The sequence below is a fragment of the Caloenas nicobarica genome, chromosome 3 (assembly GCF_036013445.1).
Source record: "Caloenas nicobarica isolate bCalNic1 chromosome 3, bCalNic1.hap1, whole genome shotgun sequence".
Lineage (NCBI taxonomy): Eukaryota > Metazoa > Chordata > Aves > Columbiformes > Columbidae > Caloenas > Caloenas nicobarica.
This window is the reverse complement of record NC_088247.1, coordinates 104,300,627-104,443,506: the sequence shown is the minus strand read 5'-3', so window position 1 is coordinate 104,443,506 and position 142,880 is coordinate 104,300,627. Positions and strand designations below refer to the sequence as shown.

Here is a 142,880-nt window from a genome sequence, read left to right as displayed (position 1 = left end):
GATCTTAACTGTGAGAAAAGTCATCTTATAGCTTGCGTAACAGCATCAGCACTTACCAATATCACAGGGCTGGGCAGCTGAAAACACAAAACTAAAACATTACCAGCCTGAGTACAGTCATGTTTTCTTATCCTGATGACCTAGTAGCCAGATACCTCTGAGCTTGCTCATCTGACTGATAGTAAGTAAAAAACACCACCTATAAAGAAGGCAGCTCAGCTTATTCTACACCTGTTCAGCAGTACTGCTTCAGCTCAAACCAGAGGAGAACTTGACTGCTTGTTTGAAAGGCATAGGGAGGCAGGCAAAGCCATGGAGAAAAGCTTCAGACAGAATTGGGCTCCTCCACTAACTGAGGTAGTTTTACTGCTGACGGCTGCAGTTAAGGGAGGAGGAAAAAAGCAACGAGAAGGTTTTGTATAGAAAGAGTTTAGGGATTTACCTGGATGAAGTTCTAATACCAGTACATACTTGGAAGGAAAAGTATTGGTTCTTTCGCAGTATGACTCTGGAGGGTGCTCTAGTGCCCAGGACACATGAAAGAATCGAGCCCATCCAAGCCAAAAGAGAAGCAAAGACCATGTGGTGAAGGTCTATAGAGCAAGTGGAGAATTTAAGGCATAGAGCCCAGTGGTGCCGTCCCTGGGGCAGTCATCCTGAGCAGCACGGCATCAGGGCTCAGCCTGGGTTCAGACATACAAATGGCTAAAAGCCTCATGGAGAAAACTGTCCTCTCCAAATTCTGCTTTCCAAGAACTGCAAGGGGGCAGCTGTGACCTGCACGAACAAGTACAACAGCACACGCCACTTATCGTGGTTTAACCTGAGCTAGCAATTCAAAACCACGATTGCCGCTCGCTCACTTCCTTCCCTGCCACCCCCAAACAGGGCAGAGAATCAAAAGGGAAGGGAGGAACTTGTGGATTGAGATAAACATAGTTTAATAAAATCACAAAATAATATTACTATACTACTACTACTGATATATATATGTGTGTGTATATATATATATATAATGGAAATAGAGTACAAAAGAAAAGATATTCAATGCAATTTCTCACAAACTCCAATCACACCGAGCAGCCAGTCCCAGGCAGCAGCACCTGGTCCCGAACAGCCAATCCCGGGGGAAGAGAAAAAAAGCCAGAAAGACCCAGAGGTCTCTGCGAAACAGTGGGATGGCAAAAGGCCAGAATAAAAGAAACTCCTGAACAGAACTCCACTGAAACAGACCAGAAACTGAAACGGGTCTCCGTCCCTGTCTGCCCCTCACCGGCAGATCCTGACTTTCCTTAAATACGCAGCATGACGCTAACGGCACGGAATATTCTTATTGATCAGCGTGGATGTCAGTCAAGCTCTGCCCCATCTATGCCCCCCTCCCCAGCCGCCTCACACTTGTGGGCAGAGCTCAGAAAGACTTTGGCTCCCAGACAACTACAATTAAAAACATTAACTCTGTCCCAGGGTGTTATCTTCTTGTTCTCCAACTAAATCCAAACAATGTCATGCTAGCTACGAAAAAGAAAGGTTTCTAACTGCATGAAGAAAAATAACTTTCTTTCAGTGAAACCAGCGCACCACTGCATCACCCTTGAAAGGAAAGAGTTTATGTGTTCGCTCTCATTTTCCAGCCTGTTGTCACATGCCTGTGGTGTGTCAGGCAGATTGACTGGCACACCGTTTCCCACACTGGCCTGTTCCTGTCACCTCTTTCCCGGCGCTGTGCTGGCAGGAGCCTCCCATTCCGTGCATGAGCAGCTTCAGAGCAGCTCCAGCCCGGAGCTCTTTTGTCAGGATGAAAGTCCCCTCTCGGAGCTGCACGACGTGCTCTGATAATGCAGGTCTGCTCTCTCAGTTCTGCTCTATCAGTACACAGAACAATGAGGATTGGTACTGTATCTGAGGTGCTAATTAAATGCCTTAAACAGATAGATAAGCCATTTAGCTAGGGCTCAGTGCATGTAGGGAGAGCAAGATACCAGTACAGAGAACGGCATATGGTCCCCAGTGAACATTTCTGACACTTTTCATTGACATTTCAACTCATATTCTTCTATAGTTACCTATATTCTACAATGGATTAAGGAAACTCATCACAGATTTTATTTAACTTTTCCAGCCAAACTGTACTATATTTCTAAACACGCCATTCTTCTTGGGTGAGTGGGGAGAGGAGGACTAAACCCTAGAAAATTTCTGTGGTCAAGCACAGGAGTCTATGGGTAACAGTCACAAACCAGGATAGAAACAGGGCCAAAATATAGAACAAGAATGTAGATAGAAGAGCGAAGACTCAGGTACTTTACAGAGGATCACTTCTGTGGAGATTATTCCATCCAGTTAAAAAATGTAAAATGCAAGGCAATGCCATGAAAGGGAAGAGGAACACTGTAGGAGTGAACAAGGCTCAGCAAGACTGGGCTCCAGGGTGAGACAGACTTGGAAATGGTTCCTCCTCATTGAGGTGAGCAAAACTAGTAAAATACCATGCTGGGAAGAACCCAAGAGAGTCTGAAAATAAACTGGAAAACAACATGATAGCGCCTCAATTCCTGATGCACTTTTAGTCTCAATTTTTTCTGAAACAGGACATGTTAATTTAAAACTTGGTAAGCTTGTTAGAAAACTCCCAGATCACTAATCTCACTATACCAGCACTAATACAAAAGAAGTTTTAAGATGGAGCAAGAGCTGGATGAGAAGCTGTCACATCCCCCATAGCCCACCTGATTAGAAAGGTCTTGTCCTTCTCCCAGTCATCTAATTTCCTCCAGTTGCTCTGACGCTGGTCAGCCATGCAGAGATGCACAAAGGGAGTGAGTATGGAGCAGAGCTCAGCAAAGCATCTCTCCTTTCTGGAAAAAGCAACACCATTCTAGCAGCTCCCAAGAACTAATCAGGGACCTTGACTTTGCCACAGTAAACCATCAAAAGTTTGTTCTCTGGAGGAAGAAGATGGGACACTTTGAACTTATAAACAATCAGTGCTGGGACCTCTCTGTTCTGTCACATTTTGTTCACTAATGTGGGATAAGACTGTGAAGCAATACTGAATGGAGCCCCATGTTTACTGCATCCAAGAGAAAACTCTGTATAAGCATGTGTAGGATGTGCTGAAATGAAGACTAAGCTATTTCTCTCCTGCAGCCTGAATTTCAATTACTGTGCTTGTTGCAGTATACTGAGACCAGGCCTCAGTGGCCTTTAGCTGGAGAATCAAACTATAATGTGCTTGACCCAATATATGTGCTAGTGAGTGATGGAGAATGGTATTGAGGAGGAAATACTGCAGGTTGTGATGAATCAGATTCCTGGAACAAAGAATTACCTTCCTCTCCTTTATAGCCTCCTGCCAAAGCACCGGGGATGGTCCTATTAACTATGGGCTACATAGAACAATGCAGCATCTTGCAAGGAAGTCACAAAGATGGGTTTCATACTAAATAACTGACTGTCAGAGAGAGAGAAGAGGACACTGCATTACTGGGAGAAAAAAACCTGAAAATTATATAGTATAGATAGCCCATCCTGCAGCTTCTTTGGGGCCACAGGCTGCTATTTATTATGTGTGTACAGTGCCTCATACAATAAGACTTTGATCCCTGAGTGGAGCTTCTAGCAACTCTGTAATCCGAACATAATAACAAAAAATTACTCCATGTCAGAATGATGAATGATAAAAAAAAATGTATTGTGTTTTAACAATTGGGTGTATAAAAAACATGGGGAATTTTAAGAACAGTTAATCTTTAACTGTTTTTTTATTAGCCAAACTGGCTTAATAAATCTCAGGGCATTTTGTTAATGAGTGCAGTTATGTTCTGTGGAAAAGCCAAGTGATTATCATAAAAAATATGTTTTATGAAGATTCTATGCTGTTGTTTTACGAAGATTTCTATGCTTTTGTCTTACTTGCTGTGTCAACAGGCCTGCGACACAGGCCATAGAGCAACAGTGCAGATATACAGTCACTTTTTTAACTCCTCCTCCTTTCAAGTACGCATCCTTTGCCCTTTTTGGCACTACCAGAGGTGGCAGTTCAGAGGCAGGTTAGACCTCATATTCTCATTCAACACTGAGCAATAAGTGAAGAGCAGAGTTCAACAACTCCTCACGGCTACTCACAGTGGACGATGCTGAAGTCAGCGGCTGGGACTGCCAGGGCTGTGCCCCACTGTTTGTCACCTCGGCACCACAAAGAGTTTGAGCTGTGTGCTTTATACCCCTTTTAGTTTGTCGGAACTCCAGAGAGAAAATTTTGCTGGTGAAACATTCACAGAAAGACAATCTAAAGCAGAATCAGAAAGCATTTAGTTGGAAAGAAACAACCCCGGGTTCCAGTATAAGTTGGGGAACAACCTGTTGGAGACCAGTGTAGGGGAAAGGGACCTGGGGGTCCTGGTGGACAGCAGGATGACCATGAGCCAGCACTGGGCCCTTGTGGCCAGCAAGGCCAATGGCATCCTGGGGTGTATTAGAAGGGGGGTGGTTAGTAGGTCGAGAGAGGTTCTCCTCCCCCTCTACTCTGCCCTGGTGAGACCACATCTGGAATATTGTGTCCAGTTCTGGGCTCTTCAGTTCAAGAAGGACAGGGAATGCTGGAGAGAGTCCAGCGCAGAGCCACAAAGATGATTAAGGGAGTGGAGCATCTCCCTTATGAGGAAAGGCTGAGGGAGCTGGGGCTCTTTAGCTTGGAGAAGAGGAGACTGAGGGGTGACCTCATTCATGTTTATAAATATGTAAAGGGTGAGTGTCAGGAGGATGGAGCCAGGCTCTTCTCGGTGACAACCAATGATAGGACAAGGGGCAATGGGTGCAAACTGAAACACAGGAGGTTCCACTTGAATATGAGAAGAAACTTCTTCTCAGTGAGGGTGACAGACACTGGAACAGGCTGCCCAGGGAGGTTGTGGATTCTCCTTCTCTGGAGACATTCAAAACCCACCTGGACACCTTCCTTTGTAATCTCATCTGGATGTTCCTGCTCCGGTGTGGGGATTGGATCTTGATCTTTCAAGGTCCCTTCCAATCGCTAACATTCTGTGATTCTGTGGAAATTAATTCCCATTTATAATTCAAGAGTCCATCTCAGAAACACACCTGAAATTCTTGTTTCTCTCATCAGGGATTAGCTCAAGGCCTGGAATTCCAAATAAAACCATGGACAACTGCCTGCTGGCTTCAGGATCTGACCCAAAGACTTTGACAGAACGATTCAACAACTTCAGTGTACCTTGGAGCACATCCTCTGGGGGAAGGCAGCAGCACCCTAGCCTTGCCTGAGGTCACATCACGAATGAGCTGTGGACACCGAGGCTTCATCCCTACTGTTAAATACAACAGGAGACGCCAATGGCCCAAGTCTGGCCCTAAAGCCAACTGGCATGTGCCCACACCACAAACTTACTTTGTCCCCTAAAGAAGGCAGTCTGATCCAGGCTGGCAGAGGATCAGCATCTGCAGATTCCCATCTAGTAAATCACAGTGCTTCTCTGCTAACCAGCAAAACCAACCTTTTTGGGTTAGTTTCAGACTGGAAGAAAAGCCCATATGCCTGATGCTTTCCCCATTTCCTTACACCTGCATCTTTATCAATGGGTTTAACACAAGATGCTATATCTCCCTGCCACCCTGACCTTGCTCTTCATTTTCACGATTCCTCTCTGGCACTTCCCTAATGCCTGCCCTCACACCTGCATCTGTGCAAAGCCATTTGTTAAGGCTTGTATCAAAAGTGCTTGAAAAGTAAATATTTGCCAAAATCAGGTCCACTGAATCTACCTGCTGACTATTACCCGGGGTTGTGTTCCTCATAGACAGCGAGTCAGGTGTCACCAATGCAGAAGAACTGTTGCTGTCATCATCTGTAGTAGGTATTAGAGCCTGAACTGTGGTGCCCGAAGAAGAATTACGGATAATGCAACACCCAGAAAGTCCCATTAGCAGCAAACACAACACCAGGCTTCAGCCTGAGCTTGGATTTGACTCACACATGGATCTGTTTACTCTTGATTGAGTAAACGTCTTAAAAACACCTCCAACCAGCCCTGTTAACCTGGTTGGCAGAGGCTGGCAGAGAGCAGAGCAGGGCTGTTCTGCCTCAAAGTCACACCAGCACCTTTGATTTCACAGAAAATTACACCAGGTCTAAATTCCACCCTTTTGCACACAACCAAGCATCTCCCATTATTTTCTGTGTCTCCTCCCTCAGTGACCATGAGGACATATTGTCAGGAGATAATGGGGGGTGGCAGTTTGTGAGTGCTTTTCTTAATGGCAACAGCAGGGTAGTCCAGCAAGGCTGCAGACAGCCCCATTTGAAAGATAGGTCAATAGGCTGGCATTCAATGAAAGTGGTTTATAATCCCCCTATTATTTTTCTCCGGAATTATCTTTCATCTTTTTTCAATAACTTTTTTTTGGTTTGTTGGGGGGGTTTGTGTGGGGGGGTTTTTTGTTTTTGTTTTTATTTTTTTCCAGATTCCTGCTACTTTCGTGTTACTTTTCTACAAATGTGCTTTTAAACAATTTTACTGGTGAGAATGTATTCGAAAATAGTATTCTGAGCAAGCCTTTCAGTCACAGAAAATAGATTGTGTTGCGTAGACTGAGTCACTGAAAGTAGACCAAGTTTCTATCATTTGGGTGAAAACACACAGAATTTCCACATCAACAGACTAGTGCATAGTCCAGTCTGCAGCTAATAAGATGCAGAAAGCTTTGCTAGGAACAGTCCTTATTAGAGAAGGCATCCATACCAAAACAAATCATGCCCTTCCACCTGGTTCTTTTTCTGGGAAAAAGGAAGAAAGAATATGGGACAGATGCTGATGATTTTGCTCAGGGGGCTTTTGCAAGTTACTCAGATACAGCAAGGCAATGCAGGGTTCAAAATGCTATCCCTGTCGAAAGAAGCTGGAGGAAAGGCCACTGCTATAAACTGTCAATAATCAGCCTACAGTTGTTTGTTGCTTCCTAACTCTGGATCATATTCTTAAGGCACAGGCCAACTACTAAGGATTTTAATGACTTATTATTTTTAGTAGTACAAAATATTTAAAGGTCACACTTGTTTTAGTCAGAAAATAGAAACTCATCAAGTACCTTAATGCATTCAGACCAGCTAATCAACACATCAGCACAGCCAGGATTTTGAATCTCAAATACCTTACTTTGAGCTGTTCACAGACTAAAAATTCATAAATCAGAAATGACTAATGGTCGTATTCGGCAAATAATTTCAGAGAGTGAATACATTTGAGAAGCCCTCAATCTGTCCATAGGAAGATCAGAAATGATAAGAAGTGGCTTTGGCTGTCCTTCTCTGGGAAATTATTTACTCATAGGAAACCCTAATTGTTTGGCTCCCAAGACACCAGCCCTGAGGAGCTGGGCAAGCCTGGGTCCAGCTCAGGGCATGCTATTAGCAGCAATACCAGTTGCCCTACACAAACCCTCAGGAAAATGTTTGCAGACACCATCATATTTATTAAAAAAAAAAAAAATCTCTATCACTCCATCTCCTGTGTTGGCTCAATCCATCAGGAAACAAAACATCTGCTCCTGCAGTGTCTGGCTGATCTCTCTGCTGAGCTGGGCGCATGGCAATAACAAAGCATTGTGAGGTTTTAAAATTAAATTTACTACAAGACTGAAATCAGGCAGATCTGCAGCGGTTGCTGTAAAGCCATATACACCCGATTAGCATCCAGTCATCAGGCAGTCAAGGCACAGGCACCACAAGGTGACTCCAAACCCTCAGGCCAGTTCCCTGGCTGCAAAATTGCTCCCATTTGGGTGTCCCTCCCCTAGAACAGGCTGACGGCCAGATTCAGGGTAGTAGCCATTCCAAGGCACCCAGGCTCAGGGAGATCAGCTAGAGGACTGCCCTTTGGGGTGACAGCACAGCTTTGATGGACACCAGCCAAGCATATGCTGAATAACATCGCTCGAAACATTCCAACTCATCTTCCCCCTTCCCTGGTGGGCCTTTGGGCAGCTGAGAGAGGAGTTACAGCTTTCAGCTCCCTCTAATATGGGGGAGATCTCTCTCTTCCCGTGTAGTCTGTGTAACGTGTGCCTGGGGCAGGGTGCTGGTGGCTGGGTGGCTCCTCTGTGAGGAGAGGCCGGGGCTGCTCTGTGCCGCCCAGGGCCAGGTCCCTCTGGTCCCACCGCAGGGCCCAGCCCGGCCCTTCAGCCATGGTGGTGGCCACAGGATGGTTGCGGTTGGAAGGGACCTCTGGAGATCATCCAGTCCAACCCACCTGCTAAAGCAGGTTCACCCAGAGCAGATTGCACAGGAAGGTGTCCAGGTGGGTTTTGAATGTCTCCAGAGAAGGAGACTCCACAACCTCTCTGGGCAGCCTGTTCCAGTGCCCTGGCACCCTCAGAGTAAAGAAGCTTTTCCTCATATGGAACCTCCTGTGCTTCAGTCTGTGCCCGTTGCCCCTCATCCTATTGTTGGGCACCACTGAAAAGAGTCTGGTCCCATCCTCTTGACACCCACTCTTGAGATATTTATAAACATTGATAAGATCCCCTCTCAGCCTTCTGGCTGAACAGACCCAGCTCTCTCAGTCTCTCCTCATAAGAAAGGTGTTCTAGGCCCCTCATCATCTTTGTACCCCTCCGCTGGACTCCCTACAGTAACTTCTTGTCCTTCTTAAACTGGGGAGCCCAGAACTGGACACAGTACTGCAGATGCAGCCTCACCAGGGCAGAGTAGAGTGGGAGGACAACCTCTCTCAACCTCCTGGTCACACTTCTCTTAATGCACCCCAGGATACCGTTGGCCTTCTTGGCCACAAGGGCACATTGTTGACTCATGGTCAGCCTGTTGTCGACCAGAATTCCCAAGTCCTTCTCTGCAGTGCTGCTTTCCAGCAGGTCAATCCCTAACCTGTGCTGCTGCATGGGGTTATTCCTCTTCAGGTGCAGGACTCTACACTTGCCTTTGTTGAATTTCATCAGGTTCTTCTCTGCCCTGTCCTCCAGCCTGTCCAGATCTTGCTGAACGGAAGCACAACCTTCTGCTATATCAGAGAGAAACAGCCCTGCAAAAATGATGAGAGAAGGAGGAGGGGAGAAGGTGCAGCAGGGGCTGGGGCAAAAATGCCCCTTCCCTAGCTCCCTTGCTCCCCATTCTGCTGCTCTCCCAGATCACTTGACAGGGAGAAAGCCTTTTATCAGCCAAAATCCAACTCTCACCAGCTCTTTCCCTGGTTCTCTGGAAGGGACTGCCTGGAAGGAAGGGTGGCCAGCGCACCCAAACACCCTGGAATCCTCTTCATGTCTTCCCCTGCTGCCCAGGGCAGCATTCCCCACAGCCTCTGCAAGCTGCCATGCACTGTATCCCTTTGTAGTGACGGAAAGTGGCTTTTTGTTTACCTACCTGCGTCCAGCTCTTGTATGAGAGAACATGTGCACAGGTGACTGTGCACATGTAAATCCTACAGATGCACAGATGTCCATCTGCACTGGCCCCAGGAGACCTACCTCTTCAGGGAAGGGAGATTGTGTGTGCCAGAACACAGGAGAGCCAAAACCTGTGAGCACAGGAGAACTATGGCACAGCCACCAGTGCCAGATCCGAACGCCTTATTCCTTGTCAAAGTACATGGCAGGTCTACTTGCTTTTTCCCCTCCTGCACAGATCTAATTAAAATGAAAAAGAAGCCGCCACTCACAGCCAGCAGATCAGCCCCAGCCAGCCGTGCTATTCAATGTCATGTATAGACTTTACTGTCAGACACTGTCTAATCAGCTGAGCTGTTTTGCAGCCTTTTTCTTCCCTTTTTGTGGTTGTTTTGTTCAGGACTTCGCTGCACCAGCACAGTTCTGCTGGGCTCCTGGGCAAATCACTCACACCACAGTCCATGCCTGTCACAGACACGGGGTTTTCGCTGGAGTTCAACGTAATTGCTAGCATTTATCACTTTAATAGCCTAATGAAGGTGAGATGTAATTAGAAAGGGTGTCAACTGGAATATGGAGCTTGTTTTACACTTAGCTATACAGCGGGTAACCACTGGTACAGAACAGTGCCTTTTAAAAAGCCAGTAATACGTGGCATAAATGTTCATCACTAAGTCACCCAAAGCCATGTTCTGTAATTGCTACCTTTCTTCCTAAGCGCTTGAAAGCAAACACGAAAAGATTGAGCCCCTCCCAAGGCAGCTTTTCCAACCAATGAAGATGGTTTATATCTATACAACTAAGCCCATATAACTGTCACTTCAACATCATTCCCACTTGCAGAGTGATCAGCAGTGATTTTGCTTGAGCGATTTTTGTCTGTGTAAGCAAACTCAAGTGAAGGCAACAATAATAAGAACTCCCAGCAGAGCCATTGCAAAAAAAAAACAACCTCCAGAAGCACACACACAGTCTTCTCATCGCACACATCAAACCCAAATTTTAAAAAAGAAATCACTTAAAAAAGAAATAACTTAAAAAAGAAATCAAAATAATTAAAAGCAATTCAAGAAGTTGTATCTCTGTCTGTTTAACTCAAAATAAGCGTTCGTACTCAAGGTAAAGTGAGTTTTATGCAGTCAGCAGGATGGCTGACCCTTATTTAAGGCAGGATGTCTAAAGGCACGAAGAACACTTCTACTGGATAACGATCTCCTGCTGCTAAATAAATACTAAGGTCTGTTGCTTGATGGATATTGTGCAGTAAAGTAATGATGCTGCTGTTAGCAGATAGCTTAACTTTGAGCAGGAGACTGGAGATTCAGTCAGAAGCCTCCTGAGCCCAACAAGCACAGTACAAAGTATGACTCTCCTTAAAGAGCTAATCTTGTTTCTGAGTATCAGAGTGTAGTTTTAATTTGAATAATCTCTGAGGGATGGTCAGATTACAGCAAGAGCGATTACTTCAGAGAAACAAGCCCTTTCCTCTACAGAATGGAAGCACAGGCTTTGGTACTTGGCTAATATCATGAGTGTACTCCAGTCCCAGTAGCTTTCTTCAGATGTTATAGCTGAAGGATTAATAACCTGTTGTACTGGCATCCTTCTGACATTATCTAAAATGGATTTTAATTTAGTGCAGAAGACTGACAAGAGGTAATGTTGAAAATTTTAGTTCAAAAAGACAGAAACAGTGAAGATGTAGCCTGCAGCAGTAACAGTTTTGGCTTCACTCGGTCCTGCTGTAAGATGAAAGCGAAGGGTCTCATGCCTGCCTACAAGATGCTCCCATTCAGTTCATCATAATAAGGTTCCCCCAGGTCTTTCAAACGCATAACTGGCTCTGCATAGAGCCTCCCCACTGCAGATCCACCAGTGGATTAGATGAGGGTAGACTCCTAAAGCATACACAGGTGACACCAGAAGTGTTACTATTATAGCTACTTATCAGGTAACACTCCTGTCACTAGTTCACCATTTAACATTTTCACCAGTAGGAAGCACCCAGGTCTTCCAGAAGCATCACCCTAATAGCTATGAACTGAACACCTCTCTGCATTACGTGACCAGCTATAGTGCTTTTCACGGGTGGGATCACAGTCTTGACTAAGCTTCGGTCTGCCTCCTGATACACACTCCCAGCCTGGTCTTCATTTCCTGGCCTAAACAACATGCATATCACTTCCAGGTATCACTTACTGTCGTGGTGACATACAAATTGAGTTTATGAAGCTCCTTAATATTCAATTTGAGACCTGATTCCAGTTTCCCTGTACTGCGTGTAGCCATCTGAAGCCGCACAAAGAAGACATGAAAAATGACCATTGTAGAGAAGCATGATTTTGCACTCCTCTTGCAGGATTTTAGGTGCCTTCACAAAGAAGAGGTAGCAGCTCAGTTACTCTCTTTCGGTGAATTGAAGACAGGTCTTTGATATCCTCAGAAGAAAGTCTTCCTGCTTTCAGTTACATCGCAGCAGACCATTGGACTTGTCATCTGGAGATTGTGTGTTTATTCTCTATCTGGACATCCCATACATGAGAATCAGCATTGGTTGCTCCAACAGGTGGGAGCCTGCAGAATTGAGCGCTTGCTATAATGTGGAGGCCATATGATGACAGTGATGGCTCAGAGAAAGTGATGCTGCTAATTGCAGCAATTAAACAGTAATGATATAATTAATGCAAAAATTATGCATGGCTCAAATCCAAACTATTGGAGTGCAATAGGTATTCATCACACCTAGATGAAAATCATTCCTGTTGAGATGATATCAAATCTTTTATGACTTGATCGTGGGTAATGGTTACAGGGAATTCAGCGAACAGTGACAGACCATGTTCAGCAGCAGAAGTAGCTGATGGGAATGGCAAGGAAACAAAAAAGGACTTTAAATTTGATTGGACAAATTGAGCACTGAAGGTGAGGAGAACTGAAAAAGTCTTGCTATAGCAAGTCCGTGTATAACCCACATCCCACATTTCCAGTCTATTTTCTTGACAAATCCCTAATTTGAGAGATAAAGGAAATAAGTTTAAAGTGACGTTATGAAATCTTAAGAAATGCTTAAACTTCAGAAATCAGTTATTTTGAGATAGCTGGTAAAAAGGGGTGAAAGTTAAAAGTAGTCTGTTGTGTTTGCTCCAGCTGTCAGCTCATTCTGCAGTTTGGCTTGTAAATTTTGAAAAATCCACCTTGTCATATTTCAGTGTATCTCCCATCAGGAGGACATATTAAAAATATGGCTCAGAAGGCTTCATAAATTGCATTTTTTTTTTTTTTATGTTCCATGCCAATTGTGGCAGCCCACAAAAGGAGACAGTCACATCAGTCAGATGGTAGTGCCCAGTAGCTCTTTCCCACGTTTGTACCAAAAGACTCTTCCTGTGACTGCCATTTGATTGTGCAGCAATAGGAGAACTGCAAAATGCTCAGAGTTTTTCAGCTGTGCTACAGGTTGAGAGGTTTGTATGTTTGTTGGTCCTACAGAAATGCTTTGGATTTGCAAAACTGGACTGAAAACATGGCCAGGCCTATGCCTGTCCCAACCAAATCCAACTTGAAGTATTTAAGTGGTAACTTACTGGAACCATATTATTTATGCTTCCATGTTGGGTACCTTAATGTAGTGATTAATAAAACCAAAACGTTTGCTGTGTATTACCATATAATTTACTGATTAGTTGTCCTATGGATAAGGACAGAGGTATCAAGAAAAATGGAAGGACTCTGAGCAACCTCTAGGCTGAAAATACAGAAAAATATTAGAAAAATACAGAAAAAATATTAGAAAGCAGTCTGGTTTCTAGTACAGGGTTACCTTTTTTTTTTTCTTTATATCGTGGCCAACATGAAATCACTTTTAACCAACCCCTCTGTGCTGAACCCAGAGTAGTCTCTCTGGTTTCTTACCAAGTCACTAAGGTGAAGTCACTAGGGAGTTTTGAGAGTCAAAACTAGCATATGGTGTACAGCTTTGTCCTCCAGTAGCTTAAAACATTTTGCTTTATTTGTCTCTCACTAAACATAGAGAGCCCTGAGGTCCAGTAAAGCGGACATAGTATTTGTGTTCATGCAAGTATACGATATATTGGCCATTTGGCTTTATGAACCTACCTTGTTCGGTGTCTAAGGAGGAGTAATGGTTTTCCATTTAGTCTGTGGAGTCTACTGCTTAATAATAAATATACTCCTGACATTGTTAAATGATAGCCTACTTCTAATAAACCCCATGCTGATCCGTGTGTTGGTTAGAGTGGGTAATTCATCTTCCAGGGCTGTTAAAACTTTAGCTGGGATTATAGAGACAACATGAATCAGACACGATCAGCATGTCCCCTGCTGGTTTGCTCATTTTCTCCCCTTAACAAAACACCAGCTAGTTTTCCCTCCACATTGCATATCTTGTTATTAGGTGATTTCATTATTAATCTCTCCTAAGGCTTGGGAGGCCTTTTCAAGGCACATACATAAGGGATCCATACAGTCTAAAGCAGAAGATCACTGTACTTCCATGCACACGCTTCTCCCAGGCTACTTGGCATCAAGTTGTAACTCCTTTTTTGTTACGGAATAAAGAGCCTGCAGCCACACTCTGGCTTCACAAGAATGAACAGGGTGCTCCAATTTTTTACTTGATTTGCTACCAGAAAGAAAGATGGGGAAAAGAAAGAGCAAGGAAGAAAAGCCATAATCATATTATCGTCAAATCTAATTATGGCCTCAATAGCTCCTGAGGATTTGGCTTTATGAAGTGGCTCATAAAAGCCTTCCTTGTCATCGTGCCCACTTGGTCTCATCCGCTGATAAGAGCTTGTTTGAGCCATTTTAAATTAGCTGATAAATACACCGACAAGTAGGCTGCAGGATGCACTGGACAGCCAAGAGCCCTAGAAAGAGCAGCCTCCAAGGAAGAACTCACAGCTGCCTGAACAGACCTGGCTTCTCGCTCCGTCAGAGTCCCACCAAAGGTTATTTGGCTCCTCCAGGCTCTGCTGAGGTTGGCAATGGTCCCTCCAGGAGCAGGCATGTCACACCAGGAAGGTGCAGCATGCACCACCAGTGATCCTCCACAAGCCACTACTGTAAGCCTGGGGAAACAGGGCTCCCCAGATCAGCCCTTCACGCTTGAACACACAGGACACAAGATTTAGGAAAAGCAGAGCTTTTAACTCCCCATTGCCTCACATTGAAACAGCTCAGGGCTGACCTTTTAAATCACAGACCAGATAGTGGCATAGTCCTTTCACACCCACCCACACCTGCTGTTATTATTATTTGCCATGGACAGTTGAAGTCAGGTTAAGGACATGTTCTTTCCCCCCCTCCCAGTCTAGTTACTTCTTACAAAATCCAGTTGAGGCACGATGAATTTTTCCTTTCCCTTCTGGATGCTTCCACTCTCAGGCACCTTTTGACAACTACCATTAATTATCATGATACATGGATATGGGACCTTTAATTTTCACAGCTGCATACAGGCAAACCAACAGAAGATTTGCTCTCTGCCACCAAAGGCAACAAGTTCAGCTGTGAATGTCACCCTGTCCCCTGCAGAAGGACCAGTGCCTGCCCCAGGCCTGGTTAGCCAGGGTCATTTCTCTGTTCTCTTAGGGACAACCTGAGTTGGCATCTGTTGCTAGGAGCCCATCCACTGCTGTTTGGGGATAACTGCTCCATCTTCATGAACCAACCTCTTCAGCCCACCCCTGATACTCCTGTCAAGGCAAAAAGGCAATGCAGGGCTCATAAAACATTCCTGGTCTTGGCACAACAGAAGCTGGCAGCCTTGTGCTGAGGGAAGAGAGGAGATGATTCTAGACAGGAGTCACACTGCAAATGCACCTGTATCTCCAGCACCAAAGTAGTGTCCCAAGCCCTGATACCTCTTAGACGTGTTAGCACACATCAGAAAAACCTATTACAGAAGACCAAGAGAGATAAGGGGGAGGGAGGGAAAGGTGCTGGTTTTGTTGTGGGCTTTTTCCTCACTACTCTTCCCTTTAAAGCATACTTTGTTTTGCTGGTTTCTGTAGGTTATCTGCCAGGGAACCTAAACAGGCACCAGCTGAGGACCAGACAAGAAGGAAAGAACAAGCCAGAGGAGAGGGAAAAAAAAAAAGACATACAAGACACTGAATCTATCCAGACAGAAGAGCAAGCTGTGTGTGTGACCTTCCAGAGCCACCACTTACCTGGCAGCCCAGGTAGAGCCTCACAGACCAACTTGCTGCCTCCTGAAGGCAGGGGGAGCAGCCTGACATCTTACTTGCAAGGCAAGTCCCCCAAAACAGATAGAGCTGCCTCACTCCTCGTAGTAATATGCTCTGGGTCACACCACCAGGCCTCACGAGATTCTGTAATGTGATTGGGAAATATGATATGCTTGTCCTGAATTAGAGTAGATAGGTTTATCACATTTCAGAGACAACTCACGGATGGGTAGAGATCAGATCAGCTGTAAGAAATTCCTTTTATTGTGCAACTTGTTATTCACGGTAAAGTGAAAATGGTTTCAAAGGTGATCCTCTGCATTCTGAGGGATATCTTCTTATATCTAATGTAGTTTATACAAACCAAATTGGGTTTTGCTTCAAACATCTCTCCACAGAAGGAAATCAATTTCAGGATGCAATGGCTGTGATCTTTCAAGCTAAGGATCCATTGCAAACATACTAAGTGTTTATCAATGCAAAGCTGCAGAGACAGGACAAGTAATACACATTATCAATATATGTGCCGTGTCCAAATCAAGGTTACATTTCCAAAGCACTGAAAAATCCACTGCCACTCTAACAACAGTTTCACTAACAGATGCCAAAATATGTAGTGACCAGATAAGCATGTTTGGTTTAATCCCTTCAGCATTTGGGTGCAACCATTTCAAGCCACTGGATCAGTTATCAATCAAAATTAAAAACTCTGAAAGTGCCATATGCTGACCTGAGATCCACCCAGGCTCTCTGCACCCCTGGGAGCAGATGTTTTCATCCTCAGATTATTTGTAATGTCCCTTGCTACTCCCTAGTCCCACTTGACCTGCTGCAGCAGCAGCCTCACAGCTCCACACCTTATTGTGCATCTTCTGAACTCACCTCCCTTGCCTTTCATCAGCTCATGTGGTCAGTCAGACTCCCTGCCAGTGCTTCCCACCTCTGCTAAACCTCCAGGAAAACTCCCTTTCACCTCAGCTTGTGCACAATCCTCCCCAGCTCAGCTCTCCAAGGATTAGTAAGAAGGTGACAGCAGCCTCAGGATGAGGATTAGGAGCACTCGCTCCTAACAATTTATGCTCTTCTGCTTTGCATGAAATGATCGTTGCTGTGCATCCTCCTCTGTCTGACCATAGCCGTGTCCTTGTTGTCAGTGGTCCCAGGCAGCTACAGTTCAGTAAAGCTTGTAATAGCTATCTAACTTGTGTTGGCTTAGTGCAAGAGAGTCAGAGCTAATGTTAGTAACACCCTTGGATCAGGTTGTGACTGCACATAGTCTTTGGGACTGACTCTGCTTTTAGAGAAAACAATCATCTCTGCTAAGGAAAATAAGCTGGACATCCATGGGGGTGATGCAGGAATTGTCAAGCAGGATCGGAATTAATGAAAACTGCTCAAAGTGCTTCTAACACTGATTCATCTAAAAACATTCCAAATGCAAGAACAGCATCACAGTACCAGGATGCTGACCTCCATAAAAATAGGCTCAGGCAACTTCTCCAAAGCTGAGAGGAGACATGGCATTAGATCTGTCTGCTGCAGAGACACACAGATGGATACACGGGTCGGCATGATTCTCCACGGTCAGAATTAGCTGGGAGCATGCAGTGTGTAACTACCTGATACAAGCACAGCTGCTCTGAAGGACCACAGGAACGCTCCAGAGTCACATGCTCTTTTCAGGAGGATCTGGAGGAACTTTGCCCTGGTGATGTGGTACAAACTTGACCCCACGGTGTAGCTCTGAGTCACTGGGGCTGGATATGCAGCTCACTCAGACAAAGCACAGCCACTCCAGCCCACAGCCAGGAGGTCACGCTGCCAGTTTGCAGAGGGTCCTGCCACAGCTTTAAGGTCCCTTGTGAGCTCAGAGTGTCCTGGCAAAGGACTCTCTGCTGCAGCAGAAGCAGCTGCTACCCTACAGGGAAATCAACCCTCTCCTTCACACAGGGTAAAACCAAGAAACTTTAAAACTAGGGAGCCTTATATCGACTTGACTGTTGGATGGGAGTTTGCTTCTTCCCACTTCTCTCGGAGTGGTGGGAACAGGCTAGCCAGGACACTTCTGTCTGCAACCAGCTCACAGCCCAAGGTAAGAAAGCCTGGGTCGCAGAAACGGCAGGAAAATGTGCATTTACAAACAGTAAATTTGTTTACACTTAAGACCTCTTTTTTTCCACTCTTCTCTTAAAAATAACCCTAAACAGATTCCTACTGACTTGCAGACTACAAAATCTTTCAGCCTGAGAACAGTCCTGATTTTGCAATATATTTCTTTTGTTACGTGTATCAGGTAACACATAAGCTTTCAATGCTCCTTTTCCTTTTTTCCCTCTTGGTTGGTTGTTTGGCTGCTTGGTTTTACAACTGAATTAACCCTGTACAGTAGCAATGTCTTGTCTGGGCACTTCTTTCACATAAATCACAGGAAAATGAGAGACAACACTCATTGTGATGGACAGTCAATAGATAATTACTAGACCGCTTATCATAGAATGATTTTGCTTAGAAAAGATCCTCAAGATCATTGAGTCCAACCATTATGCAAAACCCAAACTTGAAACTCAGTCATATTTTCTTCTGTACATCACACACAACCAGCTTATATTTCCTTGGTGCCCAAGTTACACCACAGAAAACAAAGCACCCTCTATACCACAAAAGCAGGATTCTTACCTGCAAATTTATTTGTTGCTTTTCGTCAGCTCTCAGCTAAAATGCAGCTCAACTCGCAACTTAATTAGACTCAGTTAGAGAGGAAGTAGCTTGTAACAGGTTTTTATTCTTACAGGGTTCTGCAGGCACTTCCAGTGAGTAACAGAAGAGTGGACATATGGAAAATATCCATAAATCTGGTATAATTCCACTGGATTTTAGCCCTTAAGTCTCAATGTGAGATGGACACCCATAGCAGGCTTCCTTAAAGTCTTCAGATATCTAAAGCAGCTGCATAATATTAAAACTAGAGCTGGACTGATCATTCAAAATTACTTCAGCCAGAACATTAATGAGCTGCAGTTTCTTCTGCTGCTTGTATGTCGATCATCGACAGTTTGTAATCTGCTTGATTTTGCTTCCTTTACCACTTCTACAAACAATTCTAGCCCATAGCTTTGCACCAAAGCTTTTAAGATCGGAAATTTGAGCAGCACAAATCCTTTTGCACAGTTGTGATAAAAGTTCAAGCCATGAAGAATACCAGCCTGTTACACTACGGACCCTGGTTTGCCTACGGCAGTGTGGTGGGTTGGCCCTGGCTGGCAGCTAAGCCTCTACACAGTCGCTCACTCGATCTCCCCCAAAACAGGATTGGGGAAAGAAGGGCAAAAGTGAGAACTTGTGGGTCAAGATAAAGACAGTTTAATATGTGAAGGAAAAATAAAGAAAAAAACCCCAACAACACCCAAGCAATGCAAAGGCAAGTTGCTCACCACCTGCAGACTGATGCTCAGCCAGTCTCCAAGCCACATCTTCTGTGGAAAAATTCCCCCTGGGTTTTATTGCTGAGAATGATGTTTTATGGTATGAAATATCTCTGTGGTCAGTTTGGGTCAGCTGTGTCCCCTCCCACCCTCTTGCCCAACCCTTGCCTACCCGCTGGGGCAACAGAGCAAGAAATGGAGAAGGCTTTAACACTGTGCAAGCCCAGCAATAACTTGTGTTATCAACACTGCTTGGGTCACCAGTCTAATACACAATGCCGTACAGCCTGCTACAAGGAAAATTCACTTCATCTGAACCGGACTCTGTACAGGCAGATATTATAATAAAGGTCCGCGGGGCTAACTCCAGCGTCTGACAGTCTATTGCCAGCCCAGTACTGCTGGTATTCCATGCCACAAAAACTAACACTTGGCTTTCTCTCTCTTCAAAACGTTCAGTCTTCACTAAAAGTTTGGGAAACTGAGGCAGGGAAATGAAGTAACCTATGCCAAGTTGCTCCTAGAAGCAGTAGAGGGATTAACACTCAGGGCTGGTGCTTGTCTTGAACCACAGTCCTCCAGTCTTCATCCATGAGCCCTGTCTTCCTCTTGCCTCACTAGATAATCAGAGATTTTTTAATTCAATTTCCTTCTCTTTACTACTAAATTAATAAACTGATGTGTTGTAAGCTGAGGTTCCAAGCGCTGATGCTTTGTGTTCTTATCTCATGGCACTGTGCTGGTACAGAGAGAAGATGAGCACAAAATACCTGGAAATCAGATAAGCACCAAGGCAGGGATTTTAAGACTACCCCCAGCTCAGCTAAACCAGGTAGATTTGTTCTCACTGGAGCATGGATCTTCTTCAGGAGGGAAGGGGAAGGTTAAGGTGCTTTTTTGCTCTTTTTGCACAGCCTTGGTTGGGTCTTTAAAAGGAAGTAGTAGTTCTAGCCCTGAGTTTCCTGCTCTGAATCTTATTTTCTGAAGGCACAAGGAGTGACTTACCTGGAGATCATAAAGGCTGTCTAGAGCTCAACAGCCAGGATTAGAACTATATTTCCTATTGTATCTTCTGTTCTTTCAAGTCAGTGCAAAACACTACCAAAAAGCATTACTACCAAATGACATTAAGGCTTAGAGGTAAAGGTATAGGAGCCCATCTAGATACACCTATCAATATCACGTATATCACTTCACAGCATGATAATAAATATCTAGGCAAGTAACAAATACAAAGCAAAAAAAAAGGTTCATCTGTCTCCAGTGTATTTTAATAAGTGAAATAAACCTAGAGGTACGAGTTGGATTTCAGCAGCAGTTAACCTTTCCCCTGACACAATGCACCGTCTTTTTGCAGGGATGGTAAGCGGAAGATTTGCTAAATGCCATATTGGGGCTAACTCTAGAGACTCCCAGTCCATTGCCTGCTTCTATAAAGCTTCCCAGGAGCCAGGTTGATACCCTCAGGCTTCTCAAAAAACACTGCTCATGCATAGGGCTAATGTCATTTCTTGGACCACAAAACAGGCTGCAGTCAAAGGGTTACAGCCAATGGACGTGTGAGACACAATCACCAGTTTGCTGAATGGCTGCTGCCCCCCAGGTCTGTTAGGTTCGTGGTGGCTTTTGGGCCTGCAAGAGACTTAGCTGAATGACACTACTCACTTGTAGGGGACACCAAGTCCTACACTTGCTGTTGCCTTCCCCATGGCCTGCCTTCCACTGCCCCCAAACAAGTTCACAGTGATCACCTTGGCATGTGTTTTAGAACCAAAGGGGTTTACTACGGCTTTTGGGTTTCACAAGTGCAAGAGAGCTGAAAAGTTGGTCAAACAACCTCCTAGACTACATCCCTGCAGGTCCCACTGGTCCATTTGCTCAAGCACACACATGTGTAGTGAGGTAGTAGCTGTTCCTGCTAAGGCAAAGAAGAGTGTCACCCGTTCAGAGAGCTTTGGCTGTCATCAGAACAGTTATTTTTGGCTTAGGTGGAAAATAGTAAAGCTAGATAGGTCTGGGGTCCTGGTCAGAGTGTACCCGCCGGGTGCCGGACTTCAAAACTGATGCCAAGTCATTCACCTCTTTAGGTTTTCAGAACTGAAGTGCCAGCAGCTGGGCAATCCCAGGCTGCAGCCAAGGTACAGGTGTGAACACGTTAAGCTGTTTTCCCTGTTAGCGCTAGACAGGGAATTACTACCACTTGCCTGTCATCTCCAGTGTGAAAAGTAGGTGTGATATTTCCTGGTTCAATTAAATAGAAGGAGCCCAAGGTCACTACCCTTCTTTGTGAAACGGGTCCATTCCATTTTAAGTGCTTCTTTGTTTCCCCGTGCAAAGTGGTGACATGGAAACAATGGCATCTCCCACCACAAAATGAGAGCTTACTCCAGCCCTTTCATGACAGAAGCCCTTGAGGTTTGCACCAAGGGAGATTGATTAGGTTAGTAATTACTGCAGCACACAGAAAGCATTTATACTCTGCAACCTTTTGTAAATAAAGAGTTATTCTGGTTCTGCCTCTAATGCCAGGGAGATTTACACATACGGCTTTCTCCCAGCACTGGGGGAGGAGAAACTGAGGCAGTAAAATCCTGAAAGCTAGCAATTTATTCAAGAAGGGATGCTGAGAGCACTTGAAGGCTCAAAACTTGTGGTATTTTACTTATAGCTTGCAGGACAGGGAACAAAGGATAGGATTTTCATTAAACTCTAGCATTTTTAGAGACATAAACTGTATTTTTTTCAAGTCATATTGATGGTCCTGCAAAAGCTCTCTTCAAGAGTTGTTACTACACAAGAGCTGTGTGCAGAGCTCTTGGTGATTCACTGCCTGCTGCCTGTTGTGGTGGGATCGGCTCTGAAGGACAGGCTGGAAAGGACCTTTCAAACTTCTATTCCTAGGACCCGTTTTAAGGCCTTCTGTCCTATTCTCCTTCGTCAGCAACCTCACTCTCACATAGCAATAGCTCCTGACATGACGTCTGGTGAATGACTTATCTCCAAAACCTGAAGAAATAACTTCTGCCAAGTCTGCCTGTGCTAAAAGACTTTGGGAGAGAGGTACTTTGTGACCTAGGGTTCCTTGCTCACAGGTGTGACTGGGAGAATCTCAAACCTTTTCTTCAGTATTTCACATCTTCGGCTACAAGATACCCGGGAAGCAAAACCAAGTAATATCCCTTTTCCTTTCTCAGAGCTGTGTCTAGTTAAGTACCTCCTCTGTTCCTTCAGTAGTAGCACTTCGTGGGAGTCCCCTCTTCTATAGTTGAAGAATTGGGAAACACAAATATGACACCTTCAATTAGAAAAATATTACTTTTATGGAAGAGAAAATTTGACTTATTCCAGATCTGAAGCAGTGAGAGAGACATAGATTATAGGGGAGTTTTCAGTAACCAAGGCTCACCCATGGCCTTCAGAGAGAAGAAATAATCATGTTACTGCCTTTCCTCCCCGCTTCACAGCAGTTCATATCCTTTAAACTCACACACCAAATCCTCTGTTTGCTTGGGCTTTGGAGATTCAACAACCCCCATGTGCAGTTAGCGCTGAGCAGGACTCCCCCATTACTTGCTGGCTTGATCCTGGCCATAGCCATAAGTGACTGCCCTGCCTCTGTTTACACATGTAGGTGGATCAGATACAAATTCGAACGTGCAACACAGCTCCACCCATGCTGTCTGCAGAAGACAAACTCATCCACAGCAATGAAAAGTGCAAAGATAATTCAGTGTTTTCCACACAATCCCAGGCAATGTTTCACATCCCTCCTTGTGCACCAGCCTCACCCCCCAAAAGTTACTGAGATGCTTGTTTTGCTGAATCCAAGTTTCCTTTTGGTCTCCAGGGCTCTTCTACCTGTGTTTCGAGAGAGATTAATAAACATTGTGCACACCAAACTTCTGTAGGGCTCATCACAGGAGCCCCGGTATCCCTCTAAAACATTTGAAGTTTGGTTTTTTGCCATCCCTTCTCTTTGAATGCATGACTGCCAACAGGCCAATGCCAGTCGCGCACCTTGCAGACAACATCCGTTGTTCAACCCAGAGCGCCATGTCCTTATTTTTATCTTTTTGATTCTTCTCCTGTCCCACAATACACAAGGACCCCCAATGGCTTTGCATTTGAGCTCCATCTGGTTCATCTTGGCTACATGTAGGAACGTCTCAGTGTTGATCCCCATGGTGTAAGTCCTCCAGCAGGTCAAGACATCACCATGTCCCAGCGCTGACTCATGGCTGTGCTCTCGCAAGGGTTGATGACAAGCTCTTTGGTGCTCTCATGCGTGTCCCCAATCGTCTCAGTGTCCAAACAAAAGCGTGAAGCTATATGTTCAATGTGTGACCCAACTTTACCCCATCGCTGAGGAGAGACACACATGAGAGGAAAAACAGGGGTGAACAACCTTCCTACTCATTTTGCTTTTACTATACTGTTTCAGCATCAAGAGGACAGCCTTTGTGGCCTGATGTTGGGAAGTAGAGGGTCCCCCAGCCCACACCCAGCAGAGAACAGGCTTAGCATTTCTCCCATCAGAAGGACATTCACTTAAGCTCAGTCTCTGCCTTGCTTCAGAAATATAATATATTACTAACAGCTTTTTCCCCAGGTCACTGGTTCAAATGCCAGCTCGATGATTAACTGCAGAGAAATTTTAGCATCTGCTGGCTGACTGGCAGCCTGTGTGAACTAAATTGCCAGCTTTGGTTTGACTTCTGCAGATAAGTATCCAGATCACCACCCGCACTAATAGACATCCTTATCAACACACTCATTTAGGAGGCAAAGGGCTGAACAGGCCAGAGGCTGTACTCCCATATAGACTGTGATTCCCAGATGAAGTCAGAGCATACGGCCCATTTGATGTGCAGTAATACTAATGCTGAAAGAAAGAGAAATTCACACAAAGTGGGGGATCAATGAAAGGGCTCACCTGTTTGTTGTCACCTTCTTTGCAAGGTGACAGCAGCACCTGGGAACCGGGGAAAAGGGTGTACACAGACAAGCACAGCTGCTGCTGGCGGACTTGGTGGTTGTACGTGTATGTCCATTCCTGCAAAGAGGAAGAAAAAGAATGGAGGTGTGATGAGGGTTGATCCTTGGTATTCTTCTACCTGGAAAGCAAATACTTTGGCTTGGAACCTGTCCCCTCTAAAGCAAGCACAAACCTCATTGACTTCAAGAGTTACCAGGACAGGTCACTGGGATGTTTCAATCCTCCCCCAAACCACAGCTCTCATTGGGGGGCTGCAAGTACCAAAGAAAATGTTTACAAAAGCTGCTGGAAGAAAAATGGTTCATGATGCAAAGGATTTCATACCCAGAACTGGGCCGTGGTTGGGAGACAGGGTCATGGAAAAACAGCAAAAGAGAGGCAGAAATACTACATACAATGTGCAATCCTCTTTTTGTGAGGAAAAGCAGCAGAAATGCTTTGCAGCTGGCAGTGGGAGAGAGAAGGTGATATATCGCAGATGTTTGCTATTCATAGGATTCTGTTCCCAAATATGAAGAAAATCAGGGATAAGGCTTCCCTTTATATCAAAGGAGTGGGACCAAACCGAAGAGAAGCTAATAAATTAATGTACACTATGATTAAGTTAAAAAAGACCTACCCATCAGTAACCAATTAACATGATAAATGCTTTCTGACCACCTGCAAAATGAGGGGATATTTTTCAAGTTTTAGATTCTTCTGCATGACAAGAGGGAGATAGCAGATTGAGTAATACATTGTTGAGAAGCAGAGTGCTTATTTTATATATTTAACTAATAATTAATAGATGTATTGTAAGTAAGAAACTAAATAATTATAAGTAACATCATCAATTATTTCTTAGTATAGATGTATTGTGTGTCAAAATTTTCAAAAATTGTAATGCATATGTAACAATTATGTGAATATAAGCAACGCAAGTGCATCCAGTCTTTGGAGCACCTATGGAGGATGATCGCCAGAGCTCCCCAGCGCTGTCAGTAAAAGAATGCCGCTTAACAGTATAATTGATTCTGCTGTTAAGTTTATTTCTCCATTTCAAAACTCCAAACATTTGCTGTACTGGTTTGCTATGACCACTGTTATTCCTGTCGCATTGGGCTGTCTTGGAATTTTTTTCTCATGCCGCTTTTCATGTTCACCTGCTCTTTATCAGCTCCTCAGCCCAAGAAATAATCTTTGGGAGAGCAGAGACTTTTTGTCCTGTGTAAAGCTTACCATACAACAAGGGCTCTCTGGGATTATTCTCTTTTCCACCCCTGGATGTTTTTTCTTGGAGAAAAAGAGAAGTAGCTGATAATTTGACCAGCATTTCCAAATGTGCTGGACAAAGCATCATGCATGTCCAGATACACTGCTTATCCCAGCAGTATTTGAATTAAGTTTACTCCAATGTTTATTCCAGTTGAACATTTTCTATCGTTCACCTGTGCCCATATTACCCAAGAGCACCTCCTGAGGATCTGAGACTGCCCAGGCAAGGGATATCTCCCTGCTATTTGTGTGTGTACACAAGCAGACAAGAGCTGCTTTGGCTTACAAGAAAACACAAGCCCTGGAGAGTGACTTCTAGAACAACTTTTTTTGCTTATAACTTTGTGCAGGCATTAACTTTAAAATCAGAAAGAGCAGGGCTGGAAGGGGTTTCTGAGGGCATCTAGACAGGGTACAAAGCAGGATCGACTCCTGCTGTGTAAACGGCCCTGAGACAGCAGTCAGGTAAGCAGCAATGGGAGCAAATGGAAAGCAGGTTGCTGAGCTGAGGCAGGGCAAGTGAGCAGGACTTCAGGACAAACAGCAGGCTGGCTTCACTAGCAGAGGGCAATAACCCTGCTGAAGAGACCAAGGTCAGGGAGCAAGAGGGTTTCTGCAATAAGGCCCAAGAGCCAAGGCTAGATATGTGGAAGAAATGTTTTACAATGAGGGTGGTAAAACACTGACCTAGGTTGCCCAGAGAGGTGGTAGATGCCTCATCTCTGGAGACGTCCAAGGCCAGGCTGGACGGGGCTCTGAGCAACCTGATCTAGTTGAAGATGTCCCTGCTCATTGCAGGGGGTTGGACTAGATGAGGTTTGAAGGTCCCTTCCAACCCAAACTATTCTAAGATTCTAGGCAAATGCCTTGACAGGGTATAGGCTACGAGAACTAGGAAAGCTGATGTGCAAGAAAAGGTGCAGAGAGAAAGAAAAACAGCTCAGAGTTCAGATATGGTGGAGTCAGAGCTCCGGGAGGAGTGAAGTGAGCAGGGGTGTTGGCAATGAAGGGAAGGTGGCACTCAAACATATGGCAATTTAGGCTGGGTCTGGAAAACTGAAGGGTAAAAGGTGCTCCTCAGAGTCTGCAACCCTTTCTGGGTGCTGGAGGGGGAAGTGAAGAATGGCTGCCCTGACCTCAGAGCTGGAACCCCTGCAGCTCCCTCTGCCCTTAAATGGTGGAGGCTTTGAGTTGCATTAGCATGAGTTAGAGCAGGGAATGCTTCCCCCACTTCGGTATTTGTCACTGTCAGCAGCTCTAACTCCTCTCTCTGACTTCAAAACAGGCAGCTACAGGCATTTAATTCCTGGGAATATAAATCCCACTTCATTCAGGTTCTTAGCCAACTGGAAGGGAAAGCATGCTTTTGCATAGCAGACCCAGATCCACAAGGACTTCACACTGTGATCCTCACACCTTGTGCTTCTTACGTCTACTAGTCCCCCCACAGCTAATGGAAATCAAACCTGGCTTTCTGAACAGCCTGCCCACCAGCTTCTCAGCCAGAGCTGCCCAGGATTTCAGCATATAACAAGCGTTCGTTCTCAAAGTCGCAGCCTGCACCCAAAGGGCCTTCTAGGAACTGCTGCTTCTTTGTCAGACGGAGCAGAGTTTACCCGATCCTAAAGTGAACACGTTCCACACATCCCAACCATGCACACTGTCACTGGCTGCGTAAAGCACCAGCCTGGGAAATCATGTGTCAAATTAGTCCTGCATTTGTGAAGAACCAAGCCCTATGGAGCAAGCTCCAACACCTGTTCTTGGCACCCACACTGCTGCAAGCTGCTTTGGAAACTTGCTTTACATTTTTTAATCAATTGTTTGTCATTTTAGCTTGGGACAAGGCCTGAGCAGCACCCATGAGGCTCCTCAGCAGCAGCAAGTTAATCCTGTAACTCATATGTATCACAGAATCATAGAATGTCCTGAGTTGGAAGGGACCCACAAGGATCACCGAGTCCAACTCCTGTCCCTTCGTTGGACAACCTCAAAATTCACACAATGTGTCTGAGGGTGTTGTCCAGTCTCTTCTTGAACACTGTCAGGCTTGGGGCCGTGACACCTCCCTGGGGAGCCTGTTCCAGTGCTCCAGCACCCTCTGGGTGAAGAACCTTTTGTTATGTTGAATACGTATATGTTGAATCCCCCAGCTAACTCAGAGAGTGGGACTTTGTGACCTCTTATCCTCCTTGCATCACTGAGGCACCTCACAGAGGACTGCTCCTCCCAGAGGTTCTCCATGCTTCTTTTCCAGGCCAGGCTCTGTTCAAGCCTTCCAGATATTCACATCTTCTCAAGGCAGTACCGCCGTCTCAGCAAAGCACCGTGGGACAGAGAAGGTGGTGGTAACCATGTCTGCTAAGCTGTTGTTCGTCATAAGAAGTGAGGCCTACAGAGCTGGATACATGCCTCAGTTCGACAGCTGACATTGGATCCTCCCCTCTTGCCCCCAGGCTGTCCTGCTGCTGTTTTTATCTAAACTGACAGATTTTGACATGGCTCTTCTATTTTGGCAGAATGGCTTTTTATGGAAGCCAGTTCTGTTGAAAATGCTTTGTCCAGTTCTAATCACGTCTTGCCTCTTTTCAGCCCTAGATGAAAGCCAGAGAAAACGATGCAGAAAATGAAGAAATTTGGAGGTTGGGGGGAAAGTCACTTGAACACCAAAGAATCCACAAAAATCTTCGAGTTAAAATACAGGCAAATGGCCACGCAATTTTTTATCTTACCGCGCCTCTTTCCCGATTTGTATCAGTTGGAATGACAATTTCCGCTTTTTTTCCCCATGAGAAACTCCTCTATCTTCTAAACCCTGGCACACTAAGCACTCACGCAGCCGGCACTGCAGGAACAACAGCAGAGCTTCAAACCCCAGTGGCTGTGGTGAACAGGGCAGCCCGGGGTACTGCTAAGAAAGGAGACCTTTGAGGAGCTACCATGGCTTCAGGGCTGCAGACCAGCCTGAAGTGACGCCAGTGGGGTTGAGAGCTGACCTCTGACACTGAGGAAAAACAGACACATGAGGTGAAATTGAGACCAGGATTTCCTGCCTTTTCAAAGGCAAAGCAGCTCGTGATGAAGTAGTGATAGAGCAAGGAGGAAGAGGGTGGACAAGGTGAGCAGAGCTACCAGCTGCACACCACAATGAGCAATCCCCTTCCTCTGAAGCCTCGGATAATACTAGCCCCCATCTGAGGCTTGTGACTATTTTTCAAGGCTTTAGCATCATTTGAGCAGGCATCTGTCACTGCCAGTCAGCAACATTGTGAACTGAGGAAATTATTTTAAAATGTCATCTTCAGCTTGGTGTAGCCTGGCTAGCAGAAGGAGAAAGGCACCCCCCAGCCTAGCAAGGAGCAGCCCCATGGGAGCCCATGGTTTGACAGAGCTGTACATTCTCTGCTGCTGAGCAAGAGGTCAGCCATACCCTGAAGCTGGGGTAGCAGCTAGAGAAAAATGTTTCTAAGGAAGGCGGGAACAACCTCAGCTCTCAATTATTATCTTTTGAAAATCACAGGGAAGGATCTCCCAAGGCATGTGACTCCATGGGTCATCTAAAGGTACCAAGGTGCTTCACTTGCCAAAAGGCCCTGGGGTGCAACTAGCTCTTGCACACACCTCAGGAAAGGGAAAGCAAAGTACAAAAGGTGCCCACAGCAGCCTGAGTGCAGAGGTGGCAATGCTGCCACCAGCCCCTCTGCTCTGCCCAGCTCCCACAGCTCCAGCTGGCATACAGCTGGGGCAGGACCTGCCCATGGAGAAGAAGAACGAAGACTTTTCAGGGGAGGAAGGTCAGAAGAGAATTTTTATGGTTGTGATGTCTCAGGAGGGACACTGTCAGGTTAGTTTGGGTAGATGCTGAATGTTCTCCAAAGAAAGCGCAGATCTGGTCAGCCCACAGCGGTCCTTGAGCCAACAGGGGTAAGCTTCAATGCCACACCGGGCAGATTATCACATTGCATTTCCTTCACAATAAGAGTCAAGGATGCCACCCAAATGCAATGGCAGCCACTCAGCTCCAGAGCCCAGATATTTTGGAGTGCAGGTCCAGGAAATGTCTGCTGCAACCTTCCCACTGTTTTCTTGCTTGTCTGGGAGATGATTAACTTTAAATTCACCTTGTGGCTACTGCTTATATGTGTGTGAGTATCGATGACAAAGTGTCTTCTGCTTTTTTATCTAAGGTATGTCAGGTTTCCTGGAACTGCTAATAATTTAAATAAATCCCAGAGTCAGATGTCTATTTCAAAGCTGTATGGACTAATATCAACTGACACTTAAGTTTGGAAAACAGACAAACAAACAAACAAAAACCCCAATGACAATAAAAAAAACTACTCACACATTCATGAGATAGACCAGGACAAAATTATGACCATTTATTTTCCCTCCGATGCATTTCTCTTGTGAAAAACTACATCAATCAATTCATTTAGCAAACGAGACACCACAAGACGTAGAGTCTCCAGGCTCCGGTGGGCAGGAACGTGGGTAGAGCCCGCTGTACCCTGGGGATGGGCAGCACTGCACAAAGACCTCTGCCAGCCACTATCTCAAGAGCAGGTCCCTCTGAGAGCCACCCTGGGGAACAGCACCTGCCTCAACTGCTACCAGACCTCTTGGGGAGAGAAGGGCCAAGTAGATCCTGGGGATGAGAAGATAGAGCTCTCCCACATAATGACGAGGGGTCTTCGTGTGCCTCAGTGACCCTTTTAGTACTTCAGGATTAACACGAGACACCACCAGGGAGGGTTTGTGAGATCTGCTAGGGGTGTAAAGCCTGCCTGATTTCACTGCAGTCACTCTTCTCAATTTACCCAAACTGTGGATGTGGCCAGAGGGGTCGCAACACCCTTCTCCTGCACTACAGACACAAAAAAACTAAAATAAAGAGCAATTGATTGCCATCTGCCAGCTCCTGTTCCTCTCTCCTCAAATCATGGTGATCTATGACAGCTGAGATCTTCCCAGACCCAAACCCAGACTTCATGCATGTGATGTTGGTAAAGGGCCTGGGGAGCCTGGCAGGGAGAAAGCTACAGAAGGGAAATTGAGCAACCAAATTAATGCTACTAACACTGATAATAAAGGATCTGGATGGTCAGGATATTTCCATAGTATATACTGAATACCAGGAAAGCACAGCTTTGATTTAGCTAAGCCTGTTTTTCAAATAATGAAGCTTAAGGTAAACAAGATGTGACTTCAGTATGTTAAAAATGAAGATTAGTGCTCCATTCTGGTATATCAAATACAAAAATAAGTAGCATTCAGGACTACTGCATAATCTACCCCATGCAGCCTGGTGACTGTAACACTCATGTCATGCACAAGTTCAGGTGGCCTTATAACAGTTGTGTAATTAAAATATAAGTTTCTATCCACAATAAAAATGTAATTATCCTGTTTTCATTTGAAATATTCTCCATGGGTACAAGTAACAGAGAACTAACCTAGAAAGACAGAGAAAGATAAAAGGAAAATATTTTTCTCTATTCCTGCCTGCGTACTGAGTGTAGCTATTCAGCAATCCTTTTGTAGTACATTTTTCTGTTCCCCTGCAGAGTTACTCCTGGATGCACACAAGAAATGGAGTTGCCATCCAGTGGGAAGTGTTGACCTATTGCAAACTGCTGCAGAATCAGAATGGGAAGATGAAAAGTTAGTGGCATGAAAAATTCCAAAAATTTACTGCACAGAAATGTCAAAACAAAATGTGTTTGATGGGAATGAAACAATCCAACTTGTTGGCATGACATTCCTCATTTCAAAATATCACATCAAATTGATATTTCAGAAGGACCAATGCCACTTCATTTTGAAATGCCAGCTTGCAGTAGCATTTTCCATTCTGATTTTCCCAGATTTTTTTAAAAACATGTAACTCATTGAAAGTTGCAATTGTCACTAGAGCATTCTTCTTTCCTTCAGCAGAGTGGACCCTGCAAAACGTGATGACCTCTCATCAGCTCGCTGCTCTTGCTATTTGTATAAAAAGTCCATGCAGCAGTAGAAGAAAGAAAAAGAAGTCTAAAACCTTGAAACCAGTTAAACTGTAAGAACTGTAACTATGCAGTACTTGCAGTTATATTCACTATATTTTCTGAACTGACTAACATTCAAGCAGCCATTGTTGATTTTACCAGACTGTGAAACAGATATTATTTTCCTGACTAAAGGCAGGCATGCAACAGCATGCAAAAGAGATGCACATAATGACGTGCTTCATTTGCACATACAAATTAGGGACATTTTCAGCAGCATCTCCAGGCCAGGATTTTTGTATGTGCAGCTACCTGGTTTGAATGTGTAACCATGAGGGTTAAAGACATACAGTCAAGTGGAAGCAAGCACACCATTGCCTATTAAATTATTTCACAGCACCCCAAAGAAGTGAGTGATTGTTATCCTCCCTGTTTTATAGATGGGAACAGTGAGAGAACTTACTGACATGCCCAAAATCACAAAGGGAGCCTGAAGCAAAGGCAGGTTTTGAAGCTGTGTCTTCAGGGTCTTGCTCCAGTGACTCCACTGCAAGGGACATGTGCCTGCTCTTGGCTCTAACATTTCTTAGAAGATGCTTTTGAGAACATTGATTCATACGGCTTTTTCTCATCTCAGTGAGATTGAAAAAAAACGAGATCGAAAAAAACAAGATCATCATAATTAAGTTCTCACTAGTTTAATGGGCAATCTAATATTGCGAGAATGCAGACTAGGAAGTTATAAATACCATTGCGATTCAGTGCATTTTGAAAGAAATAAGGCTGAAAGATGAGAGGAAATTATAGTTCTCTTTGTCTTTCTCTGACCCCTGCAGATGAACGGCGCGTGGTGTTCCTAAGCAGCAGCAAGTGTTCAGTGCAGGCTACCGCAGAGATAAGCATTCCACCCCGTACTGCGGCTCCTCCACCAGTCCCTGCTGCTGCCCAGGCCCTCCACCGAGGTAAGGAGAGCTTACCAGGATTAAACTGCATCCTACCTTAAGAAAGGGGTTGGCAAAACGTGTAATCCTCCAACAGAGCTTTAGCAAACTTAGGAAATCACCTTGAAGCGGCCAGCTGCTTCTCTCCAGCCAGCATCACAGGGATAGGCAACACATCCTACCTGTGCTGTTGCTGCCGTGGTGCCTTTGCTGCTGATACATGGATTTAAGCTCAGGACAGGGAACTCCTGGTCTTCAGACTTGTGCGACTCCAGGCAGCTTTGCCTTTGCCTGATCATCCCAGTCTGATAAAGCGATTCCTCAGGAATCCTGTGGGAACAGCGTGAAAATGACATCCCTACTCCCCCAGGCACAGGGAGCACTCAAAGGGAGCCTTGGAGGGGCAAGGAGGGTGCAGTTGCACCATTTCACCTTCAGAAAATGAGAGTGGCAAATTCTATTACAACCCTGAACCACTGAGAGCAGTAGTACATGGACAGGGACACTGCAGAAGCAGCACTCAGAGATGGATGGCTGGCCTTTGTGAGAGGAAAAAATAAATGAAACTGCACAAGGCAAACAGAGGAGCAAGGAACAGACTGTGAGCAGGCTGAAGGTCAGCCTTCAGCTTGCGGGCGTGAGGAACTTTATAACAAACTGTCACAGAGCCCTGGCATTCCCTGTGAATGCTGCTATGCAATGCCAAAGCAAGAAAACAGCTATAAATCATTTTCACACTGCACTCAGCCATTGCATCAGCAAACCCCTGGAGGTACCTCCAAAATTTTTGCACCCTTTCTGAGCATGGCTCACGATAGTGACTGAGGGACTGGATATAATGTTTTCCAGAGTAATTTTGGTGACTAAAAGGCATCTGTGCAAAAGCAGCTGTGGAAGTACCTATTAAGCAAAGCATTACACAGAATCAGAGAATGTTAGGGATTGGAAGGGACCTCAAAAGATCATCTAGTCCAATCCCCCTGCCAGAGCAGGAACACCTAGGCTAGGAGTAAGGCAGAGCCACCTGAATACAGATTGTAAAATCCTGGAGTGGATGGTTTCATAACAGAGTCTTGAGTATCACAGAACAGTGTGAAAGGAGTGGCAATTTGGTGCTTTTTTTGTAAGCAAGAGTCATTCATCACCGAAACAGCCCACCAGAGGCGGTGGTGGATTTTCCATGTTGGAATACTTTTATGAAGAAAATTGGCTGTTTCCCTATACCTCCTGTCCTGCAGCGTGGGCAGGAGGACACCTGAGGAATCCCCAAGAGCTACGAGAAATAACTGGTGCTTTGCCCCTCACCAGCCTTGCAGGAAAGAGCCACAGAGTCTATAAGGTTGCTGTGAGAAAGCAGGATCACAAATGAACCACATCTCACTATGAGCAAGCTGTGTTTAAAGCCAGCACAGAATTCACTTGTACCGTTCTGTGAAGCCCAAGGGATGGGGTAGCTGTGTCTCTGGGGCAGGAGGGAGGTGTGGGGACTGGCGGGGCAGAGGAAAGCTCTGTGGGGCAGGAGGGATGGGACATCCCGCTGGCCTGTTAGAGATAGGTGGGGATGGCACATCCATACCGAAGTTCGGGATAAACATTTTCCAGGTACCACTTGAAGCTGTGGCATTTCAACCTCTTCCGCAGCTCCACTCTGCTCTGGACGCTGTGGGAATAAAACATCACAGAGATACAATGGAAATCATGAAGGTGAGACCAAATGCACCAAGAAAGGAGGCTGAGAGAAACCCAATAGATATGCACAGACAGCAAACACAAGAGCATCAGCAGCTCTATTTTCTGCTCTCTTCTACATGAGCTTGGGTGGTCATTTTGATCTCTATCTCTTTGGAGGTGTCACTTGGTAAAGAGTCATGATGACATATTGACATTTTAACAAGGAGCCTGGAGTTTGGTGGATGAAAAGGTTCATGAAAAAGTACAGTCATTTAAAAATTATTAGTAAAAAAATGTATGCTTTCTACTCTATGCAATAAGCATTAATTTAATACATTAACGTAATAGGAAATTAATATATGCTATTATAAGTTACTCTTAGTTTACAGGACTACAGAAGGCCTTGATTTCCAAGAGCACCCAAACACATCTTTATGTCAGCAGAAGTTATCACATGGTGAAATACTTCTTTCTTTCATTAGCCAGGGCAACACTTCTGCTGAGGGATCCTGCTGTAAGTGACATTTTCCAGACTCCAGCTCTTCCCTGGGCCAGCCTCCACCTGTGGAGCTGTTATGAGCAGTAGGAAGCCTCCGGTACCTTCCCTTTGCATAGTCTATCTTCTCTACACCCTCATATATTTAGCAGGACAGAGCTGTTACTTCATTTAGTGGTGACGGATGGGAAGAGCGTTAATAGAAACAGGATAGTCACCAGGACTTTAATTTATTTATCCTGGAGATTGAGCAGTAGGCCACAAGGAATTTGGGTTTGGATTTGGAACTTCCTGTGGTCCAAAGGAAACTTTCTAAGGAAAGGAAGTGTGTAAAAAAATGAGAAATTAACATAAATACTTAGAGTCCTCTTGACAGGGAGGCGTTTCTGACTGTTCACAGAATGAATGGCAAACTCCCTGCATACAAAGCACTCACTCCTTTCCAAGAAAGCCTTAGCGGGCCCAAATTTTGATGATTTTCCTGCCCCTCAGCTGCCAGCAAGACCTCTGGATTCTCCCTGCCAAACTCCACTCTGGGACCAGAAGTACTTGTACCTAACGCCAAGGGCAGGACATCAGCAGAGGGGGTTCTCCTCTGCCTCGATTCGGTTCACTCACTGGGATAAACTGGCACAGCATATAAACAAGCTGTTTATATGTTCCACTGCCGTGCTCATAGCATCTGCCTACCATTAGCATTTAATTGAGCGTTACTACAGAAACAACGCAGGCGGGTTTCCGCAGCAGGACAACATCACCGTGAGCACCCACTGCAGCAGGCAGGGCGCAGGCAGCAGAAGAAGACACTTACTTTCCATACGGCCTCCCTTGGGCTGCAGGACGAGCTGCGTAGTAGTACCGCTTGAATTCATCCATCCACACCTCTGCGGTGCGCTTGGTGTTTCTGAAGGAGGCAACAAAAGACAGGTGAAACCAAGGATGCCTCCAAGGTGACATTTTCTAAAATGCATTGACTAATCCATCCTGCTCTCCTCCCACCCTCAACTTGGTCTTTGGCTTCACCCAAACCACCTTTGAGCCAGCCCACCCCTCACTACTAGAGAAGGTACTCATCCTCCCCATTACTCCAGGGACCAAACACAACAGGCCAAAGCTTGGGTGAAGAATTCACAATTTCAAACTCAGCCGGATGCTTTGCATCCACTAGACTCAGAACCAAAGCTTCTCTTAAGCATCATCTTCCAGGGAGGCATGCCTGGGGTTTTATTTAGTGTCTGGGATGAAGCTCTGAAAAGCGGTGCAAAATTCACCAAAGACTGAAGGCAAGTATTTCCTCTGCATCAATCCTATATGGACTCTGCTGCTTTGCACCCCTGGGTTTAACTGAGGGAAATCTCAGGATTCAAAGCTTAAGAGAAATCATCCTGGCCACAGTGCTGTAGCACAGATGTTGGTCTTCCACATCAGCCAGGTGTCTGCAGAAGGTTTATAAACCTCAGGAAATCTTCTGTTGACTTCAGATGGCTCTAACTCTCCTTACAAATGGTTTTGTTGCTCCATGCCTGACTCCCTGTCCCTGCCCGGGTCAGAGGAGTCCTCCAAACTCCTGCTCTACATCCAGCCAGTGCCATCATTGCTACCACACCACTAGGCTGCAGGGGCCACGGGGCAGGCTCTGATCCAGCCAAGTCCCATGAGGCCAGAAAAGGAGATAGTCTGTACATGAAGCCAGCACAACATTGGAGTTTTAGCTGCCTCTCGCACCGAAGTGGAGGCTGTGTGGGAAAAAAAATCAATATCTGGCAGAAAGGCAGAGATATTTTTTGATAACATCTCTGTTTAAACAGAGGTACCACATAGCATCAGGTTGCCAGAAGCTGCTTCTCCTCTCAGTCTGTATACTGTAACATTAGGCTTAAGGCTGATAGATACCATAAAGTTAATAAAATCCCAGCTCCTAATGCCTACGGATATGCTTCTCCAGACCACTTTTCAGTCCCTTGCTGATTCATGGTCCTTTTTCCTCTCTAAGGGCACTGCAACAGTCTTAGTGCTCCGGCTCAAGAGATGCCTAAGTCACAGTGTCTACATCTGTAGCTAACCTTCCCCAAGGTGCAGAGTTTTACTGTCTGGCTTCCTGATCTCACGTCAGTTTAGAAGAAAAACGAGGATAAATTCCAAGGCTCACACATAGGTGTTAATTCAGGCCTCTCCACCGTCCCTGTGTGCCTGTGCCTGGGGTGCAGCCAGAAGAACCGTACCCGTTCAAGCTCCCCTTGCTACTCCTGCAGGTGATGGAACGCAGACACTGCCTTTTTACTGAGGTTTGCAGCAAGCCCAACAGCGGAGATTTTGCCACATGCCAGCCTCTTCTGTAGAAGTCTTATTTCACTACTAAAAGCAAGAGGCCTCCTTGTGACTTTCGGATTTGTGCGCTCCTCCTTGATGTCCCACGTCCCTCACGGCTGTCTTTTTGAAGCAAAGTGATGAAGCCACCTCGGATCGCCCAGCTGACAAGTCCCCTTCCTGCCCCACAGGCTGCATGTCTGGAAATCACATATTCGGTATAACTGAGGGGTGTAATTTGCACCCCCTCAGTTCACTGTCAGATGCAAAGTATGGGGAAGCTGCAGGGAGCCCAGGTCAGTGGTAACCCCGCTGCAGGTGGCCGGGTCTTTACAAATACTGTCGGCCATTTATAACACTGGGGAATCCATGCTAAAAGGGATGCCTGGTGTGTAAACACATACAAATGCAGTTTAGCTGAGAAACAACCCTGCATTAAGTAAAGCGCCCCCGTGTTTGTCATTTGCTTAATGGACAACCTTCAGCCTCATGACCTAAAAGAGGAGGAAATCCTCCCCGCCTTCACTAACTGCTCCCATCACCTTTCCCATGCTGATTCCCGCTTCTGGACTGCCCTTTCCAGGTTCTTGGCCCATTTCAGCCAGGCATTTCAGTACGTGATTCAATCTCTGCTCTTGCATGAGAGGACAGGTCCCCTCCAGCTGGGACACCCTGGCAGTTCCTCTGGTGTCCCCACCAGCGAGGTGCAGCCCATCACTGCCTCTGCTCAAGAGGCAGCACCAGCCCAGAGGTGCAGCCGCCCGCTCCGGGATGCTGCTCAGCTCCCCTCTCGCACAGGCATCGGGAACCAAATTTTCTGGTTCAGCTGAGCCACACTCAGCCCTCAGCTAAGGTCGCTGGGTACTGACAGACATTGCTGCTATAGCCTGATTTCAGGTCATTATAAATTTGTTCTGAGGACCTTAGGGTCTAAACCATTTGCTGCTATGGTAGCTAGAGCTCATGAAGATGCTGGGACCATCCTTTCACTTCCATGCTGACGAAAGGCACTGTCTAAGTGCCCTATTTCTGTCATATTCTCAACACTGTAGAAATCCTAAGGGAGAGCCGTACTGGCTCAATTTTCTTTGGCTCAGGAGATTCCTGCCCAGGGATATTTCAAAGTTTTCCAAACAAACTTTCCTCCCCATCTTCTCAGCTCTCCCCTCCCTGCAAGGCAGCACCTAATTCCATCTCCCAAAAACTAAGCAAGCACAAACCACCTACTTTATGTATGTATTGGCATTTCCCTCTGGAAAGACATACGGATGTTTCTTCCGGAAGACATGTCCAACACGGCTGCAGGGGATGATTTCCAGGCTCCCTCCACACATCCACACACGGAAAGAGATTTCTACAAGAGAAGCAGCTTCAGCATTTTGTCTCTTTCTGTCCTAGAGCAGGCTGGATCCTGGTGTTACCTCTCACTTTATGCTCTGCCACATTAAACTGGGGTAAATCAATTACCAGAGAGGCTTTCTTAGGCACAACTCCTTTAAAAGCACATTTCAAAGCTTCTTGCAATCTGTTCGAAGTCAGGGCACTTGAAACCTGCCTATAGCACAGCAGGTGCTATCACAATGGCAAGAGCGAAACGGTAAGTAGGTCCCTTTTCATGCAGCCCCACTTACATTGCAGAATCATCTTGCCAGTTTTGTGCTCCCGTAATTACATCTGCGCTGCCTGTTTCAGAATCACGTCCCTCCAAAGGGCTGTTGGGTTCACCAGGAGAGGCCATGAATTCTGTTTATTAATGACTACAACCATCGTTATCTTTGTAAATTCACCACTGATTCTGCAAAGTGAACAGAGAGCTGTGCATCCATCACCCGTCCCAAAATGGACAGAAGCCTACCCTGCCCAGCACATACTCCGGGATACGAGTGCCAACACTGTGGTCCAACAAGGCACACACCTTTACACAAGCAAAAGTCACTGATCGGAGGGATTTTCCCAAAAAAATCATGATAAGTTGTTAGTATGGTAAATATCTCCCAGTTGACCCAGGCTGCTCTCTGGCTGGTCCACAGGGCCCTTCTGGAGGAAATGAGCTTGTGGCTCAATTGACACCAGAAGTGACAGGGCTCTTGGCAGGGAGCTGGATGAAATTCTAGCTGGCAAGGTAGGACAGGAGAGCAGAATGGCTGATCTAATGGGCCCATCTGGTCCTAACGCCTGTGAAGCTATGAATATGCAGCTATATTGTCAGAAAGTCATGCTTAGACAGAACCAGCATGGAAAAGAAATGAAATTAAAAGGAAAAGGCTTCTACAGTTCTCTGCATCCTATTTGATCATCTGTTGACAGTATAGAGCTACATATAGCATGTATTTCCTCCAAAACTAAAACCTCCTTTTTCACTCCCCACCACTTTTAACTACAGAAGTCAGACAGGAGTCCACCCATCACCTTTTCCAGCTCGTGCATCTGGCAGTCCCCTCACATATGCCAGCACAAGGATGACTTGTCCCCAGGTTGGATGTTGGCAGGACAAGTGCCTGTGGCAGGACGGCCACTTGGGCAGTATGGACAAGAATCCTTGTGCTCCGCTGCCAGCCCACAAAGCTGCCATCCCTCCGAAAACAACTCACAGCTTCAAGGAGCACAGGAGGATTGGAGCCTGGACCTCTAAAGTCATCTACTCTTTGCACACATGGCTCAGCCACGAGGTGCACATTGCTGTAGAGGTGGGAGCCACCTTCACATCACTCCCACCCCCGCTCCCAGCACGCCTGCCTGCTCTGAGCTGATGGAAACGGGAGGCTGGCACAGCCACAAAGCACTCACGCCTTGATGCCCAGGTCCAAAATTCAAGGCTTGAGCCCATCCCCAACAGCTGCCCCTGGCAGCAGAGGCCAGCGACGGCTGTCATGGGAAAGCACAGCGGGGATTTTTTTTTTTTTCCAGAATTCCCCTCCCCTTCCCCTCACTGCTGTGTTTACAGGCAAGAGCTGCAACAGCAGCTGAAGCTTCACCACTTTCACTGGCGCTGGGTATTAACAGGCCAATAAAACATGCCCTTGTGCCTTGTCCTGCTGCTATATTGGGAGCAACCTTAATTCACAGCTGTGGGGAAATGAGATTACAGCAGGATGCGGCTGCTCCAAGCTGCTGTGCTCAGTTCCCCTCACACGTGGCTGTTGCTCTCATTTGCCTGAGTGTCCCAGCACTGGCAACACCACCAGCACTGCTGTGTATGTCAGAAAGGCACCAGATCAAGGGGGACAATCAGCCGAGCAGCTGTGAACCACAACGTGGCTGCTGCATCGTGCCTTCACCTCCTCTGGTCCCTCTGGTCAGTCTGAGAGAAGAGCAGCTCCCTGAAGCACTGCAAGGGAAAGACTGTTCAGTCCTCACCTGCTCTTAATTTAAAGCCTAATGAAGAGGTGGGGTGAGGTGATCTCGAAGTGGAATGAGAACACAGTGCTGGGGAGGCAGGAGATGGTGAGGAGTCTGAGCTCTGTGCTTCAGACTCATTGCACCCTGCAGACCCTGCTCCACTCCCACCAGAAGCAATTAAAGCACAGGTTTTGGCAGGTAGGGGTAACCCACGGAGCCATCTGTGGCACCTAACAAACAAGGCCTCCAGACAGGCAGCCAAGAGATAAATGCCTTGAGAAGAGGTAAACTGAGGCACCAGTGAAGGCACAGCATGGGGCCAGCTCAGAGGAGCAAGAACCAGCCGTGCATTTCACCTGACCTGTGAGGAATGTCTGCAGAGCGGGTGGCCCCTCCGAGCGACCCCCAGGAGAGACGCAAGCAGTACGTGTTGGGGTGCACTGGACTTGGCCTTAGCTTGGCAAAATAACTTCAGCACTTCTTGCTGGCCTGCAAGTCCTTCTGCCATTACTCATCAATTCACCTACAGGGGATTAAGTGAATTTAAGAAGTAAAACATCCACAATGTCCTCCTTCAAACACGCTAGCTTTTGTTTTGCCTGAAGCCTCCAGCCCCCTCTGGCTGCCCAGTGAATAACATAAAAGGCAGCAGTGACGCTCCCCAGGACCAGAGTCCTGCATGCCCTCAGGACTCAGCTACCAGAAAAAACACAGTTCACTGCAAGTACCCAAAACGAGTAGCCAGTCAGTCAGCTCCTGCCCTCTGTCACCTGCCCAGAAGTGACCGGGGCCAGCAGGGTCGCAGCTGCCCTTGCCTGTGTGCAAAGGAGTGGTGGGGCACGCTGCCCTCGACTGCTGTGTCTGCAGGAGACGCAGCTTTGAGCTGGGCACATTTCTGCTCTCAGGACAATGGGCAAGATGAGACCTGCCCCGCTGCTATGCAGACCTGCACTTTTTTGTTGTAGTGTTAACCTGACCAGTTCCCTTTGCCATGCCGGTGCCCCAAGGCAGCGTTACATCCCACAGCACAGCCAGCACACATTTGGTTGGGACCAGACTCCCAAGGCACAGCACCAGTAAGGGAAACCTTACACTCCAAAGGGCATCTTGGGCTGCATCAGAAGGAGTGTGGCCAGCAGGTGGAGGGAGGTGATTCTGCCCCTCTGCTCTGCTCTGGTGAGACCCCACCTGGAGTCCTGTGTCCAGCTCTGGAGCCCTCAGTAAAGACATGGACCTGTTGGAGAGGGGCCGGAGGAGCCACAGAAATGATCAGAGGGCTGGAACAGCTTTGCTGTGGAGACAGGCTGAGAGAGTTGGGGTTGTTTAGCTTGGAGAAGAGAAGGCTCCAGGGAGACCTTGTTGTGGCCTTTCAGTACTTAAAAGGGGCCTGTAAGAAAGATGGGGACAGACTTTTTAGCAGAGCCTGTTGTGATAGGACAAGGGGTGATGGTTTTAAACTAAAGGAGGGGAGATTCAGGCTAGACATGAGGAAGAAATGTTTTACAATGAGGGTGGTAAAACACTGGCCCAGGTTGCCCAGAGAGGCGGTAGATGCCCCATCCCTGGAGACATTCCAGGCCAGGCTGGATGGGGCTCTGAGCAACATGATCTGGGTGAAGATGTCCCTGCTCATTGCAGGGGGTTGGACTGGATGACCTTTGAAGGTCCCTTCCAACCCAAACTATTCTATGATTCCACGGGCCATAAACCACACATAAGGAGCCCTGCTGTTGTAGGGCATTGGACAAGCTGCCAGGATGGAGCCTCCCCAGAGGGCTGGCTGCCTTGTCACTATTCCTCTCCCAGGAGCAGCTCAGGCTGGCTGCTGTCAGAGAAAAGTGACAAGCAGAGACAGACAGCAGCAGTCCCTCTCCTCCTGTCTAGTTCTCTTCTTGAATGCTTTCTTTGGGCCATTGATCCAGCAGGGAAGATGGGAGGAAGGGCTGCTGCTCCCTCCTAGTTTTTCTCAGAATCACCTCACTCAGACGAGCAGATGCTTTGGGTCAGACCAGTGGCAAGATACCCACCCACAGAGAGAAAGCACGAAGGCGAGAGATCCTACTGCATAACAAGATATAAATAAATAAAATATGCTAGAGGAAAGACGCGTGTGAAGGAAACAACAGTGCCAAGCAGGGGATGGGTTGCTACAAGGCGGCAGCATCTGCTCCCTTGGATGACTGACAGCATCCCTGTATGCGTTAAGACACAAGATCCTTCCTTCCTTGCTAGCCATACTCCCCAGAGGTGCGAGCTGTTAAAGCCAGGTTCTGATCTGTCTCCCTGACATCAAGCGCCTCTTCCTGCTTTCACAGATACAGTCTGCTGCTCTGATCTGCAACATCGCTTTGGCTTCAAAGGGAAAACAGCCCAGCCTGATCCAGCTTCGCTTGACATGGGGGACACGGGACAAAGAGGCTGTTACATCTTTCATGCGCCCTCTGAAGTCTGCAGGCACATTTCTTAATTTCTCTTGCCCCATGATAATGGACAGATGTGACTGAATTTAGGTCAGTTCTTAACCTTTTTTTTGTGTAGGAAAAATAACAATCATAGAATAGTTTGGGTTGGAAGGGACCTTCAAAGGTCATCCAGTCCAACCCCCTGCAATGAGCAGGGACATCTTCAACCAGATCAGGTTGCTCAGAGCCCCGTCCAGCCTGGCCTGGAATGTCTCCAGGGATGGGGCATCTACCACCTCTCTGGGCAACCTGGGCCAGTGTTTCACCACCCTCATTGTAAAAAACTTCTTCCTCATTTCTAGCCTCAAATGATAGTGCCAAGGAGAGCCTGGCAGTGCTAAGCTACCTGGAGATACAGGAACGGATAAGCAGCCACGTTACTTTGTGACCTGCTTGCACTGTGCTGATGGAGCTACTGTTTCAGGGACTCTGCAAATTCAAGGAGGCACTGATGCCTATAGCTCCAAAATGCTATCATCAGGCAATAGAATAAGACATGTCTTTGATTTATTAATGAGTAAATAAGATCAGGAAGGAATTGCAGGGTGTCTGTGGTGTTCTTTCATCCACTGGTAACACCAAAGCTGAAAACTGTGGTTTAGGGTATATACCTATAGCAAACAAAGCAGCATGGAAGGCCAGGAGTCCCAAGTACCCACAATTGTTCACTTCCCATCATTCATGGGTACTGGATTCCTTCCATTCCTTATTATGGTCCTTGAGACCACAACCTATGAATGTGAGGGAAACCATGAAGAGCATTCAAAGCAAAGTCCAAAATGACCTTGTATGCATCTGGCATGACTCAGGAAAAGAAGCCAACGCAGCAAGGCACAGGAGGAAGAAGAGTGACTCACCGAAGTTCTCCCCGCCCCAGATGTCCATGGCACTGTCATACTTCCCCAGGTGGTTGAACCAGGCTTTGTCTATCACGAACAGCCCACCAGCAATGATGGGAGTCCTGCAGAATGGGTAAGGGAAGGAAGGACACACTCTCAAACACTGTTGCAGCACCTGGATGCACAGGAGCAGCCCTTGCCTTTGCCTCCACTTCCATCGTCGGGACAATACCTATGTATCTCCTTCTCACCAAACAAGGACAACACACATCAAAAAGCATCTCAGTCTTTCAGCTGCCTTGGTATTTTGCTGTCAGTCATAAAATACCTGGCACTTAATGACTGGCTAATGCACCCGTCAGCACAACTCCTACAAGCTCAAAGTTCACAGCCCTGATTGTAGGCTTCAACATCAAAAATGCACTTAGCACTCGGGGGGTTATTCACTCAGACGGGCTTTTTGCCTGGAGCCAGCCTGTTAAGAGCACCGTTCCACTGGGGAGGGGAAAGCAGAGCCAATTCAGAATGGCTTTTTAAAAGCCATCACTAGCTGTGTGATCTTTATTTCAAAACAGGGTTATTCTTCATTCTTTGGATTAGCTAAGAAAACCGCACAGAGAAGGTCCATGGAGGAGGGGCAGGCAGACCCAGAAGACAGCTCGAGGAGACTCGCCATTTGCTGGCACAATTCCCATCTCCATTCAGTCACAGACAGTGTGGATGCCACAGTGTGGGCTGGGGAGGAGCTGGGGTGACTGCTGCCCTGGGCTAGTCTGCACAGTGCCCTACATGGCAGGATGACCAGGAACGTGCCCCTCAGGAAGCCAGCGAGAGCTCCTCTTAACACCAGCATCCCAGGGAGAAGCAGCAAGCTTTCCCAGGCCCTGAGCTTCCCCCAACACTTGGTCTCCTCCACACCGCACGCCTCAGTGCTTCATGGCTGGGGATGCAGACACCAGCACTCGGCTTGCTGCCAGGAGAGATCTTCAGCAGAAGGAGGGACACCCTCCATCCTACTGCATGAGGACAGATGGCATCTCTCCCGTTTAGTTTTGCTCCCTCTCCTGCACATCCTGAATTTCTGAGGAGCCTTCAGCGAGGTCCAGAAGAGCAGCACTGATCTGGAAAGGCTGGACTAGACACCACACTTTTATCAAGTGGGCTGAGGACACTGACTTATTTTTAAGTGACAGCTGAGCTGAGAGAAGCAGGAGTCTAGAGCACTGGGCTTTTTCCCATATTCAGCCTCCTTAGCGCTACCGAAACATAAACAACCATAAATATACCCTTTCTACCTCTGTAGCACCCTCAGGCTTCAGTGTTGGGAAGTGAGGCTGTACTGCCAAACCCTAGCTAGCCAGGAGCTTGCTACAGGTATAAGTTCAGAGCTGTCCTGGAAGGAATATCACACTGCTGTGGTGCATAGTGGCACACATGAAGTCAGATGAGATGCCTGTCCTTCCCCATGTTTCTCAGGTGCCTCCTTCCCCCTCTTGACTTACTTAATGGGTTCGGTGGGATCAAGTCGTTTGGCTTTCTGCTCTGGGGAGAGCTGCTCCCATTTGAAATGCAGACTCCAGTCAAAACCTAAAACCAAAGTAGAGAAGGACCATAGGGAAATTAGAAATGGGTATGGATTAGGAGGCAATGCAGGCCGCAGAAGCCGTGTTTGATGGAGTATATTCCCCACTTTCAGATGATTCAAGCCATGGAGTTGCAGCTCTTGAGGGAAGAGTCCAACAACTAATGTATTTTACTACTGCACACAAACAAAAAACCAACTCATTGCATTACAATTGCAAAGTCAAGCACTCCAAAGGCAGGAAAAGTCAGAATTCAATCTGCTGATGAAATCTTACTTCGTCCCCTTATGCACACAGATACACGCTCTGATGGATACTGTGTGCTACAAATAGCGCAGATATACTAATAAGCACTACAGTTGCATCCTCCATTTGCTGCCTAGACATCCCCCATCTCTTTTTACTGGCAGCCCGGCTTTCAGAGCTGCCAAGGTTGGCTTTAACATGACCCTTCTTTCTTGCTTGACCGCCTTATTCACTGCAGCAAACACCATTCCTCGCACCACACTTACCTGTCTCTAAAATAGTCTGTAAACAGCCAGCAGGGAGCACTGAACAGCGCTAATGTGCTTTTTGCAAGACAGTGGGAGCCAGCAATGTGGTGCGGACTCACCAGCTCCCCAGGCCAGTGCATGTTCACACCACGGGACAGATACCCATGGGATGTGCCCACAGCTTGGACTTACCTCCTCTGAGGTCCGAGGAAGCCGCCACATAGGCAAAAGTGTCCAAGTTGATGATGTCAATAACAGGGCTGACCACTCGCGTGGGATCCTGGAAAGCAGAAGCGAAACAACCCATGACTTCAGATCACACCACTCAAATTGGTCAAGGGATGCTCTGAACTCCCAGAGACATCAGGTGGCTGGAAATCTTGGTGTCATTCAGGTTTGTCAGGGACCAGTGCCCATCATTGCCTCCTCCTCAGCCATCACATCACTTTAACCACAGAATTAATGGCAGCAGCACCAAGTGGCAGAGGAATTGCTGGGAGACTGGGAAGACAGGCACCCTCTCTGCTGGGAAAGAGGATGGTGTGCTGCTGGGCTGCTGAGCCAGCATCTCTCTCCGGCTTTGCCTTCACCCACAGTCTCTCCCTCCACAGGCTTTGTGTGCACTTGGCACCCAACTTGGCTAGATGCAAAGTTCCGTCTGCCTTTTGCAAATTGACCGATGTATTGACCGATGTATTCACCTTTCACCTCCCTTAAATACTTTTTACTGGATTTCAGAAGTCAGGTTATGACAGAGGAAAAACACAGGCAATCAAGCAGCTTAAATACAGCTGGTTTTTAAATGTACGAACTAGAGGGATACAGTTAGAGTTTTGCCAAAGGTGTGAAAGGGTTAAAAAAAAAAAAAAAAAAACAACCTGAATTATTTTAAATAGTTGGTGGTGATTTAATTAACATCTTCTTATGGGCAAAGAGATTATACAAACAGTTATGAACAAAAATATCTACAGGAGGAAGAGACTCTGACAGCTTTGACTGGTCTCTTATCTCCTTTTTTCTTTTCAAAAACTCCAATTATAGCTCAAACTTCAAGCTTTTACTCTTGCCAGATCAAATTGTTTTTCACAGCCATGCAAAGGAAAGCGTCTGAGCACACGCTGGCTTGCTCTCTTGCTCAGAAAAGACTTTGGTTTAGAAATTAGTCCTAACGAAGTATTCAAATGCAGTTGTCAGCAGAAGCAACTAAAGGCCCTGAGCAAGGAGCTGAACTAGAGCTCAGCTTTTCCAAATGAGCATGACAAACACTTGATATTTCCATAACAACGTCAAGTCACGAGTCTTAACATGGCTTTCTGCAACTCAAACATCCCACCAAAAGGTCAAGGTCTGCTGGACCTACTTACCGCACAAACTCAAGTCAGGTCTGAGCGCGATGAGCCTTTCAAACCCATCATAGTTCTTCCCAAGCTGCCACAGCTCGGTGTACACAAGCATCCTTTAGTTGCCTGAGGGTAGGGGAAAGGTTTTAAGCAAAGCATCTGCTTTGCATGCCAAACACTGCAGGGAAAGGATGTATCTAATCATTTAAAACTTGCTCCTCATCATCTTACTGGTGAGCACTTCTAACTAGCTGACACTCATCCCCAATTTCGATTCCACTCCTACTCATTGCAAGAAAAAACCCTTTAACATCTTGGCTGAGTGCATTACTACAAAACGCTAGCCTTCAGCAGTGCAACCTTCTCCCTGCCTCACTTTCCCTGCCATGTCCTGGGAACATTTACATTTACTCAGCTTTCACAAAGGTCTCTCTGACCCTCAAAAGAAAGGCATGGCATGCTCAAGAGCACAGCGCTGTTGCTATGATTTATTTTGGGTTGAGTACCAGATCTCATAATAGGCAGCTTCACCTTTCTGGGGTTTTTTTATACCCTCCCATGCCAGGGCATGTTAATCTCAACAACACCCAAATCTTCAGTCTCAAAAAATGAAATTCTCAAAACCTGAGAATGCATTTCTCCAAAAAACTTCTCAAACAAGCCAAATTATGGAACTAAAACAACAGGAAGAAACTCTGAAACAGTCCTACAGACAACAGATACATTTCAACTTTGGAAAAGGACCTTGACTCCAGCTTGTCTCCCAACCTCTACATCATGACCTAGTAACGGTCAACAAAAACGGCCACGGTTGCTCCTCTGGCCCCACAGCAGCAATACACAAGGCAAGAGGGCCAGGCTGCCCCTTACCTGCCTCCCTCTGCCCCAGGAGAGCACCAACTGGGGGGGGTGGTTCTTGAGCTGGAAATGGGGGGTCACCATCCACTGCTTCATCCCAGTGTCATTTGCAAATCCAATTTTGGGGTGGGCTCATTGAGTCATACCGTAAAAACCCCTTGGGCCGGATAATTGCATTTTTAGAAAAGTTATTCAGTTGAAATGCACAGTTAATGGCTTTAGAGATATTTGTTCAGTAACTAAAAACAAGAGCCCGTGCCCACGCGCTCACAGTCATACACCTGCAAATGTGCTGGTACAAAACACCCACCGTCGCTGCTGCTCCCTGGGACATGCACCCTCCCAGGCACTGGTCCAAGGCCCCCTGGACCTCCTCTCTTCCCCCCACACCTCTTCACTTGCTCTTAGATGTTCTAGTCCTGCGTGTTTCTAAATCCATACGCTGAGTACATGCTGCCCACACCCATAAGTGAGCATTGGCCTTGGGGGAGACGCCATCAGCTGCTGGTAAAGTTTGACGTGGGGCTTGAGGGGCACCTTCACGCGGGTGCATGGTGGCACATACGGTCTCCGGTGTTTCCCACCACAGAGAGCTTGAGGAACAGCTTCTCTGGCTGAGAAAATAAAAGAGCAGCGACACGTGGGGTGGCTGGTGGCGGCGAACATGCCAGATGTACTTTGAGGCACTCACTGCTCCTCTGCTTGACACTGAAATCACATTAGCTCAAAGCAGACGGTTCCTAGGAGTGACACGGTGGGCGGCTAATCCTCACCGCAGCGATCGGACAGGGAAGCCATCTCTTTAGCACAGCCTGAAGGTGGCAGCAGTAACATTTCATACACTCCATTGATCAATATTTTAACCCTGATGGAAAGGATGGGTACAGTGGGCACGGGAAGAAGGAAATTGAGAACTCTCTGCCCTTATCCTGCAGCTTTTGTGAGGAGCTGAAAAAGCAGGCAAGCAGGACCCCACTTGCTTTGCAAGTCCCTCAACACTCTTCATAGTAGGTCTCCCTTGCTGCCTTCAGCTTGGGCTGCAAGTCACTGGGCAGGATCATATAATCACAGAACAGTTTGGGTGGGAAGGGACCTTCAAAGGTCATCTAGTCCAATTCCCCTGCAATGAGCAGGGACATCTTCAACCAGATCAGGTTGCTCAGAGCCCCGTCCAGCCTGGCCTTGAACGTCTCCAGAGATGGGGCATCTACCATCTCTCTGGGCAACCTGGGCCAGTGTTTCACCACTCTCATTGTAAAAAATTTCTTCCTTGATTAAGGAAGTCTGGCATGAGCAGCAGCACAAGCTTACCAACTGCCTTACTTCCAGGAAGAGAAAGATTTAACCCAGAAGAGCAAATTAAAAGAAGTTAACAGAGGTGACGTTTGCATGTGGTGCTATATTCAGATCACGATGCAGTGAAACTCCTGCAGTGATGTCGCACGTGGCATCCACCTTCACCTACCCCATGGGTGCCAGCTGTGGGGCACGGTCCCAGAGCTGTGCAGGAAAGCAGCTCTGCCTGCCTCCTTCTGCCGCCACCACTGCCCTTCTCCTGCCTAAACACATCAAAAGCTCTGCCTGGGAAAGAGGCAATTGCTCCGGATATTCCCCACTGAAAGGCAGCAAGGTTACAGCAGCGAGCAAGGAATGCCTGCCTTAAAAAAGCTCAAAGAAACAACTGATGCAGTCAAATTTAGTGGTGAATTCCACCCTGGAGCAGGCTGAAGTAGGGTTTCATTGCACGTGTTCTCATAATTCCACCAGAGCTGCGATCAATAATATGAAAAGGCTACTTTCATTTTATCGCCATTTATCAGCAGTACTGTGGCCCAGCCTGCAAACCAAGGTTGGGACCTCTCCAGCACTGTTTGCTCTGTGAGTGCCAGCAGCACCGACGGTCCTCGCCCACTGCGGAAGGACCTGTCCCAGTGCTGTGACCCCCTTCCCCTGTCACATCACCGCTGTGCACAGGGGACACTCATCCCAGCCAGCACAGCTGTCACCTCTGGAGCTGTGAAAAGCAGGATGTCTTGGACAAGGGGCACCATGAACACCAGCTGAGCAGGTTTCTCCATAACCCACCACCTTGACTTCCCCTTGCTCCTCAGCTGCCCCTATTTCAACATAATTAAGTAGTTTTAAAATTACTGAGTAATAAGAAATAGTGTGGCCAGCAGGACTAGGGCAGTGATCATGCCCCTGCACTTGGCACTGGTGAGGCTGCACCTTGAATCCTGTGTTCAGTTTTGGGCCCCTCACTACAGGAAAGACATTGAGGTGCTGGAGAGAGTTCAGAGAAGGGCAATGAAGCTGGTGAGGGGTCTGGGGCACAAGTCTGATGAGGAGCGGCTGAGGGAACTGAGGCTGTTCAGCCTGGAGAAAAGGAGGCTGAGGGGAGACCTGATCGCTGTCTGCAACTACCTGAAAGGAGGTTGTAGCGTGGAGGGTGTTGGGCTCTTCTCCCATGTAGCAAGTGACAGGACAAGAGGAAATAGCCTCAACTTATGCCACAGGATGTTTAGATTGGATATTAGGAAAAATTTCTTCCTGGAAAAGGTTGTCAGGCATTGGAACAGGCTGCCCAGGGCAGTGGTTGAGTCACCATCCCTGGAGGCGTTTAAAAGATGTGTAGATGTGGTGCTTAGGGACATGGTTTAGTGGTGGACTTGGCAGTGCTAGGTTAACAGTTGGACTCGATTTTAAAGGTCCTTTACAACCTAACTGATTCTATGATTCCACGAAATACTAGCAATCAGAGGTATAGCAAGAATCAGGGAACAAGGCACGGTGAAAGGAAAGGACCATGCATCTACAACTGAGCTGAATGTTTCATCCCCTGCACCATGCCAGCGGGTCACCAGCACAGAGCTCCTTCGACTCGAGTGACAAGGTGCCAGGAGCCTCTGCGCACTCGTCTGGGGAGAGAGTCACTGCCTGAGAAAGTCAAATGTCATTGTCTGCTCCGAAATCAGCAGAATTTAAATCCTATTAAATCAATTTATTAGCGCTTAATTTGTGTGAAATTAAATTCGGCCCCTATTCAAGGAGCCGTCACTCCCTCAGATCATCAGCACTGAACATTTTACATGAGCCTAATTAAAAACTCTGCTGGAGCACTGCCCACCTATTCCGCTTTCACCACTCAGCCTGTGCTTGGTGGGCAGAGCCCCGCTGTCCAAGGAGGCACCTCATCCCACCCACCCGCATGCTCTCCCAGCCATGAAGACAACCCCACCTGGCTGCTGGGTGGAGAAAGACCAGAAAACAGCGCTTTGCAGCCCAAAACCTCATCACTTTCTTAATCAGATGCCTGCATGCAGTTAGTTACGGTTGGGTGGTCATGCTTCTTGAGAGGGAAGAGGAGGTGCACGCCATCGACACATCTCCCAGGCGTGGCCCTTGTCTCTCAGGAGGACTCACCTCTTTGATCCTCTGCAGCAGAGGGAGCAGCCAGTCCTTATTAACCTCACAGTGACTGTCAAGGAAGGTCAGGACTCCTGCTTGTGCCACGTCTGCCCCTCGGATTCGGGACCGGATCAGACCTGTTCAGGGACACACCATGTCAGCTGCCACCCAGACGGCTGGGCAATGTCCCCAGGCTCCTCCAGCACAATCTCCTGCACTCAAGTGTCCCTTGGGCTTTGACCCATCAAAATCCCATTTGGATAAAACATGGCTCAGGTTCTTTGTCTCCTTCCCAGTGCTGCAAGGCATGCCAACCATCTCGCAGGGTCACCAAAGCAAACAAATGGGTCCACCTAGATTTATGATTCATAGCATTTATGCCAATCCTTAATTTGTGCAATTATTTCTGCTATCACCTTCTGAGGAAAAACAGGACTCAAAATGCTTCCATAACCCCCCTACAGGTAATAAATCTAACATTGACCTAAGTCAGCAAGGAATAGGCCAGGGGATTCGAGGGTGAGTTTTCTGTGGGGAATTGCCAATTTAGAGAGGAGTAAACCAGCTTTCCAACACCCCTCCTGCCTGCATCTGATGCTTAGGTGAACTTTAATATAAGAAAGGAGATGGTCTGTTGGCAAACAGGAGGACATGCAGGTTGCTGAAGGAGAGCAGAGCTTCTTGATGAATAAGAAACAGTGGTAATACAGGAGGAGACAGGGGCAGATAAAGAGGGCATAAGGGTTTTGGGAGCAGCAGCACCTCTGGTCCATGCAGAAGGAGGTCACTGAATTTCATATTAAAATTCCCTAGAGGAAAGGAATCAAAGAACAGCCTCTGAGCAGGAGAGAGATGGACTGGAGAATGAAGCCTGAAGCAAACCAGCAACCGCCAAGGTCACCTCGTGCAATGCAGGATGTCCCTTATCTCTCTCTGAAACTTCTAAGACCTTGTGGACAGGCATGTTCTGTTGTATCCACCCTAGCCCTCCCCAAATCTGGGCAGGTCCTGAGAGACACAGCTCCAGTGACCTACTAGGTGAGGTAAGCTCTCCGGGCTGGGGTCCCAAATCCTGAGTGCTTTACAGAGCACCAATACCTGCAGGTCCATCCAGTGCTGGAGTGAGCATATATGTACCCCAATAACACAAGGAAGAAGGGTGAAAAGGAGGCGCAGACCTATGGAGACCACCCCTACACTCCTGCCAATGCAGCTATGTCTCATACACCCATGGGGAGCGTGACACCACCCTCCCACCAGACCTGCAGAGCTGAAACCTTCTGCAGAAAAAATCCACAGACAAACCCTCTCTGCTCCTCCATCTTTCCAACCCAACACACACCCAGACTCACACCTTCAACTTTCAGCATGAAAAAACTTCTTTGTTTTTTGTTTTCCTAATACCGAAAAGCAGGACTTGAAAACACCCATTTGGACAATGGGGAGCTGAAAAATGTCTCAAAAGGTTGCCAGCAGCATCCCAGTAGGACATACATTCATCCTCCATATAGCCATTCTTAATCTTTCAATTACAATTAATTATTAAAAAAAAAAAAAATCCCACAGAAGCAGCAGGAACAGATCTCCTCTCTTTCGTTAGAGCAAACATCTTTAAAAATAAGACCTGGGGCTTTGTTTTGCCTGTTCTAATTTTCTGGCTAATAAGCTACAGCTGAGCCTCATTGGATATCTTAATAGTCCCATCTTTTACAGTGAGAGAGGGGGAATCTATTTCAACTCTCAGCTCTTTATCATGTCTCCTTCTGTCAGTGCCTCACCTCAATCCCAGGAACTGCTGACCTCCCTCATCACCCACTCCACTGAGGATCCCCCCTGCTCCATCACTCTCACACCTCCCGAAATCTGGGTTTCCCACTGGGGCCATGGGCAGGCAGCTCTTACCTTCTCGCCGTCCATTCCGCAAGCACTTCACCTTGGGGAGCTTGCCCAACAAGCGGCAGTCGTCAGCTTGGGAAACATAAAGGGAGGACACGTCACCCGGCAGCCCTCAGGTGGTGGCTCTGGCAGCAGAAATGGTCCCAGGAGAAATTTGGAGCAGGGAGAGGACCCTGTCATGGGGGGCTGATGGCTTGTTAGGGCAGAACAGCCTCACCTCTTGGCTCACCCAGTGTAAATCAGGACCGGCAGAACAGCAGTTTTCATAAAACTAGTGTAAACCCCATGGATTTACACCGAGAACAGCTGAATTACGTTATAAAGTCAGCCTAGAAGAGCTGTGGTTGGGGTCAGAATCCAACTTTTTGCACGTTAATGCAAATGACTGGTTTTGGTAGCTGCAAAGCAACACACCAGCTGTTTGATGCATGTCTGCCTGACAGGGCCAGAGCTTCCCGAGGTGGCCTGTGAGCCCTCAGCGAGGAGAAAGGGATGGTCAAAGAGAGACCCGTGGAGCAGCTCAGGGCTCCCCATGCCCTGGGCAGCAGCTCCATGGGGTAGAGAGGCCCAACAGCCACTCGCACCTGAGCTGGGGACCTCCTGCAAGCCCACCCACAGCTGCTGCCATTGCCCTTGCCCTGGTGCTGCCTGCAGCCCCAGCATCCCTCCTCACCTGGATTTCTCCCAGCAAGGTGGAGGATGCCAGAGCTGGGTCTGCAGGCGGGTGCACCCATCACAGCCTGCTCAGTCTCCTCATGCTGTGACCTCCACAGCCCCTTCATGCCTCTCTGCCTCTTCTTCCTTGGCACTACAGACACACACGCATGTGCCCCATCCCTTCCACGCACCCCCTGCACCTGTGCATGCCTCCAAGTCCTTTTATCCCGTCCAGCAATCTTTGCTGAGAGGAGACATCCCCGTACCCCTACCCCGAACAACTCAGATACAGAGCTGAGTTGCTCTGCGCACACCAGGAGAGCTGAAGTGGCAGGGGCTGGCTATGGACCTATGATGAAAATTTGCTGGCAGTAGTGGGAACCCTCATGCAGAACTACTGCATCCCAGCAAATAAAAGGTCAGCGGGCAGAGAGAGGTGAGAAACAAGACATAGCTGGGCATGAAATAAAAGCATCAATTGTTTGGGGTGGATTGCAGGGAAAAAACTGTGTTTGTGTGTAGCATATTACACAAATACATGCATTTTATGTAAATGCATGCAGAACAGATGCCAACAGGCTCAGACTATCACAAGAAAGAAGATGTAGGACAGCTGAGACGTGCTGATTTCAAGTAGCCAAGGGGCTGCCCTAAGTTACATGGGAAAGTGGCTTCCCCCCATGCCCTGGGATGAGTTTAAACCCAGCCCTGCTCCTTCTCCCCAGCTCATGTCACTGGGCACACTGCAACAGGGGAGCTGCATTTCTACAAATGCTTCTCCTTTCAGGAAGGCAAGCACTTTGTCTGTTTAGCTAAACACCCAGCACGTACTTCCTCCACCCTCCAAAAAGCCTGCTCTGCTGATGCCAGGGCAGCTCCAGTCCTTGCACCTGCTCCTTTTCTCCATCACACATGCTCTCCTGGTCCCCAGACTTGCCCAGCCTGGTAGCCCCATGTACTGGAGTCACTCCAAAGCTCACTGTAATCACTGCAACCCACTCCCCTGGCTTCAGCAATATCCCAGGGAGGTGTCAGTGCCGAGAAGTGGGTCTCATGTGAAATCTGTCCCTAATGCTCTCTGAGGCAGTGCCTATTTATGACATCCAAGAGCAAAGCATAGATGCTTTTTTCTAAAAAAAATAAAACCCACCTCTCTGGTTTTGTTTTCACGTTTCCTAGTAAATGGCTACATTTTGCAGCTCCTTGAAATGTAAGTGCCACAGACCACTCAGCCTAGGTGTATTTTATCATCCTTTTTATGCACAAGACAGTTTTTTTGAACACTTACTCTCAGCACCTGGATATTCCACTCACCCATCTCACCAGGCAAGGTCTTTAGCCCCTGGGAGCCCCTGGGGCTTCAGCTACCAACTTCTGCTGCAGACCAGACCTATTGATTTCACTTGAGTCACACTATTAACTGGGAGAGAATGGCAGGAGCATGTGGGCTGTCTGTGGCACACAATGCTATTTATGGTGCACCTCAGAAATGGGTCACCCATGTAGGAAATCCTCTTTACATGGATGAAAAAGAGGGTGAAAAATAACAGTCAAGAGTTGCTGGCCACCTATGTAAAGGTATGCAGAACATATGCATACGTCAAGAGGGTCAGACTATCATTATCCTGTGCAATTCCAGTGGTGACAACCCAGAATTGCTCCTGGCTGCAGCTGAATGCCAGATCAAACACACCACGGCTATGGTGGGATACAACCAGGTAAGAACTACATTCATGTCTACTGGGCATAAAAATGATTTGCCATGCGCTTTTCTTGTGTTATTTTCATGAGAAGAGGTTTGATGATTTGAAATTTGAACTCTCCACATAGCGAGGCAAACCTGGCACAGCGGGGTTTGCCCTCCATGCCTATGGAGCCTTAAATCCCCTTCCCCTTTGACAAACTCTCCCCCCTCTCTGCGTAAATCCCAGTCTCTCACAGTTTTCTGGTTTGGCCCCTCACTTTTAACATAGAAAGGGTCACTTACGATCATCACTGAAGTCATCCACTAGTATGATTTCATGGACGAGGTGCACTGGGGTGCGGTTCAGCACACTAAAGAATGAAGAGAGAAAATCCATGACAATGCTTTACCGACTCAACAACCCAGCAAACAGGGTGGAAAAGCCGGGGAACTGGTCCCTGCCAAAGCACAGAACACCAGGCCTGGATTTCCAGAAAAGATATACTAGACAAGTCCCAGAAACCACCACCTACCGCCCCCTGGTAACCTACACTGCCCAGCTATCAGCTGCCTGTAGCCTGATCTAAGAGCCAAGCACCTGGTATTCCTGGGAAACAGCTGAGATTCACCCTTTACCACCTTTGTGAGCAAAAGCAGAGCCAAGAGAAACGGGCTTTTCAGCAACATGCACATTGCACCAAGTTTCCTAACAGGGCTTACAGCAAAGCTGCTGTCACCCCACCACCGCCCCCGGGGCTAATGATATGGTGTCCACCAACAGCAGGGCCAACACAGAGGAAATTACCCAGCTCAAACCCATCTTTACAGAGCTCACAGCTGTGGCAGGACAACTCCTGTTTTTATCCGTGAGCTGATTGCATTTCAGAAACTGCCGAGAGGATAAGAGCAGGGTTGGAGCCCGCCTATTTAATGAAAGAGAGATGCTGGAGGATGTGGTTCACAGCTCCCTCCAGGTGGACAGACACTGTGAAACATGGCTGAAAGCTACAATCTTCCCTTAATTATGCCATCGAGGGGTTTTATTATTATTATTATTATTATTATTATTATTAAAAAGTCTAGACCTGTTCTTCCCCTTTCTTGCATGGTGCAGAGGTTGGCAGAATCACACGTGTGTAAATCCTGCACAGGCAAAGAGTCAAGCCTGACTTCTTGAAGCAGAAAACCCAGGGTATCCCAAAAATCTCCCAAGCGCGCTTTGATAATGCCAGTTGGGTTGCACAGGCTTGTCCAGCATTTAAACTTCTTTGCCTTCATCCTGAGCACGGTTCGTTCTTCCAACAAGATTTAAAGGCCCCCCAAATTTCACACCTGAGTCTGCCTCCTGGTCTGGGTTAGAGAAAACCTTCAAACCTCCTGCTGGCATAAGAGGGCAGGCACCCTACAGGCTAATGACCTTCAAGCCACTAATACCTCCAGATCTTTATCAACAGGTTTCCCCCCCACCTTTTGGGCTCCCAACCCTCTGGCAAAAAGCCTGGGAGCCTGGAAAACGACATCCCTGGTCCAGACTCCAGGCAAGAGGGCTCTGAAGGGCAGGATCCCAGGGGGACACAGGTGGCAGGGAGCCACCAACCCAGCTGGCAAAACCCAGAGGGGTCTCACAGCCTCACCCTCAGATATCTGAGCACATTCAGCCAAAGGACTGCATTTCTCTGATGAAACCTCCTTGATGAAAAACCACAAGCCCATCCCACCCAGGAGGGCTTGGAGTGTCTGTGCCCATTGCCGGGGACCTGCTGGTGTCCCCTCACCCTGCCAGGTGCTGGAGTTACAACCCTCTAGAGAAAGAAAGAGTTGAGCTGTATTTTTTTTGGAAGGATAATTAGACATCCTAAGGCAGATGCTTGAAATGGATCCTCCCTCCACGTTTTGGTTTGGTTTGTTTTCAGCAGAAATCCTGAAGAAATGGGGGTTTATCTCAGACCAGAGTGGGTAAGGCTGGCACCTCCCTTGCAGAACTCCTTAAAAATCACTTCCAAGAATTACTTTCCCTGGAAACACAATCCCAGCCTCCTCCAGTTTGCGGATCTTGGCAAAAGCCATGATTTTCCCCCCACTTCAGATGCTTTGCATGTTAAGGCTGGGGTGGGGAGAAGAAAAAAGCCTAACAGCCAGGAGCTGCTGTGGCCACCCCAGCATTGCTAAGGCTTGCACCTAGCAGGGTCAGACAAGATTGCCTCGCCAACGCCCACAGTCTGCACAAAGTATTAGAAAAAGTGGCTGAACACTCCTCCTCCCGCTGGGGCACACAGAGCAATTTAGATGTGCTGTTCCCACCTGTCAAGTGTTTTTTAATTATTATTATTAATAGGTTTGTTATTTTTAAAAAATCCCCATATGCGAGAGCTGAGTTCAGCAAATTACCACAGCTGAGTGTCAGTACGGAGAGACAGGAGAGCAATATCACGCTCAGTGGAATATTTAACAAGTGCTGATTGCCTGGAAACCTAACTTGGTGAAACCTGCAGGAAAAAAGCATACTTGTAAAAGAGCCAACAAAATAAATAAATAACCTGCTGACAGCAGGAGAGGGGGAGGCAGCAGGCGACGTGAATATGCAAAGCCTACCTCCCCCCAGTCTCCCCTACAGATTTGTCTGCCCAAAGTGCAATGCAGGGCTTAACCCTACAGGAGAGTGGTCACAAAGGGCCTGATTCTGATCTTGCTGTTACCAGCAAGAATAACTTGACTGAAGCTGCTGCACTGGGCTGTAGACTCAGCCCTGGGCTTTAAGTGGTACTTAGTGCCTTGGAGGAGTTCCCTCCAGGGCACCCCTGATGGAAGAAAATCCAGCATGGATCATTTTCAGGGCACTGGGCTGGGGAGATGTGCAACCCAGTCTCAGCTCAGCTGCAGACTCCTGCTGTTCCCAGGTCAAGCTGTTTGCTGCCAACCATGTGCCTCAGCCGCCTCGTAAATCATGGCTTGTGTCCCCTGAATGCCCACAACGGCCATCCATGGGATGCGCAGGGTTGACCAGGGCAAGGATGGAAAACCATCATGCAGATAAATGAGAGAGGGACCTCTCCAAGGCTTGCCCCAACTCCACAACCCATCATCCTTCCATGGGATTGATGGCAGATGCCACTGTGGGTGACGCAGCATCCCTCAGCTCTGCGAACAGCCTCACCCAACATCACCACAGTCCTCTCCCACCACTTCTCTTGCATGACTTGCCCACAGCATGACACTTTCCCAAATCCCGAGTGAAAAAAAAGCCCCAGTGAGAGTAATTCAAAAGCTGGGTCTACCATCGTTCCAAGGGATGTGATGTCCACTGATTTCACTGGGCTTTGAGCTCATCATTGCCCTTGCAGATCTTTGCACAGACACCTGCAAGCCCCAAAATTGCTGCTAATCTGAGGGCCACTTGACGCAGGCACAGAGATCCACAGCAAAGGCTGCAATGCCACAAATGCTGCCCACTGCCCAATGCAGTGAGGGCAAGCGCACCAGCTTCTCAGCAAAGCCAAATTCATGTCTCCAGCGCTTTTTTCTACCTGTGCTCTATTAATCACACGATAATGCACCCGTGCTGCTGGAAATACAGGGGATTATAAACACCCCTCCTGCGGCACTCCTCAGGGAGGATGGGAAACAGAGGCACCGAATACAGCACATTTTCAGCGTTACAGGTTTGGTTTTGGTTTGGGTTTTTTTTTCAGATAGACTATAAAAGCATTTTTAAAAATTCAAAGACAGCTTTTCTATTACTTGTGCCTTTGCTCAGCTTTGATTTTTTATGGTTTCTTTTCCTTCTTTATGTGTGTGCATCGCTTTTTTTTCTTTTATATAGGTTAAATCAAAAGACAATATTATAGTGCTTTGAAGTCCCCTTGTTATTTATAGAATTTTTTCCTTGAAATCAAACATAGGTAGATATACTGCAGTGAGGGACATATTTTAACAAATCAAAACAGCTTTTACGTTCTGTTGAGCCAGAGATCACACTTTCTCCCTTAAATTGCCAAAAAACCTGTTAACATTTAAATGAAAGCTCATGCCTCTAGTCCATAAAGTGCTTACATCTATTCAACCCCACAGGACCAGATTCATTGCTGAATTATCTTGAAAAGTTAATGCTAAATTTTTCTTTGTTTCAATGGATTCGGCAAATGTTATGCAGATGTAACAATGGAGAATTTCACCTTAAATTTTCATCATAAGGTCTTTCTTTCATACTCCTCAACAATCTGTTGGGATCCTTTTCTACCTACCCAGAGGTAAGCACTGGATTCAACAATTTCATCTCCAAATACAATAATTACCAATGCAAAAGTCACCCTGATGTATAAGATAAGGGAAATGTTTACAGGGAGGAGTTCAGATCTTCTGACCAAAGGTTGGTATGTTTTGGGTGATCAGCCAGAATACCAGTTGCTTTAGAGAGGTGACTGTGGACATCGATCCTCAGGAACTCATGAACCCATCAATTCTCTCCACGGCAACATATTTGGACTTCTTGGGGAAAACAAAACAAACAAGCAAAAACGACGACAACAAAAACCTTTAGGAGTATAATAAAGTGTCGAAAGCACCACAGGTCACAATTATTGAAATCAGACCAAGAGCGTGAAGAGAAAATGCCCACCAACATGAACTGCTTCAATAACCCAAAAAAGGCTAATTATGCAGGAAGAGACACATCGCACCAAGAATAACCATAATGAGCTTTGATTACACTGAGGCTTTTGCATTTTATTCTTTCAAATATCCACCAAGCTCTTTGAAATTCAAGAGTTCTCTTATGTTAACATCAAAAGGTAAAAAAGCGCATGGAGGGCTGTGTACTTAGTCACTGCGAGAGATGATTAGCAAATTAAGGAAAAAAAAAACAGACCAGGTTTTAAGCAAAAAGAGGAAAAAAAAGAAACAAAAAGTAGTTGGCACAAAGTGCTAATCATACAGTTTCTGCACAACACCTGGCTTAGTTTTGCTTCTTTAATCAGGCTCATTTCAGTTATGGCACAGACTCTATATAGTGCTGTTACTGCCTAAGGAAGGAGGCTCCCGGCTTTGTCATTACGCTGCTTCAGATGTGTCTGGATGCAGACAAGGCAGTGGGAAAGGTGTGAGGTGCTGGCTGTCCAGGACATCACTTCTCTTACTTACGAACACCAAAAAATGAAAGGCATTATATTCTCCTCACTAATTAATAATCTAAATATTTAATGTGGTGTTCACAGCACTTGCATCAGGACTTTTGCCAAAGGATGTGTTTTGATTTGTCAGTGAGAGGTAAATAATTAAGTCTCCTTGTCCCTCTTCTGAGCTCCCCAGCTGCAAGTTTGAAGAATAAATAAATGAACACCACTCAGCAGAGTAAACAGAACCATCTCACTCTCTGCCCAGCAGGCTGCTGGCACAGCAGCCTCCTATTCTCCTCTCCTGCACAGCCTGTGCCAGCACCAACCAAACATCAACCTCCCAAAATTGCTTTGCTGGAGGAAGTCACGGTGTGGTGGTCTCCGGTGGTCCGGGAGCAGAGCATCACCCCAGGCTGCCCGCAGTCCTGCCTCCAGGGCTGGAACAGCTCTGCTGTGGGGACAGGCTAAGAGAGTTGGGCTTGTTCAGCCTGGAGAAGAGAAGGCTCCAGGGAGATCTTATTGTGGCCCTTCAGTACTTAAAAGAGGCCTGTAAGAAAGACGGTGGCAGACCTTTTAGCAGGGCGTGTTGCAATAGGACAAGGGATGATGGTTTGAAACTAAAGGAGGGGAGATTCAGGCTGGACATGAGGAAGACTTTTTTTACAATGAGGGTGGTGCAACACTGGCGCAGGTTGCCCAGAGAGGTGGTAGATGCCCCATCCTTGGAGACATTCAAGACCAGGCTGGACGGGACTCTGAGCAACCTGATCTGGGTGAAGATGTCCCTGCTCATTGCATGGGGGTTAGATTAGGTGACCTTTGAAGGTCCCTTCCAACCCAAACCATTCTATGATTCTCTCCCCGACATTTCCAGGGATGTTCCCAGGGACAGGGCACACACTGAGCCACGCTCACTGCAGACCTCTGCAGGGCACGCCACCCGCATCAAGCGCTGAACACGTGACTGCCCATCCAGCAGTGGCTGCATCTCAGCATGTGAGCCTGCGGATGCCTGCAGAGGAGGGATGGGGTGGAAAGAGGATGATGTTCTCCTAAGCAACGCATGGAGTAGATCCCCCCAACCACACGGGGTTACACGATGGGAAGGCACTATTACTCATCGCTGTTGAGAGCCCCAGCACCCAGCCTGGCCCCAGGTGACAAGGAACACATGTCCTTGCCCAACCACGCTGCTCCTTCCCCTCCAGTGACTGCCGTGGCCTTGGGGACATCTTTATGCTCTCCCTCTGGAGGAGCTGGGCAGCTAGAGCTGGGCCATGAGCTGAATTCCCTTCCTAAATCCACGCTGGCACAGGATGGAAAGAAGGGAAAGAAGAAATTGCCTCTGTATTGCTTATTTTGCTTGTTGTCTCCCTTGCTCTCACCTTCTCTCCTTGGGTTTACTCGCACGGTCCCATCCCCGTACTGTTGGAAACTCTCATCACCTTTAATGCACTAAGCCTTGGAGCTACTTTGCTATTCACCATCTCCTGCTTGTTGGCCTCTTCTCCCCTTTTCTATTTCCCTTTCTCGTGTCACCCAGCCCCTACTGCCTGGACATTCATGCATATTCACAAGCATAGTTACGTACTCATTTGTAAACGCTGACTACATCATTTGCAGGCGTTTTGGCATTCGATTAATTTAGCCTCTCCTTTTTTTTTCCCTCTTTCTTCTAGCTGGTAAACGGCCAGAGAAAAGATCATGAAACTTTTAAATTAATTCATTATTCAACACAGTCCACTAGTTTTTCTCAATAGCTCCAATGACACAAACTGTTCATAAATGAACCGTCACAAACACTCACAATGTGACTTGCGTAAGGGGTGCTGCGGAGGCCACGTGTTGGTGCCTCTGCTTCACGGGTCAGAGAACTCACATCCTCACCAAGAGCCAAACGCTAAACACTGAGCGTGTGATCCAGCTCAGCCTCAGCACTTGATGGCCATTAAAGCTCTCGAGGGCCTAGAAAGACCGTAGGAATAGCAAAATCTCTCCTGCTCATCGTGTGCGTGTTCCCTTCTGCAAAAGCTGATTTCCTCCCCTGCTAGAGGTGCCTTCAGCAGCATTTCCCTCAGCCACCCCTCCGCATTTACATAGGGCCCTGTAAGAAGTGCTCTCTTTGAGGGGACAGTGCCCCATCGCTCTGTGGCTTTGGACAGGCCAAGCAATGCCCCTTTGCCCTGTTCCTTGCCCCTGCCACAGTGGTTAACTGAGACCATTCATTTTGCAGTAGGGCTGGAAAACCCAGCTTGCTGGAACTCAGAAAACCAGGTTTGTAACCCTAAATCTTCCACCAGCCACGGACAAATCGCCTCTCTGTTCCTCATTATGTCCATCAGTCACATGGGTATACCAAGAGCACACCATGGAGATGTACTGGGGAGAACTGGGTAGAAGAGTTGCCAAATTTACTCACCACTGTGCTCAAAGCACTTGGGGACACTTGGCCACAAACTGCTCCAAAAGGCACAAAGCAGTGTCAGGAGAACAGACTTTGTTGTGACTGGCCATGGAAAATGATCCATGTTGTTACAGCCACCATGGGATGGAGTTATCTGGAAGATCTAATTAAACTAAGCATTTGCCAAGCAAGGGGGAAAAAAAACAGAGCAGTCAGAAGGCACAGCAAATTAACCTACAGAGGCTGAAGAGGCAGATGAGCTCTCAGCTGGGTTCAAAAACAGGCAGGGAGATAGCAACATGTGCACAATCACGGCTGGAAAGGAGCAGGGCAGCAGCCATGCCACCAGCACAACTTGCCACCAAGGGCTGGTACCCCTAGTGCCAGCTGGATCACAGCAAGCCTCCAAGTGCTGCATCCAGGAGGAGAACTTCCAAAAACTTCCAAACCATGAGGACCAGGAAAAGGAGGATCAGCTCAGGAGAAGTCAGGATCTCAGCCCAGGGAGAGGCAGGAGAGATGGGGATTGAGGCTGTCGTCTCGTTCCGCACTGCCCAGGCTGGCCTATGCAGTGTGGCTCAGCAGGATGCTCCGTAGGGCTCTGGCACAGCTTAGAGATCATCCTCTGGGAAAAGAGAGCTATGAAAGGACCCCAGCACTGGGGAAAACTTCCCCACAGACCAGCTGGAATCACCAGGAGCGGTGTGCATGAGGGAAGCTGTGGTGGCAATCATGCACAACTGGGTAAGGAAGACAGTAAAGCAAACTAATCAAGTCAAAGAAAACAAGCAGAACAAGGAAGAAAGTATTTGTATAGCTGGAAACCAGAAACTTCAAAGGACAATACCCTAGAGGAAGAAGGAAAAATTCAAACTACCTGTATTTCTAACCATGCCATCATTGCAATGAGTAGTTCTCTAATGAAGAGAGACATGGGGGATCCAGGAACAAGAGGTGTATCATGGGTCTAACATCTCTTCATGTGGCAACATCACTCATGATCATACCTGCCAGGACAGTCAGGTGGTAAGTTATGGGGAGAAACAAGATTAAAGTCCATTCCTGCACTTTACATGTTACAAGCCTCCTGTATTGCAGGGCCTAGAGGACTACACTTGGCTTTGCCTTGCTGTCTCTGTTACAATGGTTTTTGGAGGATGGTAAACCTATGCAAGGCACTGTAAATATAAAAGAGAAGGTCCAGGATCAAGGAGCTGGTACACAGCACCAAGTGTCAGTGCTCTGACGCCCAAAATCCACATATCCTATAGAGAAAAAGCGATGATAGATTATTAAGTGTGAAGACAAGGAGATGGAATTGGGCATGAAACCGTAAAGCAACGCAGGAATTCAATCTGACAACTGTCAAACTCACTTGTGACACTGGGTGCGTTCACCTGAGGAAGGATGCTGTTTGCAGAGAAGAGCCCAGCGAGGATGTGATGGTGATCAGGGAACAGCTGAAGTCTCTCCCCAGCCAGCAACCCCAGTATGACCAGTACCGAGGATGGCAAGGGGTCCCTGGGGATGCCAGGGTTTAGCTGACAAGGCTTGCAGCAGGGCACAAATGTTCACTACATGGTCATGAGACACACCTGCAAAACACTTATTACTGGCACAGGGCAGAGTACATCCAAGCTCGCTATGGAGGAAACCACCAGCCAAGACCTGGAGATAGACACCTCAAACATGTGATGGACACACCTCACTAAATCTTCCCACAAGAGAACTTGCAGATTCAAGGCACACATTGGGATTAAAAGCTGACTTCAAAAACCTGTGGTGAAAATGAAGCTTTTAGTCTATCCGCTACAGCAGAACACAGCCAAGAACAAACCGACAAATGAAGGAATGGCCACATGCCCAGAGCGCTCCACCATGCAACCAGAGGAGTACAGAAACCGTCCTTGAAATTCTAGTCTGCGTGTGCACCATGAAGGCTTCTCAATTAGCAAGCCTGGCTGGCACTCGATGGGTCACTGGAGAAGCTCAAACGGCAGGACCGGAGCAGCGATCTGCAGCATCATAGCTGTCCCCAGAGGACTGGGACAAAATAGAGCTGAGCACCGATACCCAGCTGGATATAAAACCTCTTATCCCAGACTCTGTCTAATCTTCTGCTGCTCCCCCAAGGGCACCCTGTGCTAAACCCTGCAAAGGGAGCACAGCCGCTTACTTTCCTCAGCATCCCACTGTAAAACCTACTTCTCAGAGATCAGCTTTCACTGCTAATTTCTCCTGGTCTCATTTGAGACCGTAGCTGGCAAGTCCAGTCCCGTTGCTGCAGTGAGTGCAGATTCTGCCTTTATTCACAAAAACCTCCAGCCCAGTCACCCTTAATTTTAAGAGTGTTTTAAAGTAAGATTATTTCCAGCAAACCAGCAGCTCTTACCTCCGTATCGTCCTTAGCAGGGTCGACCTGGCCTCATTGTGGAAGGTGATGATGACGCTGGTTGGCGGGAGGTCCTGGCGATAGTGCAAAGTTGTACACCTGGGGAGGGAGAAGGAGGAAAAGGATATTCAGGATCTGGAATTCGAAGTGGGAACTCACATCATTAAAGCAGGCAGCAGAGTCCATCAGTAGATGGTACTCCAGCCACTATTAAGAAAAAAAAAAAAAAAAAGTTTTTTTCTGTATGAATCCTTTCTGGAGTCCAGAAACTTCCAGGTAACTCACTGAGGATTAAAGCAGTAAAACAAGCTTAACTGTCATTAATAGGAAGGGATGGGAAAGGAGGCAGCCAGCTTACAGCCCTTTTCTCTAACCATTGCTTCCCAGCTAGCCCACCCTCCAGCCTCCCCTACCAAGAGGCAGTGGGAAGATAAAGGCCCTCCCTTTTAATACCAGTTAGGGAAACACCACCTTCAGCAAAGATGTTGCCCACTGGCATTAGCATGATGGGATCAGAAACGGATCCTTCACAACAAAGGTGAGGAACAGGTGCAAGTCTTAGGCTGCCTTGGTGGCCTTGTGAGCTTCATGGGGCCTTCGGTGTCACCCCAGAAGTACTGGGTTATGTCAGTAAGGTGTTTTTCTTTCTTAAATTGAGGCAGGAACCCAAGCACTCTCGCACCCACCCGGTTGGTGGCACTGGCAGAGGTAAGAGCATCGTTGCAGCTCCACGTCCGAGGCACCTCACTCCCGCCCCACAAGGCAGCAATTTCCACCCACCAGCTGCAAGGTAAGCCAAGTCCTGTTTCTAAATTGATTGCTTCCTTACTCATTCTGCCTTAATGGCATAACCTGATTACAGGGAAGATTGGGATTTAATACTTTCCAGGCTGGCCAGCAGAAGGTGAAAACCCACAACTGCAACCGCAGCCCCTGCCACCTCCTTCCCAGGAGGAAACGCCATAGACTCTGTAATTACTTTGACCTTTAGCTGATGAAATTTATGGCTTTTATAGACCAACGCCAACATACTCCTAGCTCAGGAAACCCAGATATAGCTCTTATATCTGTGCTGCTCTTTCCAGGTCCCTGTCAGCCCCTGTGATGGCCTTAAGATGATGCACCAGTGGCAGGAGGGCACCGCGTGCCCAGCCTGACGAGCTCCCCATCACAGCCACCATGCCCCTTCCCATCCACATGCCACTCGCTTGCTCTTGTGTCCCTGCCCAGGTGCTGCCACTACCACCCTCAGACGAAGCAGGAAAGAGAACTGAGCAACCACTCTTCCAACAAACCATTGGTTTGCTGCCCCAAAGCTCCAGACCATGGAATCTGCGAGGTGAAGTAAAAACAGATGGAAAAATTAAGGTGGGGACTGGGAGGAGACAGCAAGTAAAAGTACCCAAATATTGCTGGTTTATGCTATCAGCACCGCATGTTGGACCTCTGAAATACCAAAATGCTTGAGATATTCTTTTTAATGAGTTTTTTTACCTTTTCATTTTGAAATTGCATTTCTGATTATTTACAAAGTGACCTAAAAGAAAAGAAAAAAGAATGCACAACAGGTGAAATAATTCCAATGATAAGGAAAAAAAATGACATCTTGAGTGGGACAAAATATTTGCAAGCTCACAGTAAATCGATTGCTGCCTTCTCTCGTCAAAACCTTTCACAAATCCTGCCTCAACTCGACCAAAACAAATTCCTCATTACTACCCTGTTCTTTCAGCATAGTCACCAACCCCAGAAATTCATCATTCAACCCATTCTAATTCTAGGTCCATCCTCAAAGGGTGACAAAGTTGCAGGGCCACTAAGCATGCAGAAGAAAATTCAGTGACATTGCCCCGTGCAACAACACCCTCATTTATCAAAGTTGCATCTCAGGGATACTAAAAGCAGAGGGTTTCTGAATTACTGAACAGCACCAGGTCGTGCCCTGAGCTGCTCGTCTGGGTCACTGTGGCCTCTTGCGTCATCCAGTAACCAATTTCAGCTGAGCTTTTCCAACCTGATGCGGTGAGGAACAAGCTGCTGTTGCTGCTCAGTGCCTGGTTTGCCACGCTCAGGCTCAGCTCTCGCTTACTTTGTGCAGCTGCCAGGGCAGACTCCAATGATTGCTCTCCCTGTGCTATTTCTACACCATTATCTCCTAACCATTCCCAGATATGTGCCCTTCCACCCCCACTTCCAGCACAGCACCAGCAGATGTTACGTGGAGGAAACATAGAAAGCTATTTCTGGAAAAGAATGGAGGAGAGTGGAAAATGCAGTCATCGATACTTATGTCATTACGACAGCAAATGAGCTAATAAATAAATCTGCAGTGGATGCGTGCTGTATCACCCACCAGTGGGAGTGCCGGGTATGCTGCACGCTGGCTGAGCTGCTCCTCGTGCGTGACAACAACTTGTGTTTAAAACTCCAGACGTCTACGCACCAGATCAGCCTAACTAGAGAACATGCACGTGGGAAGCACTGAAATGTCATATACGAGCACCTCCAGAGCTTGATCGGGATCTACGACTTGCCCCTGACTTCTGCCTCAGGAGGCTCCTCGCATCCCAAGATTGGGACCGATGGCTGCGCTATGGAGCGGGCAGGGACCTGGCATCACCCCCAGCCTCACTTCGCCTCTGTGACCAGCACTGCACTGTGGGTGGGACTCATCTCCCAAAAAAACAGCCCAAAAAGGGTTTGGATGGGCTGGTGCATCTGCCAGGGCTCCTCTGGGTTCACTATGTGGCCCTGATTCTGCCCTTGCCCAGCATTTTACCCCTGGGCCCTTCTTTCAGAAGCCCTCCCAAAGTTTCCTGCAGTAGATCCCTTTGTTTTTTTATTCCTTTCCTCCCCCAGTGTAACTGCAGCCAAACATCCCGGCTCCCCAGAAGGCAGATTTCAGTTTAAGTTTTTGACTACAAGTGTTTTTTTGGCACTTGCTTGAGTAATAAAAACCACAGCTTGGAAAAGCATTAAATCCAGCATGTCCAGAATTATTTTGTGTGACAATTACATCTGGGGTAATTTCAATTTAATACCTCACTGCAAGTGAAAATTGCAGCATGCAGCCCTAAAATTGCTGTAATAATGAAAATAAACCCGCTAAGAGCTGCCTGTGTTACCTCAGGCTGTCACTGGATAAATGTTTTGTGCTGCTTACGGTATTTCATAGGTCACCCAATTGCCAACAAGGAAAAAAAGACAAAACCAACACCAACAATGTTTTCAGAAAACCAAAGAAATTTTGAGGGCTTGCTTTTTCTTCAGAGTGTTCCAAAAAAAAGTTAAAAGCATTGAAGTAATAGATGCATTGCTTATATGTGCAGCATGTTGAAACTCACTGGCTGAAGTCATTTAAAGTTTCACGGTTTGAAACCCCGTGGCAGGACTGGGGAGCAATCTTAGCACAGCCAGTGCTAGCGGGGACACTGCCAGCCTGAACTGCCTGCAACACGGGCTGCTCCGCCGGCTCACTGAGTCGGGGGGTCCAAAAGAAGACAGAAGATGGAAACTAGGCTGGCCTGCCCTAAAAACCCCGGAGAGAGCATCTAGCCAGAGAGACAACTATTATTTATTCCTGCAAACCCAGAAGCCAAACTTTAATTTGATGGGAAGTTTCCATTTTCCGTTTTAAGGTTATTTCCCATACCAATTCAAAATAATTTCAGGATCAGAAAGTTATGAAAGGCATGTTCTGGCTGCGGATGCCTTAGGAATCACCTTTGGGAGATCCCAGCCTGGACCAGCTGCTTGCTGTACTTCCTTCGAGGTGGAATATCTCATCTCCATGTTCCTGATACGCCATTAATAGCTCGGGAATAAATTATGGTGCAGGCTTTTGCAGAGACAAGGAGCAGGCAGCCGGAGCCTGGTACTCATCACAGGGATCACAAAGCTCTCTCACAAAGTCCCAAGCTTCGGACACTCCTGTGCCTCGCAGGCATCCAAAGTCCCTCACTCTGAAAGCCTTTCTCTCGAGTTGTTTCAGCCCTTGTGCTCCTGGTGAGCAATGGGCTATCACACTCCAGTGGACTCCACACACAGCCACCCCTAGAGGTCCTCCTGATGGGGCAATGCACACCCATTCCCAGAACGTTTCAACCCATTTTACGTTTAGAACAATAGACTTTACTCATAGTGCCCCCACCAAACCAAAGGCCACCCTGGAAACACCACTACGCAGCACAGTGGTAATGACCGACCGTGTCAACAAAGACAGAATCTGTTTCTCAGCCCCTTCTAATTCATCCCTGGGCTCATTCAGAGCATATTTTAATTCGACATCTGCCATCGCATGCCCACAGAGCTCTGCCTTCACATCTGCCATCGCATGTCCCCCTCTCATGCTCACCCTTTCCAGTGGCTCATTAACTTCCTTCAAGGGACAATTATCCTCACGCTGCTCCCCCAGCTTCCCCTGCCAGGCTTCTGCTCATCTTCCTTTTCTGCTTCGATGGTCATCAGTTGCCAGCAGCTCTGCTTTGAATTTTTAATGTTTTCCATGAAGTCCAAACTCTCCCTTCAACACAGCTCACCACTTCCAAAGCCCTCTCCACATATATATTTTGAACAGCCAGCCGCATCGGATGGAGCTACACCATCTTTCAACTCCCTCCTGGCTCCTCTCTTCTCCTTGGAAACATGTGGGAGAGCAGTCTCATCACCACACATCTAAAACAAGAGTATTTGGGTTTGTCCCCACACCACAGCCACAAGGCTCTCCCTCTCACATTGACCCAGAGGATCAGGGGCCTGCCGTCAGAAATAGTATGGATTCACACCACCCCTACAAGCACTTTGGGGTTCAGATGACATCTCTCGTGTCCGACTAGCTCTCCATGATTGACGGCTCTCTTGAGTGACGATGTGCAAGAGTCACACCACAGCAGTGTAACTGCCATGAGGCACATGTTACAGACTTGGACACTCCACCAGAAGCACAGAAGAACTTGATAGAGGAAGCGGAAAAACATAAAAAGTCCTTTTAGCTCACAGAAAAAGTGAACTAAATCACACAAATCTCCACAGAAACTTCAAAGAAGAGTTAATACTAATGTCAAAGCTCTCAACTCACACCCATGCTTGAAGAACAGACCTTGCCAGCCTAGTGCACACTTCTGGAGGGACTCAGCCAGCCAGGACCAGAGTAAGCCTCTGCTCCAGCCTGGCCTTGGGCTGGACTGAGTCATACATGCCTGGGAGAAGCCTCTATGGTTTTCCTCAGGCTACACACCAGTCAGACAATGACTACCTGCCAGGGACCTTGCTGTCACCCCACTCCCAGCCAGAGAGACAGAGCAGCAGGGCAAGGGGAGGAGAAAGACCGGAGATGCTGAAAACATGTCGGTACCTTCCCAAAGGGACAGGAACCAGTCCACTTCTGGAAATGGGTCACAGTCCAGGAAAGAAAACCAATGAGAGCTTTATTTTCTCATTTTTCTTTTTTTATTATGAAAACCAGCTCAGCCCTCTCTGGGTTGAGCTGCTTCACCTAACCATTGCAGCAGGGTGTCCTTGGTGTAGTCACTGCAATTCCTCCCTCCAGGACCCCAGAAGAAACTGGAGTGAATCTTGACAGCCAACCAGGTGTTAAAAATTACTCTCTTGGAGGAAAATAAAAATTACTGCCATAGGGAGGGAGCAAGGCACCCACCGTAGGTAAGCAAATAGTCACCAGTGGGAAGGAAAAGATTAGAGCCCCAGCTGCCTTGCCACGGCCAGTACCAAGTGTGCCTGGGCTCCACACGCCTGTAGGGGATGGCAGGACATATGGGCACCTTGGTCATACATCTCAAGACAACCTCTCAGGGCGACAGAGCCCCCAGCCAGTGGGAAACCACTGTGCCTGAACCCGATCTTTGACTTGAAGCAAAATTACAGGTGACTTCCGCGAAAATACTCCAAAAATAGGGGCCCTGGACTTGTTGCAATGTAGAGCTACACAGCAATGTATGTGCCAACTTGTATGGAAGCTAATGAATTCATATAGCTTACTGCTGGACAGGACTATGCACTGTCTCATCTGACCTCCGGGTAACACAGTCTCTGGCATTCTTCCCAGTTATCTGGGCATTTCTCAGTTATCCATGCATTAAGCCCGCTGACTTGTGTCTGACTGCAGAATACCTTTCAAAAAATCATTACTTCATGCCCTCCAGAGATGGAAAATCCAAGAAGTGCTGTTCATGTTACAGTCAATACCTTAGTCTCATGTGACAGTATAAATGGGATACAACAATTCAGTAAGTGCATGACTGGAGCACACAGAGGGGTCAGTAGCCTCCTTCATGACATTCACCTCCCATCACCACCCTCGGTTCTTCTTGGCTCTCCCCAAGCCAACCTTCCTGCACATTACCTCAAAATATTTTGTTACCCAGCTTTGAGAGATATTCGAAATCCTACTTTGTCTTCCCAAGATATGCCAGCATCGCCTCCTCCTTCTATGGGTATGCTTCCTACCCGCTCGACCAGAGGGGCTGACCATGGTCTGCCCTGCTGCACATCTCCAGCACCACCACGCACCGTGTGTGCTGGCTGGCACCCAGGGCCATGCCATGGGACACCTGCTAGCAGCCAGCATGCACTTGGGGTCAGATCTGTGACAAAGACATACGAAGGAAACTCTGGCGTTTCTGCTGTAACATCAAGAGCTTCCATGCTGACCGCTCCACCAGGACACACCACAATTTGAGCATGAACAGCAGTTGTCAGACCACTTTTGTGACCTTTGTGGCAAGACAGGAAAAGCAGTGGCTGTGGGGACTGGTGCCAGGTACAGACCCTCTTGCATCTATACTGCTCCTGCATGCCCACCTCGGGCTGGCCGTGACCGTGAGCAAGCTGGTGCTACCGAAACAACAAAAGGCTTAGAGCAAAGAGAGCTGTAAGGTGGAGGACTCTGGAAAGCAGCCGTGTCAAAAGGAAATAAGAAGGGACAAAGAGTCAGACATCAGCTGGCAATGCCACGTGATTGCAGGGAATGCCAGCTCAAGTTTGGCTTGCCAAAGTGAAAAAATACCTTTGAGAAAGGTCAGCAGGATTTCTCTGTGCTGGACTGGCACGTGCCTCAGGTTTGCATTCCCAAAAAGGGACTAAAAAATCCCCAGGGTTGCATGCAACAGCCTCAGTGGCTGCTGGGGCTGGGAGAAATGGGCTTGATCCAAAGAGACGAACCCCTGGCTGAGCAGACAGGTTGGGGGTGTGCAAGGGCTTGAGCGAGGGTGAGGAGGCACATCTGCAGCAAACATTCAACAGTGGTTAGCATCGGAGCTGACAAGGAATTATACAGCAGGCTTTAACTAGATGTAATTGGATAGAACTGTAAGGAAAACCATCAGGAAAACACTGCCAGGGCGCTGAACCAGTTCTGGCTGCAGATTAAACTCTCAGAGGAACCTGTCCAAGTCCCCACCTCTCCCCTCCCAGCACATGCTACTGCAAAAATACTAGAAAACAAGCAAAACAGGAGAGTCATGAAGGCAGGAGAAGATACAGCCACTGATGAAGTATGTCTTCTCAGCCTCTGTATTCTTCTGAAGTCGATGTGCTACCATGAATGTGAAGGTCACAGCTAGTGCTTGCCTGAGGCAAGCAGCTCCAAGCCTTGGCAGGGGACCACTACTCACGTTCCCCATCAAGGCAGGGACCTGCAAACAGGAATCCGGGTTCAACTCAACTGTGGGTTGACTTCAGAAAGTCAGGCGTCTTGGGTTGACCAAGAAGGACATTTCTCTACATAGCTTCTGGAAATTGAAACAGTTCTATATCTGGCTAGTGCACAATTAGTATTTCCTTTAACTCACTGCCTTTTTCAGTCTCTTTCTTTCTTTGCCCTGCAAGATAGATATCTAAAAAATTAATCAAACAGCTAAATTCAAAGAAAGGGGGAAATACAAGAAGGCAAAAATAACCTTCTCTGCACATGACATGCTGCTGCCTGTGAACCTCAAAACCAATGAGATGATGCATTTATAATTTATTAAAAATTTGCTGGATTTTTGTCTTTGGAAAAGGGGAGGGGGAAAAAAGAACCTACTAAATAAGGAAGGAGAGAATTGTAGGGCTGCATTTAAAACCAAGTTAAACTAGATTGTGTGTCTTGATTTTCAAAGCAACTCATGAATTATTCAGATTTCTAGGGCCCTTCATGCAGACTCAGGGTCTGTCTTGCTTCTTGACTCCCCTCGCCCTGCCTTCATCAGAACTAAGGCAAAAAGAAAAAAGGAACCAAGAGAAGTAAAAAAGAAAAAAAAAAAGAACCTTCTTTGTTTTCAGTAGAATTTTAAATCGTGGCCAAATTCCTGACATCAAAGGTTTTCACTTGGTGAAAGTAAAAGCAAAATCTGGCACCTTGCACCTTCCTGGAAAGCTACCAACCCTTTATTAAAGATCTTTAGAAGCCAGTACAACCTGAAATTACATTTCAGAGGGTCGGAACCACAGATGTAAAGATTCTTTAGGGAGGACGCTTTCTGACCAGGGCTTGCTGGCACCATGTGGCAAATCGAAGCAGAAAAAGTCCCCATCCCTACAATGCCTCCTCAGTCATAACTGGAGAAGCACAAATGCTGTGATAGCTCAAAAACACTTCAAGCATGCAAGAATCTGCAGCACTTACAGCAAAAATGGCCCCAAAACATTGCCTGTGATCTGCCTTTTGCTACAGTTGATGGAGTAGGACTTTAAGGTGCTGGGTAGCTGGAAAAAACAAACAAGAGTTTGATGGAAGAAACTGTCTCATGGCCTTAATTATCAATAGTAGTGAGCCTTGGAGAATTAGTTCCATCGCTTACCGATACTTGATTTCGATTTCAGCCTACGCAAACATATTCAGTCAATGGAAATACCAAGATAAGCACGAAAGTTAAACTAACAACTTCATTCTGTCAGAAATAGTTGGAGCAAGTTATCAAAGTAATCGATGGCACGTAATCACCATAAGACAAGTGGTCAATACATTGTAGCAGTCAAAGACGGAGGATGGCTCTAGCACAGAGTGATCAATAGCACCCTGGGAAGACCGAAGCACTTGGTGATGAAGCAATGTCCATCATGAAGTCATCAGCAGGCCCTGTATGGTTCAGGTGGTTACCACATCACTCCCTGCGAAGGACACCGAGACAAGCAAGGCTTTCTCTCCCCTTTGAAAAAAATCCAGGACCCTCTCTGTCCACTGCAGGGAAGCAGGTGCCTGGAGTTCAAAGAGGAGACCCAATGCCTCCATGGACTGACCGGTGCTGGCACATTCATCTTGAGGGCCACAGCTGTGATCGATCCTGGTCTGTCAGAGACGCCCAACCCTCCCTCTGGTGGGAAGAAGCCCTTCCCCCCAGCAGCAATGCCACATCGTCCCACCGGTGGCTCTGGCAACCGCCGATGCGTGTCGCAGCATCACTTCCACTCCAGTACATCATTTGTTTCAGAGGAGCCCAGCCTGTACTTTTCATCTGATACTCGAAATCACTTGCTTTTAAATACAGCCTGTCATTTTTAGATGACTAGAAGTGTCAAAAACATTTGAGATCTAAATGAAATTTTTTCCTTTTCAGGATGAGAAAAACAGACTCCTTGGCCTTAAGTTTTCCTGTATTTTTACTTTTAGATTCACTGAGAGTTTGGTTTATGGTTTATCCTGAAATTGCTAACACCTGGCTTTTCTTTTTCTTAAATAACCAAAGAACTGAAACACGATTATTCATTCAGCTCTACAGAGCCCTGTCCACCCACACAGTCCCAAAAATTCAGGCTCCAAGAATGTGGCACTGACAACACAGATGCAACCCAGGCATGGGGAGCGGATCCCACCACCTGCTCAGTCTCCATTTCCAGCTTCAGCATCTTGAAGGAAAGCAGCAGTGCCCATGCCCAGCCACCACTCACCTTGAAAGGGAGCAGTTCGTCCTCGGGGCACAGTGACTGGCAGATTACTGTCTTTTATTAAATTCCCAGCTCCCCTCCTCCACATCCCCCATCGTGACAGGGACACGCGGAAAGATCACTGCGCCAGAGACAGATATCTGGGGAACGAGCTTTTATCTCTGGGTGAATGTGTCGCAGAAGTGGAGCTAATTAACTGGGGCTCTGTTTTTGAAAAAGGTTAATATTTTATCACATGTCTTCTGTCTTGAGGAATAATTAGCCCTGGCGGTACTAGCTCTGCCATTTCCCAAGGGACTGAGCCAGAGACTGGAGGCTGGAGAGAGGCACGTGATATTGATGGATAGACAGCACCTCGACTCTGGGCTAACAGTACATCTAACCAGTGGGTGCTTCTCAACACAAACTAACCTGCTGTAGAATATTAACAGAGGTAAAACCCTGCTCCAAAGGCTGTAGGTGTTTTGCTTGTCCTGTTCTACACCCTCAGGTACGGGGGATGCTTTAAACCAGGGCACTGCGACTCAGCCAAGAGCTTCATGGCCACAGTTGCAGCACCAGAGCACCAGTCCGAGTCCCTTCTCCCCAGGCATCAGCGTCAGCTCTGGGGCAGTCTCTTCCCTCGTAGCTCCAATGTCCCAATCTGCACAAGAGAGAAACCACAAAGGCTCCCCCAACCTTTTCATCCGAACAACAAACCTGTTCTCATGAGGGGAACGAACTGCTGAAGGAAATTCTCACTGGGACTGTGGAGAAGAAGGTCCTCCCAGTGCTTGCATGGCAGTCATAGAATCATAGAATAGAATCTTAGAATAGCTTGGGCTGGAAGGGACTTCACAGGTCAGCTAGTCCGACCCCCTGCAATGAGCAGGGACATCTTCACCCAGATCAGGTTGCTCAGAGCCCCGTCCAGCCTGGCCTGGAATGTCTCCAGGGATGGTGCGTCTACCACCTCTCTGGGCAACCTGGGCCAGTGTTTCACCACCCTCATCGTAAAAAAATGTCTTCCTCATGTCTAGCCTGAATCTCCCCTCCTTTAGTTTAAAACCATTATCCCTTGTCCTATCACAACAGGCCCTGCTAAAAAGTCTGTCCCCATCTTTCTTACAGGCCCCTTTTAAGTACTGAAAGGCCGCAATAAGGTCTCCCTGAGCCTTCTCTTCTCCAGGCTAAACAAGCCCAACTCTCTCAGCTTGTCCTCAGAGCAGAGCTGTTCCAGCCCTCTAATCATTTTTGTGGCCTCCTCTGGACCCTCTCCAACAGGTCCATGTCCTCATTGGGGTCTACAGCACATAACACATCCCCATGAGGCTGCTAAGAAGACGGCTGGGATGCAAGTAGGGTAAATGAAGGAAGTGGAAGAGGAAGAGGGAAGAGTCATTTCAGGTCAACACAGAACTATTTTGTGCATACGTTTTTCTTGGCAAAATGTAATGGACTGGTAGGTGGGGAATTTCCAAAATGAAATCAAAACTGTCTCACGGGGAAACAAAACCAAAATAACTCAGGTGAAGTAAATCCATCACTTGAGGAGAAGGGAAGAAACTGTTTTCAGCCTTTTTTTCTTTCTGAAACAGCAACTTTTGGCAAGAAAAATGTTACTCCATACAAAATAAACATGTTCTCCTCCAGGGAAGGGACAGCTGGGATGGAGACTGTGCCTGCTCCTGAGCGAGCTCCTCAGACTCTTCTTGGGAGGATGCCTGTCCCATGTGGATGCTTCTCCTACCCAGCAAGGCACTGTGGGGCTGGGACAAGAGATAACTTGGAGAAACAAAACACCGCACGTAGGAAATGTTACACCATGGTGTCTTCTGGAACAGTCCAGGGTCACCCCTGCTGCAGGAGCTGGGCTCCAAGACACCGAGGTCCTATGAGCTTCCCCAGGACCTGTGCTGCCAATCCCCTTTACCCTGCAGACACCTTTTAGCCAAGAACACAGCTCAGGAATAATTTCTGCTCGCGGCACAGACAGGTGCCATAACTCACACTCCTAGCACAGCTCTTTCAGATATAACTAGCTTTGCCCTCCAGAAAAAAAATGAGTAACACAGCCACTTAACTGACACATCCGCCTGCATTCAAAACACCCGTCTATACATTTCCATCAGCTCCTCATACAGTCTGGCTCACTGCTCAACTCCTTCCTAAGAGTCGCCCTCATCCTTCTCACTCAAGAGAAAGAAAAGGAGGGGGAGGAATAGGACTGCAAATCCACCGCTGCAGAATAAGCACCATCATCTGTTATTTCCCTACAGCATCCGTGATCAAGACACCACCAATCCTGCTCCCGGGCAAACACCAGCCTCCCCCTGCCCCAGCATCCCTTCCCAGTGCCACTTTTAATTAAAGCCCCTCAGCCTGCCTTTCTCTAGGCAGCCCCTCGAGATACAAAACTGTGGTATCTCATAGCACTTCTGATCCTGCCCACTTGGTGATGGTGAACATCCAGCACCAGAGCCCGTGATTCCAGGGCACGATTCACAACCTGGGATCAGTTGAGATGTGATCCAAAAACCAGAGGGGACCTACTGTGCTGTCAGAGTGAGGAAGACATAACACCCCTGAAACCAATAGGGTGGCTATCCTCTCATCGTGATGCACGTCACCTGATGGTAATGATTACCCACCATTTCTGCCTAGGAGCTGCTTGTTGGCTGACCTGATCCCCCACCTCCAGTTCCAGGAACAACCAGGGAGGGGCTGGAGGGCACAGCGGTGTTGCAAGTTGTCATGGACATAAGAGCAAAATCCAGGGTTGGGCTGGGATCTTGGCGCTTGAAAGCCTGTCTTCTCCCCAGGGAGGTCTACGTAAGTCACACAGAGTGGTTCAGATGTTGGTGAGGCCCAGCAAATACACTAAGTCCCAGGAAAAGCACGAGCAGAGCCAACACAGACCATGACAGAAGCCCAATCACATCCGAGGAGGGAAGAACAGGCTCTTCAGGACAAGTAGATGTTGGGAAGATGGTCTGGCCAGCAGCGCTGGCCAAAGGCAGCCCCCAGGTCAGGCATGGGCAGCCACCTCAGTTGGGATGTGAACTCTCTCAGTCCTCAAGCCCATTATAATCCCATTTCATGCAGCCCCTTTTCATCGCTGCTTCCTTCCCCCTCATTAAAAAGCCAAAAAGCTTCAGAAGAGGGCATTAAATAGAAAAAGATATCTGAAAAAGATCATGACATTCATCAAGTTTTGTCACCTGAAGCCACCAGCCCCTGTCTCAGAAGCCATCAAGTCTAGCTGGCCTACTGCTCAAGTTCCACCTCCCAGCAAGCTGCCTCACAGGCCACCAGACAACAAACGTGGAGCAGCAAATGTCACAGATGCTGTCGCACACTGGAGTGGCCACATGTGGGACACACACCAGCCGTTTCCCAGGACTGTGCATTTCCAGCCCGGTTCGCAGTTGATGAGTCTCCAGGGAGACCCATCACACTTTTTGCGTTAGCTCTCCTGAAGCAGTGGGTGTAGCTGCCAGACAGAAGCCTTACCGACTTCTTACCAGGTGTCCCCAAATCTATGAAAGATGCCAATTTCAGCAGAAGCAGGAGAACATGAAACACTGTTCTTTTGCAGGGCTAAAATGGTCCAATGAATATTTTTCTCCACTTCCAGGGAATATCATGGACTGAAGACTCCATGGGATTTTTGTTTCTGAGTGGGAGTGGGATTTTTGTCTCTGACTGAGTTTTCCCAAGCCTTAGGAAAGATAAAAGTTTAGGAGTTTCAGTCCCAGACTGAAACGAAGACTCAGGGTCACTTATTTTTTTCCAGTTTTTTCCCCAGTGTTCTCTGAGCGGAGGTCTGGACAGACCTCAGCCCTGCAGTCTAGGCAGGATTTAGGCAGGACCTTCCTCTCTTCTATGAGGAAAGGGAAAGCAGATGGTCACGGTCAGTCTTTCAGGGAGTTCAGGCATTCCTAGCAGGAAACACTTACGGATCTTATTTTCTCAGATAAATGCACATAAACCAAGAACCTCTCTACTGGAAGAAGTGAAGTAGTTTTGGATTTACACAAACATGAAGGGAAAAAAATGTGGAGTTCTGGGTGCACAGCATATTTGGAAATACCAGGGACTAAGAAACACATGGAAACACAGGGAAAACACAGGGTGCTGCTTACAGCCCAGCCTTTAAGCTTTTCTCCTTTGCTGATGTGGCTCTGGCCAGCTGACACAAGAAGATCGCATCTTTACAAAGGCCTTGGATGGGTGTGGTGCTAGGGCCACCACATCTGGCACGGGATGCACTTCAGAGCCTGCGCAGTAGAAAGCAGGGCATGAAAATAGCTGCAGAGCCGAAGCAGCATGAAAAGATGATACTGAAACAGTCAGGACTGTGCCGGAGTCTAATCAACCCCACCACTGCCAAAGCCTTGCAATGTCAAGCCAGAAGAGATATGTGAGTGCAGTTAAGTAAGTGCATTGCTCTTGGGTGATGGACCCAAAAAGAGTAAACGAGAGAACTCCCGTCACTGCTGTCCCACCAAGAATAACCTGAGGCCACCAAACATATCAACATCACCCAAGCAGCAGCAGAGACTCTTGCTTTTTGATCACACAGACGAAGGTCTCCGGTCACCTCATCAGTCCTGCATCAGGGCGACCACACCACCATACACAGATTTGAAACACAGATTTACTACAGACATAATGATCAATCCTGGAAAAGATGGCAGATAGCGAGGATGAGAGGCTTCAGCAAGCCTTCTTTGATGTTCACCTACCCCCCCTCTCATTTAAATGCGCTCATTATGAGTGACTGGAGAACCAGGCCCATGGTGTCTGCAGCACAGAAAGACACGGGTAATGCGAGTGCTGCAAAGATGGCTCCTCAAGCAACTTTGTGTAACTTCAAAGCTTGTTACACAAACACACGCAGCTGGGGGAGAACTACAAATTACATGTGCCGCAACTAAGGTTTGTAAATTATGTCACCTCTTACAAAATGCGGGGCCATACCTGAGAGGCAGGAGCCCCAGAGGGCTCAGTGGTTTCTGTGACAAGAAAAACCTGAGCTGATTTCATAGGTGACCCTGCTTTCAGCAGGAGGCTGGATCAGAGACCTCCTGTGGTCTGTTCCAACCTGAATTATTCTATGATTTTGTGAAGTGCCTGTTTCTGATTAATAGCTGTCTTGCTTTCCCTGCTTGGCTGCTAACAATTGTAAATCTCAATAGTCCTTGTTCTCTGTGCTACCTGAAAACAATCTCTCTGAGTTTTGATCACATACCTCTTCCTCAAATCTCTTTGGAGTTTCAAGTTCAAATTCTCCCAGAAGACCAAGTGTGAAATGCCACTACATGTGGTGAGCACTCCAGAGGGACTGAATCTACAAAGTGCAGAACTGAGCTTTTTTGAGTGAAAGACTCAGATTTGGGCCCACCTACAGTCATGGGTGGGTCAGGTTTAGTCAACAGGCACACAAAAGCCAGTGTTGGCCCAGGAGTGATGGGCGACAAACTGGTCAACATACCCATGAGGTGCTGGTACAGCTGTTTGATAGGGACTGGGAGACCAAAATTACTAGTACATGGTATTCTGAGGGGACACAGTGCACACTCTCACTCAAACTACGCCTCATCCTTAAGTCTTTGGCCAGATCAGACTTTCCTAGTTTGCATCCTCTAAACTGGGCTTTGTGGCTCAGTTCAGTCAAAAACCTCGTCTCTCCAGCAACACAGAGGTCCAAACTGTGAGTGGCAGCGGGTATAAACTCTAGCACAAAGCTATAGGACCTATACTGGGTCTTTTGGTAGCAGACAGCAAATTTTCCCAGCTAGGGGAACTGGCTGTACTTGTAACCAACCTGTATAGCAAAGGTCTGAATTCCTGAAGGGATTAAGAGTTTGAAAACAGGATAACTATGACAGGAGGAGACAATAATGACAAGTCCCTAAAAAAATAAATCCCAGAATCACATAGTGATCCCATCTTACATAAGTGGTACGGCTGGATCTCAAATGGTTGATCAGCGGTCAGTGATAGTGTGTGGAAAGCGAGCTGGCTGCCCAAAGCTGTGTTTCTCACTGACTTTCAGCAGCCCAACTGTATTAGAAGCTACAAAACATACTAAGATACTTTCTTAGTATCTTCACACACCAGCCTGTGCTGGCTATTTTGACCACTGCCAAAGGGTTACCAGGTTGCCCAGAAGCAGCATGAGTGATCGTCCCGCCCTACTCGGCGCTTGTGAGGCCCCACCTCGAATCCTGTGTTCAGTTTTGGGCCCCTCACTACAGGAAAAACATTGAGGTGCTGGAGAGAGTTCAGAGAAGGGCAACGAAGCTGGTGAGGGGTCTGGAGCACAAGTGTGATGAGGAGCGGTGAGGGAACTGGGGCTGTTCAGCCTGGAGAAAAGGAGGCTGAGGGGAGACCTGATCGCTGTCTGCAACTGCCTGAAAGGAGGTTGTAGCGTGGAGGGGGTTGGGCTCTTCTCCCAGGTAGCAAGTGATAGGATGAGAGGAAATGGCCTCAAGTTGTACCAGAGGAGATTTAGATTGGATATCAGGAAAAATTTCTTCACAGAAAGGGTTGTCAGGCACTGGAACAGGCTGCCCAGGGAAGTGGTTGAGTCACCATCCCTGGAGGTGTTTGATAGGTGTATAGATGAGGCTCTTAGGGACTTGGTTTAGTGCTAGAGTTAGATTAATGGTTGGACTCGATGATTGTGATGGTCTCTTCCAACCAAAATGATTCTGTGGTTCTCTCTTAAGATGTTACCCAGCCTGTGAAAGTTCCAAACTGAGGCCACAAAAGCCAGCTGATTGACATCAGAAACAAAACCTTGGCCTCTTCGGGCAGTTCCAGTTTATCCCCAAGACACACACCAGGCCCTGCTCCGCTTGATGGACTGTTCTCATATCTTCATCCCTAGAGGTGGCAGCCTAAGGAGGTGATGGAAAAATACAGTATTGAGTGCCAACCTCTTGGGGTCTGGTGTTCAAGAGACAAAAGCAATCATGCTGTTTCCTAATGGAGATCCTTTTGTCTCAAATGTGTTTTCCACTGTTCATTTTTGTAGCTGCTCTCCTGCAGGGTCATGTTGTGCTCTTGCCTGTCATTAGGAATAAGAAGGATATCAAGACCAAAGGCAGAGGGATCACAGATCTCCTTTTACCCAGCTAATTTAGCCTCAGAATATCCTCTGCTGGCCAAACACCCAGGGACAGTCTTTGCGTATACAGGATTTTGCCCAAATGTGATAAATCTTACTTTGTAATGAAACCGCAAATGCACTGGCTTTGCCCAGAGAACAGTGTAACAGCTGGAAAAACACATCAAGAGACAGAAAATCTCTGTGCTGGCACTCACACAGCAGCCAACAACAAATCCCAAAAGCAAGAAGAGACTCATATCTCCTTGCATCCAGCCACCCCCAGCCCACACAAGGCACTGTCAGGCCACTCTCCCCAGGACAACACCCACATGGAGACCCCCGGTTCACACGTGGCAGTGTGGGGACACCTTCTCCAGCTTTTTCCAATGCTAAGTCCAGAGGCGTGGCAGCATTTGAATGCTCACGCTTCCCCATCCTCCTCACCAGGCTCTCTCCTTCATGTGTTAGCCTGTACAGCTCCACTCATCCTCACAGACAGATGTCCATCCACCTCACAGAATCACAGAATGGTTGGCATTGGAAGAGACCTCTGGAGATCATCCAGTCCAACCCACCTGCTAAAGCAGGTTCACCCAGAGCAGGTCACACAGGAATGAGTCCAGGTGGGTTTGAATGTCTCCAGAGAAGGAGACTCCACAACCTCCCTGGGCAGCCTGTTCCAGTGCTCTGGCACCCTCAAAGAAGTTTCTCCTCATGTTTAGATGGAACCTCCTGTGCTTCAGTCTGTGTCCGTTGCCCCTCATCCTATCGTTGGGCACCATTGGAAAGAGTCTGGTCCAATTCTCTTGACACGCCCCCTTGAGATATTTATAAGCATAAATAAGATTCCTCTCTCAGCCTTCCCTTCTCCAGGCTGAACAGACCCGGCTCTCTCAGTCTCTCCTCATAAGAAAGATGCTCCAGACCCCTAATCATCTTCATAGCCCTCTGCTTGACTCCCTCCAGTAATTCCTTGTCCTTCTTAAAATGGGAGCCCAGAACTGGACCCCCACCACACACAAGGCACCTCTGCTCAGACGTGCCCTGCTCCCTGCTGTCCCACCACCCCTCTGCCCCGAACAGATGCACCTGTCAGCATCAGGCGCAGGGAGACCACGTGCACATACACCCATACCCATACCACTTCTTGTCCTGGTCTACAACACAGCACATCCAGAGTCAGTAACTCACAAGACACTGCCTAAATAAGCAAATTTTAAAAATAACGGAATCCCTTGGGATTTAGTCTGTATTATGCAGGAAACTGGATCAGCTCAGCTACAATCCAGAGGCCACAATGAGAAATGCATGGAGTCAGCAAAGGGAAAGGCAACAGTAGACCAGGAAAACCTCCAGGTTTGGTTCCACTCTCAATCGTTGGAGGTCTGTCTGGGTAATGTCCCAGCAAACCTGCCCTTGAATTCACCTGCTAGGTATCTACCTGCTTCTGCAAGTGTAACGTTCAGGTCCTGCTGAGGACAGCAGAGCACAGCCCCATCTCTGTCCTGCCTGTGGAATAAGATAGGCTTTTCCACACATGTTGTTCTCCAGACATTAAGTACCTCCTTTGAGAACTCTCAAGAAAGCAGGCGAGAAAGATAAGATGCCTAAATCCCTATGTGGAGTATAAAATGCATTTCTAGCTGCTGAGACCCAGTTTTCACCCCAATTCATCTCAAAGTGACTTTGGTCTAGTGGGCAAGGAAGTTGAAGGAAGACAAGGCAATGCAAGAAGTCCAAAGGGATCATAAACACGCTAAGCCTAAGGCAATGCTGTCAAAATCTACTTTTCTCCTCTTCGACTCTTCACTTTCAAGAAGATATTACAATATTGGCAGTGCACTTGACTGCTTGCCACTCCTGGGATGCAATCATCAACCCAGCCAAAAACAGAGCCACTTCAAAACCTGCATGCGATACAGCTGCCCTCACACAGACATGTACATATGCTTTCACATGCCGTGCAACAAACATGGGGACACGTGAAAGGTGCACAGTGGCAGAGACACACGCTCAGCCCCACATGCCCTTGTACACAGGTACCACATCTGGCAGAGGGAGGACCACCCTTGGGACCATATGTTCCTCCCGGTCATCCCCATGCAGAGCACGGTCAGGTATTTTTGACTACCTCCACTAGAGCTGCTCCAACGTAACACTGAACGTGCAGTCTCTGTACCCTGGGGATGCACGCTGCAGTTAATGGGTCAAAATAACACTGCAGCATGTAGTGCTTCTGCTCCAGGGCTGAAATCCTGACATTTCCGGACCTTGAGAACTCAAGACAGCAGCTCTCTGGCCCAGGGGAACATCTCAGGCATCACCTCTTCCCATCCCTCTGTGAACAGTCCCTACGAGCAGAAAAAACAGCCCTGGGCAGCTCTCCTAACCAATGCACACTCTCCAGCTTGCACCACACAGGGGGTTGAGCAAAGAAACCTGGAGAAAATCTTTCAGTGTGCGCTGTTTCCCACAAAGGGAATGGGACAAACTACAATGGCAGAGCTTTAATAAGAGGCATAAGTTGGCATGACCAGGCTCCAGGCTGCCAGGCTGCTAGGATGCCCTCATCTTCAGCAGATGATGCAATGCCTGATCTTCATATCTGCCAGTATCCCTGCCAGCCTCACATTTCAATCGCAACTTGATTTTAGCAGCTGTTTTCTCTCTCTCAGACACACACACACACAAACACATCCCCTCAAGCAGCTGTAAAATTCAAGCTTAACTGGGTAGGTAGGACTTCTTGTAAAGCAGTTGGGACTCAGGGAGGAAGGGAGCTTCAAAAATTCGGAGGATTATTGCCTTATGCCAGGATATGAGAGGGCTCCATCCCTGGCCTCCTTGCTCTACCAGCTCTTGACACAGCACTGCTAAGCTTGTATCAGCACTGCGGAGGAAAAAAGCAAAATGAACAGAGGAAAACAGGCAGTGGGGGATGCCTGAGGCTGGCTGACATGATTTGCATGACCTAGAGAAGTTTGCTGGAGGCTCTTACCTCTCCACCAGCCACTACCATCTCATCTACTCTCCTCATCCCCAATTTCACCCCTCTGCTTTGCCGCCTTCGGTGAGCACAAACCCCAGCTCAGGTTGGTGCTGGCTGTGACTTGTGGTCCCAGCCTGGCAGCCACAACAGCATCTGCACGTCTATTAAACCCAACAGAGCATTGGTGAAGTGGAGGTGAGATTAAGTAGCATATGGAGCAACCGCCTGGTGAATACTGGCCTCCCCGGGAGCTGTCTGCCGCAGATGGAAAAAGCCCAGGAGCCATCACGACGAAATCTTCTGGCTGGGGGCGACGCATCCTCCCTGTCAGCCTTCCAAGCTGCTAAGCAATGCTGGAAACCTCAGCTCCTCTCCCCACAGGCGGGCGCCTGGCACTGGCTCACTCACTGCTGCTTTGGTTCTGCGATTTGCTGGTGGGAGTTGCAGAAGGTGGGATGTGGTGATGATGTAATCCAAATGGCATGTGGCTACCATGACAGAGAGGGAATAGCCACTCACTCCAGCAGCATGAGCTGGCTGCACATGATGTGGACGTGCCACCTAGATCCGGGTCCAGCCTGCTGCTGTGGTCACAGGGATTTTTTAAACTTGAAACCTGGTGCGGATGGGATGTACGAACATGGGACCTATACAGTCTTCTCCTGGAGAAAGACATCCCTTCATGTGGTCCGAAGGCTTAGTCAACATGCAACCAGGAGCACAGTTAACAGAAGGGAAACGCAGAAAGGTCAGGAGGAGCGATGCTGCAGCTGTGAGATCTCCCAGGCTGAGGGGTACAATGCAGCCATGGTGTTTCCTCAGCTGAAACCACCCGCAAACCAAGCACAAGCTCACAGCCCCATGCCGGCCAGAGACAGGCAAGGGCAGCCACCATGGTTTCTCCAGCTCCAGTTCCTTGGAGCACTGCAATTCCTCTCCATCTGAAACCATTCCACTGGTTGCAATTTAAAAACAAAATCAATCCAGCAAATATTGCTAAGCAACTGGCTGTCAGTGCCACATCCCAACCCAATGAAAGTATTTGCCCTCTCCATGACCTGCTGGCAAGGAGCTTGCTGCTCAGGCCTTGCCAGATTTTGTATATTCAGCTGTCACTGGCAAGTCCAGATGCTTGGTTGGATTAGCAAAGAAAACCCTAGGAAATCTTCTGCCATCATCCTGGTGAAAAACACCCCTCAGAGAGGCTGTAAGGAGCAGCGTTCCCATGTCCTGGGCACTAAGATCAGGACTAAGGGATGCTGGTGTCTGGGCATCACCGTGGCCTGCAGGTCTGCAAGTCTTGGTGCTGCCATGTGTTGTACAAAGGTGTAAGAGACAGAAAGCAAACACACCAAAAACCTGGTTGGAGAGCAGAGCAAGCTGCTTCAGGTAATGACATCTGGCTGAGAGGTTGAAGGAGAACCTGCTTGCCCATGGGTATGAGCTGAAAAAGGGGGTGAGACCCTTTCCAAAGCCTCCTAACTCCTGGTGAGACCTGGGCAGGAGCCCCTTGTCATGGTGGTGCCCTTCAGCACAGTTCCTGGCATGGTGGTGCCCTGTGCTAGGATGTACCTTCCCCCAAGGTCAGCTGGAGCAGAATCGAGGTCCAACCCTTTGGCTTCGTTGTCATACTAGAAAGCCTGAGCCCTTCCAGTCTGGCTCACACAAAGCAGCCTAAGCCAGGTTTGTTATTGAAATCAAGTCTCTCTCTAAGCACAGCCTCCAGGCAGGTCACACAGCATGAGCTCTGGGGGATTCCCATCTCTCATGCCAGCCCTGTTATGGTACTCTGTTCTTTGCTTCGCAGGAGGGACCTCTCCTAGTCAACCCCATGCTGGACTCTCTTCTTGCACAGCCACCAGCAATTTCTCCCTGCTGCTAGAGCAAGCTGTGCCCATCCACGCTTTCCCGCCTAGCTCCTCTGTGCAATTCAGGACCCACTCCCAGGTTGCACAGTAGTGCCAGAGAATCATCTGCGGCAGCTCCCCAGACACCTGCACCATGAGCAAGGATTTAATTCCAGAGAAGGCTTTGAAAACTCTGCACTTTCCTCTCCCTGTCCACCACCATGCCCACAACCCTTCTCCCTCCTCCATTCCCCCCATCAGCAGCTGCCTCCCTCAGATCTCCCAGCAGCCCCATTTCCTCCCTGGCTGCTCTAATGCTCGGCTAATGGTGCATCATCCGCAGCATTGTTCAGACATATTCAATAAATCAGAATCCAATTACCGGGTTAAGGAAATTGGAAGCAAATGCAATTAGCCCCAGCCCCTCCCACATGCTGTGCCCTCACTTCCTCCTTAATGAGAACTTTTCTTTTGCAGGAGCACTTGGTGCCACATCTGACCACCCAGGAACAAGGTGGCTGACACCACGCAGCAGGGGTACAGTGAGGGGGTAGTCAAGTTGATCTTCCCTTTTAATAGGGCAGATGGTTAATATCTCTGGCATTAATTCTCTCCAGGAATAGCACACTTGCTCTCTGCTCAGCTATAACAGGCATCCGTCAGGGCTGACAGCTTGTCTCTGGAGAAAGGAGCATCTGGTCCTTACTATGAAAAGGAGCTAAAAGAATAAATAAATAAAAAAGCACATTGCTTGCTACAGGGCTGGAGAACGGGTGCCGTTTCAGCATTTCAGCCTAAGTGCTGCATTTGGACTGGAACAGCAGAAATTCAGAGTTGGAACAGATGCCGGGAGTTGAGTCGCTCTGATCCAGGAGCGAGGTGCAGCCTGGGCCAGCAAGGTGCTACAGCTGGCTCCGGCACAGAGCTCCCACCGGAGCGGGTTCTCCCTGCAAAGGGCTCCCAGGATAAGGCAGGAGAGGACAGCTGCTGCCAGCGGGCTGGGACACAGGTACAGCTCCATGGGAAGGGCTTGCACCAGCTGTGGGCTGGGGACCGCCGGTGGGGGCCAGGCATATGCTGTGCTCGCAGAGCATGAGGAATACTGCATTGAGGGAACCCTGGGGGTATTTCCTACCCCAGCGAGACACCCCAGCATCTCTGTGTCCAGCAGACTTACGATTAACCCCATCAACCATCAACAACCTGCAGCCACGAAGGGCAGCTGTTCCTCGATGAGTTTGGAGAGGCAACCGGAGGGAGGCTACATCTTTGTGCCCATGGCAAGCAAGGTGCACCAAAATTCCCACCCTGCCCTTCCCACACTGACAGCAGCAAGAGAGTGCAGGTCTCACCAGGCAACCCTGCAATTCCCCCTGCCTCTCCCAAGAGGCCCTTTGGGTGCTGAAGGATATTTGTGACCCCGATGGTGCTGGAGTTGCTAGTAACCCAGAGAGTTCTTACCTTCCTCTCCTCCTCATTCACCAATAGTCCCTTATTCCCCACATTAACTCCTCACTCTGCAGAGCAAAATAAGTGCTCAACTGCTATTTTATCTGCCACCACCACATTGCATCCTCTGCAGAGCCAGAGTTCCCACCACCAGTGAAGACTTTGCCCATCATGGATGTGCGCTCTGGCACACCCATTATTTTTCTGAAGGACAAAATAAAATAAAACAACAAACTTTTCCTTTATTTCCCTATGGTCCTGGAATAATTTATAAAGGTTTTAACTAGTAGGTTTAGGACTGCCAAGCACACCAAGAAATCAAGTAAAGTGAAATATTCAATCCTAAAAATACCACCCAGGTAGAACCAATCCCAAGCACACTAACCAGGTGTGAGTGAAGGGCCCAGACCCAACTAGCATCCCAAAACCACAGCCTCGAAGAGAAGCAGACTATCCACCCATACAATGAAGTTTCATGAGGAAGACCAGGAGAAACCAGGGGGGAGGCAGAACCTGTGATGGCGGGTGTCACGGACGGCACGGTCACTGGGGATCCTCTCGCTCTCCCGCTGGTTAAAGGCATGGAGCCGGTACGGGTCCTCTCCGCCCTTCCACCTCCGGGCGCTCAGGTACCTCCGCTCTTCAAACTGATCCCAAAGGTCGTCCCAGTCCAGGTCCGAGCCCTGCGCGCACAAAGTCAGCCCCGTTAGAGAGAGGAGAGACAGGAGAACATCCGACCCCGCTCCAGAGGTCCTCCTGAGCCCTGCTGGAGGTCAGTCGGCCCCGCAGCATGGGCAAGCATCACAAGAGCAGGCTAACAAGGAGCCTCATTAGGTCTTCAGGTTTTGGTCTTTTTCCTAGGTCTTGAAACAGGTCTTGAAAGCCTGTCTATTTGAATTTAAAATGACTAAACTGAAAGCAAATTCAGGTCTCTGGTGGATCCCCCTCTCCAACAGTACGGTCTCGAGAAACATAAAAGCGCAAAGGTCTTGTTAGGGTTTTAATTTCTCTACAGCCAAAAAACAAAAGTATTTTACACCACATGCTCCCTCACCCCTGTAACCCCTCCAGCAGGAAAGGGCCATCAGATGGGAGCCGCTTCATCAAGCAAAGTCCCATGTTTCCAGAGCCATACCCTGGCCCCAGAGCGAGCTCCAGCAATGGGACTCTGGAAGGAAGAAGGGTGCTGTGGTCCTCCCAGCCTGATTTTGGTCCATCTTTGCTGCAACAAGTCTCCCACTGAAAACTTCAGCCCTACCGCAGGGAGAAGAACAGGCAAGCATTTGCCGATGATGTCCCTCCCCACAAAAGGATGCAGGAGCTCCATTTTGGGATTACTCAACAGCCGTCGGGGGGGGGCGGGTTAAGCATGCCTTGGTGGATTGGTGCCATCAGGGGGTTTAAGCATCGCTCAGCACTATGGTGCTGCTGGGAGTTTAAACATCCCTCAGCAATGCAGTGGCAGAGCTGGAGAGCACAATGCAGTGCCGATAAGATCTCATCGTTACAGCAGCACAACCTCTTTGATCTCACCGTACGTGTAACACAGAGAGATGCAAACAATTACAGACATCTCAGCCCCAAAGAAAATTGTGATCTTATCCAATAATTGATCTTTTCTTCTTCTTCTATTTTTTTTCCCCTCCTCAGTTCACACCATCTCAAAGCCGATTTTGCCTGCTAATAGCGCAAAATGAAGCTTTTGAGACGGGCGATTTTTATCCCATAATTGATTTTACTCATATCTAGCAGCGCGTTTCGTCTAGTCGTAGGAAGAGGAGGAGGGAGCACCGGCTCCTGCAAGTGAACTGTGGAAGGACGAAGCCACAAGCCTCTACCCACACACTGTCCCACATCACCCCAGCTCACAGCAATGTGGGCCCCCCCCAAAAAAGTCAACAGAGCTCAGGGATGCAAAGGTTTCCAGATACAGGGTTGTATTCATCCTTCCCTGGTTTGACTCTACAGCCTTATTGGGAGCTGCTCCAGCACTTATCCCAGTGCAGGGAAGATCAGAAGAAACCCTGAAGCCACCAGGCATACTGGGACAAAGTTATTCAAGGCTGGGAGAAAGTTATTAACCCAGTAAGGTCACTGCAGGAGGCTTACAAGGAGGATGTACATAGCCCACCTGCAGGCTTTTGGGACGACTGACGTATACAGGCTGATAAATATTGTTTATGATTTTTTACAGCATCTCGGAAAACATGATTTACCGCCACAGTAAAAGATCAGGGAAAAGTGAGCCGATTGCATTGCGGAACCACCGACGGGCTGACGTTTAGAAGATTTCATTATGACCCTGGGGGGCCTGGTGCCATTAAAACAACCACCATGCAGTTCCAGTCCCTAAATTTTAACACTGTGAAGAAAAGTAAAAGTTGGTTTTGTCAAAATTAATAAGAAGAGAAATAGCTTTTTAAAGTGACCACACAGCACTTAAGGCTGTTGGATGGAGATATATATATATATATATATTAATGTCAGTTAAACCCAATAGCCTTGGATCAGCTAGAAGGGTGCAGCTGGGCAAGTATCCGATGGTTCGAGCAGGAAGGCGGGTGGCATTTCCCCAGCATCCATCTATCCCCACTACCAGCCTGTTACTGGGGAATCCCAATGGTAAATGGGTACATGGACAAACACCAGTCCCTCATCCCATGGCATTTGCTTCTCATCCTGCCCTGGATATACCTTGCATTCAAGGGGTTGCATTCTTAGCTCGCATCCCAGTGAAGAACTAATACCCCTGTGAAATCTCCACCTGAAAGACATCAGTCCACCTTGACTCACCCAGGCTCTCCTTTTTGGGTGTAGGAAATTTGGCAGTAGGACGGTTCCTAAACATTGGGTAGCTAAGTACACATCTGAGATCAAGAGCACATAGATGCTAAATACAGATTAAAGAGTTATTTTAACCACTATCTGACCGTGAAACAAGCCCGAGGATTGGGTTAACCTTCTTATCGAGAAGTTGATACCCAGGTTTGGTCATTTGCTTTCAACCCACATCTCCTGACCAAATCTTCTGGGAGTTCTTCCACTTTCCAGCCCAGCTTCCCTGCGAGGTAACCGAAATCAGAGCAGGATGCTTGGACACATGCATGCACTGACTTCTGCAAACAAATACCTGTGCAAAGAGGTGAGGGAAAGCAAGGCAGCAGCCTCGGATGGAAAGCTCCCAGCTGCGCAAGTGGTGGGAGGCAGGAGACATCCCTGACCTGCACACAGGGACTCACCTGCTTCTCGGCACCAGATGAGGGACAGGGAAAGCAAGTTACAGCATAAAGAGACATCCCCTTCATTCACCCAGGGACAGCACATCAGTTACAGGTTACTGGGTAAGGTCTTCATTATAATATTTCTGCCATGTATTATCACCTCTTCCTCACAACAGAATTCTGTCTTGGGAGTTATTTCACTGATGTGCAGAAATCTAAATTTAATTTATTATGATCTAACTCACTTTAGAAGCCAAATTACCCTGCACTAGAAAAGGATCAAGTCAATACTCCACTTGCCTTTCTATTTATCTTCTACGGGACTCTTCTCTCCAAGTTTCATATTCATTTTCTCTCATGTACTAGTAATAAATTTTCATTTTTTTCCCTTGGAATTAGGTAATTTCTCTTTCAACACTGCAGTTTAATGGCTGGTATTAATTATAGGAAACACTGTCAATGCTTAAAAGAGTTTGAGAAACTCAATGAATCTGCAGGAAAGAGAGGAAAAAAAATATCCATGGGGTAGCCAGCCACTCTTGGCAAACAAGTGCTGCCTTTTCCAACACTGCATTGGGGGGCTCAATGAGAGGGACCCTCTCCAGGCATGGAGACGTGGACAAAACTCATCACAGGAAGAACTGACCATCCCGTGCCAGTGCCCAGCCGAGAAAAGGGCTCACCGAGCACCTTCTCCTCTGGCAGCCTGCTAAAAGCACCCCCCCAAAACCAACCACTAAAGGCACCTCCCCAAAACCAACCACTAAAGGCACCTCCCCAAAACCACCTGCCACCTCGCCAGCAAAGGGCAAACAGCAGAGCAAGCACGGAGGCAGCTTTTCACCACAACTATACATTAAAGATCAAAAGCCTCTCAGTATAAAATGTAATTTGTCATCTGTCTCTTAAATCATGGCTCGGAAACAAAAAAAAAAGGGAATTTTTTTTTTTTTTTTTTAAAAAGGAGTGGTTCTGTTGCGGGCAGAGCAGGTCATTAGCAGTAAAACTACAATTTTCTGGCAACTGCTAATGCCTTGTTTATGTGGATTTCTGTGAATATGACATTTTAATGGCATAATAATTGTGTGATTACAGTACAGCAGGGATCGCTGGAGCGGGAAGGAGGAACAAGCGACCCAGCCGGCTGCTGCTGCGGGCCCACAGCATTCCCCGGGATGCTCTGCCCCCTCCTGCCTGCACCCGCAGGCAGCCCCCGCACCCCTCGCCGGGACGGGGGGCCAGAGCAGGCTGGACGCTGGGCAGAGTGTGAGATGAGGTGGCCTGGTGGGGAAAGGTTATTTGGGTTGAAAAGTCTGGCCCAAGCGGAATCAGCGGTGACCAGGGATAGGCAGGTCACACCGGTCCCCAGGGCCAGCCTCCAGCTGCCCAGGAGGAAAGGGAGTGGGTGGCACAAGCCAAAAGCGGACTGTCATTCACTTTTTTCTTTCGTGGCGCTGTTTTAAAATAGAGAACATATGCCTTTGCTAAAATAAAAGTTTCCTTTTGAGGATGCCGAGTGTTGCCATTAGACCAAGGTGAATCGGGCCGGCACCATGCGCATTCTTTCAGGAGGCAGCAAACTCAAGCAGAGCTGCTGGTGTTTGCTGGGGAGCCCTGGGCGAAGGGGTTTTGCCTGTGCAGGTGCAATGATCACAGAATCACAGATGACCCCAAGCGGGTCTGGCAGCAGCCAAATGTGCTTCTACAGCCCCTCCACACCCCTCACACCCAGTTTTCCCTTGAAAATCTCATCCCTACATCATCTCTGACCGAGCGCTCACTGCCGAGTCTCCGTCCTGCCTTCCCGGGGACTCAGGCATTAAAAGAGAAGGTGGGGAGAGGGAAATAAAAAAAATGCATCAGCCTAGCAAAAGCTCCAATAAACAAGCAAAAACTCTAGAAACCTGGATGCCGCACAGCACGTTGCTGCCCAGCCGCGCTCGGCCGCTCCTCTGCCCATGGCCAGCTGGAGCACGTGTGCATGTTCGGCACAGCTTGGGCGCACTGGAGGTGGAGGGCAATCTTTCAGCAGGAATTGGAACCAGGCATTATACAAATGAGATTTAAATATCTCGCTGAAGCGCGGGGCCCTTGCAAGCAGGAGGCTCAATTATAGAGCTGTTAAAGGCCGAGGCACTAATGCCATCTGAAAGGATTATAATACTTCAAACGGGGTAGGGCTCATCCCTCCTCATCCCTTGGTGCCAGAACATGCACTAAGAAGGTCAGCAGCCCCAGAGGGGAAAGAAGCAAAGAGCAGCACCACGCTGCCTCCGTCCTCTTCCCTGTCTCCCTGAACAGCCCAGATAGAGCATCAAGGTATGAGATCCTACAGTTGAGTTTTGGTCCCGTTTCCCTAAAGCCAGAGCCCAGCAGCTTGGCTGAACCCCATGTGCGCAGTGCTGTGTATCCCAATGGCCTCATCCCCAAGATACAAGGGACGGACAGGCAGAGCACCATGCCCACGCTCTGCCCTCTCCAAAGAGCATGTGGCAGTGCCAAAACCAGGCTGTGGGTCTTTGGAGAGCAGGCTTGTACCCATCCTGCAGCACATCCTCTGCTGCTACGGGTACCACTCAGCAGCAAACCGGCACAGACCCTGCAAGGGTCACATCCCACACCCACAGAAATCCCTGTTTAAATGCTTGAAGTTAAGTACTTGCTTAAGTGCTTCACTGGCTCAGTGCCACCTTCTCCAGCTTTGTGCTGACACTAACCACGCATCGGAAATGGAGGTAGCTCTGGGCCCTAGCTATCATCCGCCCTTAATTAGTCTTCTGCCCTGTGGGGATTTGAGCTCCAGTTCCTTTATTTGAGGGCTGTGAAGCTTCTCTTCCTCTGGCATCAGGACCTGGGCACAACAGGCAGGTGCACCTTGGTGGCAGCTTCTCTGGGACCCTGCAGGGATGCACAGCAGATCCAGGTTCTGTCAGGATCTCGCCCTGCCCCAAGGAGGACCGGCATCTCCCACTGCTTGGAGTCAATTAACTGTCTCTCAAAGGACACTTGCAGATCTGAGTCTGCTCTGACCCCACTTGCTGGAGGAAGAATAACAAAAAAAAAAAAAAAAATCAAATAAAATATTAATACAGATACCTAATTAAAGCAAAGCACTTCTCCAGCAAGGCCTGTCCTGCAGCTGGGGTCCCTGGAGAAGCTCTGAGCATTCACCATTAAGCTTCTCACTGCCACTGACCTTTCCCTGCTCGCGTACATCCACAGGTGTGCTGCTCCATCTTCAAAGGATGGAACATTGCCTCCTCGTCTGCTAGCTCAGCAGGGAACATCAGTCCCTGAGGACCTTCCAGCAAGCATCCCACTTTCTCACACGGTTCTGAGGCCAAGGCCATGTTACCATCACCCTTGCCGCCTTCCCTACCCACTACCCAGTCTCCTTTACTCGTCGCTCTCCAACCCACCCTCTAATGCCCACTCCTGTGCGGGCAGGGTCTGGATCTCTCCTGCATTGCACACACACATTTATGCAACTAAGACACCTTCTGCATGAGGCAACAGGACTGACAAAGGCTGCAAAGTGGCCATGGAAGACGTGACCTTCAGGAACTATGGCTGCAACCACTGCTTGAATGGAAACATCTCCATTCAGACTCTGGAGAAGGCTCCCCAGTGTCTTCTTCTGAATCATCCCCATGTTCGACCAGCATCAGCACAGGCTGTTGGCTGCTGATTCAGTGCAAGGAGCCACCCCAGGCCTTGGGCAGCTGGGCCATCGATCACAGCTAGAACCAGCTCTTTGTGTATCTTCTTGTCCGTATCTGTAGTAAACTATCTACAGGGTACAAAACACCCTCCAAAGGCTTAAATCTGCTAAATTCTCCAGCCAAATAAAACAGTATGAAAAGCCACCAGAGAACTATTGATACTTTTTCCAGTAAGGGCACCAAAGCTTTAATTTTAACACAGATGGACAGGACAGTAACCAAAATGGGGAATTTATTTGCAAATCAGAAAAAGGAGACTCTAAGTTGCGAGGAGCAAAAGATGACAGACTCATTGCTTTGATGAAAGGCCAAATTTTGTTTCCAGGGCTTCCCTCAGGAGAAAGCAAGTCAGCTCAGTGCTCACACCACGCTTATCTGTGGGGGACTACGGTGGGTCCGTGGATTCACTGACAGAGGGCATGGGAACAGAGATCAGCCTTGAAGATATTAAGGCCTATTCATGAGAAAGATGGGAGTAAAAGAGTATCTGGAGATATTAAGGTGTACCCATGAGAGAGAAGGGACGTACCCGTGAGAGAGAAGAGAGTAGAAGAGTAACGTTGATGATAGCAAAATTAGCCAATGAGATGTTACTGCTGTAACTTGTAACCAAGAGTGAAGAGACACATGAATTGGTAAAACTGTATAAAAATGCACTTGTGGCAATAAATGGCATCCACTACTTGCATCCCGGAAGAACTTAGTCTATGTCGTTTGTCCGTCTCAACCGCGACACTTATTGGCAAGCACTCACCATGCTGGCAGCTGTGCCAGGCTAAAATATACCCCCACCTCCTACAAGTGGCCTGGGCCTGCATTTCACATGCATGGACAGTGCTTCTACCCCCTGGCTGTAGTATCAAGCCACCGTCCTGTCTCTGTGCGGAAAAAGGCAATGCGCATTGCCAGCCAGCATCTCATGCCCCAGCCAGATCCCAAGGAGCCCCCACGGTGACCCCCCATCCTCTCCAACACGCTGCAGAACCTCCTGCCTCCCTGTGATGATGGAGAGGAGTGCGGGATCGAAGCCACTGACCTCTAGAAACACCATCCAGCTACAAAATTCCCTGTATTCCCACTTGGGAAGATGCTCTTCCTTCCTGCAGCTCCCACATCAGGTGCACACACACAGCCGTACAGAAGCACCTCGTTGTGTAAAGAACACAGACTTTATTCTTTAAAACAACACATTAGCCCATAGGATAGCCTGACACATGAAGACAAATCCTGTATAATTAAAAAAGAAAGGAAGCCGATTATATCCTCCTGGAGAATATTGCTGCCTGCTTCTGTTTTATTTATATGTTACACTGTATAATGAGCTGAATATTTAGGAGGTCAGCACAAACCAAGCTGCTGACTGGAGAAAGGAGAAGACCCAGCTCTGTCTGTGCCAGAAGCCAAGAAGAAGGATGGAGAGGATTTTTGGTCATCTCTTCCTCCCTCTGCCCACAGCTCTCCTAAGATGCTGCGGGACTGCTCGGTTCAACTGCTTGTGCTCAGGCTGCATCGGTCTTCCCGAGCCTCCATTGAAAAAGGTCTTCTGGGCGCCCCCACAGCTCCACAAGAAAGGTCAGCTTGAGCTCATTGGTGCCTGTGAACTCTTCTATTGGGTCTGCAAACAGTAATTCTGGATGGCAAACAAGACCAAATAGGTTTTAAGAGTCTACAAGAAAGTCTCCGCTTCCACTGAGATTTTTTTTTTTTTTTTTTTTAAGATTTCAGGTTTTTTTAAAAAAAAGGTAGAAAACCACTGGTCCGGCAGCAGCTCTGCTCCCTGGTGAGCTCCCAGGTTGATGGCAATAGACCCCCACCGGTGCCCCTGCTGCCACTCCCACCAGTGGTGGGACATCCACCTACAGCTCCCCTGGGCCGCCTCCATCCTTCGCTGATGCCAGCTCCCCCAGGCGCCTTTGACCCCTGCCTAAGAGGGTCCCCTCAGCGCTCTGCTCCAAGCTCACCGGGGTGCCAGGAGATGGCATGGACCGTCTTTGTGGCCACCGTGCCACACTAACTGGAGCACCACAGGTGGCCCCTCCATGGCCCATTGCCAGCGCTCAGTGCCACCATCCGCTGGCAGCACAGCATGGGCAAGCCTGAGAGCTGCTCCCCTGAAGGTCAGCAGCAATTACACAGGGCACTAATTAGGAAAGAAACCAAGGCAGCATCCAATGTCCCACTTCCACACCAGCCAGGTTCAGCTCATCCCCAGAATCATCAGAGATCGAATGCATTTGGGAAGAACCCAGACACGCGGCGGGTAAATGGAGGGGCGAAAGGGAGCTCCTGCATGGACAGACGATGTTTTGTTTCCCTTCTGTGCCTTTTCAGGATGGACACGAGCTGCTTCCCAGCCATGAAGGTCAAACCAGCCTTCCCTGGCTTCAGCAGGAGTAGCAGATGATTTAGTACTTAGGAGCCCATAGCTGCATGGTCCCCAGCTGAGCTTTGCTCATCCTTCTGCGTAAGAGCCAAAGTTCCTACCTAACCATAGAGCTTGAGCATCTCGGAGGTCAGAGAAGGTCTCCCTCTTCCCCATGGAGCTGTGAGTCCCAGGTGCCAGAGGACAGCCCAGGATGTCGAACATCAGGGGAAAAGGGAGGGGGAAAGGGGAGCAGGGAAGAAGAGCCAGTAGCCAGTCCTGCTCTGACCCTAGCCCTTTAAAAAGCAGGCAGCTAATCTGAACTGCACCTCCCGAGCAAGGAAGGGATCATGCCATTAATGCACTCGGCATCCTCGACCCGACCTCGCCTTTTTGCAGCAGCAAAGCCAGGGGTAATCCATCTGGTAATTGCTTCCATGGGGATCTTTACACAGCTTTAGAAACTAATGCTACTATCCTTCCCCAAGTGGCCGCCCTTCCAAAACGAGTAGCAATGAGGGGTGATAGATAACAGCGGTGTATTAATGTGAAGGGAAAAGTGCCTCCAAGGGAGGGAATGCTCAGCCTTTATTTTACTTTGGTTTATTCTAATAGGGGGGAAAAAACCCAGAGATTAAAAAAAATAGATAGTCAAGCAAAATAAAATAATTGTGAATACACCAGAAAGTTATACACATGGCTCTAGCTGTCTTCAGGAAGCCACCAGCTTGCCTTTCGCCCTCCCTCTGTCAGCCAACTGCTTGTGAGGAGCAGAGCTTAACCAAGTGGGCACCAAGGTACAATCTGCTCCATGGAAGGAGCTCAGCAAGGACAAGAAATGCCATCAGTCAAAACACCCCACTCCTGCACTTGATTTCCAGCTCTGGAAAAGCCCCAGACTCCTCCCAGCCATGCCTCAGTTTCCCTGCTCCTACAATTAACTCACAAGGCTCTCACTTGGCGGAAGGCTCTCCGGGGAGCATCACCTGCACTGAGCAGCTCCAGCACAAGGGCTTTTGTCTTTTCCCACCTCTTATTTGCAGAGCGTGAAAAGCAGAGGAAAACTATTACTGCTGACTAACCAAAATGCCCCAAGCCCTCTCGGAGAGCTTTTCTGGTGGATGCACACCATGCAGTGATATGCTCCAGGCCAACCCAGCCCAAACCACAGCAAGCAGCTACGCTGGTACTGGCAGAGAAAATCTTGGTCATAGCAGGACCTCTCCGACGTATTTAAAAGCATCACCAGAAAACATGAGGGCTGCCCTACCCTTCATTGAGAGGTTACAGGACACAGGGGCAGGTTTTCTGTAGCAGGTATAGAACCACAGAATGTCCTGAGTTGGAAGGGACCCACAGGGATCATCGAGCCCAACTCCTGTCCCTGCAGATGACAACCCCACAGTTCACACCGTGTGTCTGAGGGTGTTGTCCAGTCTCTTCTCAAACACCATCAGGCTTGGGGCCAGGACACCTCCCTGGGGAGCCTGTTCCAGTGCTCCAGCACCCTCTGAGTGAAGAACCTTTTCCTAATGTCCAACCTAAACCTCCCCTGGCACATCTTCCTGCCATTCTCTCAGGTCTTATCACTGATTGCCAGAAAGAAGAGATCAGCGCCTGCCCCTCCTCCTCCCCTGGTGAGGAAGCTGTAGCCGCGATGAGGCAGTGGCAGCGCAGGCTGTGGGGTACCAACCCATGAGGCACCAGCCCATGGGACATCCTGCAAACTCTCAGTGCGCAGCAGGAGCACAGGACCCACCAGTGCCCACCTGTCAGATGCCATCCCACCAACAAAATGCACCAGGGCTTCAGTGTGACCCACCTCCTCACCTCACATAGATATTTTGCAGAGGCAGGCATCTCTGTAACCCAGAGCTGCTCCTCAACATGCAGGCGGAGGGAGCTGAAGCTCAGGTCACAGAGATGATGCTCCAGGGCACACATACTACCCAGCCACCAGCCCATCCTCCCCGCAACTCTCCTCAAGGAGAAATTAGATACGAAACATTTGTGACAGCAAGAACTGATTTAAATCTTTGATCCTTAGGTACCTGCTGCTGGAGTGTCTGCAAGATCCCAGGTTTGGAAGCAACATGACTGACAGCACCAGAGATACAGCAGCATAATTTAAAGCGTATGTGTCAGCCTAACCTTCTCCTATCTCGGCTCAGTAATAGGGACAAAAAAAACCAAACAAACAAACAACCCTGGCTAGTGAGAAATGCATCACGGCATAGCAAGGTATGGATAGTTAGAAAATAAATAAGCCTGTTGAGGAAGGACTGCGGGTCCCTGTCAGCTGCAAGCACGGGTGTTGCGGGAGCCTCATGAAAGATTCTGCGCCTTGGGATGATGCAGGCTTAGCTGGGGATTGGGGGCACCATAGGCAGGGCAGGGCTGGTGTGACCTGCCCAAGCAGATCACAGGCAGGTCTCCAGGGTCTGTGCACCTTCCAGTGCCACAGCACTGCTGCTCGCACGAGCAAACCCTGAGCAGAGCTGTGGCCAGGTGTGGGAGCTGGTGCATGGGACACTCCAGGTCCACACAGAAGGGACAGCCCAAGGACAACGCAGAGTTGGCAGTCGGGGCCAAAGCTCGTGTTGAGTCCTGAGCAGTATCTTAGGGAATATTTGCCTCAAAAATCATCCCCATAAGGAGAGAAGAGACAGTGCTTGGGAAAAACAAAAAAAAATACACAACAGCTTCTTCTGGAGCAAACCTTCTGCCACAACAAAAAACAGGCTGAAGCCCCTGAGGAACAGGCTGAAGCAGCACTGTCCTTCCCAAAAAGAGAAGCAGGCAGACAAGCATGGAGATACACAACCCATCACCCCGTCCTGCTGTGCTCAGGTGAAGGCACAAGCACAGCTCCCCACATTGCTAGGAAGATCAGAGATGCACAAAGAAAATAGAAGGAGGGGGAAAGAAAACAAACAAACAAACAAACAAACAACCTGTAATTGGGCTTGTAGTAAATGACATCTGTGATTTGGAGGACAGCTGTGTCACCACAAAGGGCCCACTGCTGGAGCTCTTGCACCCAGGACATTGCTTTAAAAAGCACTGCTATGTCACAGCCCAGAGACACAGAACCAGCCTTCCCTCCCCGCTTTCCCTAATACATTAGCAACATCTGATCAATATTTCTGCACATCTCTAGATTGAAAAGAACCCACTTAAAATAAAAAAAAAAACCCACTGCTAATTCACCTGATGCAGAAAACTCAAAACACCTGAAAGCATGAGGATCTGGATGGAAACCAGCAATCAGGCACCAAGCTTTGTTGTCATTATCAGAAAAATAATAAAATCTGTGTTTGGCACCGATTCTCTCTCACGCATACACACACATTTCACTGCAATAAGGGAAAGAGGATTTTTGGAGTCACCAGTGATGAAAATGTAGCGTGCAAGTCGTGATGATGCTCCTGCCTGGGCATGCACCAAAGCCCTTGGCTGATACTGGGAGATGATGCCTCCACCGTGGTGAGGCAGTATGGCTGGTGGCTCCTGGCACACTCCTGCCCGGTTCCACCACAACTTCACACACCGTGGCTACCCCACGCCAGAAGACAGCGTGCCATGTACTTCAAAACATGAAACCCCCAAACCTTGTCGTCTTCAATGCAGACAGCAAAGCACTCCTGTAGATGGCATTTGGTATTAGCACACGATGTGAGGAGTCACCATAGAATCCTAGAATAGTTTGGGTTGGAAGGGACCTTCAAAGCTTATCCAGTCCAACTCCCCTGCAATAATCAGGGACATCTTCAACAGATCAGGTTGCTCAGAGCCCCATCCAGCCTGGCCTTGAATGTCTCCAGGGATGGGGCATCTACCACCTCTCTGGGCAACCTGGGCCAGTGTTTCACCACCTGCATTGTAAAAAATTTCTTCCTCATGTCTAACCTGAATCTTCCCTCCTTTAGTTTAAAACCATCAGCCCTTGTCCTATTATAACAGGCCCTGCTAAAAAGTCTGTCCCCATCTTTCCTACAGGCCCCTTTTAAGTACTGAAAGGCCACAATAAGGTCTCCCCAGAGCCTTCTCTTCTCCAGGCTAAACAACCCAACTCTCTCAGCCTGCTCTTCAACGAAGAGCATTTTGTGCCAGGCGAACACATTAGGTCCACCAGAACCTGTGCAATGTCTGTTGAAGGCGAACAGCCCTGCTCTCAGAAAGCCATGGCAGGGAGTGGGGAAGCACCCCACATGATGCAAAGAGTGGAGAGCAGAGGCTGGACCCACTCTTAGGCATCCCCATCACCCAGCTGGGCCATGGCTTGTCCTGCACGCCTTTGATTGTCCTTGTTCCTGCAGCGACACGCTCCTCTTGTCGGCAGCTCCCTGCATTAAGGATTAGGTGGGATCAGACAGAGGATAATAGAAATGAGGTCGCGTTTGCTGCCGACAGTAGCTGCAAAGAAATGAGGAGCCAGTCTTCCCAGCCAGAAGGAAATGAGATGCTGTTATACTCCAGGCAGGCAGGAAAGGATGGGTATGGCTGAAGCCGGGCTAACATAGATTTTCTGTCCATAGGTCTGCATACACTGCTACAGCACCTGATGGCCCCCAGCTACAGGGAGAAGGGGGCCTCCTTGCAGAGGAGCCACATCTCCAGCTGGGCTTCTCCAGAAAGCACAGGAGGTGGGGAGTGCCAGCAGCAGAGAGGCTCCCCACAGCCAGAGGGATGTCTCTCACACCACCCCTGCACCGGTCTGCGTTAACTGAAGATGAAACAAAACCCTTTTGTTGCTGGGACGGTCCTGAAAGCATGTGGAGTTGAGCCCCAAATTGGTGATGCTGTTTCCCTTAATGCCGGGCATCGACCAGCTCATTTCTCCATCCTCACCTCCTCCTGCATCCCTCAGCAGCTCCCTCCTCCCAGCCACAGGCACACACATCTCTAGCTCCCCTCGCTCCCCGAGCCCTGGGCACCAGCCACGGCATGCCTTCAAACAGAGGGGAGAAGATTGTGATAGAGGAGGTTCAGGGCTACATTCAGGCTTTGACAGGCACACCAGAGCAAGCAAAAGCCACAACACCTTGTGGAAGGAAGGGTGGGGAGCAGAAACTTCGTGGATGGAGAAAACCTGCCAAGGAGCAGACACAATACTCCACAAACCCTTCCTGAAAACACAACAGTCAGTGCAGAAATCCTACCTGCTGCAGGGTGGGTGGGCAGGCAGGCTTGAGCACTCCAACTAGCACTGGTCCTGATGGCTCAAAAAAACCCCCACCTGACTGCTTTTATATTTGATTTACTGCTTGTAAAGGCTCCTCCAGAGAACAAGCTCCAGCTGAGCACTTTCATACTCTTTTTGTCCTCGTTGGAGCGCAACAGAGAAGAAACCGTCGTGAGACGTGAAGAGCTCTAGACACACCACCACAGGTCCCCAGCTCTGAGCTGGATGACCTGCCACCATCTCATGCATGGCCCTGGGAAAGGTGGAGGTGCAGAGCCCCAGCTGCAACACCCACCACATCCCCAACAAGCCTGTGTGCAGATGGAGACAGGACCGGTCCCTCTGCAGCCAGCAGCATATGCTGCTGCTGCCCACATCAACGCAGATGCCTGGAGAGATGCACCAGAAATAACTGGTTACACAAGCCAAGACTTTTTCTCCTACACAGGCAAAGAGAGTTTTAATCTCAAACTACCGGGTACAGTTGAGCATCTGAATGCCTCCCTCCTTTTTGCAGCGGAAGGAACAACATCTCAAGGGCAACCAAGTGGACCTAAAAAAGTGCCAAGACAAAATAAGGCCAGTGGGAGGTACCGGTGGCTTGTGACTGCTAGGCTGGTGAACATCTATATGACAGAGAGCTTCTGCTCTTGTTCTGCCAGCAACCTTTATGTCTGCTCTAAAACAGGGGCAATAATGCTTACTTAGAGTCTCATGCTGAATTAATCGTTGCAAAGTGCTCTATGGTTCAGAAACGAGAGAGAGGAAGGCAGCGCTAAGTATGATCATAGCCATACTCAGCAAGACTAATGGTCTGTGCTGTGCTGCACTTCCAGGTAAGCTGCCTCCCACACCGCTTAGCGCTTCAGAGGAATGTGCACGGCAGCCCCGGGGACAGGGGTGCCCCCTCCTCCCTGCCATGGGATGGGCACCAGCACCATCTGCCCAGCTGCCTGAGTTGGCAGCGGGTCTTGTCCCAGCCAGGCACAGCCGCTGCAGTGGTACCCAGTTGTACCACCCGGCTCTAATATCACCGAGCTGTGGAATCATAGAATAATAGAATAGTTTGGGTTGGAAGGGACCTTCAAAGGTCATCAAGTACAGGGGTGTCAAACTCATTTTCACAGGGGCCACATCAGCCTCATCGTTGCTTTCAAAGGGCCAAATGTAATTTTACGACTGTGTAAATGTAGGAGTAGTTACAACCTGATCTAGTCCAACCTCACTGCAACAAGCAGGGACATCTTCAACCAGATCAGGTTGCTCAGAGCCCCGTCCAGCCTGGCCTGGAATGTCTCCAGGGATGGGGCATCTACCACCTCTCTGGGAAACCTGTGCCAGAGTTTTACCACCCTCATTGTAAAAAATGTCTTCCTCGTGTCCAGCCTGGGAACATCGTGTTCAAGGGGGAAAAAAAAAAAAAAAAGAGAAAAAAAAGATTGAAATCTAGTGATACTAAAGGAAACAAGATATTTTAAAAAGCTTCCTCCTCTCTGCCAACTTCTGGCCTCCTCCTGGGCTCTCTGCCCAGCAAGCAGCACCAGGCAGGGCGAGGTGCAGGCAGGGCACGGGCAGGGCACACCCAGCAGCACCTGTCCAGGGGTTTGTCCTTCCCAGGTGAAGGCCAGTGCAGCATAACGCAGGCAGCAGAGGGGCACAGAGAGGCAGGGGAGGGATGAGGTTTTTGGTCCCCACCTGGCCCCCTGGCAGAGTTCCCTCCGCACCCCAGGTATAAAGGACCAGTGTGCCCACAGCTCCCTCCCTGCCCAACTGCTTGTTCCCACACCCAGCCCCAGCTTTCCACAGCCCAGTTTCCTTACAGTGATGCGGTAAATTAAATGTATCAGTGTATATGCGTATTTATACATGCACACCCTGTTCTTCCTGCTCATTTACACGCCCTCACCTGCAAACAGTCTCCAAGCTGAACTGGGACCATGGAGTGGGAAATCTGGCCCTCAGAGACCAAGGGTGACAGCCACGCACAGAACGGTTGCTCACTAAAGTAGCAGCGCTGGGTCACATCTGCCTAAATACTCCATCTCTGATGGGACTCTTGGGCAAAACTAGGGGCAAAGGGAGCACAGGGACACCTCTCTGAGCACCCTGCTGCTGCCAGCACACTCCCATCTTCACCTTTAATGCCTGCACGGAACTTTCTCCCATGGTCTGTCCAGTCACTGCTGAACCCACACAGGTTTTCAGCACCTAGAAGATGCTGTCGCAACCTTGCATCCATCCACATTGAACCTGCCCCCTGCCAGCTTCCTTTGATGACCCCAGCTTTTATCTGGTAAAGAAAGGAGGAATTCTTGCCCACTATTTCTTGGCCACTATCTTCCAGATCTCCAACACAACGTACCCTCCTCCATCCCAGGTTAAGTAGCTCAAGCCTACTTCTTGCAGAGAAGCCATCCCAAAGCCTTGATCACGCCATGTCCCAGCTCTCTGCACCATTTCCAGTTGTACAGCCCTCTCTCTGAGTCAGCAGGGAGCAAAAGCAGACAGGATTTGCCATGGATTCACGTGGCAGCACCCTGCTTGCCCTTGCCTCTTGACCACCCATGGTTTACCAGCAGCACCACCGACCTGCTCGCTGTGCTCCAGCCCTCAGTGCTCGCTATGGGGCTGGCTGCAAGCCGTGAGCATCACTCACCTCCACCGGCAGCACAGTAAAACGCAAGGAAAGGCCGTTCAACAGGCCTGTCCCTCTGCCTCACTATTTAAGTCTGACTACAGAGAGACAAGCAGCAAAAGCCCCTTTATTCTAAAATATTAGTCCAGGCTACTAAAAGGCACGGCGGTTGTGGGAACAAGGTAAACCAGGACCAGACGTTCTTGCTCATTGAGATGGGGAACAAAACCACAAGGCATTTGGCAGTGGCTCTGCTATTTCCAGCGCCATGGCTGAGCTCCGACAGGCTCGTTTTGGCTTATCCATCGCCCCCTGCCCAGCAGCAGTGATGCCGAATGGGAATGGGCAGCCAGCACTGCCCGAGTGGGGCTCTGCCACTGGCACTAGGCTAATCCCACCAGCTCCTTACTTGCCAAGACAAAAATGCTGAACATGGGGTATAAAATTAAAATTCTTCGTGTTTCAATGTAACATTTTATCTGTATTAGAAGCAGTGGGGGAAACACGTGGGAAATGTGAAGCGGCAACCGCTCCGGCTCAATAGTGGGAGAAGCCAGAAGAAACACTAGGGCATCTAGGGCCAGCTTTGCAAGGCTCATTTTGAAATGTTCCCTCCGCCAACACAGACAAATATTTGAGCAAAAAATATTACAGAAAAATTCAGTTGACTCACAGAGAGCAAGCGTGTTAAATATAGAAAATAAATTAAATAATTAAAGGCCAAAAGAAATGGGATTTTAGCCCTGCTTTGAGTATCATTTCAATTGCAGCCTTACACAGGGAGCCACCAAGCTGCTTTTAATGGTTGGAGTGGGTGAAGCACTTGCCAAAGCGAGCTTTTGCCATGTTCCTGGGCCATATTTCCCGGCATTGGGAAGGGCAGAGCAGTGGGACTGGCGCGGCCACTGTCCCATGTCCCCAGGGCACAGCACAGCTTCACCCAGGGCTCCCGACCCCTTCTCCACATCCTGATGGGACAGCTGAAGTGCAGAGATAGTGACTGCTTTGCCCACAGTGGCTCAGAAACTCTCCAAACCCACCGGGAATGTGCTGTAAGCCGCTAGCCCAACTGCTGGGCTCCCGCAGAGCTGTGGGGTATACGTGGCAGCTCTTCAGGTACAGTCCAATTCAAGCTTAAAAATATAAAAAAAAAAAAAATCTCAGTTCCAAACAGACTCAAAAACCTTGGGCCAGGCTGAAATTTAGGCTACAGATGTTACAGCCAGATCCTGTCACTGCCAGGAGCCAAGCCCTGCTATTAAAAGGTGCCCTGGCACTAACCCACCCCAAACGCAGCTCCCGGCCTCTGCTGCACTCATAAATTACAGACAGCAAAAAGGGCAAGCTCGAAACATCTGCACCACTTTCCAGAGCCCAGTGCTGACCTGGCTTACCACGGCTTTTCCCGGTCCCCAGGCAGAACCAGGGAGCTCCTTGCTCAGACCAGCGGGGAAGCCCAAGGCTGCCCACGAATTAAAGGGCCATGTGCTCCTCCAACCCCAGAAACCATTCCCCAGCATTGAGGCAGGGAAAAACTCAAGGCAAGGCTGTGCTGGCAGGTGCCTGTCGTGGCTGGGGTAACCACGGGGCTGTCAGTCAAGCATCGCCATCCACCCTGACATCCCTCTCCTTCCACAGCCTGCAAGACACAGTGGATGAAGGATGCAAGCAGTAGGGTAAGAGCCAGGGAGAGGATAAGCACAGAACGTGGCTCCTTTCTTCCAACCGCCACCAAAAAAGGTCCTTTTCTCTTTCTGGAGTGACATCCTCAGAGTCTCCACTGTAACGAGGTCCACCCCGATGGAAGGACAACCTGGGCAGCCCACAGACACATTTCTGTGTCTGTGATCAGGAGGCTGAAAACCAGCAGCATCAACTCCCTAAATAACACACAGTGTCCAAGGCTACACTGCTGATCTTGGCAACAAGCCCCTTCTTCTCAGCTACAGAAAACTTATACAGGAAAACATACATATATATGTGTGTGTGTGTGTGTGTGTGTGTATATATATATATATGACTTCCATATTATTTTGTCTTTTCTAAACAGTCTGGTAAAGCATCACGGATTCTCTTTTCCCAAGCCAGAGACAGACATGCCCACGGCTAAGCAGTGTCCCCTGCTCACTGTGCCACACTCATCTCCCTCTTGAGACCTGGGTGCTTTGTCTACCAGTGCTGCTGGGAGTCGAAGAGAGGAGGATTAAATCGCTATGGCAAACTAATTGAAACAGACCCGAAATATCCCTAATCTTCATCAGGCCACCCTCTTTGTATTTATCCCAGCATCGGCTTTGCAGGGATGGAAGAGAGAAGTACATGCCACAAAAGGCGCAGCCCAAGCAGCAGGGACAAATTCAAGGAGTGACTAACAGACTTGTGGTTAATGGTTCGCTAACATTTTATGAACGGGCTTGTGTCTTCCTTGGTCATGAGTGATGCCTGTTGCTCACAATGGGCTCTGCATCCCTATTGCTGCCACCAGCACTACCAGTGCTTCACCATGTCCCTAATGTGTGTGCAGCAGGACCATGGGGAAGAGGAGGTGATGCCGGGTGGCATCAGTCGGTCTCCTCTGGGGGGGTGTGATGCATCAGGATGCAAATCTGCATCCCAAAGCACACTGGCCACTGCAGGTGCGCCCTAAAGCATCCCCTCAGCTCCCAGGGTGGTCGTATTCAATATAAAGCACCAAACTTGCCCACTCTTCCCCAGGCTGTAGAGCGACCCTGACAAAACCCAGTAATACTGGAAGTGCTGGCCTGTTGCTTTTCCTGCCTCGCTTCAAGGTGTGCGGCTCGGTTTTGGTTTTAAGTGCAAAGTCTCCACATCCTGCAAACCAAATGTAGCTGGAATTGAACTTGAAAAGTGACACCGCCCATCAATGAAAATTAAAGCCCTGCACTGCCAAAACCAAGCGAGATGCACAACGCAGGAAGCTTAAATAGGGTGGGGGGAAAATGGAAATTACTTTAATAGTATATTTTCATTCATAATAATCCGATAGAGGCTGGCAATGACACTGGAAGGTGAGCTACCCTCGGCCCAAGGAGGCGTAGCTATTTATGAAACCATCTGGCTGTCAGCCACTCAAACACGGTGCGAAGGTAAAGCGCAAACAGCCGCTGCAACACATTGCTGTGCCAGCTGCGGTCAGATAGAGCCGGGCTGGCAGCAGCCCTCTGGGCAGGGAGAGGATGCTGTGTCCTACAACTGCCAGAGGAGAAGCAAAAAAAATCCAGAAACCACCTGAGTTATGGGGAGGAGTAGCAGTCTGTGGTTTATATGGGGCTTTTTCATTGCATCTAACTTGTTTATTTAGGAAGAGGTTTATAAATCATTGCTTTCTCAAAAGCAGGCACCAAGTAACAGCTACAGGAGAGTTATTTCTTTGCTTTTAAGAAAGCATTGCACAAAAACAATCAGATCTATTTAACGGGCTGTTGAAACAGTGTAATCCAGCCCCTTGTGTTATCCTGGTTCCTAATGATTTTATTAATCAAAGAGCTGGAAGGAGATTGACTTGGCATTCCTGCTCTCTGCAATTATATTCCGCTCAGACACAAGCAGGAACTATAGCTGAACAGCAACAGGTAGGATGATATTCAATGCCCATCTCTATATTTCAACATTGTCTGGTTTGAAATAGAGTCCTTGTGCCATTTACTGGCAGTGAAACTAATAGGATTCTGTAAAAATCAATCCATAAATGCACAGATGCTAAAATGAATGGTTTCCTTTCTGTTCCATTTACAGGAGGGCTCTCTTATGGATATCTATATCCCAGCATAAAAATTTCAGGAACAACTTTTCTAAGTCTTCATTAAATTCAAGAGGACTTCTGTCAAGAAGACCACTTTAAAAGAAACTGCTACTTCACACCGTGGCTCGTTATTACCCACAAACCCAAAAAAAGCGATGCTCGCTCGTGAGAGCTGCCCCAACCATGCCGCGTTCCCGATGGGCACGCAGAAGCTGTGGGGGGAACCAAGGTCAGGGTTAGGATGGGACACTGAGCCCCACACCCAGCACAGGAGCTATTGAACTGAAATGACGTGCCATCGTCCACCAGCATCCCCGTCCCTTCAAGAGCAGCTGCTGCACCTATAAAGGAATGCTGCTGATGGCAAAACGCTGCCCGGGCTCGTCCCCAGGGACCCCAAGGAAGCGGCAGTGCCAGGGTCTGCCGTGCTGGCAGGGGGACTGCTGTCGGTGGAGGGTTTCCAGGTGGGAGAAATAAATTCATTAACCAAAACTGAGTGCTCTTGGGCAGGCCAAGGTGAGTGGTTCTTGATAAAATATTCAATGAAAGCAAACGTAAAAAAAGAAATATTTCTTCCTTGCCCAACTGTTTTAATGGCAGGGGTGGGGTTGGGGGTTTTGAGGGTTGGGGTCTTCTTTGGAGGAAGCAAAAAGACTGCATGACCCGTTTCTCACTTCCGAAAACAAAAGTTTATCACAGCAGCCTGCAAACTGAGAGATTATTCAGATTTCTGCCTCCACAAGGATATTTCTTCCAAGACCACCTTCCTGAAAGCACCGCAGTAATTCCTGCCCCAGAAGCGAGGTGGGCACACCAGGCAAACCTCTGCGTTGCTCACCAAACCAGCTCTGTATCCCCTTCTCACCTCACAGCTGTGCAGGCTCTGGGGTTAGCCTAAAGTCTCGGTTCGGGGTCCCCCTTCTCCAGGCAGGGATGCTGCCACGCAGCCTCCCCTGGCATCATTCCGCCTGACTCTGATTTCATCGGTACCACTCAGACACAACTCTGCCAGCACTGGAGGCTGAAGATAGATGGGCAGATGATTAAAGCCGAGTCAGGCGCACACTGTCCACAAAAGCACATCTCGGGTCCCTCCTGGTCCGCAGGGGACACGAGCTCCCCGGCTTTCCTCAGCAGAGGACGAGACAGTGACCCCACAGACAGGCTTTGCCGCTGCTGGCCAGTGACAATGACACCCCCTGGTTAGTCCCCTGGGACTGCCCCTGGGAAAAGCTGGAAGGCAGAAAGCCATGAACACATCACCACATCCTCTACCAGGAATAGTTTTCCATGGGGCTTACAACTATCTGGAACACAAACTGGGATTAAGGGAAAAATGTGCATCCAAGCCCTTTGTAAATCTGCAACGATCTGTCTTGTCTCTGGCAGATTAACATCTCCAGAAAGATGTAGCTCTGCTGTAGGAAAAATAGCTCCAAAGTGCTCCGGGTTGTGACAGAACCTGAGGCACACGGCAGAAGTTTACCACAGCCTCCTGGCCAACAGCCAGGCTTGCAGAATTGAATTTCATCTTACCCTCTTTCACCTCCTCCTTCAGCCACAGAGGCTTTTCTTCATCTCTCCTTCCTCACATTTCACTTCCAAGGGCACACGACTACAACGGCGCTGTTTTTTCTCCATATCCAACCTCGGAAAACTAATCATTCCCAAACCATCCGAGCAGACACCTTGCCTCCAACACCAGCCAGGAAGGTGCAAACCTCCACACGCCAGTTAGCTACATGCAACTCCCTTACAAGTGATGCTTTTCTCCATTTTTTTGCCAGCAAGAGACCGTCCCAAGTCACAAGACTATTTTGCCATTTCCTTTTCCTCCTCTTATAAAAGCTGTGGCTGAGGATGGCCACACAGATGTCAAATCCTCCTGCTGCCAGCCACCAAGTGCTCAGCTCTGCAGAAGCCCAGCAGCAGCGAGGTCCACCAGTGAAATCCTTTTCCCTACAGATAACTTTCCGTCACCCACCTTGACTTCTTCCAACCCAGGATCCATCCCAGTGAGATGCGCAAAACTCAGGAGCATACTCAAGGCAGGGGCACACTCCTGAACTACTCACCAGTGTTAAAATTTCATCAGCATTACTAACTCTTCACTTTCCCCTCCGATTTCTGCTTTTTCCCAATCAAGCAAGACAATTTTCTGATGATTTTTGCTGAATTTAGCTCATTTTTTGTTAATTCGGCTAAGATTTTACTGAACTTAGCTAAGTAGCTAATTTTACAAAGCGTCTCCCATTAAATCTTCCTGTGCCTTGAAGTCCCAGTCTATAAAAAGAGAATCATTATCACAGGTTTGTCTCTGGATGACAGAGGCTTTAAATCACTGTCACCCGACATCTGCTTTGCAGCCCATGGGGAGCTGCCAGGTCCCGTTCTGCTCCAAATGGATAATTACCCACTGGTGGAGATGCCACCAACTCAGCTCCAAACACCCTTCTCCATCCCTAAAGCACAGCCTAGGGCTGAAGGACACAGTCTGGGCAGTCCAGGGAGCCAGGAACCACCACTGCCTGCCGAAATCAGTAGAAGACTGAAGCCTTGGGGGCTGTCAGCCTTTCACCAGCAGGAAAGCGCTTTAAAATTAGGAAAGAAAAAAAAAAGAAACTCAGCCAAAGCAGGCAGCAAATGGAGAGGTTGCAACCTTAAAAGCTGCAAAGACATTCAAACAATCGTATCTCAGCTCAAACCTTCCCGCAGCTCTAGACGGAGAGATTACAAATTGGTCGATGATTTAGCTCCATTTGGTGCCCTCTATTCAGTCCTGCGCCTTGGTGCACACTGCGGATACCGGCTCTCATCCTTATTCCCAACATCCATTAGCCGCTGTCAGCTAGCAAAGCTGGGTGAATGTGGCGTGCACACACGGGAACCCCTTTTTTCTTCCCCGGCTGCTCCCATTGCAGCGCCTCGAGTCACCACTGGGACCACGCTGCTGTGCTGAGGAGCCTTGGTCAAGGTAGATATTTCGTTCCACAGCCCATTTGTTGTTGATTACACTATTTCTTTCACATTTTTTTCCTTATTTTCCCCAGTTTTTCCTTTTTTTTTCCTTTTTTTTCTTTTTTTTTTTTCCTTGCTCCCCCTCAGTTCACATTACAGCTATCATTTTTCTCCACAGCACCAGCAAGCTGATTTACTGCCTCAATCAGTGCAGTTCTGGCATAAGCTGTGTGAAAAAGGGACACATCCAACCCAACAGGCAACAGGGACCCAGCCAGAGGAACCTGGCAGGACAAGGGGGAGGGACAGGGCAGAAAACCACCCCATGAACCAAGAGCACCAACAGCTCAATTTTCTTCATTCTCATTGTGGCAAATCTGGGAGGACGTGGCAATGCCAGGACAGATGGACTGATGTCCTGCCAGGCATCCCTGGAAGGTGGGAGGTTTGAGGCTGAGCACTTTAGAAGCAGAGATTTGGGCAAGACAATTTTTTTTGCCCACTAACCAGGGAGCAGAGAAACGTGCTCTATCAGGATCGGCTCAGAGCATTTCCGCTAAGCACCTAGTTCGCTCTCCTTCTCCTAATGAACAGCGTGACATGCTCAAAAATCAATGGAGACTCAGCGAACCCTGAGCAAAGCCTCCTGCCAGTGCCCAACCAGGCATCCCCGCCATGCTGCTCTCTCTAACCAAAGCCGACGGGGGAGCGATTAACCGACAGGTTCGTTAATGGCCACCCCGTCAGGACTCTTTTTATTGAGACCCCGTGAAAGCAAGCCATGTAGAGGAGTCATTTGTGGGGGTGTCAGCCTTCTCCCTGGCGATGCTGCTGCAGGAAAGAGGGGCTGCTGAGGCCAGCGCGGCATTCCCTGCCTTCGCCCACAGACAAGGATGTTCGGCTTAGCGCCCCTCTCCCAGATGCCCACAGGCCTTTCAAAGCCCCCGGCCCCACAACCTAAATCCAAGTCTTTATGGCCAGCCGGATGCAGCACATTTTTGGGCCGAATGGGAAGAACTGAGACACCTCTGAGAGAAACCACCTGCTTGCGATACCTGCAGTTAGGCAGGGAGGCAGACAGGGGAGAGAGGACATGGTTTTGGGGACTGAGCGGGATGGGGAGCAGCCCAAAGAACACAGTAGGGTACTGAGAAACTGCTTCTGGCTCTTTTCCCTAAAATATCTGGCAAGCCGAAGCCCCCTCTGAGGTGGCTGAGGCTGCATGCAAGAGACAAGGCTTTGACAGGGAAACAGCTGCATCCAGGCGCCAGCCACGGAAACCCGGGAGCTGGGACGACGGCACGGGCATGGCAGGGAACAGACACCCCAAACCAAACACCGACTGATCCACAGAGAAAAGAACAGGGAGCAGCTTTCCCACAGCACCCAGAAGAGACTAGGATGGAATGGGGCTCTTTCACCGTAAGCAGCTGCTGGCTTCAGCCCCAAAAGCCTCCCCACACCATCGCTGTAGCACTCCCTGCCGCTCCCTCATATGCTGCACTAGTTAAGTATGTATTGGTACATATACACACATATATATATATGTTACCCACTTTGCTACTTTTCCCATCCTTGCCTGAAAAGAGTAAGAGAAGCAGCGTGTACAGCAGCGCTGCACCACGCGTGCATTGCCCTGACCCCCCCGGGCTCCTTTCCCCCGCAGCGCCCGTGCCCTCTTCTCTTAACCTCTCTGCAAGGGGCTCATTTCCCATCTCATTTCATGGCTCTGAACTGTTCCCTCTGTGTTTTGTTTGCATTAAAAATGTCATTACCTAACAGACACGGAAAAAAAAAGGTGGGCAAATGCGAGGGATTTAACTCTGCCTTTGAATCTCCTGGCTGGAGGGGCTTCACATGCTATTCAATGCGGCATCAGTGATTTAATCATTGGTGCGATGCGATTGCGGACAGCAGCAGCCAGCAGAGCCTGCGGGAGCAGCGCTCTCCCCAACAGCGTGAATATTAAGGGCATTTAACAGCCCTTGTAATCACACTGTGCCTCCTTGCAAGAGCACAGCCAGGCAGCACGAGGGAAGGCACTAAAATACACCACGGGGTTATCAGACTTCGCCATGCTCCCCACGGCATCTGAAATCAGCCCCATTTGCACAAAGGAGAGCGTTGGCTTCTCAGTGCCTTCTCTCAAAACCGAACCCCACACGGCAAAAGCCCTTAAGCACGTGCTGGGATGAACTGGGTGGCTTTAAAGCCTCCTCCAGTGAAAGCTGGCCCCATGTGGAATTTGGGTCCCTGTAACACAAAGCAAACATTAACACCTTCAGCAAATTAATCTCCCGAATCTGTTTGATGCACTGGGAAAGGATTACTGGGGGAGGAAAAGAAATCCTGAGCATGGCCTGAGTTTAGCTGCACCTCAGAACTAGAGATGTATCATACTGTTGAGGTCAGGTGTTAGTCTGTTCTCAACAGAAAAAGATCCCCAGCTTTTACACTTTCAAAGATTTTACTCTTTTATTGGATTACTATCACTCTGAAAAGTTTCCCATTATTTTGGTGCGGAAATGGCCAGTTATCTATTGCAGCCTACTGCAATGAAATGCCTGCAAAATACAGTCACTCCTGGCCTACACACTTGAAACACAGTTTATGGAAATAGGGAAAAAAAAGCAGGAATTAACCTGCTTTATCTTTCAGATACAGTAATGGCTGCTAGTTCTGCCTGAAGATCGGGAGAATATCTTGAGACCCAAGCCTATATTCAGACAGAGAGATACTGCCTTGCCCAAGGCCACACTCACAGTTCGTGCTAATGCCTAAATCGGTGTTAATATCAGGAGATATGCATCAAAAATTAGGCGATCCCAGTTGATATTTACCTATAGAAACTCAGAATTGTTCGGCTGTGAGAAGGTGCGGGCAGGTTTCGGCTGGACTAACATCCACATTGCTGGGTGCTCCCACCTCCCCGGTTATCTCAGCACAGCCCGCGCACCAGAGGGAAGGGAAATAACTGCCTGGCCTTTCATTCACACCTTTAATTATTCAGCTTATATTGATATAAAATTAATTGAAGCAGAATAAGCTTTTATCCCAAATACAGATGCCTGCACTCAGGCATCACTGAGGCTAAAAGGTGCAAATTACGGTTTATTTAATGAGCTGGAAGTGACCAGCTATCACATGGGCAAACCCCTGTGCTGGACCCGCGGGTGCTGCTCCACCTTCAGCAAATGCCTTTATACCAGCTTGTGCCCCAGTTCTACAGCTGTGGTCTAAGCACAACGCTCCGGTTAAACAGCAGGTGTACAAAGGTTTGGTTAAATAGCAGAGATGTTCTTCACTTCTGGGATGCAACCAGTGTCAAGATTTGGCCACGATGCTGGCAGCCAGACCTGATCTCCAAAGGATGCAACAAAGCACCGAGAGCAAAGAAATCCTGCTTTGCGGAACGCCGCTCGTGCCTGTTGGGGAAAGTTGACCGCACTTCACCTCCCAGTAGCTGATGCCCTCAAGCACCAACGCGTTTTCCTCCCGCCTCACATGCGCTAGCGGAGCTTCTGCTTGCAAAAGCCAAATTGGAGCTGACTTCTCTTTGCTGACATTGCCTCCAGAAGGGAAGGTGTCCTCACCTCCCCAAGACCTGCAGTGCCTCAGGTGAAGAACAACACCTGAATGACCTTTCCCAGCATTCGGATGGCTGCTGGAGCTCACTTTCACCTTGTGAGACAGACTGTGTTTGTATTTCACATTCAATTTTGGAAATGTCGTGTTTCTTGAGTGCACGGGTACATCCAGCATGTCCCTGTTGAGAAAACACATCCATATCTGTGTGCAGTAAGGAGGGACATGTCACCAGCAGCAGCGGGGACCACCAACGTAGTGTTCTCCTCCTCATCCAACTCCCTTTTTTGCCACTTGCAAGCCTAACTTCTAATTTCAGTTATTTCACTTGAAAACATCCTGGCCGGTTTTCTACTGCCGGGAAATTGAGAGTTGGGCAGTGAGAGCCAGACTCTCTTTCAAATAACAAAACCAGGGAAGAAAAAAGTTGGTTTAGTGGTGTTACAAAATCCTGGTGACCCCTGTTTTGAGACATCCTTACTTCTCTAAGCTCTGGGGCTTCAAATTAGGCAGATGCCAGCCTCTCTAATGGGCTCAGATACTTCACTTTTATCCCAAGAACACCACCAAAGCAGACAAAGCAAGAAGCCTTTGGAAACCGTAATTTTGCACAAATACCTGACATTTCCCAGGACCACAGCAGCTGAAGCCTCAGCAGATTTCAGGCCATTTATAGGCTTGATTTTTTCATTATTTCTATTGCTGATCAAATCTTTCACATATCACCTTTGCAAGCAGGATGTACGTCCTTATTTATGCAGCAGCTGAGCAAATACAATTACCACTGTCCATGAAGCCCTCAGCTATCAGAGCATCAAGCACGACAGAAAAGTCTGTGTAGAAGTGCATAATGTTATCCTTTGCCAATGGACTTGGGGTCAGCAGGGAGCAGGAAAGGATAAAACAAAATAGTTGCTTGAAAATGGAGCAGGGGATGTCCAGCACACTGCATGGGTACTCTTGTACATCATCACATCAGGGAGAATTCAAACTCTACCCTCTTCATAGGGGTTAAATTAAAGTGGTGGTGGATACAGCAGCACACTCCACTTTAAAATTTCAGTCCTGGTCTTTGAATACCCAGAGCACTATTTTTGTGGGTACTTAATGACACAGAAAAACATGTCAAATTTCTTTTCCTTCTCGTTTCCCAGGAATTTCAAACCCCACAGCAGAATCACTGCTTACGGCTTCCCAAGACACGTGCCACCCCTCTGCCAAAGCGAGCTGTCTGTCCATCCCTCCCTCGCTCCATGCCACGGCAGCAGGGCAGGGAGAGCTGCTGCTGGCCGGCCCCTGGCAATGCTTGTTGTCTCCTCCACCCCAAAATCGGCTCCTCTTGCACCATGGCCAGCAGACAGGACCACTGAGGCACTGCTGGGCTGAGCACCGATCCCCAAGGCCTGCACAGTGGCGGGTTTGGTTTTTTTTTTCTAAGAGACCTCAACCAGAGATCTTCCTGCAGGATGGGAATTGCATTTCGCAATACCATGAGGAGCACACCGTATGCAGCCTACACACTGTACGCAGTTTAACTCTGAGCATTATATGGATATTCATCCATTTTGAGCCCAGTCGCAAGAGCAGATGGCAGTTTAATGCATGTTTGAGTCTCTCTTTCTCCAAATTACACCATATTATCATGTCAGGAAAATGCAACGGGCATTATAAACTCCACTGCTCTTCCTTGCTCCCTTCCCATCCGAACTCACTCTTGCCGAAAGGCAGGACCATGCAACATGACAGCTTCCCTCTCTGCTCGGCCCCCTGACACCAGTTCCAGCGGCATCTTCCCTCTGCCCACCCCGCTGGAAAAACCACCCAGCTTCCCCACCCAGACCACAAGTTTCTCATTTTGGCTGGGTGAGGTCAAAGCACAATGGGGCTGTATCCCAAACGTCCCCCGGGGCAGATCCTAAGGGATTTTAGAGGATACTATTCTATCTTGAAGGACTCCAAATCAATCCATCCTGTAAAGCAGATTACCCTGAGTCAGAGAAAAAAAAAATAAACTCTTTTATTTAAAGAGTCAATTTCTAATAAAAATAACTGAGCCAAGCCATTGAAAATGAGCCTGTTCTCTACCTCTAACTTCTCCCTCCCACCTTTTCTCCACCACACTTAAAGACAAGCAACTAAAAATTCAATGCACAAGAAAGAAAAGATGTGCACAAACTCCCCCCTGCCCGGGGGGCTGCAACTGAGCTCCGTGCCGCTGAACATACTCGTGTTTTATTTGTGAGCCACATGCCTCCATAATGTGTTATGAGGTGTGTTTGTAACCGGCGGATTCCGACAGTGGTCCTTGAGGAGGAAATGGTGTGTGTCTAAATGCAGGCAAAGCTATTTGGAAAGCCAGGATAATGCAGCCTGGCTCTCCTTGCTTGGGCCAAATTACATTCTTTGGATCCTTCAGTGGCTTTAAAAAAAAAAAAAAAAAAAAAAAAAAAGCAAGAATAATCCATCTCAATTTCTCTGGCTCTGCGAATAATATTTAGAGAATAGAAGGTGATTTCTGACCTCATTTGTTTTTGCACCACACAAGCCCTGTTCTCCTCATATCACTTTCTAATCGGGTTTTTTGTTGGCATTTGCACTAGAAAACCAAGGAGGGAAAGGCTAAAACCCTCAGTTGCACATGAAATGGAGGCAAACAAAAATAATAATAATCATCATCATCATCATCATCTATCTTTCCCTTGTCTTTCAGCCTGATCTGAAAATGAACCTGTTTTGCTTCTGAATCAATTCTCTGCTAGCAGTGCACTTCCCACGATGAGATGCAATCATTAGCTCGCTTGCTCCTCCAAATAATATCACAAAGCCGGAGCTTGAGCTGCTTTGCGGTAAATGATCACTAATTTCAGCTTATGTGTGGCAAGGCAGGGCTTGGCAGGGGACACAAGGCCCCCCCAGCCCCATGGGTGCCACCACCAAGGTCCCCCTGCCATGTCTGGCCAGGGACAGTCCCCAACGCAGCGCGTCCCCCCCATGGAGAAGGGAAACCGGCACGCTGTGCCTTCCAAAATGCTTCTCCGTGACACGTGAAGGACCTCTGCATCTCTCTCGTTCCCTCAGGCTGCAGTGAGGGTTAATTAAGGCTCATAAGAAGATTCCAAAGAGTGGGATTGAAGGCAAACTATTAGCAGGACTAGTGCCGCCTCCACAAACAAAGCGGTGAACTCCTGCTGAACCTGTCACCACTGATCATTTTCCGAAGGCACGTGTTAACGATGAGAAATCCTCCTCCCCGCCAGCACCCCCGTGCCACAGGCACCGAGAGCCCTAGCCCCCCCAGGACACCCAACACCCCCCTGCGGCAGGCGGCTCCCCAGGGTACCCTATAGAGAGACCTATGGCTGCCCTCCCCGCCAGAGCAGCGGCTATATGGGGAAACCTATATCTAGGAAGCCCACCTTCCCCAGCTCGTACGGAAATGCATGGGCAGAGCGGAGCAATACTGATTTCGGTGAGGAGAGGATGGGGCCTAGGATCTCTTCCTTGGATCGCTCTTCCCGTAACGCTGACTCCTGCTGAGATTTTGGAACCGAAAAGGGGAAAGAGGGTGGGAAATCAATGTAATTGCAGCTTAGTAAGCAACTGTGCTAAGTGTCGCTGGCAAAATCTGAACATTTCGCTGTGAGAGAAAGGCAGGGAAAATGGCTTTTTCATTGCATGGGAAAGCGGATTGAGAGCAAACCCCCCTCCCCATCATCTGGTCCTCACCCCTTCCTTCTTTAAATAGGGGGAAGCCAGCAAGAAACACACAGCTAACGCCAGCAATCTCCCGCTCACGCTATTCCAATTAATAGTCAATCCACTGCACCCTTTGTCATTAGGCTACACGTAATTACCCCTTCACGCAAACATCTTTCTTAAACAGATCCTACTTTTGCTTCCTCTGCAGATACATTCCCCATAACTGGTTTTATTGCACCAAATGCTGGGCTGCCCTTGCAGAAGGGAACGGTTGTAACCACGTCTCTCTCTCTCAACTGCAGTAAGTTGCTTTTGCATTTCCATGACTTCTCCCAAGCTTGCTTTTCCCGCTAGCAAAGAGACGAGACCACAGGCAAACACACCCAGAAGTACCAAACCGGCATCCTGTGGGCTGCGTGCACTGGACATGCGTGTCCATGGACCCACGAAAAAACACTTGGCCCACAAGACCTCTGCTCAAACTCTGTACTGAGCCACCCAGGGATTTGCCAGCCCGGGACAATAATGTTGCACCCACACTTATATGGGCTTATAAAATGGTGCTATTTCATAGAATCATAAGATCATTTTGGTTGGAAGAGACCCTCAAAATCATCGAGTTCAACCATTAACCTAAGTCTGGCACTAAACCATGCTCCTAAGAGCCTCATCTATACGTCTTTTAAACAACTTCAGGGATGGTGACTCAACCACTTCCCTGGGCAGCCCGTTTCAATGCCTGACAAGCCCTCCCGTGAAGAAATTTTTCCTGATATCCGATCTAAACCGTCCCTGGCACAACTTCAAGCCATTTCCTCTTGTCCTAGCACTTGCTGCTTGGGAGAAGAGCCCAACACCCTCCACGCTACAACCTCCTTTCAGGCAGTTGCAGACAGCGATCAGGTCTCCCCTCAGCCTCCTTTTCTCCAGGCTGAACAGCCCCAGTTCCCTCACCGCTCCTCATCACACTTGTGCTCCAGACCCCTCACCAGCTTCGTTGCCCTTCTCTGGACTCTCTCCAGCACCTCAATGTCTTTCCTGTAGTGAGGGGCCCAAAACTGAACACAGGATTCGAGACAGGGCCTCACCAGTGCCAAGTGCAGGGGCACAATCGCTTCTCTAGTCCTGCTGGCCACACTATTCCTGATACAAGCCAGGATGCTGGTGGCCTTTTTGGCCACCTGGGCACACTGCTGCAAGGCTGCTTCTCCCAGCACTGCCCATCTAGTATCAGTGCTCACCCAGCTGACATCTAATAAACCACAGTGGTCTGGCAAACCATGTCCCGCATGCTCTGCCCTGGTCTCTGTGCCTACAACCAACCTCGCAGCTTCAGCAGGAAAGAAAAACTCTAGTCCTGGTACCATAGAATGTTCCATAGACACAGTATTGCCATTTCTGGGCCTTACCCTGCAGCCATCCCAGGTGCACGGCTCATGCTGCAGAGTCAGGGTCAAGAGACCTCCTGGCAGAGCAAGAGGAAGCAAACCCAGCCAAGACAGGCCCTGGGACATGAGCACATCAAGATAAAATAGGATGATGTTCTCTTATCGTGGAAAGGAAGAGTGAGGAAGGGAAAACTGCCTTGTTTCTTTGAGTAAAGAATCTACCTCTGTATGCATCAGAGGTGGTGAAAGGATAAATAGGAAAAAACACATGCTGATAGTCAGCATCTTTCTCAAGCATCAAGACACTCCACAACATACATTCTGTGTCTATGATGCCCCAGCATCCAGAGACAGAGCTGATTTCAGAGACCTCCCTGCCTGCAAGCAGGACTTTGTTTTGCCAAGCTCACCCCTAAGGGTCACCAAAGGCCCAGGGCCAGAGCCGAGCCGTCCTGAAAACCCAGCTGCAGGGCCAAGGGCTCGGGGCCCTTCCCCACCACCTACCAAGGGGACACCAGCACGCCACACCACAGTAGCCAGCGAGGGATGCGGCAGCCCAGGGCCATCCCGCTGGCAGCGTGCAGGGTGCTCCGCAAGGACCTTGCTGGGGGAAGCACATTGCAAGACAGACCACCCCGGCAGCATCACCACCTCTGACGCCCCTTCCAAGCACAGCAGAAGGATTTTTCCAGCTCTTTCTTCCCTCCTAGAGCAGAGTAAACAGTATTTTTCTTCTTCTGGTGCTCAACACCTCTTGTCAAGAAGACACATATCAGCTGCATAGAAATTTATTTAGCTCCTTACCAGCAAAGAAGTGTAAACCTTGCATTCTCTCCCTCCTTCCCAGATATTTTTTGAAAAGCACTGAGCCAGGAAAGGCACTTGGGCATCCTGATACTCACCGTTTTGCAAAGCAAACAGGTCTTGTTCAATCAATATTTATGCCCCCATCAGTCACAGCTGCAACACAGAGCTCTACCAGAATGTAATGGGGGTAAAATTCATTCATTGCAATTACCAGTGAAAAATTAACAGGGTTTTCATTGACTGCTTATCGTTTCACTGGTATCTCAGAGATCACTTTGATGCTTAGTAGGTAAATTAATTCAACAAGACATACAAGACAGGATGCTCACCGTTTGTCCATGGCTGCTTTAGCAGCTGACGTGACTGGGTGCTGACTTGGGCAGGAATTCTTGTCTTACTCCTGCTCCACGAGGATGCAGGTGTTTGCACGAGGAGGCAGCCGTGCTGGGAAAACCTCTTTCCCAAGCCCACCAGAAGGAAGGCGAGCAGCTGAGAAACAGCACCCATTGATGCACCAGACCTGTCCTATCTGTTCCCACAGATGAGGATGGTTCAGGCATCATTCTGTGGTTTGTATTTCCACATCCATCACTATATACACCAGCAGGAGAGAGCAACTGGATTCTACCCTAACTCCTGGACCAGCAAAGCTTTGGACATCCTAGAGATTTAAAGGTGGGATTTCACCAGCAAAGCACGACAGAAGTTTCCTACTCTCTCCCATCCTGGACCTACCCATGCCCCCAGCCAGCACGAGTGTCTCTGCTGTTAAACACTCTGCCTTTTTGTACCCGACAGCTTTGTCACTTCAATCCCTTAATAGTCGAGACCTGAATTTTTGCAGGATACACAGTTATTTTAATCTGTTAAGTGGCTCTGCTGCTATAAAACTGACAGGAATTTAATATCTGAAAACTGTTAGCTGAGCTCCAGGTGCTGAGGCTTTCTAGACGGCGATGCTGCAGGAGGAGGTGCAGGCTGGTGTGAGGCACACAGGCGCAAAGCTGGCGAGCATCCCTTCGCATCGAGGTCAGATCCTGCCGGGTGCTGAGCACCACCGTGGGCACCTCTCGTCACCTCACCCTCTGGCTGCATTTGAACACACTCAGAAAGGAACTGTCACATCGCAAATGGTAGTACAAGTCAAGTATATCAAGTCACTATTTTTTTTAATAAAAGGAACTCTTCTTCTGTAGCTTTTCTCCTGCAATCCAGCCCATGACAGACCCACCTTCCCCCTGGAGGCTTGTCAGCTGTGCTTCAGCCATTCATCAGAGGGAGCAAGTTGGCACACAGGAGGGAATTAAGAGAAGTAAAAACCCCAAACCCAACAAAAAAACCCAACTCTCTGCCTCTCCTGCGCACACTGCTGGCCCGGAGCACCAGAACCCAGACCCCTCCATGAGCCCCTCACTGCAGCAGGGCTCTGCTACACAGCCAGCTCCCCACTCCAGTCTGCTATGGATTCACCAGGTGGAAGGGATGAGATGGCCAAGGGGTTGTCACCTACCCTTCTGCTCCCTCCTCAGCATCCCCCAGGCTGCGCGGCTGCAGCGGGGCACAGGCGCTGGCACGAGCCAGGGGAGCCAGCACGCTCACGGAACATCCCTCCAGAGCCAGCCACACGTGCTCCTCACAAATCAGTTCGGGAATTTGCTTGTAATTAACCCCGCATATCAGTTCTTCTCGTTATTTCTTAATGTAATTAAGTCATTCATTTATATGTGCGTCCCCCCGCTTTCCAAAGCAAAAGGCCAGAGCAGAGGGAGGCGGGGGAGACACCAGGCGCTGGCGCGGGGCCGTGAGCCCCAGCTACCCCAGGACGTGCCAAGCCCCGACGCCACCTCCCCGTGCGACTTCAGGTGTGTCACCCGCAGCCTGACTTTCCAAGAGGGTTGAGCGACTCCAAATTCCTGTGGGGTCAACGAGAGCCAGGAGGATACAAAGTTCAATTAACCTCTCCAGGTCCCAGTTTATCCAGCCGGAAAACTGCTGGGGCAGGGAGGCAGGCTGGAACTAATTAATGCTTGCAAAGTATTTCAAAACTCTCTGCCGAAAGGCAGGGAGGGCAGGAGGCGTCCGCAGGTCCCAGGTCATCTGTAACCCGGAGCAGCCCCGCGTCCCGACACCCTCATCCATCAGACTCAGCGTTCCTGCGGGCCGAGCCCCCGGCTACTAACCCGGCACCCAGCCAGGCCATGCGGGCAATGCACCCGGCAAGGGCAGGCGTGCCGCTACAGCTCCCCTTCCCAGCCAGTTTACAGGAGTTTATAAAGGGCAGGGAAAGGGCAAGGGCAAGTTTCTCTTACTGCACTAATAGGGCTTGATCTGCCTTTTGGAAAAGAAAAAAAAAAAAAAAAAAAATCAAACTCCAAGCGGCAGCAGTAATAACAGCACTGGAGCGACCAGGGAGTCTGTCCCAGGAACAGCTTCACGGTCCTAAATGGAGCAAGCTATGTTCTTCTACACACTACAGCCCTGCCAGGTTACCACATCCCACAGCTGGGAGGGAGTCCCACACCCTAAAATCCAGCCTCAGCCTGCTCCGGCTGCCCCGGCACGTACTGCCAGCGGCTGCAAGCGGCAGGGAGGAAGAGGAGGGAAAGGAGGGAATCAGGATTGAGGGGAGCAAGGGCTGGCAGGAAGGGGTGCCCTCTGAGCCTGCTCGCCACTGGGCAGCTGGGAGAGATCCACAGAGGTGGGATTATAAGGGAAAACAGAAAAAAAATAAAGAGGAGGTGAAGCCAAGTTAATTACAACAAACGGCTGCTTCTACCTCTTCAGGCACAAGCAGCTCAGGAAAGCTCAGCTGCCGCTGTCAGACCTGCCCCAAACACCTGCCTCCGCCAGCGCTGCCAGAGGCCAAGCTGGCAGTGTGTTCTGGGGGTACGCAGGACTCAGAGACCACAGCAGACCCCTCACGCCAAGGACCTGCTCCTCAGAGACCTTGCCGACCCCAACGCAGAGTTCTCCGGCTGTGGGAAAAACATCTCAAGCCTTCCTTTGGGAAGACGAGTGCTGGATCTGGCACAGGATTTGGGGTAAAGAGCGAGGTGGGGGGGTGCAGACCAAAATAACAGCAGCGGATGGGCAAGCCCTCCGCACAGCCAAGGGCAGCAGCTCTGGGAGCAGTGGCTGTACCCCTGGCAAGCCACCAACATGCCATGGCCAGCAAGCTTGGGCACCGCGGCCGCCCAGCATCAGACACGTGCCGTGAGTCTTGCCTGGAGACAGGCGCGGGCAGGAGGCAGCACTACCAGCTGGAGCCTAAATAGAAGGGTTTAAAGGTTAAATCCACATGTGGCATGATATAGGGTGTGCATATGGCTGCAGAAATATAGCTCGACTGAGAGACAAGGCAGAAGGGAGGGGGGAATTAAAAAAAAAAAAAAAAGTCGGAAAACGCTGCCAGGAAACATGATGTGAATTTGCTCCATTTCTCCATCGTAGCTGTGTTACAAAGTTTGCACTGTCATTAACAACCTACTACCTCCACTTATTTCTTGAAGAACGCTAACTGCTCAAGTTTTCAGCAGCAGCAGCCGGTCCCGCTGGCCAGGGGAACAGGACGTGCTGCCAGGCTCCTCTCTGGACCGCAGCATCTCTGCCTCTGGTACCCAAGTCAGCTCTGCAGCCACTCAGAGGGGTTAACTAAAGTGACAACACATGCCCGCGCTCACAACCAGCTTATAATTCATATTGCCCAAAAGCAGCTTGCAAAGCCAAAAAATGTAACGCATTTTAAAAAAAAAAAAAAAGAAAGAATCTGCACTCTATGGATCTCAAGGGGATGCGACTGTTTTGATGGAAAATTCAGAGGAAATGAAGGAGAGGCAATTTTAGCAGTCAAATTGCTGGAGTTATAGCAACTTGGCAGTCGCAGCTTCAAAACTTGGGGCCTGATCCTGTGTGATGGAGAAGTTCGCTTCACCAGCCATGGGAGCCCAGCCCGGCCTCTAACAGCACCAGCAACCTGCACCTCGGGGTGGGGGGAGCCTTGCACGAGAGCAGAGAGTCCAAACAGGCTGCAAAGCGAAGCAGCAATTCAGCTGCAGCTGGTGCCAAGCGAGAAGCAAGGTTCATTTCAAGGAGAATATAGGAGCTCACATCAAACAGGGGAGGTCTGGTTTTGCAATTTTTAAGAACGCAGTTCTGACAGAAACCAATTGACACCAAAGCACAGCTACGGTTCAGAAAGCACTTGTCTTCCAACACTGTTTTCAGTAACTTATTACCTTCCCCCGCTTAAATAAATAAATAAATAAACGTAGATATAATTATTTATGTTGGAGCCTGAAATTGCACAGATTCATTCTCCTCTGCTAGGACTGAAAGATTTCTGAAAGCCTGAAAAATCTCCTCAATCATTTTTATTTAAAAAACATGGAAAACCAATAATTCCTCAAGATGAAAAAATCAAAGTAAGCTTTATGAGTTCTGAATTTTTTTCTTCCAATCAGGTCGTTAATTCAGTTTCAGAGGTGAACACATAGATGGGACTCTGAAGACCTGGCCAACACATATAGTTGCTATAAGTCACCGGCTAAACGCTCAGTTGGGTGTCACTGGTGCAAAAAAAAAAGGGCTGAGGGCTTGTACCCTTCCTCTGCTACGATAAGCCTTAATCTCAGTAGATTTTCAAAACCTGGGCTCTAGCCCTGATTAACTTATTCAAGATTTACAGCAGTATAACCAAAAGAAGCATCTAATCTGTGTCCTTTGGAAGCACTCCGTTAACGTCGGGCTGCTCTCTTGGTTGTTAGAGAGGAGGGGACATGGGACCTTGTTCAAGCAAAGCTGCTTGCTTGCTGCCCTGCTTTTCGCAGCACCTGTGCAGTGAAACTCCTCTGTTTCACTCCCGGTGTGAAATGGGATGTTCTTCCCATCTCTCCCATGCTGTCACTCCGAGGACTCAAACACAACACAGAAACACGCGACTGCAAATGTATCCTTCTTCTACCCAGGCTGACTTACAGGACAACGCTCCTACTCTCATCCTGTCATCAAACAAAACCAGTAATTAAAAGCCCCAGCGATTTAACCCAGCTGACGTACCTGCAGGTCTGCCAGCCAATGTGTCCCAGCCATGGGCCACCTCTCGTTTCAGCCAGGAGGCAGGATCGAGCCCTCGTTGTTTTAGGAGAGGGCTCAGAAACGCTGCATGACCCACGAGGGAAAGGAGTCGCCCGTCCTCCACGGGTGACACAAAACACGTGCTTCGTTTCCTCGGAGCTCACCTGTGTCCCCGCTCCCCAGGGCCCGAAGCGTGGGATGCTCAAAGTTGGCGGCGGGGCAGGGGCTGGTACCGCCGGCAGCACCCCCGGGTCAGCAGCCCCGCCGGCTGCAGCCCCCGGTGAAATGGGGCAGCGGGACGGCGGGGATTGCCGGTTCCCGAGGCCGTGCGGAGGGGGAGCACCGCGACCAGGGGGGTTAATCACCGGGGCGAGGGGGCGTGAGGAAAGGGCCCGACCCACCCCTACAGGCACAGAGCGGATACAAAACTTTAAGGGGAGCGCGACGGGGTGGGGGGTTCCGAAAACCGCCGGGAAGTTGTTCCCCGGGCGGCGGCGCGCCCTGCCCGCCGGCTGCGCCCCGGCCCCGCCGCCCCTTCCTCACCTCCGGCGTGCGCCCCTCGCCTCCCGCCGCCTCCAACTTCCTCCTCGCCCCGAAGAAGAAGAGAAGGAGCGCGGCGAGCCAGAGCACCCCCAGCAGAGACAGCGCCAGCCGCCGCGTCGGCCGCCTCATCCTCGGGAGGGGTGGGAAAAGTCCGGGAGGTGGGGGATGAAGGGCCGGGAATGGGGTAGGGGAGGGCGGTGGGCGCCTCCGGGGGCAGCGGGAGCGGGGCTAGGCGGGGAGAAGGGTCTCGCCCGCCCGCCCCGGAGCCGGCGATGCGAGTCCCGGGCTGTGCATGCTCTGCAGGGGAGGGGAGGGGAGGAGGAAGAGGAGGCGCCGGCGGGAGGGGGGCTGGAGCCGGTGCCGGAGCCGCTCGCCGGGGGAAGGTGCTGCGCGCAGACAGCCGGGCTGGCAGCCCGGCCCGGTGGGGCAGCTGCGGGGCCGCGCCGCTGCCCTGCCCGCTCCTCCGGGGACCGCGCCGGGGGGGCGCTGCGGCCACCCGGGGACGGCGGCACCGGACACACCGGTTCGGGGCGTGGGGGGGGATGTGTATCATCGGGGCCGCCCGTTTCTCTCCCCGGCCACGCACCGTGCGTGGGTCCGGGCCGCTTCCCAGCGCCCCCGAGCCGAGCGCGAAAGGACGCGCGGGGCCCGGCAGCGCCGCGGCGAAGTTGGCGCGTCCCGGTCCCCATCCCGGTCCTCGTCCGGCGCTGAGGCGAGGGGGGGCCAGCATTCGACAACACACAGAGGAGGCTCAGACATGACGGGAAGATTAATTTATCCAATTGAAACAGCAGGGGGAATTCAGGTAGGTGGAATTTAATTACTGGATTTGGAAGAGAAGATGTGAATCTCCAGAGCTGTCAAGAGCGCTTAAAAAATAAAATCATAATCATCGGCACGGAGCAGGGCAGCTGTTGGCATGCCAGCTACAGCTTGGTGCCAGGCCACGGTCCCGCACGGATGGCCCTCAGTATCATCCCTGTCCCGTGGAGTGTTCCCTGCTGGCTCCACAGCCCTGGCACAGCAAGCCTGTCCACACAGGGCAGCCAAAGTGGGAATTACAGACATTGCTAAGGGGAAAAAAAAAACACCACCTGGAGTAGGACTCCAGAAGAGAGCTGCCTTGCCCAGCTGTCCCTGCTCACCTGCCTGACTCACTGCCCTTCCGATCCTGCCACTGACAAGTATTGCACGAGCGGAGCAATCCCTTGCAGAAGACATTAGAGAATAAATTAAGTATTGGAGCAGATGTGAGTCATTCCTGTTAGTACAAGAACTACAGAACAAACCCCATAAAAACAGGAATCCATGCATAAAGTAACATATGGAATGAATCTGAGATAAGATGTCAAATGCTGGGAAGTCCGATGTACATGTTGTAAACAGCCTCTCCTATGCGTTTCCCACACACTCCTCTTGGTTTTATTATTTCCTGCAGTTGTTTTCTGTCACTTGCTAATTTATCATTTGCGATCTTCATCGTCTGTCCTTCTCCCATTTATTTCCAGGACTCAGTAAGCCCTTCTCCCTCAACAAAATCCGTGCCTCTCAGGCCCAGCACTCACAGAAAGATGGCCAGATAAAAATTTCATTAGCATCCACAAAAAGGGACATTTCCCTTTCTTTGTTTCAAGGCTGTCTGACTTTGAAATGCCTTTATCAGAACGGTGAAATCCAGGTCCAATGGGTAGGCTTAGGTTGCCATTGTTGTAAAACAAAGTTCAACAGCACAGCCAAGCAGGAGCAGAACTAACCGCGTGGGAAGAGAGTGGAAAGCCCTTGTGCCATGGTGAGCCACCAGCCTGACACTGCATGGGAGCCCCATGCCAGCCTGAAAATGCCACCACTTCCCATAGTGTGCATCATTTGTCACACCAACTAACCTTCCTCAGGCCCGTGGTCAGTGTAGCTGGACCACTGCACTCCAGCTCTGCCACCATGAGACATCTCTGCCCAACCTAGAAGGGACCTGCAGGTAAATGCAGGAGGTCTTGCTCTCTTCCCCAAGCTGTTATTTTATGTTTTCTCCTGAAAGCTAAGGCACATCAATGGTAGCTTTGCACAGGGCTTATATTTGTCTTCTTACCTTGTGCCTACCACAGCTACTGGCACGGGCTGGTTGCCGCCTCTCACATACCTTCTTCTAACCCCATTTGGGATAAGAATGGCTCTCTGACCAAAAAGATCATCTTGCCACAACTAGAAAGTCACCACTGGTGTTTCCCCGACTGGGATGAAATGATCTTGGCTGCTGTAACGCAGCATTTCCCCCAGCACATTTGCAGAGGGTGCTGAGATTTTCCTACCATACCTCGTTCTGTGCTAGGAGAGCTTTTCCAGATACAGGCACCTGGGTGTTATCATTCAAAGCTGGATTAAAAACCTTGTCTTTTTCATAGGTCAGACTTTCAGTGGAAGTTATTACAAAATATAAGGGGGAAATATGGAAAATATCAGGGAAATACATTACAAATTAGATTACAAGTAAGGTAATAAATAGGACAGACCTGACAAAAATGCAATCAGATAATGGTATCTTATTACCTTGAGAAACAACTCCCTCTGCTGAGGGAAAGCTTTATTGGCAGGGCTCGACGCTGTGATGAATAACCCGCTGTGCCTGCAGAGATAACGGGCAAGGGCCTGGCCCGTTCCTGCTAGCACTGCCATTATACCAGCGAGGAGGTGACACCATGAGCACCACGGTGACACCAAACAAATCCCTGCCTGCTGCAGCCCCGTACCTGCTCTGTGAGGGTGTCCTGTGATGAGACGGGAGATTCGAGGAGCTCTAGTGATGCATACGATCTCCAAAAAAGCCTGTTGCTCCTGACCGTGAGCATGTGTGCTGGGACAGATAATATATTGAGCAGATGATGGTAACAGCTATTTAAACAAGAATAAGGCAAGACTACAAATCTCTAGGTTCAGAGTGATCTGAAGTCATAGACTTTCAGAGACTAGTATAAAAATCCTACTGCAGTTCTATTAAAACCACAGCAATAAAAAAAAATCTTGTTGTATTATTGATGGCCATATCTTCCCCATTTTTCTATTTTTTCATCTGCCAATCTTGGTTGCTTTACAAGTGACGTCCATAACATACTATGTGTTTCCAAGAGAGCAAAATTTAAGGCCAGCAGTACAGCTAGAGACAGAAAAAAAAATGTAGGAAACAGGTATTTAGCATTTGTTGGTATCAGCACTGCAAAGTTGATTGAAGTGATTGTTTTGTGAGAGCAAAAGTAAGGCATAATTTCTGAGTGGAGGGGAGAGCTCCACAATCGCAACCTCAGGCGGTAGGGTCCTGAATTTAAGGAAAGGGTGGCAGGAGAAAGTAGCTCTCCTCACTGTTTCAAGGACATCTGTAAAAGCACATTTCAAGAGAATTTAATCTCACCAGGGCCTGCAAACCACCCAGGCACTTCTTCAGTGCAGTTTATACTGGGAATACTCCTGGGTTTGGCTCACATCCGAGATCCCATCCAGAGAAAAAAACAAGTTTCTTTTCCAAAAGGATCACAAATAGTTTGTGTTTTGTTCCTGGAAATCTGAAAGGGAGATAAACAGATAGGTTTGAGAAGTGATTTGAGGAAAGGATCAAAATCTACCCCTGACTCAGGATGCTGGGGAGCCCCAGCTGAACACCACAGCTTCTTGTAAGATGGAGCAACCCCACCAAGCTCTGGCTGACAAAGGGCTTCTAGGACACAGAGCCTCAGTGCTAGGGGAGGACCTGGTGCAGAGCCAGCAGTTTGGGGCAGCCCAGGTCTTGCTGCTGTTCATGGCAATGCAGCTTCTCGACAAAGAGATCCTGCTTGCAGTAGCGGATATATCAGGAAGAATTTGTTCGCAAAGATAAGATCTGTGTTTGAAAGGGTCAGCATGGCCATGTGGTTACACAGGGAGATGGATTTCGTTCAGTGGTCAAAGGCATCCTTGTGGTCCCTGTTCCAGGCTTGGGGAAAGAAGCTAACACAGGAGTTTCTCTCCCTCCCCCTGGAAGGGGGTGTCCTGCACTTACGCACTTAACCACACTGAAGACAGGGCCAGGAGAGGAGGGAGAGCACATCAAGCTGCTCCCAAATAACTGTTTTGGCAAGTGCTGAGCGTTGGCATGTTTCACAAGAAGCCCAGCTGTCCCTTGTCACCCAGCAGCCGAGGTGCCAGCCTGGCCGCAGGGCTCCAAGAGAGCAAGCCAACACATGTCCCTGGCCCAGGCACCACCCCACCAGCCCCAACCTGCTCCCCAGGGGTGACTCAGAAACCATTTGCTACTTGTCTAGAGGTGGAGCTGTGCTTTGAATGTGAACAGTCATGTCAGCGACTCTTCCAGGTTTATATTTAATACAAGAGCTAAAATCCCTTTTTGGATCTGCAGCTGCTCAAAAAGCCTCCAGGTCACTTGATCTGTTCCCAATCCAGTCAACGTGGGTAGAAGAAGGGGAGAAGTCACAGGTCCTTTGCACAGGAGCAAGGAGAGATTGTTGCTTTGCCAGGGGAGTCCACCAGCTCTGCAGCACTTGTCACCACTCTGCCTTGTCCCCGTGGCATGTTGCTGCAAGAGTATATGTGTCCTGAGCTGGTGGCTCCAAGATACAGCTCCCATCACACACAGTCCTCAGGGTTGTGGACGGCAGCGAGGACTCTGCCACCTCAGGCAGTACCCTACCATCTCAAAAAGCAGCTTCTGTGAAGGCTGTTGAAGATACTGAAAAGAATATCCTACATTTTTGTGGCAGGTAAGCTCTTTTGTGCTATAATGGAAGCCAAAAAAAAAAAAAAAAAAATCAGTGCTTATGCTGAACAGCGTGCATGCCTTCAGAGAAGACCACAAATGTTGGAGTGTTGGGGACAGCTCTAGCCTCATACCAGGGCTATAAGTTAAAGTTCTTTTAAAAGAAGTAAAAGCTTTATGATTGGCTGTCTGCTTTCCCTCACCAAGATAACAGAACTGTAGCTTGTCTTCTGCAGCCTAAACTGGAGGGTCAAACATGAAGCTGTGAAGCCCTCACCTTCTACACTCGGGCAACAAAATCACTCTGCACCTCCTTACCCACTGCTGCAATCACAAAGGGAAATGGAGGAAATCCTGCGGGCTTTTTGCCACTGTTGGAGTTGCAAACAGATCTTTTTCAGTAACTGTAAAGGATTCTTTACTTTTTAATTAAACCACAAGCATTCTTCTCTAGCAAACTTTCCATGATGGCATCTCCAGTTAATTAAAGGTTTAAGCTGTCAGGAAATGCTATGCATTAAAAAAAATAATAAAGAGGAGAGCTACTTTAATAGCATTTGCTAATTGAAGTTCTCATCAAGTCATCTGCAGGAACACAAGCTGTTCCCCAAGTAGATGGGCACCAGCGCACATCCAGACATTCACTTGCAGTTCTGCAAGTCAGGCTCCCACCTTCAGCCTGGCTTCACAGATGAAGGAGGTGGTTCTGAGGTCCCCCACCGTTTGGGACAAATGCAAAGACTTCTCCATAATAGGCTGGAGGAGGGTGGGAGGTAATTCTTGCCTACCACAAGGTATTCTATCTTGCATCTTTAGCAGCGGCAATCAAATGGCCACCCACTTGGACTTGTGTTTAATTCACATTCTCCCCAGTCTTTGTCTCTATTTACTGGAGCACAGATTTTTCTGGGTTCGATGCAGTCTTTTTACTGGCTCCCAGCATTGCCATGTGCCCAGTGGTGCCAGTACAAACAGGTGTGGGAACAAGGACCAGAGCAATGGGAGGTTTGAAGGGAGAAACGTTGACTTCAGCATGTGGCTGGGGAACATATTAGGGAGCACAAGAAGAGATCCCTTGGGTAGTGCTCCTCTGCTGTGACCACCTTCAGTACTGTTCACTGGCTGCATTTGACCAGCTCTGCTTTTGTGTAGCTTATTGCCACAGCAGAGCCAAGTCTTCTGTGTCCTGCATGTCTCCAGATGTCTCTGGTGGTTGATCATCTCTCCTAATGCTCCCCAACACTGGCATTTTCTGGGAAGAGCCCGTGGATAAGTGATGGCTGCTGGTCCCACAGCCTGTTTTTTCAATGTTGTGGCCAGAGGGCAGCTGTCTAGCTCCAGGTCACTGCATCAGCAACTAGTGGCAGCCACCGCAAATGGCCACGAAAGAGCATTTGAGACAAAAGGCAGCAGATAGCTTCATGGGCCAAGTTGCAGCAAACGATCAATAAGCAAACATAGCACAGGGCAGATGAATCTTTACCATAAGGGCCTGGGCCCCCTGCGGTTCTCAGCGCAGCTCTGGCAGGCACTGCTGCTCCCGGGGGATCCCAGTGATGCTGGAACACCATGGGGGCAGCAGAGCTGCTCAGCTGCCTCCCAAGGAGATGTGCTCCCCTGTGCATGCATCCGCACACAAGTCCCCATCCGTCTCTTAAGAGAGCAGAGAACCCTGCCCGAATTCCGACAAAACCCTTTTGTTACTCTGAATAGGCTAAATCAGTCCTTTTAGCCCTTAGACACCTTCAAGCCCATAATTGGAGTTTGGACAGGTGACACTCAGCAAAATAAAGACCAAATCAGGGGATGGGTGAGAGAACACATTAGCCAAAATAAAGCTTTGTCCTTAAAGCACCTTTAATGCCTCTCTCCTTTTGTGTGCAGGTGTTACGCAGACTTCAGAGCCAAATCTCTACTTCTGTGATATGTAACTGTGGCCTGATGGCACACAGCTGGCAGTATGTAATATTGTACCAGGCATTTTGTGGTAAGGAGCATTTTCACAGCTGGATGAAAAGTTTTACCCTCTTCTTCCTCCTACGAAATGTTTCGTAGAAAAAAAAATCTTGACTATTCATCCCTCTCTCCTCAGGGATCCAAAAGCTGAAGAGAGTGAGCCACACACCACCTGACAATATTTCAATCCCATTATTTAGGTGAAGAGTCTAGAAATAGACATTTTTCCATATACGATCAAATGCTCTATGTATAAAGATGGAGTGATTTATATTTGATCAGGCAATCTCCTGCTCTCAATGCAAAACCTCCAAGGGACTAACAACTAAACCTGCATCTCCTTGAAAAACAGTTAAAAGCAAGCAGTTACTCTGTGCAAAAAGCAGGCATAACCTCAAGGTCTATGCTTGCCTCACATTGATCTTTTCATGAGATCCACTGTGATCTCCTACAGGAAAATACACACTGTGCAACAAATCCTGCCTACCTATACACAGGAACAATATTCAACCCTGAACATCCTCAGGTGGATTAAAATCTCATTTTCCATCACCAAATCATTGCTGTTGGTTAGAAAACAAAGCATCAGCTTCATTTCCCCACTAGCAGGACAAAATTTCAAGGCTGCTGTTTAGAAAACAAAGTAATGTTTAATTGCACAAATTTGTTTTGCTGTTATTGAGCACAAACAAGTTAGAAGCCCAACAGCATTATTTTTCCTTCCCCACATAACACCTCATTAATGCATTCAAACCTGTTAGAATTTGTTAGTCCCAGAGGCTCTTGTTGAAACAGAACGATCAATAGATGCAAACAGAACAGGTAAAGAGGCAATCAGGGTCCTAGAAAGTTGAAATATTTTCCATTAGGACATTGTAGTAACTTGCCCTGAACAATCATTTCAGCGGCTGGTGCTATGAGCAAGGGGACATCCCAGGTAGGAGAAACCCAAGTGAGACGCATCCTGATTTGACCACACAGAGCAGAACGTGCTCTGGACAGCAAGATGTGCTGCAAACAGCTTGGGCTATCCCACACAGGGCAGGTACTTCTCAGGAAATTCTGCATACAGGAGATAATTGGAAGAAATGGCTCCAGCGTTTCAGGTTCTGATCTCCTCACAGTAATGAGCGCACAAGCGGATGATGCATATGCATGAGAACATAATTAAGAGTGGTAAAACCTGGAAGATTTTCAAACTCGGTGGCAATTACCAACTTAAACACACAAAAAAATTAAGATAGCCTTATACCCAAAGGAAAGTTATTATTCCGAGTGCCTTGCCTCATTATAGTTAGCTGGGGCTCAGACAGCAGGCGAGCGAGCAGGGGAGAGCTGCCTCCCATCAGCAGCAGGTGCTCTCCCCGGAATGGAGGCAGGATGCTGACATCCTTCTGTTCTTGCCAAGACATCTCAAACAGTCCCAAAATGCTTTATCAGGACAAAAATAGAAAGCAGAGGGTGCACATGACTGGCAGCTTGGGCTCCCCTGTTGCTCTTTGGGCCTCTTTGGTGAAGAGCATTCATGGACAGGGAGCTACTCTGTGTAAATAGATTCACTAAATAAATGCGGTAATTATACCGAATATTATTCTCAGTGGGAACAGCAGTAGGGAAATGATTTGCATAACAAATGTGGATTATTCATGTAAATGAATGTGTTATTTGTTTATAGAAAAAATTAAGCCTTGTCTAAAGACCTAGAACTCAGCTATACATTACGGCTAACCTTTTACAGCATCTCATGTCTTCACTGTGCCCACCTTTATCAAATTCATCTTTGCAGGACTAGCTATATTTTTCTCATCAGCCCATTTTGCTAAAGCTCAAACTCCCCTCAGTCCAGGAGATAGTTAATCTGCTCAAGGAAGTCTGTTTTGGTTGCCATTAAAGTACCTTTACAGGAATTCAGGCTTTTCATCTTTGTTTCAGCAAGCTGAGACTAGGAGCACAAGAAAGAGGAGCGGTTTCTAGGTTTGAAATGCTGAACAAAAGGCCTGACTGAGGAGGATGGATCCTTGAATTTTCTTCCTCCGTGTGCTGGATATAAGAAGGGACTCAGGTCCCAGACTGGCTCTGCCCTGCACAGCCCAGAAGCGACCAGAACTATCCTCAGTTTTGGGGGACAATAGTACCTCATGGCAGGCTAGCATAGCCTCGTAGCCCCCAAGAGCTGGGCTACTGCTGGAGACACCATGTGCCCACCTTCTACCCTCTGGGCCACCCCAAGGCATGCTCACCCTTGGGGTACTCTAACCCTGCTGCCTGAGCAACGCAGGAGGGGTTAATCCTATTACAACTACATCCTATTAGCATCAGGACAGCCTCACCCTTCACCCCTGTGATCCCAAGCCCAGGGTTATTCAGCAGTGGCTTAACACAGAAAGCAGACGAGGACCTGACACCGCAGGACCTTCACCCTGCGAGTCTGCCCTGCAGAACAGCCAGCTCAGCTCCCGGACCCATGCTGGGAAGGGCACTAGCACCCAGCACAGAAGCAGCTTTACCAACAACCAGGAGACTTTCTCACTAAGTTTTGCCCTCAAGAACCTGCTAACTATAGGCAGCTCTTCTTACATGCCAAGTCATTGAGAAGAAACACTCTTAGCTGATCCTGACTTTCATGAGCGTGCAACAGTGTGGACCACCTGAGGATCTGCTGCCTCTAGTTGCTTTAAAGAATTTGAGGAAGGATGAATGTCTGCCTCACAATCAAGCGGGATGGCCTTGATTTACTGTCATGGTGAGCCCTCCAGTGACAGACATGTTTGCAGCTTAGGTTTTGGTACCTAAATTCAGCAAGGCAATGTGGACTTCTCAGCTTGCTTCAGCTGTTTCAGGTGGTTGGAGTTGACAGAAGTTCTTTGATGTTTGTGAAATTTATTGCAACGTTTTAAATAATTTAGAGAGTAGTGTTGAGTGATGGCACCTCCACATGGCCTTTCCACCAAATTTCTCCTGAGATTTTGTATTTCCAAGTACTTGCGAACCATTTAAAAAAAAAAAAAAAAAAAAAGATGAGGAAGAAATAAGGGTTCCTTCTCCTGGACTCAGCAATTTATTCTTGCAGCATATGAATTATTTTCTGTTAATTTATCCCCTAAGTTCTCTATGTGCTTAGCTATGTGTTAGTTTGATAGAGTATCCCTTTCTTTTTTGCATTTGATACAATTAAAGTTCTGCAAAACTCAGCGGTTTAAACTCTTGGAAACTTGTGCACATCGGAAAATATTGATCCAGACGATGGCTGTGAAGTGGCCAAGCCTTGCTTCTGTGCTCTGCCCTGCAAAAGTAGAAGAGCAGGCTGAAGTGGAAATAGAGTTCTCAGTAATGCTCATCTCAGCTGTTCAAAAATCATGAGCCCTTCAGATGAAACTACTTTGGAGATGCTCAGGGTTATTTCTGTTGTCCATATTTGCCTGATGACTGTTGGGAGGCCAGGAGTCACAGTTCTCTGCAGTCCCCGAGGACGAGCATCTTAACGTCAGACCAACATTTCTCCAGTATCGCTGAAAGACACAATGCGGCTAGAAGTTGGACACAATGGATGTGCTCAGCACGGGCATCACCTGAGTTTCGGAAAAGGGCTCTGACAAGCATGGCTCCAAGTTAAAATAAGACCTCCAGTGGTCTGTCCCACCACTCTCAGGGATGCAGTCAGACCCCGGTGCTGGGACACATGGTCCGACACGAGCCGGTTGCGGTGTGACTTCAGACATCAGCCCGTAAAGCTGGAGCTAATGTTGTTCAGGGGAGCCAGGGAACACCTCAGCCCTTCAGGTTTAGTCTGTTGATACATGTGCACCCATGCCCTAAAAGTAAAGACAGTTTTTACAACGAGGGTTTCCTGAGCTGTGTGTAAGATTAAGGAACAGGTAAGAAGAGTATGTGATGTTGAGTTTGTTTTATTTTTCCTTTTTAAAGGAAACACAATAAATGACAATAAACACCCAAGTTACAGACAAGGGACAACATGAAATCTCATACCCAAAGATGTGCAGCCCCTCAAGATATTTCCTGCATCCCAAATGGCCCATGGTCATTTCCATTACCCTTTCCTGGAAGGGAGTTGATCACCCTGTGCTCCAAAGCTCTGTGTTGCCTGCTCAGTTTTTAGGGGAACCACACTGACAGGGGGCTGGATCTAGAGACTTGCAGAGCAGGCATGGCCACAATTTCTGGCCGTATTTCTGGCAGTATTCCCAGCTAACACTTTGGTTTTGAAGGGGGCAGCAGGAAGAGAAGGAGACAGCGGTAAGGAGGCTATCTCCAACATAACCCTGCTCCTCGCATCCTCTAGAAACAGCGTTTAGCTGCAGAGGCAGGAACGTTCTGCAACCTCAGCCCAAGCAAAAAGCAGCATCCCCGCTGCCAGCGGCCAGGCTGAAACCACACAGGTCAGGGTTGCTTAAGACCCAGTTTCTCATTCATGAGCTCCAGCTTTTCAGCAGCACAGAGCTGGTTTCAAGCAATAAGTGGTTTATGTCTAGCTGCAGTGTATTTATGAGAAAGAAATCCTGCTTTTACCTGAGGAAAAAAAGCTACTTTAGAGCAACTACCTCTTTCATTTCGTCTCGCTTAATGAGCACCAGCTATAGACATCCTTCTCGTAGCCACGTTTGCAGGAGCGTGAGGATCTCCACGTGTTTCCGCAGGGTGCTCAGCTCTTAACCCTTCCCTCCACAAGATGCATACATGGCTTGTTAGAAAAAATACAGGTCTTTTTAAATTGACTCTTCACAGCAATCCACATCGTGGGTCTTTTGAATCTGAAAATGTAATTTCCACATTTGTATATGGTTCACTAAATATTCCATCAGAATGGGGTTTAGGAGCAAACTGGAATTTTAATTGCATGCTTTCTTAATGGAGAAGACCTGTGCTAGATTACAAGTGAAAATTTTCCTCTTCAGCAGCAGTACCAAAGTCCATTTCCATTGTCTCACAAAACAGCTGAAAATTTGTACAAAAAAACCCCAACTCTGTTTTCAGCCTGACTTTTACTATGAATTTGAGCTCCAAGGACCAACCTGAGCACCTGGCTATAACATTATTAATGATAAAGGAGACATGTAATTCACCAAATAATAATTTTATTTGGCACTTCTCACCACTACTTCAACAACAAAAAAGTAGGAGGTAAGCCTAGACAGAGAGCACTTCTTCTGCCTGGTATCTGCAGCCAACACAACACCAAGTGGGTGCTTTGCAAGTGGCATCAGTCTCTGGCACTGCCAGGCTGGGTAGAATTAGTCAGGATTTTGTAGGTTTTTTCCTTTATCTGCAGAATGTCAGCTTCCTACATTACATAGCTGATCTGAGCAAAACAAAGGTCTGCCTGCATTGGAAGGGAGCACAATGGAGACATTCATTTCCCCAGAACAGGTAGTGTAACAAATCAATCCTGACTGCACTGATAAATTGAACTTCAAGCTTGGTGATACTGCATTTCGGGTCTAACCCAGAGTAAGACACAGCAGGAAGGAAAGGCAAAGGCGCTCGTTAGCATTTCATTCCGCAAGGAGCTGCTCCCTGAACAGGAGAGGAGAAAAAAAATAAAGATCATATTTTTTTCTCTCTTTTTCAGCACAGCATTGTGACTGTTTTTGAGGAAAGTGATATGGGGTACATGGGAATGTGCAGGGCACACGTGCAGATAGCGAGGTGCAGAAGAACTGCCCAGTGATCGCTAGCTTCTTGCCAAGCCTTGGGATGGGATCATTACTCGAGCTCCTGGGTGCACGTGAGAAAGAAGTGTTGCTCGTGGGAAAAACCTGGCTCACAGCAGGATGGGGATTTCAGAGCAGCAACACTCTGGTATGCAAAGGGAAGAGAAGCTGGTGGGCTGGGCTTTAGGAGGCTGAGGTTCAGATCAAGTCTGGACTGCAGAGCCCCGGGCTGAACACAGACAGAAGTACTTCTTTTTCTAAGTGTAACAGATGGCAAGTTCTGCTCTTCAGGTCACACAGCAGCCGGCACCCTGAGGACCTGATCTTCACTCCTCAGCACTGTGGCACTGTAAATAATGACAAAAGGGATTTTTGCCCATAACTCTTCCGAGTCTGGATGGAAATGTCATACCTGTGGGAAACTCCAGCTTTTCATTCCTCTTCCTCATTGTAGCACGGGGTTGCCTTCAGCCGAAGCCCAGCAGGACTAACGTTGGGGGAAAAGTCTTCCAGCCCTCCACGTCTGAGCAGAAAGCTTGAAGCATTGGCCTGAAAAAGCTCATAAAGGACATAATACTTAAGGTTTGCAAATTTTGAAACCCTGCTCTTTCATTCGAGTCTCCTAGAGGTTTTTAGGACTGGAGAGGAGGTGAGCAAGGACTGGTGGACACTCAGATTCGGCAGTGGCTTCGACTCCACATTCCCACGTTGTCTCTTCATTCCCACCACTGCCCTATGCAAAGGTCTACACTGGTGGGACACCTCACACCTGCTCTGCTCAGCTGCCAGCCTTAGAGCACCACCTGCCCTGGGAAACAGGCTTTTTCTTACAAAAGCTTCAAAGTCCTCATTTTTGTGGCTCTAGTGCAATGACAACTTGCCCTTTAGAGATCCCTTTTGTGGGTGACTGAGTTAGGATTACAGCTGCTGCTTAATAATTAAAAACAAGGCAACGTATTATTCACTCTGCACAGAGGATCTCGTGGTATGGTCAAAGTCCACTGGCACAGCTTGGCCAGTCATGACAGTGGTTAGTGCAGTAGCCACTTACATTACTATAATAACTCACAGCAAAGGACTGTAACACGCCTTTAGTTAAGGCAGGAGTCTTGTTGGCTGTACTCTAAAATTGTTGAAAAGGAGAGATGTGACCTCAGACAGAGGACTACACCACAGTGTCTCAACAGCATGCAGATTTTTATTCAATCAAATTTTAACTGATTGCCCAGAAATAAATACACAGATGGGCAGAAATACCCAGACCTCAAACCTGGCCCAGCTTGGTATCTCTCCAAAGGTGGTCATCACTAGCTGTCCAAGGGTACCCCATCATCTTGGGGTGATTTGCCTTGGGGTAGTTTGTCCCCAGAGGGCAGCTCTTCACCTTCTGCTTGATGCAAAATTGTCAGGTCTCTGCCACAGCTCTTCCCTGAGGCAATGACGGCTCCAGGTGTGCTTGTCGCTGCTGGAAGTCATAACCCCTGTTTGAATTCTGTTAGGCTTGAGAGCAGAGCCTGTCCTGTTGTCATCTGGAGAGAAGCCCTGACCATGCAGAACACACACAGCGAGGCTGACAGAGCTGTACCCTGACTGCACACTAAACGTGTGCACCAACTATACCCAGGAAACACAAAATACTTCCAGTTGTGCCTGTGCATCTTGTGGCAACAAGCTCTAGCTGAATATTTTGTTTGCAAAAGGTTAATTAGTTCCTTTCAATTCCATCTCAGTCTTACTGTTGCAGTATATCATCCAGCTCCTCTTTGCGCTCCACCCATTATTTGCTATTCTTGTTATTTGCACCAGCCTTTTCCAAAAAGTACCTTCATTAGCAATACTAGTCTCAAGCCACAGGCCCACTTTTCTTTCATTTCTGCTAGAGCAATACCACCCACTGCAAAGCTCAGCATCTCTATAAACACTGTGGTTACAAACAAATGCATCCTTCAGCAGCCTTCTAGACCATTTTTTCCACAATGCACATTGTAAATGAGGAGTAATATATCTTCAGAATTGCCCAGAAAACGTTATTCTGTTAGCAATATAAAAGCCTCACAGTGTCCGAGTAGGTGCCCTTGCCAGAAACATTTTATTGTGAGCCAGATAATTCAGTTTGAATTGTACATGGTTTGGTATAATCATTCCAGTAAAGCATTCTTTACAATTCTGTAACAGCAAGTCACATGGCTCAATAAAGTTTATTGCTGCAAATGCTTAGTGATTCATGGCATGGATGAATTTTGTTTCTTTCCTGGATCAAGTAATCAATAGCAAAATAATCTCTCTGCAATTACATTGCTCTGCATTAAGGAGGTGTGAGGTAAATAAGGACAAAACCTGATGTAAAAAACAATGTGTATAACATTAAAATGAACTGCAGTTTGAAACTGGGTGTCCTGCACCACAGTTTTGCACACTGTGGCAGAGCTACGTCCAGCATACTCCTAGCCTTTAACAATTCTTGCTCAGCTGATTACACACATAGTGCAAGAAACACAGTTGGGACTGCCAGATTTTCATCCCATCATGTCAGAGTCCTGCTGTGAACACCCTGCACTCATGCAGACCCACCCTGGCCATCCCTGTGGGTGCCAGGGATCTTCTTTTTCGGAGCACGCTGAAAAAGCAAGACCTATGCTCTCTCAATCAACCTTTTCAGTTCTTCCAGTGCTGCTCCTGCACACAGTAAATCAGTGTCTATAACATCCTCCACTGAGTTGAGTGCAAATTAAATCAGGCTAATTTAGTTTGCACCATCGTGTTCAGCTGTGAGTCACAAAAGGAAAGAGAGGCGTGACAGTCAGGAGAGGGCACGTGCTTTGTGGTGGGAGCTGCTGAAAGAGCTGGGACACCGTCCTCAAGGGCCCTGGATGTCCATGACCCCCTAACTGTCTCTGCTGCACAGATCAGAACCCTGGGGCTCCAGTGACACCACAGTGGGCCACTCACAATAGACGATCCGTATATCATCTGTAATAAACAAGTACAAACATAGCTATCTATTTATCTGGTTCTAACAGTTTTCTCATAAAACCAGAAAATTATACTTTTTAGAAACAGACTGTTGCGGGGAATAAAGCGCACTGTTGTGTTTACTGTTTAATGCCTCCTGACTGGGAACACTTACATGTGATGGGGTT

At 48.3% G+C, this 142,880-nt stretch overlaps 1 protein-coding gene across 1 annotated transcript; it reads right to left on the bottom strand.

The window, feature by feature from the left end:
- Positions 1-23,254: 23,254 nt before the first annotated feature.
- On the bottom strand, positions 23,255-127,506 carry GALNT14 (polypeptide N-acetylgalactosaminyltransferase 14). The gene is made up of 15 exons (XM_065631868.1): positions 127,378-127,506; positions 88,950-89,119; positions 65,171-65,269; positions 55,567-55,634; positions 52,929-52,994; positions 51,042-51,163; positions 45,613-45,700; positions 44,846-44,930; positions 43,362-43,465; positions 37,931-38,057; positions 35,208-35,300; positions 33,806-33,889; positions 32,412-32,559; positions 23,985-24,104; positions 23,255-23,413 (listed from the first exon to the last, which is right to left on the bottom strand). Exons 1-15 carry the CDS (start codon positions 127,504-127,506, stop codon positions 23,255-23,257), a joined length of 1,662 nt encoding a protein of 553 aa, XP_065487940.1.
- Between the last annotated feature and the right edge of the window lie 15,374 nt (positions 127,507-142,880).

What these genes read in the sequence shown, in the direction of transcription:
- GALNT14 (XM_065631868.1), bottom strand. Translation starts at nt 127,506, where the DNA reads ATGAGGCGGCCGACGCGGCGGCTGGCGCTGTCTCTGCTGGGGGTGCTC. An exon ending in CTGCTAAGGACGATACGGAG is followed by an intron (nt 55,635 to 65,170) that starts GTAAGAGCTGCT and finishes TTCATTCTTTAG; the next exon opens with TGTGCTGAACCGCACCCCAG. An exon ending in GATCCCACCGAACCCATTAA is followed by an intron (nt 43,466 to 44,845) that starts GTAAGTCAAGAG and finishes CCCATTCTGCAG; the next exon opens with GACTCCCATCATTGCTGGTG.